Here is a 108,222-nt window from a genome sequence, read left to right on the forward strand (position 1 = left end):
GCAATGCCTGCTCCATCACAGGCTCCCCGCCAGCCCCAGGCAGGGATCACCTTTTGCACCAGAGAAAGCAACCTGGCATCCCTTGGGCTTTCCGTACCAACACTAACATCTCATTTCTTTTGCAAAGCATGTCTGGAAAGTCAACGTTTCATGAACCAGCATCTGCAGGCGCCAGCACTCCCCAGCTGGGACTGCTTCCCATGAAATGCGATGGGCACGTGAGCCCGGCCCCGCTGTGCAGCGCTGCTGGGGCAGGCTCTGCACGCTGGGCTTCCAGGAGATGTTTGAGGTCCCTGTGATGGGGCAGAGCCCCTGGTTTGGCTGCCCAGGAGGCGATGTGGGGGCTGGGATGGGGAGGGAGCCATGGTGGGAGAGGCGCAAGGAGCAGCGAGTGCCTTCGGGGAGGCTGGGCTGCCGGGCCACGTCAGGCTGCCAGACCTCGCTTCCCCGCCTGGCCACGGAGCCTTTCCCCAGGGTGTGGGGAGAGGGGTCAGGGAGGGACACAGAGCATCACCCGCCAGCCGGGCCGGAGGCACGCACACCGCGGGTCTGGCTCACACACCTGCACCTGGATGAAACTCACCCAACCCTCCTGAGACCAAACAGCACCCTGACACTCCTCTGTGCCCAGCGTCTCGCCAAGGGAGCTGCCGAAACGCAGCCCGTACCATGGGGTCCCTGCACAATGCACCAGGCCGCTCCGCCTCGGCTCCGCCGCTAACGAGGGGCCCATCAATACAAGAGGGTGACCCCTCAGTGCAATAAACATACATAGAGCTGCATCCCATCACCCTATAGAGCCCACAGTCACCTATAGCCCATCAACTGGGGCAGCAGAGGGAAAACCAGCCTTGGGGGACAGAGCTTTCCTCTACGCAGCCTGGCCAGGCAGGCAGGAGCAGGCAGGAATGCCCGGGATGCTGGGGGGAGGCACAAGGATCACCCCAGCGGTGCCTACACCCCTAGCACACGTGGCTGCCCGCAGCTGAACGCAGCCAGGCACAACACACTGGGGCTACAGAAACACTTCCCGCTTCCCCCGCCGGCCCCGTGAACCAGAGCACCCCGTGGATTTGGAAACGGTCACACACCCTTGCAGCCAACTGCACCGCAGCCGCATCCTGGGAGCCCTAAGCCAAAATCTCCCCCTTCCCCAGGGAACTTGGCCATGGGTTGGGGTGTTCCTTGTGTCACTGGCAAGCAAACAAAAATCCTGCTGTGTTGTGACATCCTCCTGCCTCCCCAGAGAGGCCTCCGGTGACCCAAGTTCGGCCACTTAAATCGCACGCGGTGACCTAAAGCTCAGGCTTTGTTTTCCCCCATTAACAAGCCAAAGCCTGAGCCCTTGCTCAGGGATCTCTGCTCCACGCTGTCACCTCGCATTGAACGAGAGGTGGCCGACAGCTCCGCAGCTCATTTATCCCCAGATCACTTGCTGCCTCCCCCAGGTCCCCGCTGCTGTCAGGGAGGTGAGGAGGAGAAGGCAGCACCCCAAAACTGTGCCACGGCTCTCCTGAATGCCTCAAAGGTGCCTTTCAGCTGGGATGCAGGTCCTGCTGGGACGGTCAGTGCCCGTTACTCCATGGTTTGACCACCCTGGGATGCAGTTGTCCCTACAAAAACCCAGGAGGTCCCACGTCCCTGGGCTTTTTGCATCATGCAGGGACCTTTTTTTGCATCACGCCCGTGCAGGCGGCCGAAGGCGGGGAAGAGTAAACTCTGGTGTAGCCATGGAAACTGGAGAGGATGGATGGATGGCGGCGGATCCCTGCACACGCGTGCCACGGCCGTGCGGAAAGCAGCCATCTGCTCCCCACTCAGCTGGCCTGCGTGACCCTGCGGCTGCTGCCGATCACAGAGCCAGAGCAAGGCAGGAAAACACCCGGGTGATTAAGTTAATAGCCCTAATGACTGTGGGCCGGACGCACCCTTCGGGAATGTGCCCAGGACAGCACCTTGCCGGGCTCACCCCAGCACACCAGGCCCAGCCGGTGCACATCTGCCAGGCTGGGCTGCAGTAAGGGGGTGAGAGCCCCTCCAGTGCCATCGCCCCCCAAGGGCACCGTGGGGTGTAATTGAGAGGGTCTGGTCCCGTTTCAAGCATCTTTGCCCCATCACGGTCTTTGTATCTCTTCCAAGTGGTGCACAGGTCCCTACGGGGAGGTGGGGAAACCTGCCCACGACACGCTGCCTGCCTCACGTTCTGCCCCACGGCACCCGATGGGAGGTGGGCTGCCCTCCTGGGGCAGGGGGGCCCACGGGGGCACCACTGGCCCCCCCACACCAGGGAAGAGGGTGAGCAGGCATCTGAGAAAGTGCTCATTGCCCGACACCTCCCCTGCTCTCAAGAGCAAACCCACTCAGTCCCCCGCCACCTCCACGCATCCGTTCGGGCCAAAATGGCTCTTTGCAGGAGGGGAGGAGGACACCAGGCTTTCAGCAGCGCCCAGCCTGCCCCCCCCGAGTGTCCCCCGGCTCCCCCCGTCCCCACTTGCACTCCCAGCGCCCGCAAGCAAACCCTTTGCCAGGGCTGAGTGCAGGGAGGAGCTGACATTTCCTTTTAGCTCCGGTACCTGCTGCATTTGCTGCATCCTTGGGTCAAAGGCCTCCCAAGTTTCCCTCTTTGCATCCTCTAACCCACCATAAAAACACATAAAGCTCCCGGCAGGTGAAGGTTAAAAGCACAAGTTACACCGGCATTAAAAATATCCGTCCACTGTTGTGTGAGTAGTTAAGAACCGCCGGGATGAGCCAAGAGCCTATTTCTCATTTAATGATGGTCAAATGGAGGGGAAATAAGGGGTTTAGATGCCTGGGGAGGAAACCCCACAGGTTGCTGAGGCTGCCACCCCAAACCCCATCCTCATCATCCCCTACGCTGCCCGTGGCCAACACCGCCCCAGGCTCGCACTGCAAGGGCTCCGAGCCACGAGTCGAGAGCACGGTCCCTCGGCCCCAGCTCCCGGGCAGGCAGCCCCGGACCTTCAGCCGTCTCTCAGCTTCTCGCCAGACTTGAGATTGCCCGGGGGTTCGGCTCTGCGCCGAGATGGTGCAGCTCCAAGGAAGAGGAAGAGCAGAGAAGAGCTGATGCAACACGGAGGCAAAGCAAACCTTGAGCTTGCAGAGCCGAAATCCTTACATTTTCATTTTTTGGCCTTTTGAGGTTTTCTTAATTTGTCTATTTTTGTTCCTCGCCCACCTCCGTGCTGAGTGTGACGAGAGCCTCCGCTGGAGAGGCAGGGTTTTAAGGAAGAGCGCTGGCTGTTATAAAGCAGCGAGGCTCTTGGAAAAACAGCCTCTGGAGCAATAAACAGATTTGGTGCTGAGGGCTGTGAGGGATGGCTCCATCTGGGCTGCTGAGTCATGAAACCTGCTGAAGGGAGATACAAGCCCGAGGGCTCGGGGTAGGGGAAGCTTCCTATTAGGGATTTTTGCTATTTTGGTCCAAACGTGCGACAACAAAACCAAAAACTGAACAAAAGCGGGCTGGGGTGGCAACACTTCGCTCCAGCAGCCGGAGTGTTAAAGCGGAGGCTGTCCTCCTCCTCTTCGTCCTCCTCCTCTCCCCAGTGCCAGGCAGCCTTGTCCCATCCCTGCCATGGTGGCGAGGTGGGTGGGTGGGAGCAGACCCTTCCACCTCAGCCTGACGGTTTCCAGTTGAAGCCAAACTCTCCCCTTCGCAGTGTGGGTCCCCCCACCCACACTGTCCCTCCATGGGGACCCTGGCCCACCCTGCTGCCAGCAAGGGACCAGCCTGGCCCCCAGCACGGTGCCCACGAGCAGCCCTGGGAGCCAGGGGCCCCCCTGGGCCACCCTCCTTCCTTTACCCTGGATCCCAGCATGGGGAGGAGAGAGCAGCGGCTGTGGATTGGGGATGTCCCGAGTCCAAAAAAACCAGGTTCAAATCTCTCCTAGGGCTGTCCCAGTCCCTGCTGGGCACCCACCTAGTCCGCACAGGGACTCTGGCACATCCCCATCCCCACAGGGACCCCGCCACATCTCCACACACTCTGGCAGGGTCCCCATGGGGACATGACATGTCCCACCCCTAACAGGGGCCCCACCGTGCTCCTTCACAGATCTGGCTACATCCCCACACGCTGTCACCTCCTCAGAGAGACCCTGCCCCATCCCCACGCCCACAGGGACCCTCTCACATCCCCAGAGGGGTCCCGCCACATCCCTTCATTGACTCTGACACATCCCCAGCACCACAGGGCCCTGTCATGTCCCCACAGGGCCCCCTGCTCATCCCCAGCCCCACAGGGCCCCTGTTATGTCCCCACAGGGACTCCCACTCATCCCCCCAGGGCCCCTCACTCGTCCCCAACCCCACAGGGACCCCCACTCGTCCCCACATGTTGCCATGTCCCCACAGGGACCCCCACTCCTTCCCTCATGATGCCATATCCCCCACAGGGCCTCTGTCATCTCTCCCCAGCCCCACAGGGCCCCTGTCTTATCCCCAAAGGGACCCGCACTCGTCTCCACACGCTGCCATATCCCCACAGGGCCCCGTCACGTCCCCCCAGGGACCCCTACTCGTCCCCAACCCCACAGGGACCCCCCACTCATCCCCACATGTTGCCATATTCCCACAGGGACCCCGTCATGTCGCCACAGGGACCCCCACTCCTTCCCCCACGACGCCATATCCCCACAGGGACGCCATATCCCCACAGGGACCCCACTCGTCCCCACACGCCGCCATATCCCCAGAGACCCCCGGAGGGGAGGGCCGGGGGCCGCGGCAAGCGCTGTCGCACCCCACCCGCGACGGGACACGGGGCCCGGGCCCCGGCGGCGCCTTTAAGGCTGGGCCGGGCGCCAGCTGCCTCCGCCCCGGGGCAGAGCCGGGCGGGCCGGGCCCCGCCGTAGCCTGGAAACCGCCGCTCGGCGGGCGGAGGGCGGCCCCGGCAGCGCCGCGGTCAGGTGGCAGCCCCGGTAGACGGAGCCCGGCTGCCGCCCGATAAAAGTCCTGCCCCGCCGCCCCACCGCGGCCGTGAGGGAGCGCGGAGCCGCCGGAGCAGCCATGGTGAGAGCGGGCCGGGAGGCGGTGGGCGAGGAGGGGGGGGGAAGCGCGGGGCCCGGGCTCGCCCCCGCCCCGGGGCCGGTAGCCAGCGCCGCCTGCCAGGGCCGCCGCCGTTCCTGGCTTTCCCTGCCGCGTTATTTTAACGCTCGCTGTGGTAACTGCGCCTGCCAGTGCCCCCCCTCGAGAGGCAGGGAAGCGCGGGAGAACCCCCCCCCCCCCCCGCCCCTCCCGGTGCCCCCTCATCGTGGCCTCAGGGCTGCCCGCACAGCCGGGGCAGAGCTGCCCCCCATCCCACGTCACCCCCGGCAGAGCGGGGGGACTCGGGCTGGGCTGTATCAGCCCCCCCCGCCCCCCCCCAGCCCGGTGCGGAGGGGCTGGATGCGGCCCTCGGTGCCACGGTCGTTGCCAGGGTCAGGGCAGTCCCGCCTGTCTGAGAGTGTGGTGGCTACGGTGGGACAGTGTGGGCCACCGAGGTGGCCACACCAGGAGGTGCCCGAAAGAAGAGGATGAGGTGAAAACCTGGTGGTGGGTGGTCAAACCCCGAGCACACCCGGCCGGAGAGGGGGGCTGGTGTCCGACCTGCACCAGAGCAGCCGAGCGCCGAGGTCGGGTCTTTCCTTGACGTGGAAACCGGCCTCGGCCCCCGCGGTGCTGCTGGAGCTGAGCCCCGGTGCCTGGCTCCCGCCCGTCAGGGTGCAGCCGCCCTCGGCACCCCCGTCCCCGCAAACCCGGGCGCGTGCCGGCGGTTGGGTGGCCCCAAAACCCAACCGGCTGCGTGCACGGCCCTTGACTCAGCGACCGAGGAGCTTTGAGCAACACCGGTGATCGATGAGTGGTGTTTGGCTGTAGGGAGATGGGGAAGGATTATAACCTGTTCGACTGGGCAGCAAATGAGTCTTTTATTCTGGAGCTCGGAGTATTGACAGATGTCCTAATATCGTGTTGCAAGTTCAGTTTATCCCTAACGCCGCTGCCACAGGAATGGTGGAGGGATTAGCACTGACAAAACACTGTTTTCTCTTATGATACACCGGATCAGCCGTCCCCGCGCTGGCAGGGAGCAGATTCCTCCCCCAGGCCTCTCCATCCACCTTGGTGCGTGTTGCCGGTGGCTGGACGGGCTGTGTAGCGCTCCGGCTCCCCGGCAATGAAAACCACGAGTCCCCGGTTCGGAGAGCTCGTGCCGGTCCCCACCGGCAGAGACCCGCTGCCATGGCTTGGCTAACGCGACCCTGGTGAACGTCAGGAGGGGAGCAGTAATGCAGCAGGTTTTAATCGATTTCTGCCTAGAAGGTGTGAATGTGCAGCGCTGCCTGTCCGTCCTGTCCCCGAGAGCTCGCCTGGGTCCTGGGCTGGGGCGTGCACAGCCCAGCCTTCCCCCAGAAACAAAGGGGAAATCCCAGGGATTTTGTCCAAGCTCTGTGGGGTCTGCTGCAGGCTCTGGCAGCGCTTCCTTGTCGGTCAGGGCAATATTAAAATTTGCATGGCTTAATTCCATACCTGATCCCAGCTGGAATCTCGGAGCTGGAAAGGCACAGAGCTCATGCTGCTCTAGTGCTTGAAACGTACAGGGTGTGGGGGGAAAAAAAAAAATTCTAAACCAGACATTACGGGAGGGAGGAAAGAAATGCAGAAGCCTACACGAGAAAGTCTCAGACCTCTGTTTTGAGACTTAGTACCAGCTTTGTCCCAAGGAACCGGCCACGTGGCACATCTGGGCGTCCAGGCAGAAGTCAGGGATGAGGAGAGGGGGAAAAGGCACCTGGGCAAGGCAGCGGGTACTGGGAGCAGCTTCGCTCCCGCTCACCACACTCTACACAAGGCTGTTCACCAGCGCAGCGGAGAAGCCTTACAGGCTTCCTGCCACCACTGCAGGACCTTCCTTCCAGGGTGGTTTTCCCTAGAAGGTGGGGGTAATGCTTCAAACCAGGTACGGGAGCTTTCCTCTCCAGGTACACAACCCTCGCCACACACACGCTGATCTATCGCTTCAAAAAAGACACGGCGAGCGGCCATAACGCAAACAGAAATGCAAATATCTAGCAGACAGGGCTCTGGCATTTGGAAATATCTGAAAAATATCTGAGGAGCAGCCCCAGCTCCCCAGCTGTTTGGAAATAAAGCCTTAAAGTAGAAGGCAAATGCACTGCCCACCCTTCCTTGGGCACCGCAGGGCTGGGGGTGGCTGCAGAGCACTCCCTAGTGCCAGCACTACAGCTTGTGGGCTAGTCTCACATGGCTACTCCCCTGCTTTAAAAAAAAAAAAAGAAAAATAATAATAATAAACATCAGGCAGGCTTTAGTTTCCCAGCAGGAAGCCTCAACAGGTGCCCCTGTGCTCACTCCAGCCCCGTGCCCCACAGCTGGCCAGGTTGGGGTTCCCGGCCTGATGAGACTTTATTTTCGCCTCTGTCAACATCCCACGCCGCAGCACGGAGGGTGGCTGCGGGTCCCTTCCCCTTGGGGGGAGGCTGAGCAGCAGCTCACGAGGGCAGGAGTCCTGGTTCGCGAAGGAAATCTGAATTTTTTCAGTGTTCCTTCTGCTGGGCAAAATACAATTTCCCCCGGCCTTGAGCAGACAGAGCTACGTACCGGGAGGCGAGGGGCGCTGGCCCTGAGCTGCTTACATGGGAAGCATTCGCTGCCGCATGTAAACTTGATTTCCAACTAATTGATTAAAATTAGCCTCCCTTCCTGTTACCCTAAGCAACCCCATCGATGTGCTCAGAAGGTGACCTCATTCCTTACAGCTGCTGTGGGCGTGCGGCCGGGCGCAGCCACCAGCCCATTCCCATCCTGCTTTCTTGCTGCCCTCCCTTCAGCTCTTGCTTCCTGCTTTTACTGCCCAGTGCTGAACCACTGCCTGGCCTTGGAGAGTGTGGGCAGCCCCTGCCTGCCTGCCTGCAGGGGAGTCTTCCAATGGGGGCTACTTCACGGTCAGGTTTACCAGGGGTGCCAGGCTTTGAGACCCCCCCAGAGCAGTTGGGCTGCATCCGGAGCGTGCACCAGTTGGCAGTGCCCCTGGAAAAGGTCCGGGTGAGCGCCAGCGTGGAAACACTGGGCAGCTTCCAGGGCATGTTGCAGTGAATTTGCAGCTACCTTGGATTTTATGGGGTTTGAGGTGGGTTGGCAGGGACAGGGTAGAGCCTGGAGCTGCTGCCCCAGTGCACAAGCCTGCCACATAAGCAAGAGGCACAACCCAAGCAGCCCTGGTCCCTGCAGAGAGCAGGGTCACACAGGAGCAAGCACACCAGGTCCCTCTGTTTTGTTCAACTAATAAGGAAGAAATTGTGTCCCTCCTGTCAGCTGTGACTGCGCAGGGCAAGTCCCCAGGAAAAACAAGGCTCCATCTTGCAGCACCCTGGGAGCCAGCGCCAGGCGTGGGTCTTGCTCCCTGAGCACACCCCAGCTCCTCTCCATCCGTGTCCCTTCAGGGTCACGCACACTTGGACACAGGGAGCTGGGGATGGAGCAGGGGAGCTTTTCTAAATTCCACCTGCAAACCAGATGCCATCAGCTGGCACCAAAATAAGCCGTAGCCCTTCAGAGCAGACAATATCTCCACTCGGGGTTTGAAAACAGCCCTTGGTGTTCAGCTGAGTACAGAACTGATGCTGCACACAACCGTAGGATCCCATTCATGCCTCCTCCTGGCTTAATTCTGTTTTTTAAAGAGACTTTCACCACTCACCAGTGAGTTTTTAAGTAAGATGTGGATGGCCATGCTACTGGCTTGTGCTGGGGCCCCGCAGGTGAGCCCTGTGCCCCCGCCACTCTCTCCAAGCGACTGGCGCGTGGTGCGTTAGAGCCAGTGGCTCCAAAATAACAGACATTGCTTTAAAAAGAAAGATGGTTTGTTTTTCTTGCATAAAATCCTCTTGCTGGTTGCTGAGGGAAGCTTGTCCCCAGAGCAGAGCAGCTGTATCATGTAGGAATTTATAAATATCAGCGTGCTTTCGGTTGCGCCCGCGCCTGCTCCCCATCTCGCCCCATCCCTGCTGCCAGCCGGGAGCTCTCCCCATGGCGAGAGATTTTGCTGGCAGGATCCAGCTGTGGAGCGGGGAGGAAGCAGCCCTGCCTGTTCCCACTCCGCAGCAGCAAGGAGGGGGCGGCTGCGTGGCAGGGAGCATGTAGCGTGCCTGTGGGCAGGCTCTGCTGCCTCGCCGGGGAAATAGTAGCAGCGTGAATAAAGAGTCAGTGGAGCTGCCTCCCCCTTGCCCGGGAGAGGCACGCAGGCAGCCAGGGACCCTGGCCAATGGGCCAAGCAGCATCCTCGGATGGATCCTTCTAAAAACCTCACCACCCATTTTTTTCCGCCTTTTTGGTGCTGGGAGAATAGGAAATCAGGGAGGCAGGCTTTGCCTCACAGAGCGAGGAGGGGCTGAAGGTCTGGCAGAGCACCGCCAGGCATTCAGGAGCTCATTGCTAGGCTGATTTAGAAGTCACCAACCATAAGGCATGCCCTGATGCTCTGTAAACGCCTGCAATGCTACCCATGAGTTTTCCAATTGCTCGTTAACCCCTCATAAGTTTGCTCAGTGTATTATCCCCAGCAGCCTGGTCACAGACCAAGGCTCGGTGTGCCTGCAGCATGGGCAGAGACTGGCTGCAAGAGCAAGGATGCTGCTCCTGGGCTGCAGGAGGCAGCTGGGTGAGGCTTACAAAGTCCTGGCCTTACCCAAGCCTGCCCAGAGCACCAGGCACGCCATCAGTGCCCGTGGAAGGGAGGTGAGCTGTGACGCAGGAGCATCTGCTGTCACCCCTCCAAAAGCAGCGTCACAGCAGGCTGGGACAGGCTAATTAGGGTTCGTCAGCCCCGCAGCCTGGAGAGCTGGCTCGGGTCATGGGAGCAGCCTGAATTCCAGGTGTGTGGAGGAGGCAGTGCCACACCAGGGGAAACAAGGCTTTGTGCTTGTGGACAAGCGTGTTTGATCCGGGATTGTGCAAAGGATAAGCCTTGGGACCCATTGCAGCCATACCCTGTGAGATTCTCGTGTAAAGGGGAGTTGTGCCCGAAATGCACCATGAAACCTTTGGGAAGTTACCAGGGTGTTCTTGCAAGTGCAGGAGACCCGGTTGTGCTGTGTGCTGCGTGAGCGGCCAGGCTTGCGCAGAGCTTTGGGCAGACAGATTATTATCTTGGTTCAACATCTGACGGCTTCCATCCTCTGCTCGCCTGAGAGGGTAATGCAGGCAGCAAGCAGGAATCAATCAGGGTTTGGTCAAGGCATCACCCTCCTGCTTCCCCTTCCTTCTTTTCCACTTCAAAACCAAACTGCTCATCCCTTCTGTCACGGGGATGTGCTGATGGCTCTGAACCACACGCCCGAGTGGAGTCTGTAACCACTTCAGGAGTACATCCATGACAGCCAAAGGGGAGCACAGAGACCCCGGCGCAGCAGTGAGCTGCGGTCGCTGCCGTGACGCCGGGGAGAGACAGGCCTGCCGAAGGCCTCAAGCCCACTTCAAACTCCCGTGGACTCAGCACGAGCAAGACCTGACCCTGAGAATGGCTGCAGTTTGTGCTCTCTGCCAAAATTTATTTTAAATGCTGTTCTCCAAGACCATTTCTGAAACAATTTGCTGTTCAGCCTAGTTAGGAAGAGCCCTGAGCAGGCTTGTTCATTCAGCGCCTGCAGTATTGACTCTTCTCTTTACTGCAGCATTAGAGAGCATTTGTCATCTCCAAAATGAATAACTTTTCCTCTCCTGGGAAGGGGGAGAAGGCTCGCTTCAGTACTGACATTTCACACACCCAGCTCGCAAACCTGCTTCGAATCCCAGATGATGCTCTGGGAATAAAACCAGGGGCTTTGGTGCCTTTGCTCTATCAGCGGAGCAGGGCCCGCCGCTCACCTGGTCCTCCCCACGCACTAAACTTGCCGAGCACCTCTCGGGCGCTGCCCTCCACACCCCCCCAAAGGATGTCCTGCTCAGCCGTCCCCTCCCGGCAGCGGTGGGGCAGGAGGAGCAGAACGGCTGCCAGAAAGCCAGGGGCACCCCGTGAGCGGCAGCGAAGCCAGAGCAGGACCAGTCGTCCCTTCCCACCCGGTGAGCTGGCTCCCGAGTCACACGTCTGCAGAGTTTCACGTGGTCCGGAAGGAGGGTCTGGGAGAGGCTCTCACCCCTGCCAGGCACCGGCTACGTTGCCACGTTACTGACAGACAGTCTGACACCAACTGAAAGTCTTAAGTCCCTCAGGAAGGAGTCACAGCCTGTGCTCTCAAGCCAGAGGAGCCTTAAAAAAAAAAAAGAAAATAAAAAAAACCCCCAAAATCAGAGAAAATCACCCAGCAGCACCAGAATAAGAAACCAGAAGCTCAGACTTGCCAACTCATTGTCTAGAGACCAACAAGCAAGGCGTTCCCCTCCTGTCCTAGAGATCACAGCGTATTTAACTAACATCTGCCTGTCTTTCGAGCATTCAGAGGTGTTTTCAAGCCTTTCTCAGGAGGCCCAGGAATGCTTTCCTGTGGGAATGTTTGTTAGCAGTACTGCGTTCCTGGGAGCAAAAGCAAGAGAAACAAACTCCAGCTGTCACAAGACTTGGAAGACCAGAGCCGTAAGTGTTGCCAGCAGTAACCTTTCTGAGGGTCTGGACCACCCAACACGCAAACCATCGCATTGGTGTCGTTGCATTGCTTTTGAAACCCTCTTGCCTGGAGGGGAGTTGCTCTGATCCCAGAAAATCCAGCCCAGGTGGGATAGTGGTGTCAAACTGGTCAGTGCTGTGAAGGCACACACCACGGGCACAGCTACGGCGGGCAGAGCGCCTGCCCCTTCTCCTGGCAGATCCAACCCCTGAAGAACCACACAGCCGAGCCTCGAGGTACAGCAGAAACAGGCGCAGCACCTGACACGAGCCAGACAGACCTGAGCGGTGGGTCTGCGGAGAGCCGGTGGGTGCAGGTCGAGGTCCTGGCTACGGTGGGTGCTGGAGAAGTGGCCCCTCGCTGTAAACCTGCGCCCAAGGGCAGTGCTGGCCAGGAGCTGTGTGGGGAGGACCTGGAGGCTTTGAAGACCAGAGTCATCTCCAGGCTGTAATTACCCACCTGCTGCCCCCACCCCTCATTATGAAGATGAGAGAAATGGCAGAACCCATCTGCCAGGGAGGGAAGAGGCTGCACTGGTGCCCCCCTTGTGTCACCAGGGACCCACTGCCACCCTGAGGGTGTCCCAGCCCTCCTCAGTAGCCCAGCGGGGTGGGCATGGAGCTGCAGCTGGTGTCAGTGCATGGGGAGGACCAAGGCAGAGTCTAGAAAGGGATCTACTGAGGGTCAGGGCTGTTACAAGATTATTTAATCCATTAATTGGAGTCAGCTCAGCAAACAAGGATGCAATGGCAGGAATATCTGGCTGCTACTGGCCCACCACCAGCCAGGCTTTGCCCGAAGGACCACACTGCACCCACTGGGAATTTCGGCCCTTTGTGGGAAGCCACAACCACATCCCGTCCCCTTCGGAGGGCGGCTTTCGGCTGCGCCATTAGCCAGCCCTGGTTGTGACGAGCCAGCCGAGACAGGCCCCAGCACCCCGAGGATGCTGACCTCAGGCCTGTGGGACCACCCCAGCCTACACAACCACTCAGAAACCCAAACCAAGATGAAACAGGAGGAAATGCGGTTGTTTTTTTCACAGGGGGTGGCGCAGGCTGGCTGTAGTGGAGCAGCTCTCCCTGGCTCAGGGCAGGGGCTGAAGGAGCCCCAGGGCCCGTGCGAGGAGCCCGTTTGCCGCTGTGCTGGCCCCTCCTGCCACCGTCCTTCGCGGGTGCCAGAGGTGGCACAGCCAGGGCTGGGCTGTGTGCGTGCCCACTTCATCTTCAGCTATTTTTCTCTTTTTTTTTTTTTTTTTTTTTTTTATTTTGTGCGCACAGCAACGGCTGGGAAGAAGCTTTTCACTCTCTGCCTCTCTCTCTGCCCCAGCACAATGACGGGAACTACCGCATGAAGAGCAACAGTGTTGGGTTACAGCAGGGACGCGGCCGGATAAAGCGGGTGTGTTGAGAAAGGCAAATGGAGTTTCACGGGAGCCAAACAGCAGATTTGAGGCAAGCCTTTGTCCGAAGCTGGGGCCAGGCAGGAGGGTTAAGAGAAGGTGCAGCTATCAGGACAGATAGACTCCTGCCTGTGAGCCTGGTAGCAGCTCCTAGTCATCGGCCGAAGGCCCCGCACCCAGCGCGCAGCCTCTGCCAGCCGAGGCCCGTTCATTGTCAGGCTCCCTGCAAGCCGGCAGCTGCTCAGCCTGGTATGTGTGGGCAGGAGGACCGCGGCTTTGTCACATGCCTGAGACAGCGTGTCGCAGCCGGTGGCATCCCAGCCAGCTCCTGCTGCCGGAGCCGGGAAACACGGGAAGGGACACTGGCACCTGCCCTTCTCCCTTAGCACCTTTCCCCCAGCGTTATCTGCTCCTGCTGGCGGGCACCATCCTCAGCTACCAGGGATTTGGTCCGATGAGCACAGCAGCCTTATCTCTCACTTACATAATGAACTCCTCTCCAAAACATTAACTCTTTCTGCAGAAGAGCTGTTCTGGTTCGAGCAGAGGCAGTGCTGCCTGGTGTCGGCCATTTGGAGCCCCCGGGAAGTGGTGTGGCACTGGGACATGGGACTGCAGGCACCTGCCTGCATCCCCAAAATCCACCCTGTCCCCCCCGCTGCTGCAGACAGCAAGGAGAGGGGGGACAGATGGACAGATGGACGCCTCCCTTGCGCTGCTCCTCTCCTCGGGGAAGGAGCGTGTCCTGTAGCTCATCTGACTGACCCTCGGTCGCGGTCGTCTCAGGTGGCTGCTGGGGAGCGGGCGGCATGCCGTGTGCAAGCAGGCTTTGCAGAGCGAGCCCAGCCTGTCACATGCAAATGTCCGGATAAGTTGCTGCCTGCAAACAGGAACCACTTTATGGAAAACAGCAAAGCCCTTCCCAAACCACCCCGAGGAACGCTCCGAGTCCCACTGGGGAGCAGCTGGAGCCCAGGTGCGGCAGCGTGGACGTGGGGGTGGCAGGGGCAGGCAAGCGTTCTCAACCCCAAGGAGCATGTCAGAGCCCCGTTGGGGCAGAGATTAGGGTGCCCAGTTTGGGGGAGCAAGGCAGGGACGCTGCTGCCCTGCTCCCAGAGGTGCTGAGGCACCAGCAGGCCCTTGGCAGGCGAGTGGGGCGAGGCAGCACGTTTGCAGGTCGCCCTCTGCTAACGTTTCCCAGCCATCCTCGAGGGAGGTGCGGCATTAAAAAAAAAAAAAAAAAAAGTCCCGTTTGCGTTTGTTGTTTGGCCTCCGGCCAGCTTGCCTCAGCTCCCCAGCACTTGCCAGAGCCTCCCGGCCCGCCCTGCCTGCCAGCGGCCCTGCGCCACGGCCTCCCCGCCGGCCGGCCTCCTGCCCGCAGCGCCCAGACCCACCGGGCGCAGCAGCTCTCCCTTCTCCGACCCCATCTCCAAAGCCAAGCCAGCCCCTTTCCCTCCTTGCTCCTGCTCCAGAGCTCAGCGTGCGGGTTCCTTCGTCATTTTTAAAGCCACGCATGGGGAAAGCAAGTCCTGTCCCTGGCCCAGGGAGGGGGCACGGAGCAGCCCCCAGCCCCTCGCTGGGGCAGAGGTGGCTGAGGGATGAGCCGTGTGAAAGCGGGGAGGGTGAGGGAGCGGCTGCCTTGCTCAGAGCTGGTTTGGGAGCTGGCGTCACTCCCACTCCCCATGGCCCAGCAGCATTTCCCAGCAGGCAGCAGCTTCACCTGCGCTCTGGGGGCTTGCAGGCTTTCTGGTCTGGCAGGAGAAATAAAAGAAGGGGGTGCTGCCACCGTGCTCTGCTTTCCCGGAGCGGGATGCCGTGGCTCACGGCCCCAGCTTTGCCCCTTCCCCTTCACCCTGCAGCTCCAGCAGTGCCAAGGGGAGCAGAGTCCTCGCCGAGGGGCTCCCAGGAACGTGCTTGGGGCACCGTCAGAAGAAATGCAGACCTGCACCGGCTGTCTGGGACTAGGCGAGCGTCTTGGCAGATGCTAAAGGAGACGTTAGAGCAAATTAATTACTTAAAACTTTTTTTTTTTTTTTTGAGTCATGACTTCTGTGCCAGCCTCGGATTCCTCTGGGCCTACCGTGATTTGGAATGCTGTGTTGGCAGTGATTGGTGACGTTACGCTGTCGGCAGCAAGTGCCTTCATGAGGCCTCTGTCTTTCCCCGGGGAGCGGGCAGGGAAGCCACCGTCCTCCCTCCCAGATCTTGGACAACCACCTAAATCAGGTGGTTTAAACGTAGCTCAGCGGGGTTGCCTGGTGCCCGGTTTGGGGCCAGCACAGATCCCAGTAAACCCCGTGCTCTCCTCTCTCCCCAGCTCAGCGTTGGACACACTCTATGAGCCATCCCAGCTTCAGCAGCCCGCAGCACCCGTCTGCCCGTCGGTGATTCGGAGCAGGACAGTTTGTTACCGAGTGTAAGTACCTGAATCCTTTGTGTTGTCAGTAACAGCTGTTGGAGAGCAGGGATTTCCCCTGCTCAAAGGACTTGATTCCTTTGAAAAAAAACACACCTTTCCTTGCTGCTCCAGCCGGGGTGTCCGCAGGGGAAGCCGAGCGCTCACAGCTCTTCTTGTTGGGGCATGAACTCTTGCAGCACCAGCACTTTGGGCCCATGGATTCAGGAGCTGCTCAAGTAGCTGCCAGCAGGGAACAAGCCACAGAGGAAACCATGTTATGCTCATTAAGTTACCGTAGCGCAACGCCATGCCAAAAATCCTCTGGCAGCGTTACCAGCCGCTGCTGAGACCTGCCGGCGCTTCCCAGAGGGCAGGATGCGGACAAACTGTCGTGTCAGCGCCGGGGAAGCTGCTGTGGGGGTCTCTCAGCCCTCTGAGGACCCTCTGACCCGGGGAGTTAACTGCTGGAGGGACAGACACCCCCCCCGCCCACGGCACTGAGCAGCCCCCAGATCCCCTCCCCGCAGCACCCAGGGCCACGGTGGTGGGCTCAGCTGTACCTGGGCAGGACAGGGGCTCCCCAGCCTCTCCTGGGGCGCATCTCTAGCTGGAGAATGCACAGCTAAAAGGGGCTGGCAAATTAGTAATGCTCCGGGGCTCGTCCCCTTGCTTGCAGCTTCTCCACAGGCTTCAGTGAAGTCCTAAAGGAGTCAGGGAAACAAAAGCGGGGTCCTTCCCGGGGGCCGCGGCAGCTGGGGCTGCGTGGCTCACGGAGGCGATCCCAAGCCTTTGCGGCGTGGGTCTTTCTCCAAAGCATTAGTCAGTCATTAAAGCAGCAGGAAAAGAGCCTCCCTTGTCCCAGCCTCTGCTTTGGTTTTACTCTCGACTTCTGACATAACCAGGTCACTCTTTCCACACTTCCCCAGCCTAGATGAGAGCCGATGACTGATCTGGATGGACATGACTCACTGCTTTTTCTAATGAGCAACTTTCCTCTGTTTATGTACTTTGGCGGGGCCTTTCATATACCTAAAAAAGGAGAAGGGTGCCATCGGGGAGAGGGCAGGGTGATCTAAATTGCTGGCATCTGCATCCAGCCCCAGTGAGCTGTTTCTCACCATCCCTTTGGACTCCGGCCAGCTGTGAAGTTGCTCCTTTTGAGCATGGGAAAGGCGTAGCTAAATTTCCACGTGCTAATCGGGGTGAAACGCCGTCCGGGCCCACAGGTAGGCTGCCTAAACCCTCGACGAGTAATTGGAGCTAATTAGGCTGGAAGCTTGCTTTTTTTTTTTTGTTACTATCTGTCCAGGCGATGCCTGGGGGCCCCGTGGTAATAAGCACTGTGCAAACCCCGAACCGCCTCACCCCACGGAGGTTTCCCGGTAGGAGGTTGTCCAGGCCACAGCGGGGCGAGTTGGGTTTTCCTTTTCTCTTGCAGAGACGTGGCCCCACCGGACAGCTGCCCGCTCATGTGGCATCGCTTGTGTTTTGCAGTGACTAAGCGGAGGAAGCTCTTGCTGTCCTAGCAGCACCAGGGCAGACAATCCTTCCCTTGGCTGAAGATCCCATTGGATCCCTTCCCATAATGGAAGCGTGAGTGCCAAGATCCTCCATGACCTCCAGAAGCCACAACTCCTTACCGAGAACTCTGATGGCTCCGCGAATGCTTTCTGAAGGTGCCCTCGGGGGCATCGCCCAGATCACCCCCTCGCTGTACCTGAGCCGGGGCAGCGTCGCCTCCAACCGGCACCTGCTCCTCTCCCGGGGAATCACCTGCATCATCAACGCGACCATCGAGATCCCCAATTTTAACTGGCCCCAGTTTGAATATGTGAAAGTGCCTTTGGCTGACATGCCCAACGCCCCCATCTCCCTGTACTTCGACAGCGTCGCCGACAAGATAAACAGCGTGGCGCGGAAGCACGGGGCCACGTTAGTGCATTGTGCCGCTGGCGTGAGCAGGTCGGCCACCCTCTGCATCGCCTACCTGATGAAGTACCACAAGGTGACCCTCTTTGAGGCCTACAACTGGGTCAAATCGCGGCGCCCTGTTATACGCCCCAACGTGGGCTTCTGGAGGCAACTGATAGACTACGAGAGGAAGCTCTTTGGGAAGACGACGGTTAAAATGGTACAGACACCATATGGCATCATCCCAGACGTTTACGAGAGAGAGAGGAGACCCCTGATGCCTTACTGGGGAATTTAATGTGACTGCAGACAGGAAGCACAACCGAAGGGACTCGCTGTTCTGAGTCAACCAGACTGGAGACATTCCCTTCTCCTTCTACAGCCAATTTGGTTCTTTACCATACAGCAGAACCTCAACTAATTCTCACCTCACTAACCTGCAAGGCCAACGATTCCCTTCAAAGCATTTCTCTCTACAGGGATTCCCCCATCCGCATTTCTCTGATTTAGCAGAATGAGGTCTCCTTATAAGTTGATTCCTTCCATAAAGCCTCCCTCTCTTTTTCAGTCAGTTTATTAGTATCCTATGAGGAAAGGCCTGAAAGGCATTTGGCAGAGTTAATGAACAAAGTGCGCTTTGTGATGCGGTAGCCTGGATATTTCATTAATAGCTTGTTTGCTTCCTTGCAAAATCCTGTAGTGGCTAGGGAGCGGCACTAGCACAGAAGGAGCGAGGTCCTACTCCATGGCAGTGGGTTCTTCCGTGAGGCGGGAAGGCAGGCGTGCAGGCTTGTGGGGCTAGTGCTGGTGTTTTCTTTAACATCCGTAGTGACTCTCAGTATATAGTGTTTGAGATCTTTAGTCAGCTCTTAATCTGTATTAAAAGTAAAAAAAAAAAAAAAAAAAAAAAAAAAAGAGTGAAGTCAGTCCATGTCGGCCACAAGCAAAATAAAATTTGAATGATTCAAATAAAAAAAAATTACAAGATCCTTTTTCACTCATTCCATGCCGGGGCAACAGTCCTGGAATACACTTACACTACTGAAACCGCTGGTGTTTTTTGTGGGTGGAAAGGAAACAGAGATCTTGTCCAAACGTGGCTTAAGACAGAAGCGAGAGGTTAACCCTCCCCGCACTGGACAGCCAAAGAAACGTTTAGGAAACTCTGTGTGCGTGGCCACCTTCCAGAGGGGCTGGGCTGTGTTTTCCAATATTCAATCAACCAGTAAATTGGAAGTAGGTAAATCCGCTTGATTAGCTCTAAGTATGGTCGTGATCTGCCTTAGCCCATCTCTGAATCACTTCATTATGTCCTCAAGGTTATGCTGCATTCTAGAGTTATTCTGTGCGACACGGCGATCTGCTCAGCCTCCCGGAGGAGGATGGCTTTCCGGGGGAGGCGCTGCCTTGTTCTGCGCCTGACGAGAGCGATTCCAGCCCAGGATGGGGGAGAAGCCTCCCGGCCGTGGCTGCCCTCCCTGCACGGGAAGGGACTGGTTTCGTTGGAGCGTAACGGGAGCACCAGGAGAGCAAGGCAAGTCCGTTCCTCGATGAGACGTTTGTGTCCTCTGTTGCATCTCTGAAGGAGGAATACGCAGATTGCTGGATGCCGAGATAGCTATCCGATTTAAATGAGATTCTATACTTGTAAAAAAAAAAAAATCAATAAAGATTAAAACAAGAACACGTGTTGGTTTCCTCTTCAGAACCCTGCTAACGTATCTCAAGTAACAGCGGGAATGTGCTGTAATGCTGAGCAGCGGCTCTAAGCAAATCTGGACCTCGGTCCTGAGAACTGTGACCTGCTGCCGTTGCTTGGCTGATGGCTTTACAGTCCAGCCGGGGGTCCTGCAGCTCCTGCTCCTCACCACAGAAGCCAGGCAATTAGTTTGGCCATTTCAAAATGTTCATCTTCTCAAGTCGCAGCTGAACAGGTTTTAGGGAGCAGCGGACACGGTTAAAGCTTTTCTCCATGAGCCGCACCGTGTCAGGGCTGCGGCACAGGTTTCCCCAGACTAAGAGCTGCTAGGGCTGGAATACTGTTATTGCTGGTACAAAACTGCGCAAGTGGCCTCAACCTCATCTGGATCATGAGTAAAACCAGACCTGGGTGGAGCAAAAGTCTAGATCAGAGTGAATTTGATACCGAGCAGCTCTGGCCCAGAATTTCCAAATTTACTGCAGAGACCAAGAGTTTTACCAGGCTGGGCAAACGCCGGGGAAGGAGCCGGTGTGCTGTAATTTCCAGGCTGCAGTCAGAGGTCCAGCGAGCACTCCCATCCAAGTTCACACTCTGTGGCCCAAGGCCACTTACTGGTGGGGGCTGGTGGCCCAGGAGCGCTCAGCCCCTGCGGGCGTGGAAGTGGCGAGGTTGGCTGTAGCTTCAACCAGCTGCGTTAACGCCAAACCCTGCATGGAGACACCGCTGTGAGGAGTTACTGCGAGGTCCTCAACATCCAAAGCCCAGAAGTTTCCTGCACACACGTACGTATCCCCCCCCCATCCCCCTGCACACCCTCTTTTCTCCATTAACCCGCTGCGCTTCGACAAATCCGCACATAAAAACCCCCAAATGCCCGTTTTTCCAACAATATCAACACGTGGATCTCGGTGTCCTTCGGTATCACAACGCGCAGCCCTGTGCTGGCAGCGGGAGGTCTCCTCCTGCTTTTGAAGATGAGCAAGAACAAAGTTTTGGCCCGCTGAAATAAAAGTGAGTTTTGCCACCAGCTGCGCACAGTTCGGGTTTCAGTGACAAACAGACACAGGAGACTGACTGTCCAGTTCAAAAAGTACATCCTACTCATCTCTCTATTTTTATCATGAGTTAAACTGCAACCACGAAAATGGTAAGTAAGAAAAGGAACTAGAGATAAAAAAAATCAAGACTAATCATTAGTCTGGAGCCATTCCGAAAGGATGACATTTCAAAGGGAAAAAAAAATACTAAAAACTGAAATCTGCTTGCAAAATTAAACTTCACCTAAAAAATGGACTATGTATAACTTAACAGTATTTTCTATATAAAAACTGGAAAGTAAAAATCCCCCACTTTGAATTATTATATAGACCTTATACACACACTGCCCAAGTACCCAGGGGAGGGGAAGATACTAATGTTCAGCCAAGAAAGCATCAGGGCTGACTTTTAAACAAAAGGGAAAGTTAGACCTATAAAAAATGTAATTGCCTAATAAAGCACATTAGGAAATAAAGAATTCACCTGAAATACCCATTAGAGATTATATTATGGAGAAGTGCAATGGTACGAATACTTGTAGGTATTTCTTTGCAAAAGTTCCTCTTGTGTTCACATTCCAACAAAAGATTTTACACGAGCGTTTTTCCCCCCTCAAAGCCATTTTTCCCGCACCCTCACACCTACAGAAACCAGAGACAGAGCCGCAGTTTAACTCGGCACCAGCTGGATTTGAGGGGAAGATCATCATTCTGCTCCCCACAGGTTTTTCCAAACGGTCAGTATCTTTGTTGCTCAAAGAATATTTTATCTGTTACTCGGCGAAACATCTCCCAAATGCCGGCCCCAGCGAAGGTTTCACTTACACAGCGTCATTACGGCTCCTCCCGAGCCCCGGGAAGGTGTCACCGGACCCGGGTGTTTCAGTGGAGGAGCCCCCGGCCCGTGCCCGCGGAGCTCTGCCCGGAGGTGACAACTTGCGGGTCCCAGCAAGTGGCAAAAGCAACATTTTTTTCTAGCTGCTCCCTGGAACGAGCCACTTCACAGGTTGGTCAGATATGAAATGAGCTCTTTATTGAATACAAGGTTGGAATCTCAACAAAGGATTTACAAATCATTGCAAGAATTAAGGGAGTAAACAATGTGCTAAAGTCAACTGATAACACTTATTCTCATTGGATTTAAAATCTCAGCAGCGACTCCAGCACAGCACAAACCGAAACAGCTCCAACTACTAATCACGAAACCATTAGAAGTAACATTTGCCCAGAGGGCAGGATAAAGAATCACATATAGCAGTTTTCTGACCACTTTTCTTCATAAAATTATGACATTTATATTTTAACATTGAGAACTGGAATTAAATACAGGTCCAGAGAACAAAAAAAAAAAAAATCTTTCAGAAAAAGTAGTTTGTACAATGGCAGCTTTTATTGAAAAGGCAGTTTTTGTTTCAAGTTTAATTAATCTGACGTGTAGCTAACTAGAAATCGGAGCATTCCTCGGGTTTTCACGAGCCGCTTCCCAACCTGAGGCTGAACTCCACTCTCGCTTCACATGCCCTGCGCGAACGGCAAGGAAGGAGCTGCGCAAACAAACCCAGGGGAGGAGAAGCTGCTGCCAGAGAGGGAAGGGCAGCGCGATGGTCAAGTGCAGAGCGTAACAATTCCCAGGCCACAGAGAACCTCCAAGCGCTGCAGCCCCGGCGGGGCAGGAAGCCTGGGGGGACACTGAGCCCGAGACACAGCTCCGGGCTCGCTCCCCAGCACCCTGACACCCAGGGCGACCCGCAGGGCGCCGGGACAGCGCAGGAGCACCAGGAATACGGCTGGGTAAAGCCATATATACATTAAATAACCCTGCGAATGATCTCTTGGAATTGCAACTGTACACAAATATACAGAAAAATCACTTCCCATAGGTAAGCCCAAGGCAGCTCCAGAGAACACATACATTAAAAAAAAAAAGAAAATCCCATTTCTCTTTTCTAGTGGAAGAAGACGTGCAGAAAAAGGAGTTACATTTATGAAATTCAACACAACCACAGCCAAAGGCAGCGTGTCCATTAGCCTGTATGCAAAGGAAGCCGGGGAACGTGGTCTGTTAGGATGCGCTGTAGGAAACACCGTAACCTTGGATACAGATCGCAAGGACACCGGCTTCGGCTGCGACCTATTATCTGAGACGATGCCGAATGCAACAGTGAGTCATTTTAATGACTAGGGTATGTAAGCGAGATGATCCTCATTGTGCAACGCCTTTATCGAGAGTATCTACACGCAAAACATTTGGTGTATTCCCATGACATCAAGGTGTTCAGTTCAGAAGAACACTTTCTGCCTGCCACAGACGCCGCAACGTTGCCTGCTGCTTTCCCTTCTGTGGGGAGCAAGCAAGCAGTAGTGTCGTACTTCAGTGAGCTCTGTGCAATTACAACTGTAAATGTCGATTCTTTATTTTTATGGGCCAAAAGACAGGCTGGATCCATCTTAGGGAACTTACTTGCTTAACAAGTACGTTAACAAGAAAACATCACTGGGAAGTGCATTTATGACAATATAGCTGGTGCTGTATTTGAAATAGCGGCTGCTTTTCATGTGGCCTCTTTTATTTGTGGCGTTCTCTCTTAATTAGGAAAAAAATCCCATGGAGCGAACTGTTCAGGAACTGCGGTGGAAACCCACGCTAACAATAAACTCCCTTCTCCCAAGATAGCATTTCGTGAGCAACAGCCCTTGCGTCAGTCAGCTCCTCAAAGCCCCCTGCGACGTCCCCGTGCGAGCAGCAAGCCGAGGCGTGTGCCCCGAGCCAGCCGACGCTGAAGGGTTTCTGCAGCGGGGGGGCAGAAGCGGGGGCTGGCGCCCTGCGCCGAGGGGATCAGCGCAGCGGCCCCTAATGACGACGGGAAACGGGGCAGGAGGTCCCAAGCTACGGGGCTGACTGCTGTAACTATTTTGCACCTAATAAAGGAAATAAAGAGCAAGCAGAGAGTGACTGCCCTCTTTTTGATGACTGGTGGGCAGCTGAAGGCAGGCGGTCACTGTCACACTACTGAAGAGCTGCCGCTTGATTAGCTTGAGCTTGCGACCGGAGGCACAAGTTGCTTATTTTATGAACGAGCTCATCTCAGGCATCAAGAAGATTTATTTTAATTCGTGTAAATAAGGGGCCAGACACCTAGCACTCCTATTAGCCAAGATTCTTTCATCTGGTATAATTAATAGTTTAGTATAATTGAGCCTTTCTTTTTTAAATACCAAGCATCATTTTTCCTCATTGTAATTTCTATTTCAGCAAATAACCACCAGTCAGTGTCAGCTACTGATAATGGAGGCAAGATTAACTTGGAAAAGCTGCTGATACCTCTGGAGAGAAGAGATTTTCTGGAGATCTGAGAAACTCGGGTCAAAGAATTGAGAAGCAAGTTGTACCCAACAGATACACACCCCACTACATTCACTGCAGACCGTATAATGATAAGGCTCTTAGAATAATGCCACGAGGCTCCCACTAGGTTTAAAATTCTGTAACTAGCACTACAGCTGACTGCACTGTCGTCTGGGTGTCGTATCTGAAGAGAGAATCAGGTACTTTATGTGTGGGTAACGTTTTGTGATGGCCTGGTGTCCTGCCCAGACAGGCGTACCTACCGTAGGCACAGTACCCTGCTTCAGCAAACAGCCTGCTTAAGAGCACCGACTTTCAGTGTCAAATCACACCCGCCTGTAGCAGGAGCCACGGGCCATCTTGTGCTGCCAGATCTGAGTCAGAGAAACACGTTATTACAGATAGCACTAGACTGCACAAGTTACACGTAGGCATCCCATCAAGAAAAGCGTGTTAACATACAAAAAAGGTAACATATATATATACAGGAGCAGACATGCTGTATCAGTGGAGTCCAATTTTCAATGGTGATGCAGCCACACAACTACCAAAGGGTCAGGTGAAACACTGCAAATCATACCTGTAGTTCAGGACAAGTTCAGGGAAGGAGTTTGTCTCTATTTACAACAGAGTAGCAAAGACTACAAGTTTTAAAATCCAGCTGCCTCTACTAAAGAATCCAGATGTAATAGGGAAAATTTCAACAATTTTTCCAAGTCCTTATCCCCCAGCACTAACCAGCTACGTGCAGGAATACAGTATAATTTACAATACAGAAGGGTGGAGGTATAAATATACAACCGCTCTCCGCAGCCTCATTCCTTCTAAGTCAATAATTCATTTTGCCTCGAAAGGTACTGTGTCTCGTGCATTGTGTGCACTGTAATAGTATAGCAGCAAATATTTAAAGAAAAACATCATGATCCATATACCAAAAACATCAAAGAAAAGATTTGTTTGCAAATACGTACTTCAAGTATTTAAGTGGTCACTTCTATGCAAATCAGTCCAGCATTTCAGTTTTTCTTGGCAGCCAGGTGCTGTCCTCTCTCTGAGATTTATGCCCTTGGTTAGCAGACTGGTTTGTTACCAAGACTGACCCGCTTTCATCTGGAGAAAGACTGAAATGCCGCATTTTTTGCCACACTACATTTTTTTTCTGGTTATTTCTGAACCACTGGCCATTTCAAGTGAAATTCTTCACGAGCACTTTGTATGTGACAGGGTCTTTAACCGATTAGGGTACAAAAATCAGAGCGAAACATTTCAAACAGTAACCACGCCTCGAGCCTTTCCACTTCCCCTACCCACACCGTTTACCCCACGTGTCCTGCACTATTAGACCTGAAACTCCACCTTCAGTGCAACTGCTTTCAGAGCAGGTCTGGCAAAATGAGACCTGGAGGTTTTGGCTCCACGCAGTTGATCCAGAAATTTGCACAGCTTGCATGGTACTGGTGCCCTCCATACGCCAGCTTGAAGTTATCCATTTCCGAATTAAAGGCCTAAAATAACAAGAATTGAAACAAGTGTGACAGTCTCATCTACTCCGGGATCTAGGCACTAGAGTGGAAAACGGACACTGCACAGGTATCACCCCGGAATGGCACGGCATGGCAGGACCCTCGGAACAGACCACCCAATAAACAATATTTTATTGGAGTCTGCAAAGTGTCTGCAGGTGGGCTAAAACTTCCCATCACACCTGGGCACACTTTGCCTGTTGCAGCCAGTCTGAAGAGCCGCTGAGTAGCGGCTGATCTGACACCTGGCAACTAACTCACCTGGCTTCATGCATCTTCTGCTACCTATCGTGCAAGACAAAAGCTTGTTCTGCCAGCCAGTAGATAACCACTGCATTTATTTCACTTAGGGCAGATTTAGGCAGCTGCAATTCTTGATATTAGTGTTATTTCAGGTTGAATTTGATCTACTTTGTCCTGTTAATTGAATCTGCTTTACAATAGGAGCTTCTGAACAGTGTGTGAAGCCATGAAGGAGCTTAAAACACCTCGATGTTTGTTGCTAGGAGATACTTTCCAATGCTTCGCAGCTACTTATTTGAAAAAAATATTCTAGCCCTGCTCCCCGCACTGTGGATTTCCTACAGAGATTTCTAAAAATGCCATTGCCTACTACATATAGCCAAAAGTCAATATTTGTAGCAAACCCCCCCTAGAGTTCCCCTTCTTCTGCAACAGACACACAGGCAGCTGCAAGTTCAGAAACTCACTGCAGTGAATTTTCTACCACACAACAGAAGTAGCACAAAACCAGAAAGCTATTCACAAGATACAGGCATGCAGACAAGACAAAGGGGTGGCTCTAGAGCATGTTAGTGGATCAGATCAAGTGTTACGGTCACAAAAAAATGACTAGAAGAAAAGGATTAATGATCGGTACAATCGAGAATGACAGCTGAAAGCCAGTTAGCAGTTCAGCCTTCCACACTCAACTAAGAATGATTCTATAAAGAGTATGTTTTTTACAGGTTCGTACTTTTCTAGGAAGCTCTTCCACAGGTTTCTCTTCTTTCTGAAATAACGTTGAAACCAAAAAGTCAGCAAAACTGCCGATGTATGTTAATGGGTTGGCATTACTCTATACATATCCTGCGATTCCCTCCCAGCTCTGCTAATGGCAATAGTCCCCTCCTGGTGATCCTCAGAGATGCATTTCATAAAGAAAAGTCATTAAAAGCTTTTTATTTTTAAAAAACTGTACTTTTTCATTCTTAACATCCCAGTTTCTTCCCCATTATGAACAATTTAGCTCAACCCTTTATCCACATCTGTGGCACACCCAAAGCCCAGTGCATATAGAACATTGACTATTTGAGTCCCATCTGTAGGTCAGATTTTGCTTTTGCCACTTCCAGTGACAAATTATAGCCATGAAAATTTTTTAAATACACCCAAGGCCTAAAATGAAAGTCCAAACTGTAAATTAAAAATGGGTTTAACAGCAGAGGCCATTATACTTACTTTACTTCTTGAATCCACGTTTAGGAGGCACACTCCACAGGCAAGATCTTGGGCATTTTTAATCCCTGGACGCAGCATACAAGAAGAGAAATCCAGTGAGTTTTCATCTGGCTAAAGAAATGAGACAATAAAATTTAGGCATTTCAGTAACCGAAGGAGCTGCAGACATTATGATAAAAACTATCCGTCTGGTTGCTACCGAGAGCCGTGGTATCACACCGACAACGTGGCAGGGATGACATATGACATTTTCTCATAAACTGATGTGTGATTTAATCAAAGCCGTTAGTATGTATTTGCAACCCTGCTATGCAATCTCCATCAGCATTAATTTATAACACTCGAGCTCTTGAAAAAGGGTTAGACTACAAAGGAAAGAATTCTTAAGTTCCACGTTCCCACATCAAAAGGGGAAGAAACTTCAGAGGAAAGAGCCCAGGCGGCGGCTGCCACATTTCAACTGCAGCGTCTTAAGAACTGGACGAAGACAAACAGTGGTATGCAACAACTATTTGTGCAGCTGCGAGGAAAGGAGGCATCGGCCAGCACAGCTTCACTAGTTAGCATTTGAAGCGGCGTCTGTATCTGTGTTTATTGTCCTGAATTCCCTATTATTGCCTGACCAAAAAAGGGCAGTTGTTATTCTTGCTGAAGGTCTTTCTGAAGCTAGAACATGGCACAGCCGTACAAAACGGGATATTAAGGTTAGCCCAGCCATATTAGAATTAAGGTCACCAGCCACACACAAGTTCAGGTTAAAGAGAGGCAAAGGTTGGGAGAATAAGCCTGCAAATAAGTAATAAATGGATATAATCACTTTTCCGGCACACAGTCTTACATTTCAGCCGCAAGATAAATGATAATTTAGAACTTTGCACGAGGGTGGTATAAAACAGTTGAAGATTTGCTTGAAGGTAGAGGTGCAAATAAAAACAATCACTAGAAATGCAAGAAGCTTAAAAAAAATGGTGTGATCCTAGAACACGTGTACGCGTAATCCACGCTCCAGGTATGCTGATCACGCTCCCCTGCTGAATGGCTGGAGAATAATTGGAATCTTGAAAAAAACACCCTTTAATCTTTAAGTAGATCAATCAAATTAATAAAGGCACTCTAATATTTGTTTACCAAATGCACGAGTGAAGCAAATGAGAAGGTCATCCTGTAATTTGCAGTGAAAAACCACAAGGCTGTGCATAAAATTACCTTGTAACAAAATCCTTTCAAAGATAAAATTAACCTTTCCAAGCACATGCCTCAGAGCTAGAATACTTCTCTCTACTTAATTGGCACTTCGGCATCATTTGGGATCCGTGACTGCAATACCCCGGAAGAAGGTATGGGCTCCACACCTTCCAGGGACCCAGGTGGAGGAGAGGAACGGAAAGGGATGATTTTGAGAGCTCCAGGAGCCCCTGTCTCTTGGATAACTTCAGAGGTACGGTGTCTGTATGAGAAGTCATTATTCGCAGCTCCTAGCACACTTAAAATTTATCTGGACCACTGCAGCTTGGAGAACACGTGGCCAAGCTTTGGACTTTAAGGTAATCCCTGTAATCTTCCAAGGAAAAGCACTTTAAGAACTAAATTTTAATCCACTTGCTTAAATCAGGAGAGGATCCTGATAGCTTTTTAGATTGTTACTATCAACAATGCCAGAGTTCAAACAGATGAATCCCAGTCTATCAACTTCATCTGCCAAGCTGTAAAATATTGAAAGTATAAATTTCATATTATGACAGGCTTTGTGCAACACAGGACATCGCCCAAAATACCTGCTTGCTACCACTGTTTGTACTGGAGAGGTTTAAAAGGTGTGTAAAAAGGGACTGATCATTTATAATACCTGTTCTGCAGGGAATGACAGTGAGCTGAAGATGTTCAAGCAGACACCAAGTACCCTGGGCCTTACTTATAAATGAGTGTTTACTGTGAAGGAAAAATCTTTAGTGGCCATAGTTGCATTGCAAGCAGGAAGCCACAAATTAAAATGTTCAGTGAAAACATAACCATGGTAATGATCTGCTTACTGATGCTTGATGTAACGTACTGATACTAAGAGTTAAAGGTTCCTTAGGCATATACTTAAAGGGATCCATTATGCAAGATGATTATCAAGCCCCTACAGATGGATGATTCCCTAAAAATATGAGTTTTACCATGGTTAAAGAAAGTTGTTTTGCACAGTGTATTTCCTGCAACATACATACACAAAAAGGGCAAGGTATTTAACAGCAAGGCGATTTTCTTGCTTTCTGATTGTCTGTATTCTGTACCCGGCCCCAGTATGCCCCTCTTTTTCCCAGTTCTTTTGCAGACCCTTCCCATGGGGTGCTCCTCTTGAAGGCCACCCCTCCCACAGCCCCTCACCACCTCTCCTTGTACCACTCGCCCGCTTATGTAGAAAGCTCTCAAGCTCCTACCAGACTTTCAGAGCAATTGAGCTTTTTCTGGCAGTTCTATTCAGAGGAGGAAAAGCTATTTAGTCTGTAGCAGGAACCAAAACAAACTTAGGCATTTCCAAATGCAGAAAGAGAGGAAACAGTTGAGTTATTCCTGTGTTGCTGCATTGTGTGCTCTTGTATTGTGAGCATTAGAACTAATGGCAGGGATATTACAAAGACAAGGTATGTCCACATTATTCTGGCTTCATAAAATGGCTTATTTAAATTTTACTAAATTTCCCTTACTGGAGAGGTCCACAGGCACACAGGATATCATCTAAATCATTAAGACACTAAGTAAGATAACATCCCATTTATACATAAGTAACAGTTTTCTTACAGAGAGCTTTAAACTGGATTTCACAAATAAGTGCATTTCCATTTTGCAAGAGAAAAATACAAAGTGTAAAGTTAGGACACCCCGTGAAGTCACTTTACATATAATTATGACATTTCTTTTAGTAAAGACATAGCTTATTTTTGGACTTACCGTTAAAGCAGCAAGTGACATGAAGCTTATTAGGTTGTTCCACACTTTATCAATATCCTTCAGCAGCTGCTGGAGTTTCTCACTACAAACAGCAGTTGCTTTGATACCGAGTTCAACTCTCTTTGTTACTCTGTAGACTTCAACAACCCCTGTTGATATAAAACACAGTGGAGGATTGCAGAGAATTCACTGCAAGCACAGCTTCCTGAAACTTTCACTCAGAAATAGCACAAAACAGGCATGGCACACAGAAGGTGGTCATGGACGGGTATTTCAAAGTAGTAGTTACATTTATTTAGCAGAAGAGTTGTTCATCATTTCAGTGCAGGCAAGGATTAAGCTAAAAATAATACCAATTTGAGAAGAGTAATTATATATTACTGTTTTTCAGAGGAGAACTTTAAATACAAGAGACATGGTAAATTAGAACATACCTAGTAAATATTCCATGCCTTGAGCAGACTGGATAACTTCAGTGCAAACGGATGAACTACTTATTCCATTTAAGGTATCATTTGCTTTCTTTATGACCTGGTGGGAATGAGTTTCATAAAACAATGGTGTTATCTACCTTAAAATAATTATTACAAACAAGATTGTCCCCAACAGAAACCGTTACATGAAAAAGGAGGCAAATTGCATATGAAATGATTGCTGTACTCCATCACATGTTTTTATATATTTATGCTGCAACTATAAGTAGATCACGGGGAAAGTATGAACATTTAAAACCTTAATGTATTCCCCCAAATATTTTCTTTACCAAAATAATAGTTTTAAGAGGATGCATGCATTGCTATCTAGTTTATTAATAACATTTACAGTTTGGGCTGTCTAATACTCAAATGCAAAGAAGAAATTTTAAGGAAAACTAATCTGGCTGTGAAACATCTGACACCCATTACCAAAAAATGAGCGGCCCCTCCACGCAGCACATTGAACAAGGCTGTTTCTCAAGTGCTGAAGAGCCAGATGCTGGTATCAGTGCCCTGAACAACAGGGCACCCAAATCACTGCAACCTCACATTAACTAGTTAACTTGAAAATTTAGGCAAAAGCCAGACTAATCACAAATGACAGGGAGATTAGTACAGGATCTTTCACTGAGGAGGTAATGCTTCTGCTGTGTGACAGCTTTTGATTTAAAAACTGTAATCCACTTGGGCTGATTCACACCCTTTCTGTGCCTCACTGGTCTTAAACACTGAGTGAGGTGGCACCTCAGGAAGGAGGAAGAGGTTTCGAGCAGGATATACACTTACTTGCAGGGCACTCTCCAAGCATCTTTGCCATTCGTATGCGTACCTCTCACTTTCCTGTTTGAAAGAAAAGGACAGTCTGAATCTTGTTCCTACACACATTTCCCTTTCTCCTACCACAACAGACATACAGCAGACGGGTATTCTGTCTATTTGCAGATTAGCTATGTAAACTTTTAACATAACTATTCCTAATTTTTCCCCCATTCTTTAAATATTCTCTTTGCACCTGAACTCTAAAATTTGATTTCTGGGAGTTAGAACTAGTTTCAAAGGGAAGAACATGTACAAACGGGTAAAAGTTTGCATTGTACATACCTACTCCCGACACGTTTGTTACAAGACTGCTGTTCTAGAAATGGGGATTAGCAGAATTTAATCTGAGTCCTTTCACCATCTATTCTCAAGATGAGCAAGAGAAGTAACTATCACACAGCCAAAAAAGTTAAGCCATTTCCCAAAGCCAATGGTCTCGGTGCCAAAGCTGGCATTAGATTTAAGTTGTAACTAATTTCCAGTTACAAATTTAGACTGCAAGGTCAAGTGATTCTGACTGACTTTCAGACGACAGCATTTTTTCCCCACTTTAAAGACAGGAGAGAGGAAACCTCCTTTATGAGCAGTTTCTGATCAAAACTTTTAACCTTACCCAGATGCCATCTTAGAATCATACTCTGAATTCAAATAGCTAAAGTCCCAACGAGCTGGGATACAGAACACCCTTGATATCACACTGATGAAAGCCATTGCCAATATACTTGTATTCCAGGTAATTCCTTACCTCAACTTCCCCAGTCAAGTCTTTGTATTTGTCTCTGATGACAGGCAAAGCAAGCTTCTCACTTAAGGTATTTGAACGATCCCTAAATGGCTGTTCCAAAACTGGTAAAGGTGAAGAGCGACTTATTTCTCGATCACCTAGGCTTAAGCTCCTTTTATGAGACCCTAAAAAGTTAAGATATAAACAAGTTAGCTGTCTACTTACAAAGGCACAGACAATTTAAAATTAATAAAACAGTAGCAAGACATGGACTACTACTCCAGGAGAACAAAGCCTCCTATTTACTCAATGACTGGTGCAAATTTCCCCAGTTCCTCAATGCTTACCATTTTTTGGCACAAAAATCTTTTTCTTTTAGAAAGAGACCTGCTCCAAACACAACAGAAATCAATGAGAAGATTCAGCTTTCTTCTGGTACCCTTTGAAACAATCCCCACTGGCTAATTTATAATTTCATTAGAAAAATTAGCCTCTGATAAGCACCTGCATTATGGGCTTCCTCCACCCTGAGCAGGCTTACCTTGAACAGACAGGTCAAAGGTAGCCAGTTCACTCTTGATCATTTCTTCACTAGATTTCACCTTGCCTTGGGAAGTTGCCACCAAGAAGTCAAACTTGCTGATTTTTGGCTTTTCACTTTGAAATTCTCCAAAGTCATCTGTGGGCTCTCTTCGCAGTTCAGAAGAGATACCACTAGCAAGGAAGTCTGCCTCTTGATTCGTGTCAGCTGCTGCTGCATCCTGGGCTTCTGATGAAGGTCTTGCAAAATCACCAAAGTCTCCAATGTCATCATCACTTGGACCGCTGGATATTGGTCCAGAGTCTTTAAAGTTTGCAAAGGCTGCAAAGGAAACATCCTGCAAAGCATCTTCACTAGAAAAGGTTGTCACTTTGGAAACTGTTGTCATGGTAATGTTTTCTGAACTGCCGAACAAGGTCTCCTTCTTCTGAAGAACAGAAGTAGCCGCGGAGGATCCACTTCCTGAAGACTGGACAAAGGAGGAGAGCTTCTTGCCCTGATGAATGTCTTCTTTGTCGGACCAGTCATAGCTCGCCAGGCTGCTGACTGCAGACCCACTGTTATAGCTTCCAAATGGGGCACATTTTAAGTCATCTATATCTGAGAAAAACAAACCCCTACAATTAGAAGCTGAAGTTCAAACATTAATCTCTCTACGGTGTATAAAAACAATAGCAACTTGCTAAGAGTCTTAAAGAACTGCAAGAACAAACACAGTGAATTTTTTTTTCAGTGAGGCTTAGACTACAGTTTGCACAAAAATAATCTGAAAAATACCTAAGCATTTAATACCAAAATTTCTCCATTTAATACATGTAAGCCTTGACCTTTGAATATTATCTTGTATTTTAAGCTGCAAGTCACCATCCCACTATGGGTAGTGAAGAAACATTAAAAAAAAATAGATGTTTCTAGACAGTACAGACTGCACAGATCACCAGTTCAGTTTTCTGATGCTGGCTGCAGAATCTGCAATCAAAATGTAAACATTAGCAACTCAAACATCTTATCGCATTGCTTCATCTTATCAAAACCAACCACACAGAAGACTGGGCTAACTTTTCCATTCCCTCTGATAAAGTATTAATATATTTTAACTTTATATTCATGCTTTGATACAAATAATGTATAAAAATGTGCTGCAAGAATTTTTAAAAAATAGAAATTCTGTTTAAGCTTATCACAGTTACTGCAGCGCCGCACAGCCGACTCTTCAAACTTACAGGTTCCAGGAATGACGTGAAAATTGCAAAGATCTTGTTTTAGCTTTTACAAACTATTCATTCAGTTATGTATAGAGAAAATCCAATTATTCTGCAGAAAGCTCCAAATGTTTATACTCACCCGGCAATTATATGGGCCAAAAGGTTCTTCTCACTGCCACGAGCAGGTATGAGACATAGCCTGGCTGCTTACATTACAGCCAGCAAAGGAGCCTGCACAGTGAGCAGGGTCTGCTGGGCTTTGGCCACTACTCATTCAACTGATCTTTCACGTTTAGACTGAGATTGATCCATAGTGAAGGCACAGAGTGCCAGGGGCTGGGTAGTTTTCATTAAAGCATTAAAAAAAAAAGCCCTACTATACTACATTTGGCATTTGTTTTCCAGCATTAACAATTGTCAGTTTGGATTAGACACTCAGCCGCTGCTCAGTGCCTAGGGTCAAACGGTCTCGAGGTAAAGCAAACCCAAACCAGAAAATATATTCTCTCAGCATCGTTTGAGCTGATAAACATTAGGGTCTTGACTGGCTGGCACGCGGTAGCAGCAACTTGGGTTTCAAACAGCCAGGATGGAAACAAGCTGACTTTCCAGCTGCCCTCTTTATTCAATCTGGCCACACCAGCCTGAGGATTAAGGCATTTTAACAAAACATTTCTGCCTTCACTTATTCATTTTACTGGAAGGGGAGAGCACACTATGCTTTAGGCTGCTTTCCAGGCATGACCCACATACATGACTAATTAAAAAGTCCAACAAATATACAATGTAATGATAGTTTAATGGCTACTCCAATAAAAGGCCCTTTGCAATGGGTCAGTGAGGCATGGTGTGTCATCTATCAGATTTTCCTAAGGGATAGTCTTCCTGCAGCTGCTGCATTTGCACATGACAGCATCTCAATAACAAACGTTAGCACCTTGCATATATACAGCAAGATTTCAAAGAGCCATTCGAATATTAAATTTGTAGAGCAAGCAGTTTACAGAAGGGTAAACAGGCAAGAGATGAAATCACCTGCTTATGGCAAAACTGAATAGAAAGAAGGCTCCGAGGTAAAAAGAAGCTGACTTGCAAGGGATCAGTAATTTATCACAAGAAACCACACCTTGTGCTTTCAAATATACGGTTTTGTTTAAAGAAGTTAAATGAAAGCTTCACTAGCATTAAAGAGAGTGCCAGAATAACCTACAAAATGTTAGCCAACTGTAATTAATCCTGGGATCTTGAAAATACCACCGTGTACTAGGCAACCTATTTTTTTTTTCAATTTGTGTTGACTCCAATACCCAGCAAAGATTTAAGCACTGCTATTGTTTCAGTGCTCACCAGGAAATGAAAAGAGTGATGATCCTACTGTGAAGATCTGCACAATCTATTGTGAATGATTTCTTTGATAACTGGTAAGAGCTTGAGCTGAAAACACATCCTAAAGGACCAGGTCAGCGTACTCCTCCTGATCTGATCCCGGCTCAGAGGCACAGGCAGAATCAGCAGCAGCTTTCGGTGGCAATCCTGAACTCCCCGTGCCTCGCCCGCAATCAATAGGTCATGACAGGGAAGGCAGAACGATATTTTAATTATTCACAAACTAAGATTCAGGATTCTCTATGTGAATTCATGCAGATATGAAACCCATCTGCATAGGTGCAAGAGGCAACGTGAAATGTAATAATTCAACTCTGTACATTCTATTTATGGGGACAGTTACAAAAGGATTATTCTGGTGAATAAACTTTCCTAAGATTATTATATTACAGGAAAAATAAAACAATTCATTGAGAAATAAGAATGTATGAGTAACTGTCCGTAATCCAAGGTAAACTAGCTTTTATAAGAATTCTTATTCTATTGCAAAAAAACCCAACATTTTGCTGTGCCATGAACTTCACTTCATAGAATCATTTGCCACAAGTTAGATGTTTTTGAGTAGAGGAAGTAAAATCATAACCTTTGCCATAGCTACAGCAAAACTAAAGGCTGCTCTGAGCGCATTTGCTGCATAATGAAGAGAGGAGCTTCTCCCCCCCACAGGTAGCGGAGCAACTTGCCACCAGACTAATAAGTGAAGAAGCAGTTTACATGTGAAAAGCACTCCTTGGCTGACCCTAGAGAACTCTTCATGATGTGAGTATCTATATTATCAGCAAAAAGATTGTTTTATTAACCAGTGTTAAGAACCGCTCTTCCAACAGCCTTTTTCTTAAAGACCACAGATGCGTGTAACGAATAAAAAAGCTCCAGGTACAATGCTGCAGTTCTAGCCTCTGATGTAATAAAAGCTTCATTTTGCCAGTTTGGCAATTCCAAATTTAAGAAGATGAATGTGTATTAGTAATGTTTTTTTCAAAGCAAGAGATGATTAAGTGGGAAAAAAAAATTAATTCCTTCTAACTAAGCATCACACTTAGCAAAGACAGATGCTACGGAGCTACGGCCATTTCCTCCTGGAGGACACTTTTAGTAAGAACAGGATCTGAACTGATGAGAATCATCATATTTTATAACAAAAATGAGCAAAGACGAAATCCATTCAAAATTCTATGAAAATGCCTTGTTTTGGGGATTGCAATCTTTTTTTGCAAGGTTGAAAGGGATTTCTTAGCATTTTTTGGAGAGCATACAGCAAATTCCCTGTCGAAGCAGGGCAGATCTTGTATCGATCACGCGTTAGGAATCCTACAATCCTACCACAAGAGATATAGAAATAGGTTTCAGTGAAACGTTTCATCGTTAAGCAGTGTTCCTTAGTAATCTCAGTAGCAATTCTGTGATGTCTTTCAGAAATGACACGAGAGGTTTGAGTTTAGTTTTGTTATAAAAATCCAAAAGCTCTTACTCCCAGTAGAGTTAAAGCCACACGTCATCAGCACTCTCAGCGTTGGCTGGTGAGACCACAAAACACCCCCCAGATTAAATACACTCGATATCAATTCTCAAATCCCTTATAGATGGGGGCAGGGCGGGACGACTGCATGTGTGTCTGTAAAAATCAAAGGCAGATCCATTCAAATATCACGAAATCACACTTTTTTTCCTTAAAAATATTTTCTAGCAGACCAAGAATGGAAAAAGTGATCTTCACAGTGTCATGCTGGAGCGCAGGAAGTTTCCGAAAGCTTTCAAAACCAAACCCAATTTGTATTTTTTCCAAAGCAAAAGGTTTGAAATATTTACCATTTACTTTCTATCCATTTTGAGCTACCAAAACCATGGTCCAACCTGCCTCATCATCGCCTGGGGACAGCTACAGCTATACAAGCCAGCCACACAGCTGCTGGAGCGAGGCAAAGCAAGAGCTGCCAAGGAAGGTGCACGAGAATACCGACAGAGGATGAAATACAGTTAAAACACTGTTTCCCAGTGTTATCTCATCTACAGAAAAACTTGACATCCTTCATTTGAGCCAACTATAACAATTTATTTCAACGACCAAGGATTAAGTTATGGCTGGAGGCAATTTACAAGCTGGAGCCTTCAACGTCAACAGTTTAATCATTTAAGGAAAACCCTTGACAGCGTTAGTGATATTCTAAAGAAAACTGAAAAAGACAATTCAGAAGGTTGGAATATATTTTGTGATTTTAACCAGTGTAGGAGAGTTTCCAGTTTTTATACTTCAGTTTATATTAAATTCTGGTGAATAAGTGTAAGTCTTGTGCCATTTTTTTGGTTGTTAGGGTGATGCAGGTGGTAGCTAGTTCTGTTCCCAGCATCCACGCACCAAACCCAGAGCTGCTACACTGGGAATGTCTCCGTTCAGAGACTGGACAAGGGCAGGCACCCCCTCCTTACAGCTTCACCTGATAAAGGCGGAGATGAAACTGGAAGAATACAGAGGCTTGGACGTACTGCTGCGATCTGTGCTGTGCCTATCAGCAACCAGAAAAATTCAAAGCCCATTTCTCAGCTGGGGAAGTCTGGAAGAGCGTTAATGACAAGGGAGTTACTCCAATTTACTTTTGTTCAAGAATGGCAGTACCTAGCACTGCTAAGGTGGAAACTGTCAAGAATGCTGACTCTAAGATAAATTAAAATGAAGAAAAAAGGAGAGAAAAGCCTTCAAACCTTGTGGAATTAAATTATTTGCTAATTATTTTTTAGTTATCATCATAAACAACGTTTCACAGCAGAATAAAGACTCCCTGAGCTTGCGTGGGAAGCGGAGAGCGGGCTCAGCTCAGTCCTGCAGAAGCCCAGGGCGGCTGCCACGTCCCGGCGCCCTTTGGCTCAGCTTGGAAGGTGCTCGGAAAGCCCGGACGCACCCTCCGCCATTAGAGCCCTTCGCAGGATACATAAGTGTTGTTAAGCAATTCTATTTGCAGAATTATACTAAATGAGAGCAAATGAGTGAATCTGACTGTCAAGTCTGGACAAAAATGTAATAAAGTAAAGAGTCATGAATATTACTCCCCCTCCTCCAGGTATGATTAGCTGAACAAATACTAACAGCACAAGCCCTGCAGAATTAAGTGTCTCAAGTTTATGTTCAAGCCTTCAGTTTAAAAAGCTTTAGGGCTGGGCATAACCTACTGGCTCTCCAGAATGAAACAGGGGTGGTGTTTTGTTTTTCTTTTTCTTTTTTCTTTTAAAGTCTCTCAAGATTGGTGTAAAGAAGAAAAAACATGTTCTGGTTTCTGCTTTTGGGGCAAGGAACTACAAAAACCCAATTTGCGCCGGCGTAACATTTTAACTTTATTCCACATCTCAATTATTTTTAGCTTTTTGCCTAGTCTGCTGACGTTAATCCCAAACTGTTAGCGGCCCAGGATTTGGAGGAATTCAAAGTGACATAATTACGTGACACAAATGTGCAGCTGTCATTCATGTTTGAAAGCTTCAATATTTAGAAAGGCAGGAGTTCCCAAACAGAAAAAGGAAGCAGGACCCTTTACTTTGGGGCACTGATTAACTCACTCTAGATTAACTAAATAAATATCAGAATATTGTTTAATGGGCTCCTACTCATAAAGGCCTCGATAGCGACACATTTTCCAGTTGGTCCCTTTCACAAAGGCGTATCACAACCTTGGCTGGCAGCAGGGAAACCCAGAGGAGGAGACAACGGGACAGAGAAAACATTATTTCTGTCTTCAGTCTGAACTACCACTGTACCCTCAAAACCAACTCACAGAAACAACCCTGCCATTCACACATTTGTTCTATTCAACCCCTCTCGAAAACTGCGCTTTTGAAAAATAATATTCAGTCTGATATGCAAGGTTTCAGAAGTGCACAGCGAGGTCAAAGCGTTGGAAGAGGAGAAAGCAGCTCACCCACCCGCTGCTCTGTAAGAGAAAGGCACCCGCCAGCTTAAGGGGATACTATAACTTTAAACTTTGTATTTTTCAGGAAAAAAAGATACATTGCTGGTTTGCAACAAATCACACACATCCCCACATTTTCAAAATATGCCAAGATAATATTTATTAACACAGCAGGACTTACAGATCACAAAAGATAGTGATACATAGGAGCTCGTAAGGGCGTTATCAGAATAAAGCATGCAGGTCAATACTTGCAGAAGAGAGATATCAAAGCAGATCTGAGAAGGCACATTCACACAGGAAATGTTTAGTTGAAATTAGACATTAGAAAAGCAGCAAAAAACCTGAAGTTGATTAAAATATACAGAGATCTCCAATAATGCCAAAGGAAAAGGTTTGTAAGATTTACAGATTTGTAGTGCAGCAAATGGATAACCCTTTGAGAATACCCGGGCGAGGGTACGCTCTCGCTGCAACGTTTGGCAGGACACAGAACAAATTAGGTCCATGTAACATAAACAGGTGATAATTAAATGCTTTTGTCTTGGAGTGAAACATATTTGGTTTAAAAGAAGCAGCCTGGTTGAAACTAAGAGCATGCAGCCAGTGCTCAAAGGGTTATACAAAGTAAATGCAAGAGAAATCAGGCAACATTAGTATAATCTACCTTCCACACAAAGAATTATAGCAAAGTTTAAAGAGACAGTATCCCCTTTGGAGAGAGCAAAACTGAAAACCTTTCTTCCCTCAGAGACCAAAGTCCGTTGTATGGGCAGCAACTCAACGATTTCTTTCTAATTCCCAGCATAAGCAACCTACCTGCCCGTACCTGGAAGCTAAGCAATGTGAAGTCTCAATAGCCAAAGGATAAAGACCTCTGTATCAGTATGTCAGAAAAGTCAAATCATTTATCAGCACCTCTGTCCCGCTGCTGTTTCACCGGAGATGTTTCACGGTGCTTGCAAACATACAGTTCCCAATGACTGGTCTCCCATTTCTCAGCAGTGAGGATGACAAAGCGATACTGTCCCTTTTTGACATTAGATTTACAGATCGAAGAAAATGAAGAGAAAAAAAAAAAAATCTGCTTTTTAACTTTATGTAAACTGAAAAAAAGAGACTTGAACATCAGCAGTTCGTAGCTTGAAATGCATCAAACACACATAAAGGAGCACGTGAGCACAGAAATATTTGTAACAGATCGTCCAGGGCACGCTCCGCTACAAAATCCAAACAGTTAAATGGAGTATAACTCTCCCCGTGGAAAAACATCTAGCTTGGCACCATAGGAGAATACAGACTTGTTTAAGTTTAATAAAAATAGCTTCTAATTAATACTTCAGAGTTCAAAAGTTTAGCAACAAGCACATGATCAGCTAACCCCTTTAAACAAACCAAAAAAGTCTTTCCTGCCACTAAATGGCAATTATTAATCACTGATTTCTGTGGTAAAAGCTCACATCCTGTAGAAGAGCTACATAAGTCAAACTACCACCAAAAGAGGCTAGAAAAATATTAGGAAAAAGTGCTTTCAAAACCAAAGTAAACATTCAAGAATACACTGTAGGTGCTACGTTTTTGACAGCTCACTCAACTTGGAATTTTACCAAGCAGTAATATGAAAATTAAATGTCTTTGCTAATAAATTATTCCTGATATTTTGTACCCTGTTATAGAGCATCTTCCATGTCAAAGTTGCCAACTTAATTCTCTCCCCTACTTAAAAATATCATATAATGCAAAATTACAGTACTGTGTATTTTCTCTACCCATATCTGCAAAAATGGAAGAAATATTTCATATGGAAATAACCAATTCTTGCAGTAACAGCTGTTACAGTTTGTATGCTCCCCCCTGTTCAGAAAAGCTTTTGACTGCATAATACTTGTCGCTAGGACACAGTTATGGTTCCCGTGTTATTGAAGGCCACAGAACATTTAACTACATCTTACCTTCCTATGTACACACGAAAAGAAAAAGCAGGACACTTGGGAAATTTGTTTTATGATATGTGATCAGATCAGAGGTGGTCAATTCACTCTCTCAGGAGCACTTTCATAAAGGGAAATTAAAGAAGGTGAAAACCTGATAAGGATAAAGTAAAAGTCCCATGGTTTTAAATTTAGGTCCAGGAGTTACCAATGGTGAGATTAGCATTTACAGGCCCTTTGCACAACTATTCCAATGAGGGTTTTAACTCTAAAAAGTATACGCAATGCTTCTACTTGCAGTCCTGCAAAATACTGGCTACGCAGATTAAGCCCCACTGTAACGGGAATATACTAGTGGTGTTGATTAGGCAGCTTTTCATTAACAGCACAAATTAGTGTTCTGCCTACCCTTTTAGAAGCGCAGAGCGGGTTAAGTCCCCAAGCCAAATGCTTTGTTGAAACCAAGAGATTAAAGTGAGACTCTCTGCCATTCATCTTGCAAATATAAATGGAATTACATTGTTTGCATTAGAAAATTTTCCACCTGAATCCCTTAAGTGACAAGAGCTAACAGGTACCAGTAATTTGATGTTGTCAAATCTCAAAAATAAACTGGCATGGAGTTCAAACTGTTCAATCTATTTATAGTCTTCTAAGACAAAAAATAAACGCTGCCCTGCTAAGGGGCTGTTGGCTAGCGGGTGCACATATTTAGAAGTCTTTCACTGCTGAAAGACTAGTGCATAATACTGTAATTTAGCACACAGAACACCAAAATCTCCATCACCTACGTTACCAGAGCAATCTAACCAGTTCCTCACCTGCTGCTGGTGGATGCTGGCCACTAACTGTTGGCAGATCCAAAGAGCTATCAGACATGACATGCTTAAGATCTCCTCCCACATCAGCCAGTTTCATGTCAAACTGAACAGACAACGCGTCTTCAGAATCCTCCTTGCCGACACTGCTGCCACCAATAGAAGGGAGATCCAGAGACTTCACCGAAGCAGAGTCTTCTTTGGCCTGCTTGAAAGCCGCGACTTTGTCCACCAAGGACTTATCTGCATTGTTGCACATGGAAGAAAACTTGTTAGAGTGGAAGTCGGCAAAATCATCATCGCTCTTCACTGAAGAAAGCGTGTTGTCCTTCGCCTCCTCAAAGCCAGCTCCAGAGCCTTCCAGAGAAAGCTGTTTGAAGATGTCGTATTTGGTGGGCGTAGCCGCGGTGGCAGAACTCTGCCCACTCTTCACCATGCTGACCGATGAGCCAGGCTGAGGAACAGGACTGGCCTCTAGCTTAAGTCCATTGTATTTGTCATCTGTTTTCTGTTCGGAAAATCCACTGCTGTTGTTGAAAGCCATAAAATCTGCAAAGTCATCTTGTCCACTGGCTGATGCGCAATTAGAAAATTCCCCAAAAAGGTTGAACTCTCCAAAGTCATCAGCTAAGCTTGAACTTTTGCTGGGTGCTGGTTGGGCAGTGGTAGATGGAAGGGGTGGTGGAGGAAAGGAGCCCGGTTTTGACGTATTAAATGCAGGTGGAAAGGATGGCTGCTTGTTTTCTCCAGTAGAGGAAAAGAGATCCAAGTCTGCAAGATTCAAAGAGGTCTTTGCTTGTGTTTGCTGCTTTGACTGAACGGGCAGAGAAGGGAAGGATGTGGGGAAGGTTTTGTCTTTTGTAGGTGGCTCTAATGGTGAGATACTGTCAGCGGTTTTAAAATCTGTGAAACCATCATCGGTTCCTGCAGGCTTGAATTCTGCAAGGTTATCTCCTAAGAATAAAAACAACAAAAAACCAAAAATAAGACACTGCAGTGACAACAAATACATCATACTCACACCATGCAAGCAAGCAAATTATTTCATGCAATGTCAGAAGTTTTTATGCAAACTATTTAAATTAAGACCTCAGGATGCACATAGAACTGCAAACTCAACTTCTATGAACCACACAAGTTTCAAGGTCAGCGATTATAATATTCATTCCAGCAAACACTTAAGTCTTTCAAATAGCCTCAAAGTCATATTAAATTCCCTTTACACTGAGTTAATATCAAAAGACACCACGACCAATAGATTCAAAAGGTGATCAGTACTGTCTCATTCAGCTTCCACGTAAGTTCTGCTTCCCACCTCATCCTTCTCATATTTGCCAAGCAATGACTGTAATCTCCAATTTCACTTATACCAATACAGTATTTGCCTTCTTACAATTCTCCTCCTCCCTCCCTCCCTTCGAAATATTGCCCAAACACAGTTGCCTCGTGAAGCGTCAGCAGAGAGTTGAGACAAAAGCAACCCTGCTGATAAGCTGAAAGGGGAACAGAGGAGAGATCAACCAAACCAGACTTGCCTGGTGGCTGAAGGTACTTTTGAAAAAGGCTCGCTTAACAGGAGGCACACAGCCAGCAAGCCTACCCACCAGGCACGGAGGGGAACCAACAGGCGGAAGAGACAGAGGCCCAAACAGGAAATAACGCAAGGTGGTCATCCTAATGTGTTGTTTTAGAACATTTTTAAGCTCTCGTTTTAACCTATCATGTTTTCCTTCTGCCAGATTCACCTAAACACACCATAGTGTTAAGGGATCAGAACTTCAGTAAATGCAATGTAGCCCAGGCATCTTCTAGCTTCTGCTAAGACTGATTCCAGTTTTACTAAGAAGCTTCGGTCACGTGCAAGTGAGCATGATTAATCATGAGATGTGGAGATCTCTAGTTCAGCTACCTACTGAATGTAAGGTTGTGCTATGTAAGGATTGTAATTTAAACCTGATTAAACATTAGGCAACAACGTTTTCATTGAATTTACATTAAATATTTTGGTGTACTAATTTTATAAGTTTCTTCCTGTTCATATACAATTATTTTTTTATAAAGCAATTTCTTTTGAACATGAAAATATGTTGAGTTGTTTAACCCATTCACCAGCATGTCCGTACTTAGACTACTTGTAATTTTAAAGTATTGATGTATACTTTAAGACAAGTGTCGAATAAACAGATTTTGTTCTATTTTAGAAGCACACCATTAACATTTAATTCTTAGCTACCACACAGTGTTATACTTTAAATCAGTTTAACCAAGACTTAAAATACTACTCTTTATAATGGTAAAAAAGGACCACGACTCTACCTGACATATTCTTCCATTCTCCCTCCCCTCCAAATCAACTCACTTGGCCCAGCAACAATACAAATATTCATGAAACTGCTATTCATTGATCAAAACTAAAACATCACAGCAAACTAAACTTACTGATGAATTGCAAACTTTTCCATTAGAAATGTAAGCTGGTGAAAGGGTTAAGAGTGGTCAGACCTGGACAGCTGGCAAATATAGTAATTTTCTATATTTTAGAACATGTACAGAAAGAGATAAAATGTTATTTCATTTCATTGCATGCATTTAATCCTGAAAAGGTATTGAGCTTGAGAATCTCACAAAACATTACAGGAGTTTCAGAAACTCAGTGTCTGAAAAAAAGAATTCCATCTTTGAGAAATAAGGAGGAGGAGGAGTGAACTCAGGTAAGCAGTTGTACCCTAGAATCTAAAATTGTTCTCTAGTAATCAAACAAAATGCTGGCTATAACATAACTCTGTGGAAGGCAGGTTAAGTTAGTGATACATTTATCTTCTGATCTGTCTACTGATAATGTATGGAAGTCAGTAGGAGTTTGAGATTTCCCCCCCCCCCCCCCCTTTGATTAAAAAGATGAGATTACCACTTACATTGCATAAGTGAGTTTGACATAGATGGTTCTGGAAAAGGCTGAGGGAGACTCTGCTTTGGTAATTACACAGAAGTTGTACTTCAGATGCCAATTAGGTTTTACTTTTCCCAATCAAAAACAGTTAAACACAAGTTTCAAAATAAGCGATCAGATTTATTCTTAGAGCACCAGAGACATGAAAAGTTTAAATTCTGCCCTAACCATAGAAAAAAGTTGCAATTTTGTCCAGAAGCATCTTATTCTGTCTTCTGAGAATATGATTCCTTCCTTAAAACAAACAAATTCCAACCACATCATTTTAAAATAAAGTTCAGAAGCACCCAGAAGAGATGCCAGTCTTCGAGAAATACAATTTGTACATTGTTCCAATAGTATATTGCACTATTTTTTCAGGATACTTCCTGCTAAGTTGTTTAGAGAAGCAGAAGCACCATTATTCTAGAATTCTAGCAATGAAAATTCTGCAGCTCATAGAGAACTACTAAAAAAATACAAAGCAAATATGTTAAAACAGCTCCAAAAAACATACTGCTTACCTAAGTATTTGCTCTCTGATGGCTGTTCTAATTCACGGAAAGCACTATACTTGTCTCCACCATCTAGTGAATATGAGAAAAGAAATACATTTACATAAAGGTATTATGAATTCATATAGAAAATTTTATAGTGGCATAATTGTTCTGATTTTTAAATATTAATATCTTATCAGTGCCAAAACCAAGATATATGAAATATTACAATAAATTGCTCATAGTGGTTGTATATTTTTCCTTTTACCTCCAAAAGTAGCTGTACTTTCAGAAGGCTTCTCAGCTGCAATTCCTTTAAACACAGCATACTTATCAGTTGACGAGAGTGTCTTATTACCTGGGAGTGGCATTAGTAAAGAAGGAACACTAAAAACAAAAGAGATAAAGGCAAAGTTCCTTAATTTATCCAGAAGAAATCTACATTTCCAGGATTTACTTAAAGGAGCCTCTTACTATGACTGCACAATTTGGATCACTAAACCTAAGCCTGTACCCTAGAGTGCTTAATCAAGAACTGACGTAAACTACCTCAACACCTATTAAGAATAAGAGCATGGAAACAGGCAGCTGCGTAACTTGACGGGTGAATTCGCACTTTATCTCACCTAATTGCATTTCTTTAGGCCCCAAGTCAATTTTCAACCTTCTCGATTTTAATTTGTACCAGAACATGAACAAAACGCTCCAGAACTTTACACCGCAGGAATTCCTAGCCCAGGAGAGAACACGCACACACACACAGACCAGGAATCGCTGCAGTTTAATCTCTCGCTTTGCCCAGGGCAGCGTAAGGACAATTCTCCCTGATAGAACTGCATATGGTAAAGAGTTAAAACTGCATGAGATTTTGTCAGCTCCATATGTCAGCTTACCTACTTTTGATTATATTTCATTACATATTGCAAAATTAAGAGAATGAAGTGACACCACTGTTCAAAAGGATAACTCTGAATTTCTGTCAGTGCAAATCAGCGAGTTTAGGAAGCTATCTAATTAGCAAAATACGGATTAGCCCACCGCTACACAAGCAAATCTTTTTGCACATAAACACAGTCTACTTTATATAGTAAAACTGCCATAATAACCTAACACCATGTTAGCAACTGCTGTAAAATTTAGAAGACGTTCTGCGAGAGCTCTGCGCCCTCCACACAAGCCCCCTTATCAGACCTTGGCAGCTCTACAGAACAACATCCTTTACATATGAATGATGCGTTTTACCTCTCGTTTATGTCATTCAATACCATGCACATTGAAAACGTGAATGAATTTCTATGGCGTTCCTTGGCCTGAAGCAAGAATCTTTCCAGAGCCATTTAAATCTCCTTATCAGCAGCCTACAAGCAACATACAAACCCAGCACTTGCACACACGTGCTAATGATGGTCTGTGATGCTTGCAGACAGACAGTGCAATGTCAAAAAAATATAGCTTAGGGTAATATAATTAAATTTCACATCACTGCAAACCAGGCTATTAGATATGCAATCTTGGCAAATGTAATGGTTAATCATCTGTACTCTACAGATGGCTTTTTTTTTAAATAAAGCTCCATAAGCAATTAGATTATAGCTCATTGTAACGTTCTGTTCAAAACTGAATGCTTTTACAGCTGAATAAAGAGAACTGCTGCAGTGGAAAAGAAACACCATTTTAAAAAAAAAATATATACATATTTTTTTAATGATTCCCCTGTGGAATTTACAAATAACGTTTCTGTTAAAACTTTCAGCAGCAGAATAGCTTTAATTGCAGAATGATGTCTAACACAAATGAAGATATACTTAAAATAGAGCATCTTCAGATGCACGTGGCATTGATTTACATCAGCAAAATTTAATTTCTCCATACAATCCCGTTAGGCACGGTGTAACAGAACAATTTGTTTTAGTATTCCCATTTGACATCACTGTTGAGGGAGCAACTGGTAATCGCTGTTCACCTGGAAAGCACTAGTTCTATTTGCAACGGAGAACAGTCAGTTCGATACACAGAAAATTTGTATGTCTACAATTAGACACCTGGGAGGTACATAAAAGTTTGCCATGTGCAGCAAAAGGAAACAACACTGAAATTTTGTAGTCACAGGACTTTGAAAGATTAATTGTAAATTCTGAAAGGGAGTAAACATGCTTACTTATTTTGTTATACAAAATGAGCCTGATCTGGAATTACATTTTGGCAGTCTCCCAAATGAAAAGCCAAGATTGCTGAAGTCTGAATGAGATTTCAGCTGAGATTTATAGTCAGTTAGCAAAAGTTTAAGCACTGGCCAGACAAACAATAGAAATAACAAAACCCCTGTCCACTGGAGTTCTCAGTCATTTAAGAGTACAATGTTGTGCTCTTTGCGTGAATTTTGGGGTCTATATTCAGGGCCCGAAGAAAGACCTTGATGTCAGCAAATGGTTTCTATCATCTCCAACAAACACGGGGTCACACTTTTAATGGCAGCACACAGCACTGAATGCAGAACTCCTCTCTCCCAGTGTATTTTTTCTGAATAGCTTTACATAAGATTTTTGCCTCAATGCACAGTATGAAGTAACTTTCAATTGCCTGGGCAGTAGTATAAACACTTGAAAACCTATCCCCAAACCTTGTAAACGCAATTTACCTCAGCATGATGACTAGAATGCTAAAGAATGGCCAACCACCTATGGCACATCAAATGTCGTTTTTGATTCAGAAAGCCTAATTGTACTTGTAACAACCTTCAAAAGAAACTGTCAGAGTAGACGTGTCAGGTGACAGAAGAAAATTACAGGCTGGAAAGCTACCCACAAGAGAGGAAAACATTTCATTTCTTAAAAAGAGTTCTAAAATACTGAAGGAGTGGAAATCAAGGATCTGCTACCTGCTCCGGTGCTGTGAACTGGCTGCTTTGGAGGAGCCAGCTACATCCCCTTGGAAATCAGTGAAAGAGTCATCCAGTGAGCCAGACTTTGAAGCATCTTGAAACTCCTGGAAGTCATCATCTTCTGCTTTTACTACCTGAATTAGAAACAACAATGTAAACTGCTACACTGTTGTCTTTTTAAATTGTCATATGGGGTGAAAGCAGTTCAGAGTAGCTGATTGACTCAAGAGGGGGGGAAAAAAGCAAAAGAGGGAAAAATCCTTTCCACGTTAGCATGTAAAATTAGCATGGTCAGTGTTTCCACTTCACCTGCAACTCAAAACACACACAAGGTGTACAGGACTACACGTAGTATGCCCAAAGAACGGGTGAATAAGGAACAGTACTCCTTTCACATTAAATGTATTCTTGATCATAGCCATGTAATCTTTTAATATGCAACAAATATTAATCACTTAAGTCAATCAATAATTTAAAATCAATAGACACAGCAAAAGCATCAGAATAAATATTTTCCAAAGAAGGATGAACCATATTTGCAAACAGCAAAATTTATCCCCCACATGATTTACAGTGTTGTAAACCAGAGGTTTTCATAGCTCTCAGCTTCTCCTGAAAACTCAGACTTATTTTACCAGCTACTAGCATCTGCTGTGTAAAATTCCATTTTACGTGCATTACAAAATCCTAACTACAACTGAAATCCTCCTTCGATGCAATTAGTTTGTCATGGAGAATGCTTTTGTACCTCTTCTAATGCCACCAGAAAGAAACAGGAAAAATAAAAGCACATCCTTAGCGGCGTGACTTCATGCTTTCAGATGTCATGGGTCAGATTTCAGCTCGTTTTTGGTGTTTACTTAAAGCCTGTTGCCACTACATAGCGTTAAACGAGCCGGGCTCATTCTCTTTCCGGGAGAAGGGAGATTTGGCAGGCAAGAAGAGGGAGCTAACCTGGCTGGGCTGGTAGGGCGGCACGAAGCCTCCGGAAGGCTGTCCTGCAGCTCCGCCCGCCGGTGCCGTGATGCTCATCCCCATCACGGCCGGCCCGATGCTGAGAGGCACGGAGACCTGCGGCGCGGAGGGCAGAAGGGGCTGCGGGCTCACTGCGGCAGGCAGTGGCAGCGGAAATCCAGTTAAAGTAGGAACGGGGGCAGCTGGAAACTGGTTTAACACGTCAGGACTCACTGCAGGGATTCCTCTCTGCAAAGGCAGAAAAGCAAAGACAACCATACACACGTGGCCACATCAACAGAAAGGCTTACTGCGGCCTCAATTCCGGTTTCTAGCTTGTATTACTGAAATCATGGAAGGGCAGGGTACTGGTCAAGCTTCAAGCAAACCTTCCAAAGCAAAACATGCTATCAGAAGCCTCAATAAGTGAATCCCACCCTGATGGCTGGAGTTACACAGAGGCTCATGATACCTGCCTGGGTGGGCAGAGGCTCAGCGTTCACCAACCCCATAAGCCCCAGTAAGCAGAGCTATGCTGTGCCCGGTGTGCGCTCTACTGTCCTTCCCACACACCACTCCCACAAGGTACCTCACCCTCAATCCTCATCACTCGAGACATCTTGCCTTAGTTTTCATACAGGGCTGGTATCCAGAGATAAACTGGTAAGAGATGACACTATGCTGACAAAGAATGGAAGCCTAAAACTAACACTCCACTGGTTCAGGAGAGAGGTAGCAAGTCTAGCTCTTTGCAGACTGAGGGATACAGGAATATAGTTTGGGATACCATATAGTTTGAGGAAAACAGATGTGCATACAACAGAAGGAAAACTGCCAGTATTTTCTACTAGAAATACAAGTAAGTGCGTTTGGTAGGTATATCTAAGAACTACCCTCAGCTGACACTAAAGAAAGGAGTAACTGAAATGTAACTGCAGGGGATGAAGTTATAATCCCACTGAAGCTACAAGGGGAGTTTCTCCTCTGGACTTCAACAGAAGTAGTATTTTACTACAGGTGTGCTATACCAGCCACTTGTGCTAACACACAACCTACAGCAGATTAGTGAAGCCATCCACCTTTTGCGCTCACCTCCCAGGCCTCAGTCGTACCTGAGTTACGGCTATCATCGCCAGGACAGCGTAGAGCTCTTCCTTTGTCAGCTTCCCCGGGGTTGTACGGTTGGCTAAAGCCCATATCTGCCCCAGGGTCTCTCTGGGCAATCCAGACGACATCAGTATGGGATAGAGTTTAGCTGTATCTATTCCAGCAGGAGTCAAAGTGGTTTCTAAAATTTTCTTATACAAGTCTGTTAAGAGGGAGTCAGTATTAGACAGTGACAACTGCTGTTTTCAAGTGAATTTAGGATGTCTTTTCTATTTTGTCTCAAACTCAACATTGTATCAAATTAATAACACTCAAAGTGCATTCTGGCATTGTATTGTATCATCATGTTTCATCTAAATGCGTTATTGGATGGTCTTTACAGACAAGTTTAACACAAGCAAACAAATATTTTATATAAAATACACTCAGTGCTCCATTTCAAAACATGATTCTTCAATGAAATTGCAGGATAATCCCTATAAAAAGATAGCTATAACAGCTTTATGTATTTAAACCTCAGTGTAATCAATACTTACTACAGCATGTAATTTTCTATTTACTTGTTATTTGCATATACAAGATAAATATCCTTACGAAATGAGCCTGCTTAATTACAAGAACGCCGAAAACCAGACTACCCATGAAGCAGTGTTATCAGTGATGCAACCTCTACTAGCATAATGTGCTGTCATAACAAATTCTAGATTAAACATTTATCATGCTCGAATAAAACCCATACTTTTCCAAATGCAGATAAAGCCACCATAAATATGTAACATACCAAAGACACAGGATTCATTTGATGACTGAAGAATAATGCTTTGATCAATAAATGGCAACATAAGCACACGTTCATTCAGACCTCACACTGCCCACTTGGCTAAACGCCCACTTTCTTGTTTACCTGGGACCAAGCTATCGTTGTAAATCCAAGGAGGCATCATTTGCTGAATTGGGTCCTGTGAAGGGAACACTCCAACACCTACACGTATACCATTCAGTAAGAAAAAGACAGAGAGTTGTATTAGGATATACCGATTCAAAGCATAAACATCTTAGAGACTAGATCACAGCTGGTCAGTAGCTTTTAGCATTTCAGGCAAAGATTTCAGGTAGGAATCACCATGCTCAGAGGAAAACCAGCTACTGCAGGAGTATATATTTCAACATAATAACTGGAATGATTTGGCAGTAGCAGCAAGAAAATAGTTAACTATATAATGAAATAAGGAGCTCCTCATCTGCCTCCCTCTTAATTTCTAGTTGTACAGAAGCTCAAGTCTCATTGCCTCTCAAAATTTCATAGCTGCACCTTATCAAATTTAGTCTTCCCATCAACTATATGCTATTAGGGCTACTTGTGGAATAAATAAATTCATACCTACCATAAGAACCACAGTGTTCCAGCAGAACATCCTGATCAGGGAAATCCACAAACAGCCCATTAGACTGAATCTCAGCAAGATCTTATCCCATGTTCACAAAAACGTATCCACTGCCCCAGTGCTCCCAGTCTTCAGATCCAGGAGACATCCCAGCTGCCTTCACTACTACAGGCTTCCACAGCACGATCTGCCACACTCTACTCCCTGCAAATTGGTTATTTCCTTCTCCACTGTGTGGACTCTTCCCCTCAGTCTCATGGTTTTACTTCCTATCTAGTCTCCCTGAGCAGATTTTATGCTCATCTTGAATGAAGCTCTGACAAAAATCAGAAGCATTTCAGATTTCATTGTCTTTTGCAGTGCCCTTGCATCTCCTCATCTTCCACATGGATTCTCTCCTGACTGCAGTCTAATTTCTAATCATCCCACAACTCCAAGTACATTTTAATATGAGCAATTCCTTCCATTTCACCAGCCAAGTAAAATAAATTTGCTACTTCCTCCAGTCTCATTATTCTTCAGCTTTAACCACCCCTCCATACACTTCTGCATCCTACCTATTCTGGCTTCTCATCCTTGAATCTCTCTGACAAAATTCAGCCCCTTAAAAATCAAGTAATTTGAGAAGTGAAAAGGAATTTGCAGGCATATTTAGTTGATAGATATGAGAGTCTTACTTAAAACTTTGATAATACCCAGGTGACTAAGGGTCTGCCATTTTTCAGCATTATCACTTAACTACTAAACTTCTGTTCCTCACAAAGTATTTCAGCTCATCCTTCAAAGCACCCTTAACAACATTTGGAACTATTCTTAACTATTGTTGCTCTACATAATCACTTCCAACGCCACCTTCATCTGCAGGCTGTATTTAAACTCATTCTTTCTCACACTTTTAAATGAAGGCAGTTTCCTGTCTCACTCTGTGTCGTCCCCACCCCCCCTTTTTTTTTTTTAAGTTAGGCATCAGGTTGCCTTAGATTTGTACAGAATGAACAATGCAACTGACTGAACTATGAATAAGTGAACAGCTCCTATTTCATGCTGTATATTCTTTAAAGTTAAGTCACTTTTAGCAATTTACTGTGTATTACAATGCCCCTCCACTTATTAGGAATGTTCAGTCAGACCATTTAATTTCATCCAATAATGTTTTCTAAATATATTTGTCTTATTTTTCTAAATATATTTTTCTAAATATATTGGAAAACACTTGAAAGCAACATACCCAATGACTGAGGAAAGGAACACATGAGTTTAGTAATAAAAAGTTACAGTACTTCTAAGAAAGTGCCCAATTCAATTATCTACAGACCAGGAGCCTTCTCCCCCTTCTCCATCTCCTCTCACCTCCCCATAAAGTGAGATTACACAAAGGACTACATGCATTTTATCATACTTGACTACAGTGGAGCCCATGTTTCATGTAACTCTTGAGTACAACATCAGAGAACTAATCAAGGTGCACCAGAGACCTTACATCTATTTTTGATTGGAATAAAGCAAAACCAAACAGTCAATAGTCAGCTGTAATAAAATCCAAATTGGAACTAAAGCTTGCTTAAAGTTTTCACCTAGTGCGGCTTTTTAAATTTTGATCCCTAAAGCACAGATAGTTTTAGACATAACACATGAGGGGCAAGTTGTCTAGGAAACAAGTATTAACTAGCTAAAAGTTTTAACCTAGCAAGATTTTATCCCCTCAAAGTTAAATGATGAAAACCCACCATGACATTGACCATCTTTAGTAAAAAATTACCTTAAATAATTAAAAAAAAAAAATCTTTAGAGAGCACATCTTTTTTTTCCCCCAAGAAAGAGGATAGAATATTTTAAAACAGCAAACCTGATTAAACAAACATGTTAAAGGTGATTACAGCAGTAAACTCACGTGGAAAAAGTTCAGAGCAAAATCGTAGTTGTTACACTTTTAGCAAGGAGCAGGAGGCACTGACATATTATTCAAGCAGGCGTTCAGAGCAAAATTATGCAGGATTGGCCTTAGAATTAGTGTACAGAGTGTTAGCATTCAAGCAGCATCTTATTAGATTTAAATTCTGTCAAATGTTTCATTTGCTCACCACACTCTTCAACTGCTATGTTTTGTTCTGAAGCCTTGTGCACCTCTGCAGCAGTGGTACCACTTTCATGTCCACCTACAACATCCCAGTCACTGATGGTTAGACTGGGATGAACTTGGCTCGCAGCCGAGGCTTTGTGCCCAACTTCAGATGTTTTAAGTTTGCTTTGCTCTTGTTCAGGTTCATTTGAGCCATTATCTAAGATTTTCTCCTCCAAGGAAGAGCCTGAATAAACAGCAGGAGGAATTATTTATATTATGTTATTAACCACCCAGATTGCAATTCCACACTTTCAAAGGAAAAGTATCACTGGTACCACTGGTGAGTTATCAAGATGAGTATCCATCCCAGCTCAGACCAACAGCACCACCCTGTTCAAACACTTTTATAGCCCGATTCTGCCCTTTACTTACCATGCATACACAACCAGTTCAACAAACAAAAAGCAACAAATAGGAGAAGGAATACATGAAACTATTTTCTGTATTAGGATTATCGTTGCACAAACATCTAGGCATCAGTAGCAGAAGTGTCCAGTATCTACTTATATCTGCAAAATTCTTCATGTTAATCTCACCGACATCCATTTAGCCTCCAAGGGAGGAAGCACACAAGTGCTCCACATTAACATATTAGTTATTTTTTACACCACCATCTCAACTGTATCTTTTTCTATCACACAGACTTACGAAGACGCTAGCACACCAGACTTAATCCACTTAAAATCAGCCATGTGCACATTTAGCAATCTTTGGATCCACATGTGATTTGCTTTTACAGTGTGGTTCTAAGGGAAGGAAGAAGGGGACTTAAATCATCTTCTCCCATGGATCAGCAGGTTTCTGCTTAATTGCCTATATATTACTTCTTTCAACCAGACTGAAAAAAACCCCCAACAAATTAAGTAAAGACTCTGTGTAGCTCTATGACAGAACGTGACATGTAAAAAAGATACTTTAGAGTTACCTGTTTTATGGACATTGGGTGAAGATGCAGAGGTAGGAAAATAGGGAACCTGCCCAGTTGTACCATGCAGGATGGATAACACTGGAGGCTGGGCTGGAGGGAGAGGTTGGACCACAGCCTTTTCTGAAAGCAGCTGTCCAGCCTCAGTAGTGGAATGGAAAGGCTGAAAAGGCTGAGAGGTGGGTTGAGGCACCAGTTTGGGGATTTCAACAGGCCCTTGTATAAAGTCACTAAATTCTTCATCATCGAGAAAAGCAGAGTGGGAAACAGATACAGCAGAATGGGATGATGTGGGGTGATCTGTAAAATGGAATGAACACACAATGCAAAGTGATGAGGAAAAAGGTTCATGGGTGGAAAGGCAGGAAGAGGGGCAAATCCTAGGTATACACAGCAAATGGGCGAGGGGAAACAGCCGAGGATGCATTACTTGAGAGATGGGAAGAGTTGTTATTGTCAGCATAACAAACACATAAGGTAAAACTGAGCAGCCACTTCCAACCGTGCATCTTCTCTCCCCGATTTTTATGATGTAAACACTTTGATTGAAGCTCGATTCCTTACACTGGCTATGGAAGTATTCTGTTTGTTTTAAACAGACTGGGTCAAAACAAATCAAGAAGTAATATTTCAAACTGGATATAATGAGGGTGTGCATGGGGGGACATTCTCCCTCAAAGGAGTGTTTTATCCTCAAAAGCTAAATAATATATCATAAGATACGTAAGAAACACGTACTCATTTAGACAATCTGCTGTTTGACCCCTTCCATGGTTACCCATTTTAACAGAACTGATGATGGAAAATTGTCAGAAACCACCTGTAACTTCAAAATTATCAAAGAGCAAATCCACACTAGAGATTAAGATTTTATATAGAAAAAAGCTTGTCCAGATAAGCTTTGTTTCAGGCTAGACACAGAACAAACTATACTACAACCCACAGGAAATCTTTAGTAGTAATTGTTACAAATGTAGTAATTACTGAGAAGAGAATACAGAAGGCTTCGGCCTGACCATGCCCAGGCGATGGTGCCCAAGTAAGCTGTTACAGTACACTGAAGTCATTATAGAGTGTTCTGATCATTCTTAGCACTTGTATAGCACCTCTCGGCTTCAAAAGCACTCTGCCAAACATTAATTAAAGCTTTGACTAGAAAAGAACACACACATTATCAATTTCCATGGTATTTCACATTAAGCACAGCACATTCAGCTTTCTTTTAAAGATTTCCAGTCTTCTAATAAAAGCTGGTATCTAATATTTCACCCTCCTAACCTGACCAAGCAAACAGTTGCGAGAATGACACTTTATTTTACAAAACAGTTAATCCACTCACTTTGTACCACCAAATAAAAATACTTCGTGGAATTAGTTCCCCCTGCTGAGGATTTCAAACATTACGAGTTTTATTTTCAGTTGGAAGATGAGAAAAATGACAAACCTGGTTTTTTTGGATGTGATGCTGGTGTTGGGTGCATTTTAGCATCTCTAGAAAAACCATCTAAATTTCCTTTAATGGCTTCCAAAGCATCATCTCTGCTTTTTTCACCTGTCTGAAACACCACAGAACACATTTTTAAAAATTCATGGAACAGTTCAGTTTTCTCTCAATATCTACACTGCTTTGGTATAAAAATCAGCAATGCCTGCTGTTAGACTAAACCCTTCTTTCTCCAGCAGTGCCTTCTTGAAGCATATCAACAATAACTCCCATATTTAGAAAGCATTTATTTTGCAGACTACACCATAACAGTGTTTCTCAGTCCTCAGATACAGCTTTATGCACAGGATCAATACACAAACCTTACTCACTATTTGTATCCTTGCAAAGCCTTCGAGTTCATTGCAAGTACCCAAAACTTTGGGCAAAGTTAACAAACAAGCCACCAAACATTCTTGATTCCAGAAACTCAATCTGTTCCCAAACGTTACACAACAGGTTGGTTTATTTTGTCCAAAAGCTGATTTCATTTTCAACACCAGACTTTGTTTACATTACACCAAGAGTGTGTAAAGGACTGACTATTCCAGATGCTTTTCAAGATGTAATCTGACGTCTCATGTAAGTTCCCCACCTATTTGCTTGTTGAAAGAGACCATCCCATTAAAAAAAACCTGAAGAAGGAACACCCCACTTATTATTTAGGACATACCTTAGGTTTCACACTGCTCAGGAGCCTCAGCTTCTGTTTCTGCTCCTCAAACTGGCGCCGTTTTCTTTCTTCTTCTAAGAATTTCTGCTGGTGCTCAAACCTCTTCCTGAAAAAAAATGATTTAAAAAAAAAAATCTAAAAATAATTTTTCACTACAATTTTCGTGGCAAGCTTCTGCTTGATTTTTCCATTTCTTGTGTCCAAATTCAGACGGCTTGGAGCACACATTTCTACTTCTTCACAGAGCTGTATGACAGCCACCACTAACTTCATAGATGGCCTTCAAATGCAATGGAATGATCTCAACAATATTCTACAGCCCTAAATGGACTACTTCTCTAGAGAAACTATTAGTATTTTTACTGAGTGAACCACCCCTCCAGACTACATCTCCCCCTTAAAAAAAGAATTTCGGAAGAGTCAGTAAAGCATCACTTACTGCTGCTCCTCTGCAAACTGCTTCTGCATGTCAGGGGTGTACTGCGGGGCTGCTGGGCGCATTCCCAAGAAAGAAGCCTGTCCCATGTAAGGCATTCCGGTCGCTGGCATCGGCCCTAAGGGCATGCCACCCTAGAACAAATCAATAACGCAACGCCAAGATTTATTTTTTTCCATAGAAAAAGCCAAACCACTGGTAATTACACCCTGCCAAATTGCAAACTAGGTAAGTAAGCGTTAAGACTAGTTGGATGAGCAGTAGATGGCACTCTTCCCTCTCAGTTAGGAGCTACAATTCTGAAAGGATGGCAGAAAACGATGGTCTGGTCAAACGCAAAAATCAAGACTCCAAATCCATACAACCTACCCCAAGAGCAGGAAGGTTACAGGCATCCTACAGTGCTACACATGGTTCAGCACCACACTTTTGGGTTTTCTTGGGGTTTTTGTTTCCTATTCTAAGTGATTGCATAATAATTTTAAATTCCCTGCTGGAGGTGCACACTCCTAACCAACAATGGATGCTGGCAAAACGTGGTCTAGTCATTTTGCAAACATAGCTTATCCACGGGTCCAAGGGAGGGAGACAGTATACAACAGCCAAGAGGAGACTTGTCTGAATAAACTGCATCTGTATTGGAAACGTTTGCTGAGAAATATATTCTGGTACAGTTATAGCAGCAAAGCTCGTCTAGTAGAGAAGGGACCAGAAAATAACTTACTTTTATTACCACTCATTTTGTATCTGGTATCAGAACACGTAGGAAGAGAACAAAAGTTGTTTATTATTTTTAGACCAGCTCTCATAAAAACATCTTCCTACTATAAATTTTATAAAATTAATCTAATAAATTCCAGGTGGGGGTGGAAAGAGAAGGGAGTGTAAGGAGATGGCAAGATACAATAAATTCAATTTGTCACACAGCAATTTGGCTACCAAGCCATGCTGAAATATTAAATTTCAGCAAAGTGCAAATTTGTACATAAGCACATATGGTGCTAAATAGAAAACAAAAGATTAAAAGAGAGAAAACATAGTATTAGCTACTCATATTTCATTCTTATTCGTCAATTAGCAACAGCAGAGTTAAAGACAAAGTTACTTTAAGCAAGAAAAGAATGAGAATGAAACACAGGAAGTAGGACAAACGGGAAAACCGGTCATGTGAGAAAATACAGCACGTTTAAAAGATTCATCGCTCCCTAGAACAAGGTATTTAAAACAAAGTTTATGAATTGCCACCTACACTCAGGAAACTTAATTCTATTAAGTTCAGCATCTGAGTTACAAAGGGATAGAACAGTTCAGTGAATTGGTCATGATCAATCAGGTTGTGTACACAGCCACTTCTTATCAGCTTATATAGGTCTCATTTAAAATACTACCCAACACGCCACCTTAATGGTAAGTACATAAAACCAAAGCAAAAGAAGAAAAAGCGTGAAGCGAAATTAAAAAGACAGAAGAGGTATCTTGTGGGAGTTTTGAAGGATAGTTACTTAACAATTCAACACTATTACTAACCACACTTTGGAGTAGGTGGCACCTGGTAGCTTTTCAACATCTCGCTGGTGCTTTTGTTTCCTTTCCTGTTCAGAGACCGTGCTTCTCTTAGCACACTTTGGTGTCATAACACGTATCATGAAATGAAAGTTCAGATTCTGACATCTTTGAGTGGGCTGTAATGTCCAAGTTACTTTAAATATTACTGATGCTGTCCGTACACTACACCCTCACTTCTCTCTATTCTACAACAGTGAGTAATGTATGTGAAACTCCCCCACTCTCTCTATCTAGATCCCCACAAACCCTGGAGAATTCTTTAAATTCTAACAATTATCTTCAAAGAGAATACTATGAAACATGATGTCCCACTACAGACTAATACCCACACTTACTTCAGGTCCTAGCCAAGTTCCACCCTCTTACCCCACCGTGGTTGTGAGAGGTCTATGGCACCAGCTGCCACCTTTCAGACAAGCACCAAGGTACCTCATTTCAGTCCCCATTTCACAGCCACGCACCTGCATGGTCATGGGTCCAGGAGGCATCTGAGAACCGTAATTCATTCCCATCATGCCTGGCAGATTGGACTGCATGACAGGAACCATTGGAAATCCTTGCTGTTGCATAGGAATCATCCCTACAAGGAAACATTTAACAAGGTAAGCTCCCAGATAGTGTTAAAGCTTTTTTTTCCCCCTGCCTTTTTGTTTTGTTGGTTTTTTTTTTTTTTTGGTTTTTTACCCTAAAGCAGTGAAGGAAAGGAAAAAACTCTCACTCTTGATGGACTGTTTAAAAAATAAAAAAATATGCTACACTGCAGGCAGCCACAGAATTTCCTTAGTTTAGACAGTGGTCAGCCTAAGGAAAGAAACATTATGGGGCTTTCCCAATAATTAAGCTGATGAATTCTCCCATCATCCTAAGGATTCTCTGTGGGTTTCTTCCCTTTTAATTTTTGAAAGGGTCATTTCCAATTAACAAGATTTAATTAACCTGGTTGAGTGATGCTGATAATTGTCCATTTCTCTTGAAAGGGAAAACTTACAAACTGGCAGCTTTTGAAGATAAGTCTTGGGAAATAAACTCATCATTTCACAATACAACCTCACACTCTGATCAGGCTGGATAACTTGTCTGTAGGTTCATTAACTCACTACATAAATTAGAATAGTTACAATATTTGTCAGTAAAAGCTAAACTTCAACAACATTGGACAAATCAAGTCGGAATGTATTAATACACTAAATAAAGCCAAGTGAATTACGTTTTAGTATTTTCATACCTCATATTTTGCTATCTTGGGAGACATACACCAACTACATTTGTTACCAGCAGACTGTGAGATAATTATAACTGTGCATAACTGAACATCACACACAAAAGTGCTCCAGGAAGGACGTGACACACTCAGGAATAATCCATAAATTAGTCCCCAAGACTTTTTATAAGAAAACTCTCCACTTTCCCTACAAGTTCTCTCCATATTTTCCATTAATTAAACAGCACTGCAACAGGAATGAGAACAAAGGTAATTTAAGGCTGAGGCTCTCCTATTGTATTAATACTTTCCACACAGGTTGTGACTCTTGTCCCAGGGTCTTGCTGTGCTTTGTAAATATTTACCAGGTCTTGCAACACCCACACAATATGGGTATACACAGCTGGTAGATGAAGCATAAAGAGGTTAAATACCACACTCAAAATAACACCAAAATCTTAAAGGCAAATTCAGGTTAAAAATGGAGACGTACTTTTCCTAGACCTTTAATCTAGCATTCTGGTAACACTGCTTCTTCAACAACGCATAAAAAGTTTTATAAATAGAGTTGCAAGAGTCAGCTTACCGGTACTGAATTCAAGAAGAAAAACAGCTATGGAGTTCAATTAATAATCACGCTTCTGAGCATCAGTGCAGCACTATTTTAAGTTGTTTAATGCATCTAAACAAAGTAAGGAACTCTGTGCTCAAAATTTTAAGTTCGTACATACCTTGAGGGGGGCCTAAACCACCAGCGACAGGAAACATGAAGCTGGAGGAGGAAAAAAAGAGTCCATGAAAGTCTATCATTTTAGTGCAAACATAAATGAATGAAAAGGTACCTCGACTTGCACATCAACACCACACCCCCAAAGCCTCCCACCTCCTGGTCAGCACTTTCATCTGCTCCTGCAAGTCTCACAGAACCCAACCAGACCACGGGGAAAAGGCCGCCCCCTCCCAGGGATCCCCCAAAGCACCGGAGAGTCCCACCAGCACTGTCAGCACTGTCACAGGCTGTAAAGCAAGGAAGAAATACATCTTATCCTCCACAGCAGCACTAAAATGGCTTTGACTCATCGACATCACCCACAAGAGAGTTTCGGCACCTACGCAGATTGGTAACAGGTCAGTTTGTTAGTGTAGGCTAGGCCTCCTAGCACCGCAGAATGAATAAGCGTCTCCTGTTGGAAGTATCTGATTCAGCAAGACCATTAACTGCACCAGACAATAGTTCTCAGCTGCTTAGTAACAGTTTTCTGCAGAGAGATAAACTATCCATGAAACCCCGTCACTTCTGCATTTTTGCCTCCTTTGAAACACTAAGTATCACCAAATAATGGAGTTGCTATTTTCTCAGTTACATCTAATTACAAGAAAAATAGTGCCTTGGAATAAATATTCATTCAAGTATCAAGGGCCAAGCGCACCTGGAGGAAGAACTGTTAAAACTTCAGCTGGATTCATAATGAAAATTGCTAGCCCTTCCTTTCAAACGGAAGCATGTGCTGTGCTGCCAAACGGCAAAAAAGGACCTAGTTTAAACATCTCATTTGCAAGCAACTCTCAGAAAACCCACGTCAGCAGTAATTTACCAAACAAGAACCTCACTCAGTGTCCCAGGCAGCTATTACATCAAAATGCCATGAAAGAGAAACACACTTATAGATATTCAATATTCCTCAGCCTGAGAGGGTGGATGTAAAAGAAACTGCCTAAGAGTAAAGGAGAAAATGTGATCATAAATGACTGCAGACAGTTTTTCAAAACCTGCAGGAAGTTCCGAAAGCCAACCTGGTTTATAAATATGAAAGAGCTGTGTAATATGAGTACCAAGATAAAATAAGGGATTTAAATTATGCATTTATCCAGGAGCAAATTGCACCTACCCACTATACAGACAGCAGGTTACACGGTCACCAAGACAACCTGTATTACTCTTCATTTTATCCTCTAACTCAGAATCTTCTTCATACCGAAGCTGCTTCTTTTACCCTGACCACTATGTGCTAATTTCTCCTTCCACAATAACACACACCTACACCTTCCACCAGGTCCAGGTCTTACTGTCCTCAATCACCACCATTTTTGGTTTCTCTCTCTGAAGCGCTGTGCAGATGCAGGCTACCTCATCCCAAAACAAGCGCTGGGCTTCTCTGGATCGGGTTTGGTTCACACGGTTCACGCTGCGGCCAAGGTCTAGTCAACTGAGGGGTGTTCAATATGGTCATTTTTAATCCACTTCTTAGCACACAAATATTAACATCATGAAGACAAGCAGCTGACTGAAAACCACAGAGGGACCCGTGACTGAACTCCGGTGTCGGTCAGAAAAGCTGTTTTCTCCACTCAGGGGCCGAAACTCAGTGAATTAACTGGATTTTTGCCTGCATTTGGTTTCACCTATGGAAACAGTTTTCAGTACAGAACCCCTCCTCGGCAATATACCCCCTCAAAACGTGTGCAAGTTGAGATGTGTAGAGCTTTTGTCATAAGCCAGATCTGCAAGTGGAGCAATTTTAGGCATAATAAAAATACACCATTCTTAGTTTAGTCAGAATGATGAGATATTAAAAGTTATTTTTGAGAAGCTCACAAGTATGGAAAAGTGTTCGTAGCTTTGTGTTCTCTCTTCTTGTTGGTGAATCCGGTCAACAAGAATTCTTCCAAATCAGCAAATGGAACGTAAACCGAACAAGCATAGCAAGGTACCACTGCTTGTTGGAAGCTAATAAAGGCCAGACTATTAAATATTTATTCCTTTCTACAGAGCTCCTGATTTATTTATAAGTCTCTGTTGAAAAAAAAAAAAAAAAAACAAAACAAAAAAACCAAAAAAACCAACCCTGCAGCTAATTAGAGGGTACTGGGAGAAGAGCAAGTTAAAAGTAGTAAAGCAAGCTCCTGCTGCACAGCACTCTGTACGCGCGGCTCGGATTCATCACGGACCTCGCTCCAAAATTTAGCCGTGCAACTGCCAGCATCAGCCACACATGCTCATACATAAACCCTGTCAACCTCTTTATTCAAGCATCAGGAACTTTAGTTCTAAACTGCTTTTCCGAGATGCAAAAGAAGTGCCCACACGCATCTAGTTAAAGCGGCTGAGTCTCATCGCTGAGAAAGCAAGCTAAGGCACAGGCATTGGAGATTAACTGAAGCTCTACAGGAAACCACTGAACTCAATAACCATGTAGTGATAGAAGCAGCGTCACAAGTAATTTTCTTTTACAGAAAACATTTTAATTCAAATTACCTCACAACACCACCACTGACAGGAGAATTAAAAACAAACAGACAAAATCAGAACAGTCTCTTTGTTGTTTGTTTTTTTTTAAAAAAAAAAAAAAAAAAAAAGACAAGCATGATAAATTAAGCTGTCTGTAAGGACCAATATACTACTTGGGGGCTAAAAGAACATTTACAGCCAGCTGACCGTATGCTCTAAAATGATCAAATACACTTTCCAGACAATGGAAACCTTTATGACGCCAGATGTTTAAAATATATAGATTTGATGACTACTATGAAACATGCTATTTTAATATAGCTTCTTTTTATTTCCGCAGTGGATTTTAATGCACCTGCAGACATTTCTGTTGTTCCTAAAAGCAGAAGCATTTTACCACCCAGGTTCATGCAACTAGCCACAATACTTTGGATAACACAGTAAGAAAGTGTAATATATGTGATACACTGCACAAAATAAAATAAATATAAGGAAAATGAAGCAGTTACCCTACAATATAACTCTTAAATTAGTAATATAAAACAAAATTCCTCTCAGGTAAGTATTTTAAATATAGAGCTTCAAAAAAAAAAAAACCAACAGCTTCAGTCAAAATGCAGGAGCGTGGGGCAAAGCAACTCCTTTTCTGCATTCATGCTTCACTGTAAAAGCTCCAAACTACACACATTTTCCTACCTACAAGTGGATTTTTAAACCTCTTAATTCCCAATACGTACAACCTTATCAACACAACATAGATTGTCATGTATTTTTGAATGGCAGAAATCCACAACAATTAAAGTGAAACAAGGCAAAGGACCCACAGACACAGAGAACGGAGCTTTTCCTCTACCTCCAGACTTCACTCTCAAAGAAACCAAAATACGAACAATGGGAAACAATGATTTTTAAATCCTTTTATTTTCCAAAACCTATAGTCTGCTGATAACATTTTTATTACTTTCCCATTAAATTGCTGAAGAGGCAGCGTTGCTGTAAGAGGTTAGATGGTTTATCCAGCCCCTTTCAAGAACCGTTTCAGATTTATATACACGGGGAAACACAAAGATAGCGTCCCATCCCTTCCATAGCACGCACAGGCAGAAACATACACTTCAGCTTTTCTCTTCCCAAGTATTCCAGACCCCTTGGATGCTTCTTCCCCAACAGAGAGCAGCGACCCAGCTCAGAGAGCTGACGGGGACACCTCGGACCTGTGTCCTGGGGGTGAAGGTCACCCCAGCACAGACCCCCCCCATCCTCACGTTCCCAGTAACGCTGACAACACCATAGGCTTCGGATATCCAAGACAACTCAATGAACTTATTTGTCAAAGGCAAAATGTACCCAGTCTCCCTAGAAGTAGGACAACAGATAAATAGCACACAAGAGCCTACGTTAAAAAAAGAAATTACTAATTCTTCAAAGGTAGCAAAATACAACTTCCTAGCCTTTCCAAAACCACAACGACACATTCACACATCTTTTACCGCTGTTTCTTTCTCCTGACACCATTCCTCAGTCCTCCCTCTTCGCTGAAGTGCCCTTTGTGGGACAGAGGGGATGAGAAATCCCCTCACAGCAGCAGCAGGCGAGCAGAGGCTCCGTCCTGCAGCAGCCACAAACCTGCCCGATGGCGATAACCAACATTTATCGCTGCCGACACCAGCGGCACCCACGCAGGGCTGCCGAAACCCCCAAACCCCTTTTCACCCCGATATTTGAGATTGCGGCCGCGGAGCCTGATGGCAAGTGGGCTACAACTGCCCAAGCCCAGACGAGCTGGGGAATAAGATGGGCTCCCAAAAGGCAAATACATCCCGGCAAAAGGCTGCGTCCCCCCACACCCCACCCGGGACCCCCACACCCCGCCTGGGCCCTGAGCCCTCTGCCCCCACATCCCACCTGTACCCCGAGCTCGCACCCCACGAGTCTCCCCCTCACCTCTGCCCCCTCATCGCCCACCACCTCCCGCCATCTCTGCCCCCACACCCCCATCTGTCCTCCTCCTCTCCGCAGCCCCCTCTCGCCCTTCACCCCCGCTGGCCGCACCCCTCCAGCCCCGCTCCCCGACACACACACACACACACACACCCCCGCCGTGCTCCGCCATCACCGACCTGCCGGCCCCCGCTCCGCCGCCGCCCGCCGCCCCGCCGGCACCCCCCGCGCCGGGTCCCGGCCGCAGCGCCATCTTCCCGCTCCGGTCCCGGCAGCCGCTGTCAGCTGAGCGGCGGCGGCTTCCGGGGCCGGGCCCAGCCGCGGCCCGCCCAGGGCGGGAACACACCCCCGGGCGGCCGGGGACGGGCATCGGTGCGAGGCGGGCATGGAACAGGGCGGGGGGGGAAGAGGGGCCCTGCCTTCTCCTCAAGAGCGCTTTTAAAATCGAGGCGGTGCGTTGGTAACGTCAACTCCAGGCGCCTAAAATCTCTTTGCCGCGAAAAAGTGCCGCCCTTCTGCCCAAAGGTGAAGGCGACGCGGGGACACATCCCTGAGGGCTGAGGGGCGGCCCAGCTGCTGCTGAGCGCGCCCCTGGAAATACTCTCCAATACACGGTAACCGCGCCACCCAAAAACCTCAGAAGTACTGTACCAGAAGCGCTCCTGCTGAGGGGCGGTGTGAGGTACTAGATGGTCCCACAGTCGTGCAGAAGCAGCGCCCGGTAAGGTCAGCCTAAGCTTGCTGAAATACAAAAGCATGAAGTCCCTTGGGCAAAGAGCGTGCGCAGCGTGAGAGCCTGTCAGCACTTCGCAGGGGAGTAAATCCTGAAAAAGGCCACTGTTTAAGTGTCTCAATAAGTGAAAAATCACATTAAAATCAAACCCGGCCTGAGAGAAAGCACTAGATGAAATTTAAGCTCTCACTTTGAAACGAAGTCCCTCAAAAAGGGAACGGCAGCACCTTCTTCTGCAGAATTAAATTGCACAAAGCTGCTCATGATCAAAGGCTGTTTTCTCTCCTGCTACCACTACCAGAATAAGCACCTCTATTCTACACATCAGCAGTGCCTTTAAAGGTGAATATCAGTAATTTCTTACTTTAATTGTTAAACATATTCCATGTGGTATTGATCATCAGTATCTTGCAGCAGGCAACTTGGCATTTATCTGAATATACAACTTAATTTTTATTAAAATATACAGGCAAATTTGTTCATAGATGTCAAAACGAAGACATTATCTCCTATACAACCCAAATGTAAGATGCAATTCTGCAACCAAAGCAAAACCACCTCTAGCTCAGGAATAAGCAAAACAGGATGCAGAGAGTCTTCAGTTTCTCACAAAACGTCACAGTTGTCAGTCGGGCAGAGCAATTAACACTGCTCTGCTGTAAATGAGTTATACGGACCTAGTATCCATTTCCAAGTTGGATTAAATATGACAAAGCAAGAAGACAATCCTGTACAGGATTACAGTTGGAAAGCAGCAGCTGCTCCTGCACTACCCAAATTCTGACACAACAGTGGACTGTGGAAAGCGTGTGGAGCCCGGCCTTTTTGTGGAGCAGGCTAAGGAGTAACGCCTGCAGACTTTGTCCATCAAGGCTGTAGAGACAGGCAGGTTTCGCTATTAGAATCATTTATGACCTTGTTTATTCAGCTTTGAGGCTTAAATGTGAAACAGTACAAAGTTACTAGAGTTTTCGTATGTAAACATATTAGTTATTTCAAAATGATTAACAGAAGCAAAAAGTAGGAGAAGCAAGGCTTTACTTTCACATACAATACAAGTAGATGTGGTTTGGTTTTGTTTTTTAAAGTGTCCAGCGAAGTCTGACAGTTCCATTTATCAAGCCTAACAGTAAGCTTTGTGTGTTTTCTGCCACTGAATCTTCTGGAAGTCTGGCAAACATATTAGGGGTGATCTGAACACAGAACTGACACTATTTCCACAGAGAAATATAAAACTGTGTGATAGTAACACAAATAGATGCTATTTTGAACTATTGTTCAGAAACACAAGGCATTTACTGCAAGAGCACATGCTTCAGCTTCTATGAGAAGCATTCAAGAGTCCACTACTGGTATTTCAGTAGAGACTTTCTTGCATGTAAACGTCCATCCTCACCCAGAAGAAAACATAAGAAATATTTTTCTCCCTTCCCCTTTGCCGCTATCTTCGTTCTTCAGTACGGACACAGGCATCAGCCCCAGCTCAGGAGTAGTCTGTTGCTATTCAGCTTTTTGAAGCAGTCTGTAATTCACTACCACTTTTATCTTCTTTAACCTTTTTTCCCTTAATATTTTCCTTTGCAGTTTTCCTACAAGAAACACATTGGAGACCAAGACACCTGAACATAATAGATGAAGTATACAGCAGTGACACAGACATGAGTTGTTTTATATTGTATTAATGCTGCTGAATATATATCCTTTACTAGCACCACTCCAAAGCGTGGGTAAGTGTTCTTTATGACTTCTGCTATAACAAACTGCTACACACTGGTCTTCTGTGAGCTCCAGCCATTACAACTTAAGATCTGCTTCTTGTATTAATACTCCATGCATTAAAGTGGAAGCCAGCCCTTTGCCAGAAGAGGAGCCGCTAGGTTCTGTCAAATGATAGCTAGTCTGAAGGCTGGCTTTAAGGCCAGTGGTTTAAACCCAGCTTGCTATCACCCGATATGTGGCACCACGTGAGGCAAACTGATGGCATTAATCCAATTTCCAGCAGACAGATACTGACACTGAAACTTCACCATTACTAACACCATCATGACTGGGTGGTCCACCCAAACAAGTTATTGGTGTTTTGGAGGAAGCCTGCTGGGCCTTTTCTGGATAAACGGCATCTCTTACCTCCTCTTGAGAAAAACCTACTTACATTTTTCTTCTGGCATTTTTTAAGAAGCACTGAGGGGTGGTACAAATGGATTCTCTTGTCAATGGTTTCTTAATTAATTTCTTCTTTTGTTTGCTGAGAACAATATTTAGTGAAGAATTAAAATTACTTTAAAGGGTAAAAATTAATATCCGAAGTAAATAAAACAGATAATCGCTAGGGATTTATGGGTCTGAGTATATTTTCCGTGTTTACTCCAAGATTAGTTTAGCTATGTTATCTCGAAGACATTCAAACAAACTTTATTTTAACATAGAAGTCTAATGTGTGCATATATACACACACACACACACGTATAAGGATTTCTAGCTTTAGAAACTATTAGAAGTTATGAAAAAGTGTGGAAAGATGCACTGATTAAAACCCTATTTATCTATATGCATACACCAATTTTTCTAAAGGTAACTCAGAGTAAAGGACTTTCTTTCATGTATCAGAAGCCCAATTCATGAGTATGGGCCTAGGAACTCTAAAGCAGATTTCAGGGAACTTATAGAAAAAGAGTCATCTCCAGGAAAACCGTAAGTCAAGAATTCTTTTGGTTTCCATTTTTATCTGGGTAAAAAACTGTCACCCCCACCCTGTCTAAAATTCCTTTTGCAGCTGAACTGCAACCGTATTGGAAACAACTAGATCTTCTGCAACCCTTATACCGCCAGCACCACTTGTGCAGGCTTTTAAAAAATGGGAAACAAACTGGTAAACTATTCCAGTGAACATACCTCTGGAGTTTGGGAAAGTGTTTTATGTAGTCTGGCACAGGGCAGCCAGCTCGCTGAATAACACTGGCTATACTGGAAAGGAAAGGAGGGAAGAGATTAACTCTGGCAGCCACTGCTTGGAGAAGAGATAAGCATCTTCTGTGGAAAATAACAATCCCTAACCACTGGCTGTTTTGTTGTTGGCTTTTTGTTTTGTTGTGGTTTTTTTAAAGCAAGAAATAAAGACACAAAAGCCAGTTTCAAGTAAGGTGAGGAAGAAACAAGACATAAAAGGCTTAAATGAAACTAATGAGTCTATTTGGATAGTTCAAACAAATTGAAATGTTAGGCAAGTATCATCTTCAAGGAGATGAAGAAAAAGCAGTAAGTCAAAACAGAGAATCGTACCACGTAATTTTGGACACAAGGAAGTTAAAGAAATGGATTAGAAAACCTAAAGCACAGCATGAGGTAGTTAGTCATACTTTCTACATGACAAATGATTCAGGAAAACCAGAACAAGAGCAAAGGTAGTTGTAAAGATTGTTGAACCTGCCCTTTAACGAGGTTCAGGTTCACTGAAAGGTGCCCCCAAGTAAATCATCGCGTCGTCATTACCGGCAACAGGACTGAAAGCAGCAAAAGGATGCTAGTTTCTCTCCTGCTGCGTTGGTGAAAATGTTAAACCTGAAAATATTCTCAGGCTTTCCCATACCATGGTACCACCCTGCAGTTCCACAGAACTCTAAACAGAGTTCTCTCTCTCTCTCTCTTTGTAAGAGCTTTTTACAGCAGCATGGAGTTTCCAGAGCGTGGCAATACCGTGCTTACGAGGTGTGCAGTACCAGACACAACCATATGGTTCAGCAGTACACTATAAAAAAAACCCAAAAAACCATTTTTGCTATATCATGTTTCCAATTTACCTCCGTAATAAAGGTTTATCATCTTCTGTAAAGAAAGTGACTGCTTTTCCCGTGTGGCCCGCTCTTCCCGTACGACCTGTCAAACACAAATGTTGCAAAAAGTACAGCTTTTACTTTAAATATCTCCCTTTATTCTGCTCCTCTTCACACACCCAGCCTCCTGCTATGTGTTAGTACACCAAGCATACTACCAAGCAGCCGATCCCCAAAGATTGTTCCTATTGAATGAAAGCACAGGTATGTCTGAAGTGTCTAAATATTTAAGGTTAATAGAAGACTGACCAAAAAGTAACGCAGTTTTACTGAAAGCTGAGCTCGGACAAACTGGCTCAAGCAATCTAGAAGCAACAGAGGAGGCCTGGTTTCAGGATTTTTGCTCATGCACAAGAGCATCTACATTAGAGACCTAGGAAATGAGAAAAAGGACATAATTTGGGAACAATCACTCACCTATCCTGTGGATGTACTCCACTGCACTCGTTGGCAAATCATAATTGATGACCATATTCACTCCTTTGAAGTCAATCCCTCGAGCTAGTAAGGCTGAGCAGATAAGCACCCAGATCTTCCCAGCTCTGAAACTGTGTACTACATTATCTCGCTAGGAAAAGAAAAGACAGGTACTTGGAAACAGCCGAATTAACAATTTGAGAAAGGAGGTGACTGTTTCCTGAAAGCTGTCATGATGTTAACAAATAAAACTAAACCTCTAAACAAAAACCTGCAGCAATTTATTGCCAGAGTTACCTTAAGTTACATTCCAACACTCTTGCTTTTACCTTTCTTTCTAAAGTGCTTCTTGGATAGGAATTATACCTTCCTACCTGTTGCTGAGTTTTGTCTGCATGGATGACATCCACGTTGATGCCTTCATAAATAAGTTCATGGAAAAGCTCTTTAGCCCTCTCAATAGACTGTACAAAAACAAGGACCGGAGGAGCAAAACCCTGCAAAAGAATAAGCTTGTCTAAGGTTCAAGTCCTTTTCCTACCATTATTGGTTGCAGACACTGAGCTACTGAAGAGACTTAACCAGTCCCAGTATTTTACATCTCAGAGGACCTTTATTTTTTTTGACCAGCTAAATCTTCCTGAGTCAGAACTAGGCAAGTTCAGCTCCACTGCCTTTGACAGAATGGTTCCTAACTTAAGCATCATTTTAATCCACACAAACAAAATTTGTTTTTTTCCACGCAATGCAAAGAACTCACTCACATTGCCAAGTAAAAATCAAACAGACTGTTAATACAAAGTGTTCTTAAGCAAGACTCAAATATATAACCAAGAATGGGGAACACTCTCAGTTTTCACAGGTAGTGTGCCAATTCTTCCTCTTGTACAGATTTGGAGAACAGTTTAACATGTGTCACAGAGAAGTCTTTGCCTTAGGAAATAAGTCTGACACACAGCTCAGTTCTGTAGTAAGCAGACATACTCAGTCTCTCCAAAATACCTTTTTAACAAGCTCTCTCATTGCCGTTAGCTTTCCTGTCTCGGATCCAACAAACAACAGCTCCTGTTCTACCGTCTCCGCTGCAGAGTTTCTGAAACAAGAAATCCAACAGAAGTGTGATACCGTTAGAGTTTATTTATAGATTTAGAAACACTAAAAAACATAAAATGTTACCTGGTGAATGAGAAATATTGCACGGCAAACTTATTTCCCCAGTACCCGCTTCTAAGATTAATGGCTACCTGATGATAAAGTAACGGGTAGAGGAAGACAACACTTGCCCCAATATGTGAAAAAGATCTATACACCTACACAATTTTTTCTGGAGACAAACAACCTGCAGTACTAACAATGGACACATAAAACCAAGCAGATTGATGTTGCAAAGAAAACAAATAATTTGCCCAGAAAAGGAAAGAAACCATAAGAGTCAGAGTACAACTGCACACCCACCTTGCTCCAACAGAAACCAGAACAACACTGTCAAGGTTGAGTTTACACCACTCCTCTACATCATGCGCAAAGGTTGCGCTGAACAAGGCTCTTCTCACCACGTGGGACGTGCACGCCAGGAAGATGGAAGCCAGCTGGTCTCGGAACCCCGACTTCCCGTCTTCAAACAGTTTGTCTGACTCATCCACCACCAGCCACTCCACACTAGGAACAGAGAGGCTTTCTTTTCAATAAGAGTCACTTGAGGAGAAGACAAGTTCTAAGAGACCATCACACCATCAGCATGCATCCGCTTTTCAGCGGCAAAACTAGTAGCAAAGCCAGATTTGAGAAAGAATCTTGGTACCTGGTCAAGTCTATGGCTGGAGGATCTTGTTTCAGCAAATAAATGAGTCTGTTCGGAGTAGTAACTAGTATATCTGTAGAAAGAACAAAAAAAAAGGGCAAAACATTAAAAAAGACACAAAATAAAACAGACTAACAGGGCCCTGAGAAACACAAGTTCCAACCCCAGCTGCTAGAGGTATGATTTAACAGAGTCCACTGTCAGGCTCACTTCCTATTTCTTCCATGCCAGCTACTTTTTTAGTGTTGAGCAATAGATTGCACATCTTGAGTGGTATTAACCAATCTCTGTAAAACCACACAGGCCAGAAGAGAAAGGTCAGTGACATTTTTTAAATTTTTAGAAGCACTTCAGTAGTTAAAACAATTACCAAATTTCTTAGAAGACTTGGGCCCAAACTTCTTTGCAGCTTCAGCTGCCTTGTGAATCATATGTATTCTGAAGCCTGTCCCCTCAGCCAACTTCACCAGCTCCCGATGTGTCTGAAAAGGCAGCAGCAGAGATTAAATTTTCAAACCGAGCTGATTAGCTTTTACCAGGAAAACTGCAGTCCTGAAGATCCAGCTTCAAACATCACCCTGACTTCAGTGTTAAGAGAAAGCTGACTAGTTTTCTGAGCATAATAAAATGCAGCTTCCTAACATGTATTATTCACTTGAAAGTTCTCACAAGCCTGACTACCATATTTTGACTCTAACAATGTAGCTCCCATAAGCCCCATGTCCTATTTGAATACAAATGGAACTCTGGCCAAAGTTGTAATTTTTATTTCAGATTCAATAACAAAGCTTCGATATAAAGTAATTTGTTGAAATTCTGTGTTTGAGACAAACAGATAAGTCTCTTGCAGCAATCTCAAATATGAAAGTAGGTATTAAGAGCACCTAAGCATTGGGCAGTTTTAAAATATGATCAAAGAATCCTGAGCCTCTAATCTAATCATTTAGATTAGACTGAGATACTGGATATGTAGCTATTTCACAGAAGACAAAAGACTTATCAGGAAAAAAGCTAGTTTAAACGTTTCTCTTATCTGAGGGTAATAAATGGAAAAAATATTTACTAAACTGCTATTTTACTGATTCAGAGTGAAAACTTTTAAGTACATCAATATGACAACAATCCCTTCCCCCTCAACACACACCTGGCTAGCAAGTTCTCGGGTAGGTGATATGATCAGGGCTCTGAATCCTTTGTTCCTCGGTTGTTTCAGATGGGTTAAGAGAGGAATACAAAATGCCAGTGTTTTTCCAGATCCTGTAGGAGCTGAAGCTAGAAGTTCTCGACCCTATAAGAAAAAATAGGAAGGGTGTTGTATTTTACTAGAAAAAAGAAAAAAACAGCCAACCACAAAAATCACCTTCCCGTAAGTATTAATGCTACAAACTAACCCAAAATACATACTAATATTGCAATGGCTAACTCTGATGCAGCTGATATATCTCTAAAGCTGTGCAACTAACCGCTGCCGTGACCCTAAAGAGAGGCCACCCTCCAAATTCTGCCCCGCTCCCTGTAATAAAACGCAGTACCAGAAAACGTACATGAAGCATGACGGGAATCGCCTGCATCTGGATGGGTGTTGGCACCTGGAAGCCAGCAGCTTGAATATTCTCCATGATTTTAGGGTGGACTTTGTATTCCTTTTGAAGCTGATCAAATGTGGCAATTGGGTCAGGAAGATCTGTTCCTTGAACATTAATCCTGTGTTGATTTCTGAAGCGATTTATCTAAAAGGCAAAAGACAAACTCTTTCTTTCTCTGACAGCATAAAACTAAACATGTATGGCTTCACTTTCTGGCTATTTTCCCCATATTCAGTCACCTTCCTCCCAAGAGAAACTACCATAAATAAACCTCAATTTTCAGATAAAACTCCCACAGAAACCATGTAATCTGTTACTACATTAGAATTCCATGGTCGCACCTTTTCTCTTCTCAAGCGTTCAAGTTTTTCTGCAGTAGGTTTTTTGTCTTTTGCATCTTCAAATTTTGCTTCCAGAGAAGACATCCACTTTATTCCATTATTTTCTGACAACTCTGGCATTGATGCTACTTCTGGAAGTTTCAAAAAATTTAAAGTTTCCATTAGTAAAATCCAGACAAAAATTAATTGGTAAAAAAGGATACCTAAAAATTTTTTTTCTCTCATTCTCACTAAAGTTAATAAAGACTTCAGAAGGATGGCAACCACATCCCCATACCTTAACACCGAATTATTTTATTATTAAACCCAATTATTTTATCAGCTCTGACACAGGTCAGCCAAAGACCTCATAAGCCTCTTTTTTTTTTTCTGGTAAAATGAGTTACAGTACCCACAGATTTAAAGTAAACTGGAACAAGAAGCATGAACCTCATCAGGGTATTCTGCCAAGGAAACATATACATGTATATAAATACCTCGTGTCTTTTTCTTTTTTCTTTTCCCTTCACTGTTTTCTGCCGTTCTTTTTCTCTTTCCTGCCATCTCTCTGTCGTTTTTCCCTGCGCCATCCTCCTTCTGCAGCTCTCCACCCTTTACCTCCTCTCCGGTCCCTGTGAGCCCCCAGTCCTGTTCGGCAGACCCCAGGGGGGCTTCCTCCTTGCGCCCAAAGAAGTCAAGACTCTCCGGCGAGATGCCGCCGCCGCTCCCCTTTATCACCTGGGGGAGAAAGAAGGAAAGCGATGGACGGGCCTGGCCAGATGCCAGCGCCTCCCCGACCGCGACCACAGGGCCGCAGGAGGGCCCGGGGACCTGCCGCGCGGAAGGAACGGGGCCCGGGGGGGGGGGGCCTTCTCGCGGAGGAAACGGGGCCCAGACCCGTCCCTGCCTCCCCCGCGTGTCTCCGCACCCCAAATCTTCGCGCATCTTGTCCGAAGCGCCGCACATCAAAGCGAGCACCGGCACCCAACCGCCGAAACAGCTCCTGCGCCTCCATACCGCCGCGCGCTTCCCAACAGGCACCGCGGCGCCCCCGGAAGTAGCGAGGACTTCCGGGCCGCGGAGGCGGGGCCGAGCGCGTGCCTGCCCGGGTCGCCTAGCAACCCCGCCGCGGGGGCACGGCGGCGGGCAGTAGGCCTCGCTAGGCCCGGGGCACGGGTAGAAGCACCCCAAGGCAGGGCCGGCCTAAGTCCTGGGGGGGCTCCGGGCCAGCTGTTTCCATTTAAAAAAAAAAAAAAATGTTTAATCATCTGCATGAGGTCTAAACGACTCACAAATATCAAATCCAGCATATGAGCCATAAAACTGTTCGACATCTTTATAGGCCGATGGCAGCGTTTTGTCCTTTTGTGTATTCCTGATGGCAAGTTAATTGCGCTGACTGCTTCAGCTATTTTTAAGGAACAACTCAGCTGAATAAGAGGACAAAAGCTTTTGTAGGAAGGTTTTGTTCGAGCATGTCTGGGCTTTGGTGATTTACAGTATCATTAGCTGCTCTCAAAGGACTGACCTCTCTTCTATCCATCACAGTGCCAGCAAGTAGAGATTATCAGCTCCACTGGGCACTCTGCCTCTCAGAGATCTAAACTGAGGTCCTAGATATTTCTGAGGACACAAACCAGCAGTTTATTAGCACTTTTCATTGCCTGGGTCATCCCTTGGTTTATATTCTCTTCATGGATTGACAGGGAAGCCCCTTTGTGATCTGCAACGAGTGGCTCTGCCTCTCCCTGTGAAAGCAGAGGAATGGTGTCTCTTGGTTTGATTCAAACCCATTTTGTTAAAAAATACTTAGGGCTCAGTCCTGCACTAGCCTCCTGATTTTAAGACCCACCTCAACAGAACATTTCAGCATGTGTTTTGTGAAGCCGGTTAGCAGTCCCAGTGACACCTAAATTAAAGTCAGGAATGTGCCAAGTTAATTTGTTTAATCCTTGATTTCCACTGATACAATCCAGCCTCACAACTGTACTTGAAAGAAACGCTAGAGGCAATGGCAGGAGCAACCCAGCAACTGGCTCAGCTGCTCAGGGCAATCAAGAAACTTTGCATAGATTAAGATCAGAATTTATTTAATTCATGTATTTATTCATTATGATAAACTGTGAGACCCAATAGTACAGGTAAGTCTCCTAGTACTCTGATTCAGATCAAACAATACAGATATTTTTCCTGGTGTTCTTGAAGTAAAACAAACAGAAATCCAATTAAGCAACAACCGCATTATAAAAACTATTTTATGTAATAAAAGTCTCAAGTGCTAAACGCTTACATTGCCAAAATCGAAGAGCTCTAAGAGATACAGGCAATGGTTGTTCCTCCTGTAACATCCACTACTTTAATTATAAACTTTGAGATGAAAAATTGCATGAACGCCATCCTCCCCACAGCCCCTATCTGCCTGATTTATAGTGCTTTTTCTTTGCCAACCTTTTGACTTCCTGGCAGATGGGTGGAAGCAGCCTCAAACGGAGACCTGGGTGGGTGCGAGCACCACGACGCTGACGCTCCCCTTGTTTGTGTCGCTGAGCTGAGCCATTGCCGATGTTGTATTTACAGCGAATAAAGCTGTGAAGGAGAGAGACTCAATGCTGCATCCTTCGGGCCATCCCTGAGCTGCAGCTCTTGCTTTTCTACTGGGAAAAGTGACTAATGGTTGCTGTGAGAGAACGGGGAAGAATGTGGAGGCATTTGTGTAACAAAGAACTATAAATCATCTCCAATATCCATCACTCACCAAGAGATGCTGTCAGCAGATTCAAGAGTGAGGAAACGGGAAATATTCTCTCCATCAGTCGAATGGGAAATCCCTTTGTGTAAGGAGTAAAGGAGCTCTGCTTCCGAGGTGGCAGCACCGGGTGCCAGGAGCGAGGGACCCTCCGGCAGGAGCAGTCCCCAGGGGTACGTCCCCATCTTCCAGCACGGAAGGAGCCACCTTACACCAAAGTAGATCTGCCATGGGACTTGGGCTGCGAGGGGTCACGTTGTGTATCAGGGGGGAAAGGGAGAAGTCGGTGAAATACAAAAATGGAGCAACTTAATGCAAAGCAAAACCTCTCTTGTCACAGCATTGGGTTTAGCTTTGCTTCCCCAGTGCTGCTCTGTCAATTACTCAACGCTAATTGCCAAGTCAGCGCTGACACCAGATGACCAGCGAGGCCTTTACAGGGCGCGCGTTGTGCGGGAGCAGTGATTAATGCCCCAACAGCCTGAGGTAACCTGGGCAATCCTGTTTTATCAGCAATGCTCGCTAGGCTGGATCTCAATTCCACAAAAGTCAGCTCAGAACTGCACCCGACCTCCAAAACTGATCCCGTATTGGGGACTGGAGCTGATTTTACTCTTTTTCTGTGTTGCTCCTGCTTTACTGAACAAGGTGGCCTAAAGCCTCCCAGTGAAGGACCCCTCTCAGGTGCACACCACAGAAACCCCACACAGCAAAGGATGACTTGCTTTGTTCCCTATAATTGATCCAAACTAGTAAAGAGAAAGCACAGTGCCTCCTGCCAGGGAGTTCTCACTCCATCTGCACCACAGCAAACAAGAGACAGCCACCTGTGCCAGCTGAGGGGGGCATCAACACCCCCCCAGCCACAGCCACACTCAGATGGGGTGAACACAGTATTTATTGGGCCAGTTTGTGGTCTTTATATTAACCTCCCTGCACCTGATCCTACGTGCCAGGGAACACGGCGCTTCCGACACACCGGGGCTGGCATAAAATGATAGCAGAGAAGGGCAAGTGCTAGCCCGTTCTGCCTGAAGTCGCTGGCAGGGTGCCTGTGGACTGGACTGGGATGTGGGGGAGAACCCAGGCTTTATGTTTTTCCCCTTTCATTTGTTGTTCTTGCAGACAGGCCCTGGGACCGCAGCAGGTCCAGGCAGGTGGTTAATAGCAGGGTACACCCCCGACCCTGAAGCAGCCCCCCTGTCCCATGGGGGTGCACAGGGGACCTCTGCGACGGTGCAGGAGCAGCCCGGGTGTGATGCGTTGGTCAGATCATTGGGTCATGCCCAACACGTAGCACTGAAATAAAACCCCCTAAGATTGCAAAGCAGATCTGGTGAGCAGATTTATTTCATCACATGCAGAGTCAGATCAGAGATGCTCACCTGTAGCCGTGGGCTCCCTGCCTGAAGGAAGCCAGCTAAGGGCAGGAGCTTGTCTGTGTGCAATTGTTTAGCAGGTGTAAGACAGGAATTACAGGACAGGGCTTGCCAGTGGAACTTTTGCATATCTGCTCCCCACGTCCCACTATCCCACTACATTATCATAGCTAATATGCACATAACAGTCAATTAGCCTAGCTGAGTGCACTCATGACCTCTGATCCCTGCTGTGTCCCCCAATCCATTAACAGGCCCTCATCCTTTAGCTCTCAGTATGAATTGATGTAGCATCCATTCTCTTTCGGCAAAGAAACATGCTTCCTCATTCATCTGTCCATTTCCACTTTCTGTTCCTTTGTCCTCCCCTTCTGTTCCCTGTGTTGCTAACCTGGTCACAACTTCTTGACCCCACGTCCTTGTCCCTCCCAAGGGTGTTGTAATCCCAACCACTACCAAAAAACTTTTACTTTTTTTTCCTTTACCCACATCTTATTTAGCAAAAATGCTTTCCAGCAGTGTGGGAGCTTTGATCCCCTATTCAAGAAATCCTTGCAATGTTTTCTTAAAGACTTTCTTTCTAAGGCAAATGAATTCTTCATAAAGAGGGAAATGGTGTGCTGGTTGGTCTCTGTTCATCTGAGGAAGACAAATGATCTCTTTTATTACTTGAAAAGCAGAACAGTTGAGTGTGTAGATTTGTGATTTATCTGTAATTAAGAATCCATTTGAGCAGCATATTAATTACAGAGAGGAGAATTAATTTTGCTGAATATAAAAGTAAAATCAAAGTTCATTGAATCAGAATATAATGTAAAATGTCTGAGGTTGAGGTTTTGTGTAGCTCTGTATTACACATATGCTGGGGTAGGACAACTCTTTAGTGCACATTTCAGCTTTTCGACTTTTAAGTTTTATCCCTGGGTCAGAGAAATAAAGTCCAGGGGGCCAGAGACCTCTCCCCCGCCGATGCTGGTGGCTCCCACAGCACTCCCATTGCTCCACTGAGCCCTTCCTGGCAGCTCCCTTGCCCCAGTGCTGCTGCAGGACCTGTCAGCCTTCCACCATCCGCAGCAGCGGTAAATTACCCATCAGGATTAAACGAAGGGGCGCCCTGCAAGCACTGAGGGGAGCTGGGTGTCCTGTGCCGGATGAGCGCTGGAGCTCCCATGGGGCTCTGCCTCTGGGAACATTGACTCTGAGCTTTTATTTAGCTGTTTACCTCTCTGGACCAACGAGTAGCTAGCCCCGCTCCCTGCCCTGTGAAATACAGTCCATGGTTCCGTCTATTCACACCTGACCACACGCAGCAAAACCAGACTCCTTCTACAAAGCATCCGTCCTTCATCCCTGAGGACCCAGGGCAGCGTCTTGCCCATCTCATCAGTGTGGGAGGTCTCATAGCACTCGCAGTGAGGAGCCAAGGGAGCGACTGGAGTATCCACCTACAAAGGACCTTTGCAGAGCAAACGGTGCGGAGCAGCTCACGAGTTTGCTGGCCGGGCTCTGCGGTGGTGGGGAGCACTGCACACGTTGGCCTGTCATGATGGTGGGATATCAGGGCTCCCCAAATCTTTGCAGACTGGTGAGCCCCAGATTTGCAGGTCCCTTGGCTGTTGGGGGGAGGTCGGTGCGAGGCAGCGCAGCAGCAGTTGTGGAGGTCACAGCACCCGGAGCTGCAGGAGCAATCAGAGATGCACTGGAGCAGGCAGAGAGCGGTTTTCTCCGGCCGCTGAGAGCACTCTAAGGTGCTTGGCAGCAACGCGTTGGTTTAGGACAGTAAACTCTTACAATGCTGTTCTCTGTTGCTGGTCTTTATGACTCACATCTCTCCTCCCATCAAACCTTTTCACAGACTCGTGAAGACCTCCTGCAAACACATCATGGAAACCCCATGTCAGCAGGAGATGGGATCAGTGCGCACTGACCGAAGCAGGGACTCCTCCGGCTCTGTATACCTGCTCCCGTGGCCAGACCGCAGCGCAGCAGGGAGCTGGCAACGCCTGCAAACAGCCCGGCCTCCCAACACAAGCACTTTCTGCATTCCTCTCTGTGTACTCCTCAAACTCTGCCACCAGCTCAACCAAATCCGCTCAAAGGCTTCAAAGGGCAGAACGTGTTTGCTGTCGGCAGGGGACTGACAGTGCTTTCCCTTTTGACCCGCCGTGCGGGAAGGCAGTGCTGGGACCACTGGGCAATGGTGTGTGGGGTGCAGGCTGCACTGGTGGGGAGCACAGCCCCAGCAGAGCCAAGGCTCTGCACAGCCCCACACGGCTGCTGCTGGTTCTCCTGCCGAAATTTCCAGCAGATCGGGCCATCTGGCTGGACTGGCAGAACAAGTCTGGAAAGACCACACGTTTGGAGCCGGGTGCTGTTGTGCAACTGCGCCTTACGTTTACACGCGCGCCAAACGACATTTTTAAAGTTGTTGAAATAGCTTGGCTGTATTTCGGTATCCCTGGAGAGGCTGTTGCCTGCACGGCCAGTGGGACGTCTGCTCCTCCACGGGGATGACCCACATGTTTGGTGCCGGCTGACGGGAGCTGGACTGGCTGCAGCAGCGCCAGAGCCCGGCCAGCACTGGAGCACTGGGATGGCGGCTGAGCCCCGGCACTGCTCTGGCAGCGAGGTCTGCACCACCACCAGGCTGCCATCATGTACCTGGGGATGGGGAGCCCAGCACCGGGGTGTCCCAGCCCTCCAGCCAGCACGCAGGGTTTGGCCCTGGATGGGGTTTCCCTGGCTCCGTTCCTCCCCACAATTACAGAGGTGATAGGCACCCAGGAGCCCTGCTCCCCTGGGAGGGCCACAGCCCCACACCGAGGACTTGTGCTGGCAGTCTGATAGAGCCCTGTCGCGGCCCTGGGGCAGTCGGCAAGGGCGGCATTAACCTGGTTTTGGCTTTGCTGGCAGCATTGCTGGTGCTGCAGCACAAAAGGAGACAGTCGGGGTGTGGGATTTACCCATCTGGGCAGGTGTCACCAGGCTGCGCTCTCCTCTGGAGGTAAAGAGGTCACACTCCTGCCCAGCCCTCCCACATCCCACTTCCACACCTCTCAGGGCTTCCCCGTACCCGGCCGTGCCCTTCCCCTGCCCCGCAACCTGCCCACCCTAGTCGGGGAAGGAACACTAAAACACAGTGAGCTTTGGGTGATACCTCCCTGGAGAGAGCAGGTCCTCACATCACAGAGAGCCACGACAGCCCTGACCCTGGGTGTTACCCCCTCGCCTTGGTAACGCTGGGATTTGGGGGATTTTTCCTTTGCACCCACACCTGCACTTCAAATTAAATGCAGCGGCGGCCCTGTGCTCTGCCATGGAGGCTGCAGTTGGTTATGAGCACACAGAGTGACTGATAAAGCCTCGTGGCAGCCTGCGGATCCTCATGTGCAAGGAATTCCCTTGTGAACAGCTTTGAACTGTAAAATAATCACTCAGCCTTGTAAAACTCTGTTGGTCATAAATGAACTTTGTCATGTTTCTGCTAGTTTCTTTGCTCCATAACAACTGCATCACGGACAAACAACGTGTCCAACAGCAGCAGGAGAAAAAAATAATGTCTTCCAAAAGCCTCATTTGACATTACATCGTATTTTCCAACAATTTAATGAGGCAGCCAGGGGGTCTGTGAGAGCAAACACCCCACCTGGTACTTCTCCGGTGTAAGGTGAGGTCTGGGCAGGGACATCCTCAGTCCCAAGCCCAGGCCAGCTGCTGCAGAGGCTGCTCACGAAGCAGTTTTGGATGGTATTTCCCTGGGCAGAAGGGTTTCCTCAGCCAGAGGGTAAATCCAAATCAGGGGAGCCTTTCTCCCCATGAAGGCATCGGTATGTGTAGCATTCACAGCATCCTCTACCGACCCATCCTGCTTTCTACTTTCCGGTCTCCTGCTACCCACGGGTGGGTGACAGCACACAACGAGCTGTTTGGCAACTTCATAAATTCACACCTCTTGGGTAAATACCATCTGTTCTTAATCATTTGTTCTGTTCATATTATTGACTTTATTCTGCCAGCTTTATCACACACTCTTTGCTCCGTGGTAGTCACCTTCTCCATCTGTGTCTTTGTTTGGATGTGTCCTATGCCCTTTTTCCCCAGTTTTGGCTTGGTCCCCCCTTTCCTCACCAGGTCCCTCCCTAGTGGGGTTACATCTCAGAGCCCCCTTTCCCCAAGGTTTTCACTTACCTTCTCTGCGGGGCTTTCTGGAGAGCAGCACTGGTACTGGACCACTTACCTAAGGGTGCTTTACACGGAGTTGTGCCACCCCAAGCCTCTCAGTCTCAGTCTGTCTTAAAGCTGGTGCAGAAACCAAGCCCCAAAAGGTACTGCTCCCCTTGGAGCACCAGCTCAGCTACAGCAGGTTACCTAGTGCCTCTTGCTCCCTGCTCCTTCCCATGGGATTGCCCCTTCCTCTGCAGGACTAATTCAACCTGATGCTGGATGTACATCAGCTGGGAAAGCTTAGCCCATTTAGCTTCACAAGCTGCTCACAGAGCAAAACATAGTTGGCATAAGTAGAAGAATCCAAGTAATTTCCACCCTGAATGCAATAGTGAGGAGCAGAATTTGAAAAGGGCTCAGCCTGGCATTCAGGTATGTTGAAAAGAACTTGCTGAGCAGGAAGGTGCAAAGGGGATCTCCACATAAAACCTGCATCTTTTCTCTCCAACTTTTGCTAAAAGACAGCATCACTTCTGAGTCCACACAAAAGAGACCAAGCAGTCTTCATGCCTCCCACCCCCTGGAAGCTTGGCGCTTCCAGTTTTTGTCTGGGGTAGCTAAAATTCACATAAATAAAGAAACTCCGTGGGAAGGTTTTTATCAGGGTGTCCTGCTCTGGCTGTAAAGGTGAGCTCCAGACTGCTGCTCTGAAAGCCTTTCCCACAGCAGCCCACGCTTAACTTATGAAAAAAAAAATGGGCGCCAAACCAAAACCAGACATTTTTGAAGGTGATTAAAACCACAGCCCTGCACTGCACGTTCAGAAGGGCCACCCTTTCCTACTGATGTGCTCTGAGTCACTCAGCTATGTTAGCTCGTCGCAATCAAAGACCTTCAAAAGCTTTACAGCGACCGCAGCCCACCCTCCCGCCTCCCCCTCGTGCTTTACTGACCCACGGTGTTGGGCACTCAGCCCCTAATTGGTTTGCTTAACACTCGCCTGCTAAAGTTAGCAGAGGATGAGGAATAAACTGTGCTGGACTAAGAGCAACATCATTAGTGCATCATTAGGAGGGTGAGGACACGGGTCCCCCGACCTCCTAGAGCCTCTTGCTAATTTTGGCTGATACCTGGGGCTTCATATGAAACACTTGACTCGCCACTTTCCAGCTGGTAGAAGCTTCCATCAGCATTTCAAGGGACACGCCACTGCCACCAGCCTGTGTCCTGCCTGCCGCGCCGACCTCTGCCAAACCACAGCGGATGATGACTGCCGAACTTACAGACCACACGGCAGCAACGGTTCAGAAGAAATGGTATTTAATTATGGTATACATTAAATTAAATGTCATTCCGAATATTGGTCTCCAATTCATGATGACTTATTCACCGTAGGGCAACTCTGGTTAGTCCCAGCGAGGGTTGGGGTCCCACTGCACGAGACATTGTACAAACAGCAAAAGACCTTTTCTTGTCCCAAAGCAAGCATCCAGTGTTTTTCTTTTTCAGCAGTGGTCATCCATCCATGGGCAGCTCGACTGCTCTCCATCTCTCTGAATCACTTTCAGCAGTTGGCACACGCTGCAAAGTTCAACAAAAATTTGCACAACTGGGGGGAGTTTTCGATCCGTTTCTGAAGGGACGCGGGTACGGAGGAGCTTGTGTCTCATGGGAGAGGAGACGATGCCTTTCGCAGCTTTGGGAGGTAGGACTTGGGCACCTAAACTCCTTCAGGGCTCTGGTGGGGGTGGAGCCCAGTGTCCTCAGCGGGTGCCCAGCTGGGATGTGCCCTCACTGCTGAGGTGGGGGCTCGTTCACAAGCTGGAGATCTTGCTGTGAAGCTTTTCCTCTGAGGGCCACTGCCGGGCGAGACAAGGCAGGCAGCCGGCAGGGACCACGGACCAGCACGTTCACATCACAGCCCAGCACCCACCGTCCAGCTGCAGCTCGGAGGTGACACCACGAGGACGAGAGCACCCTGTTTATTGTTAAGGGTGGAGCCAACAAGGCTTATCATCAACCTGCTAATGGCTAATAAGCCACCTGTACTGGCCGTTTACTGGGCAGGAGATGAAGCAGTAACTGGGCACCCAGTCCCTTCCGCACCCCAAGGAGGGGAGAAAAGGGAGACGCTCTCTGAACCCCATTTGAGGAAGATGCCACCAGAATTTCTTGCAACCTCATCCTGTAGCAGCAAATGCTACAGGCTGAAAACTGCCAATGCCAAACACTTCCCAGCGGTCTGGATGTGTCGACCTGGCTGCTGAGCGCTTCCCCACCCCACCCCAGAGTCCCCAAAAGCAGAAGAGTCCCTTGAGATCTCCATAGCGGTAGTTGTCCCTACTCGGACCGTCCAGGTCCTGCCAGGGCTCCTCTCAGCTTGCCCCATGCCCCTCCCTCACGTGGGATGTCACCGTGTGCCTGTTCTCCTGCAGAGCAGAGCCTGGTCCTGCCTGCCCGGCGTCCTTGCCGAGGCCCAGCTCTTGGAATTAACTCATTTAAAGGAAGAAGAGAAATACAAAACCAAAACCATCCTTAACTCTGACCTTTACCAAAAAAAAAAAAATAAGGGGAGAGAGAGAAGAGGTTTGGGAACAATATATACAGATGGGGGAATTGCACTTAATTACAGTAGTTTACATCCATTGGACAAAATTTACTTCTTTTATATAAATCTCTATATATAAGAGTGGGGAAGGGTGAGGATGGAGCACACTGTACCTATATTTACAGTTTAATTGGCTCAGTTCAACAGCACATGCAATTCCTCCTTCCAAACGCCAAGTAACAGACCCAAGACCCTCTCAGTCCGTCGGGTGGAGGAGTATAACTTAAATATTATCCATCTTCCCCTTCTGTCAGTTCCCAGTACAGCTTGTTCCTAGTTCCTCAGGAGAGCCAACAGCCTCTTGAAAGGCAAATACTTAAGAAAAAAATCCCCAAGACATGTCTTGGAAATACTGCGTGGATGGAAGGAGAGGCACGGGCCCGGGTGGGCACCCCATGAATCTGGGCTCGTCTCCGGCGGGGCGCCGAAGGGCGACGGGGAGTCTTGAGCCTCCGGCTCCGTTTCGGGTTGATGGGCTCCTCGCTGCGGCGCTGGGCTTCGCTCTGGCGACTCCCTGGGCTCGGCGCGCGGGTCACCGGTGGGATGGTGTGGAAAATAAGATCCCGTTGCTATGTGCAAAAGCAGCGAGGTGTGGAGCATCACCAGGCTTGCAGGGGACACTGGGGAGGGAGAGAGCAGCACAGTGACCGGCAGGCAGGCAGGCAGGAGGTGAAGGCAGCACTGCAGGGGGCTCTCCGGGGGTATTGCAAAGCATTTGGAGGCATCACCTCCTGCACCACCCTGGGACCTTAGTGGTGCCACACAAGCCCTGCTTGGCCTCGAGCCCTCCCCAGCACCTCTGAGGGGGAGACAGTGGGAAAATACTTTCCGAGCCAGATATTGCCACCTCCTCACAAAAATAATAATAAAAAAGGGCCTGTCTGTGCCCAGGCTGTTGCAGACATGGTGCCACACAGCTCAGCATGGCTGCCAAGAGCAGCCAGGCATGAGGCTGAGGACAGCAGCTTGCGCCTGGGTGGGAGCGGGGCCGGGGGCCACACTCATTGCTGTCCCCCAGCATTGCTGTCACCTCCGGGGAAGGAGCAGAGCAGCACTGGCCACTGCATCCATCCCACCACAGCGGCCCCTTCTCCATCCCTCGGGGTGGGTCCCCCACCTGGGGTCCTCTCGGTCACCGGTGGGGTGGGGGGCCAGGAGCCATGGGTGACCTTGTGGGCTGCAGCACACAGCAAACATCGTAACGCAGAGATAAGGAGACGCCAGGAGCCTCCCGTGACATGTCATTAGGGACGGGCCGCAGCTATCAGGTGTTTGCTAACGTAATAAAAATGGTGGCTCGGCCTCAAGCGTTGTCAAAGGAACCGGGAGGTATTTGCCCCTTCCAGGTCTAAATAACAACATCTGATAAGTGATCTGCAGCACTGGGCTGCGAGGGGGGAGCCGGGGTGGGACCGGGGACATCTCTCCAGCCTCCATCCCCGTCGGCAGGACCGGGAGCAGCTGGGCTCCGCCACGGAGCAGGTTTGCAGGGCCTGATGCGGGGGCTGCAGGGTGCAGAAGAGCTGCTGGGGAATGATGGAGGCTTTGCTTTGCACAAGGATGCCTCTCCTCTTGCAAAGAGGGGGTTGCTCAGGGAGCAGCAGCATGGCCCCCCCAGCTTTGAGGTTTCAGGTGGGCTGTGCACCCCCCGGGTTTATCCATGCGGTCTCACCAGCAGCACCCAGCCCTTGCCCAGCCAACTGCCCTCCAAAAATTGCAACTCCTTGGGGATCAGAGTGACCCTCCTGTCCTTTCTGGCCACCTCAGAGGAGCCCATCTCTGCCAGGCATCCTTGTGCCCAGCAGTGCCTGCCTTATGCCAAGGCAAAGCGTGGAGGAGCCAAGGGATGGCCCCTGATTAGCCCCAGTCAGTGACAGAAACCCAAATCACTAAAATTATTTGAGCCATTTGGGGGTTGAGCAGCATTTATGGGGCCCCCATGCTGCCTTTGTAGCACTTCAATCACCCCTTGCTAATGAAACGGGTGACCACTGAGCAAAAAATCAATGTTCAAGGATAAATTTTTCCAGCTTTAGCCTGAACATCAAATGGTTGGTAGGAAAAGAGGCCCCAGGGGCTGGGAGGTTGTGCTGGGCGGGACGTGACCTCAGTGCCCGCTCTGTTTGGGGGGGACAGGGGCCAGATCCTGCCCCCAGCACTTGCAGGACCAGCCAGGGCTTGTTTATCATGTATGGGGGGCTAACAGGGCGGGTGCGTGCCCCTTTGGCATTTTACATCCATCTGCCGCTGAAGCCATGGGGTCCCAGCCCCATCTCCCCCCTCCTGAGCCACGAGACCTCCTCCTGCTCTAATTAAAGTGCAAAAACGTGATGGAGGGGGAAAACCAAGGGAGCCCCCACCACCCCGGGCAGCACCGCGTCAAGGTAGGCTGATCGCAGCGCCCGGCTGGGCAGTGGGGATGGCCGGGCACTATCTCCCTGCCAGGGATATTTCCTGTGTGCCCAGGGCTCCTTTCAGCCAGCCCGGCATCAAAGGCAGCCCGTAGCAGGAGAGCACAATTAATCAGGGGGAGTTCGGGCTGAGCGCACACCAGATGGGCCGATAAAGCCGCGCGGAGGAAATGGTGCTCCCGAGGAGCGCGGCCGTGCCTGACCGCCTCCCGGACCGAGATGCGCGGGCGCAGATAAATCGTCACCCCAAGCACTACAAAGCGCGGGAGCCCGACCCGAGACGGGGGCGGTGGCGTTCATCATCCTTTCCCAGGCACCCCAAACCCCCCCGGGCAGCCCCTCTCCTGCCTTCTCCGCTTTCCAGCCCCCTTTGCCCCCTGTCAGCGTCCACGGGGGGGTCTCACAGCAATCCCATGCCGTATTTACTCTGTGGTCATTGCAGACATTTTTTTCCTCTCCCCTGTCAAACCTCGGTAAGAAAGTTTATCTGAATGCAAGTTCAAGGCTCTCTTATTTATCTAACAATCAATAAGGGCCACATATTTCCCACAGTCCCCAGAGCTGGCTTTTAGAAAGGGACTATTGTCTGAGTAAGGCCTCACACACCTGATTTGAACCAGGATAAATCCTGCCTTACACCTGTACCAGCACGGGGCAGGTGATAAAGGTTTACGGGCTGGGGGAAGTTGAGGCGCATCGGAGCCCAGTTCTTCCGCTCGACTCCAACCAGGGTTGATTCACCCTGGACACAGGCAGCAGAGCCTGCTTGGCCCTGACCTTCTCAGCCCAATTTGTACCCCAGTAGGATGCTCCTGCTCTGATGAAGTTGCCCCAGGGATGAGCATGGCCTGGGCGTTAGACATCACCCAAACCCCCATCATGCTTGCCATCTGCAAGCGGGTTATTTGGTGACCCAAGGGGTCTGGGACGGGGTTCTCAGCGCCCTGAGGCTCATCCTCAGCTGCCCACGTGGATACAGCACAGTGGCTCTGCTACACCCTCCTCCAGCCCCATCTCCAGGGGGGAAACAGCCCCGGTCCATCTCTGCATCCCCCCCGCTCCAACCGCGCACCCTTGGCCACGTCTGCCTGGCCATTACCTGCTTACTGGAAGACATATTGGTCAGCGTGCTGATGCTGCTGGTGTCCGTCACCACCATCGCCGAGGGGAAGCGGGAGGTGTGGGAATACTGGGGAGGCTCCTGTTTGTGTGCATACACTGCGGAGAGGAGGGAGACAAGCAGCCGTCAGGGAAAAGCCACCCATGGGCCTCGTGCCGGGGCAGAGCAGCCGAGCGCTGCGTTACGGCAGGGATGCCGCACAGGAACGGGCGCGGTGGGGACGCAAAGGAGATAAAACAAGCCATGGAAAGAAACCAATCCTGCCTCTAAGCCACCTCTTTCTCAGGCAGCAGCTTGCCCAGGGAAATCTGGGGGGATTGAAGGGCTGTGGCAGGACCAGATGCCGGAGCTCGGCAACCCCTCTGGGCTGGGACCGGGGTGATGGATGAGCCTGAGGGATGAAGCCCGATCCCCTCAGGGCACCCCAGGGAAGTGTTTGCTTTGCAAAGAGAGCAAAGGGCCTGGCCACCGCCTTTGGTAAAGCACGTGTTTTAGCAATAAGAACATGGAAGGAAGAAGAAAGTTTGTACAAAATGCTGGTGGGGGGCTGCATCCACCCCGCGGGGCAGCAGCGGAGCGGTACAGGAGATGCGGCGCGGCAGGTGGCGTGGGGGAAGGAGAGGATGGGGTGGGACATGGCCATCCCACACCGGCATCCATCCCGCTCACGGCCCCACGCCGGCCAGTCCCCATGGCAGAGAGGCGGCCACCAAGGGCGCGAGCTTGGGCAGGGGAGAGCAGGAAGAGAGCAAAAGCTTATTTTCCATCTGAACTCATTTTCTGGGCCCTTCTGTTCGCAGCTACCGCCCGGACCCTTACTGTGCGAGTTCTGCAGCTGAGTCACAGTGGCCATAAAAGGCTGCTGCGTCATATGGCTGGGCGACTGCTGCATCAGCGGCTGCTGGTGCGGGCTGTGGAGCTGCTGGGAGAACTGGACCGGCTGTAGAGCTGCCAAGCTGCCGGCAACGCTGTTGATAACAGGTACGCTCTGCGCCTGCGAGGTGTTCAGACCTGGGAGGAGGGAGAGAGCAGAACGGGGACGTTGGTGCCGGCGCAAGCGGGCAGCGCGTCCCCCTCCCCGTGGCAGGAGGCGGGGGGGGGGTCCACGTGGGGCGCGGAGGTGAGGTCGGGGCGCATGCGCTTACTCTGTGCGATGGCCATGACTCCCGAGAGCGGCGTCATGATGAGGTTCTGGGACTGCTGCGGGTTGTGGTGGGACAAGCTGTGGATGTTGGTCAGGGTGCTCACCGGGGGCAACCCGCCCCCTGAAACGGAGATCTGCCAAGGAGCAAGGCAGGACAGCCACCGTCAGAGACACAGCCACGGGGGGTGCTCCTGGCCCCCCTCCCCTGCTGCTGATTTTGGGGGGAGGATCAGCAAAGCCCCCTCCCAAGAGGCAAGCGGGCTGCCCCTTCGGTTCAGCGCACATGGTGCCCACTGCCCCGGGGCTGCAGACCCCGGCTGGGACACCTGGATAGCGTGTCATAAACACCGAAGCAGCAGTGAAGGACTTTGCTGGCACTGGCTTCCAGCTCCACGCTGGGACACAGCACGTCCCGAGCCTTTGTCCTGGCACGTTTTGTCCCCCAAGACCAAGCTCCTGCTGTCGGAGACAGCTGAGGACTCTCAACACTCATTAACTTGTCACAGTTGTAGAGGAAAGTGGGAAATACAAACTCAGGAAGTAAAAAAAAAGACAGAAAGCAGATAAAAAGGGCCTCACGGTGATGATCTTAGTCATCACTTTTGCAGACGGGCAGGGTACTGGTGAGATGGGCCGGGCACACACAGCCAGGGCCAGTTCCCGGGATTTCAGGTCATTGTTTAGGGATCAGACGCACAAAGGCACCTGGAGTGTGCGGAGAGGCCTGGAGGTCCCCGGGACAAACAGGGGGCTAAGTGCCTGATTTCTTTAATTGCTGCACATTCTCCTAATCCCTCTAATTAGACCTCTTGCACTGAGCAACCTCGATCCAATTCAGAGCCGTCCTTTCGGCTCTTTGTGTGACACTTCTGGGACACCAGTCCCAGCAACTTGTTTATTTTGCACATGTGAGTTGGAGATAGCCCCATTGCAATTGAAACAAATCCATCAATAAATTCCAAAGCCCGGGAGTGACTCATATTTCCTGATCCGGTATTTTCCACTTTCAAAGTCTCTTCAAGGCCAGGTTACGCCACACTCGGGTGCACAAGTCAAACAGCTCACGGCAAGTGCACGCCACTCGCCTGCAGCCCAGGCTCGTTTCACGGGGCCTTAGACCCAAAGTACTGTGCCCAAAAGAAATCCTCTGGAGACTGCACGACTGAAAAAGACCCTCCAGACACTGGACCCTCGGGGCAGACCCTCTGGCCCTACCGCGGCTGAGGGCAACGCTGGAGCATGAAAGAGTGAAGGTCCAAAGCTTTCTGTGGCCTCAGTAACGCTCCTCCCTGAAAAAATCGATTGCCTTCAGATGCAGCAACTTCCTTGGCAGCTTTTGATTTCATGTGAGGTATTAAAGGCACATGTTTACTTACTAGAAACCACAGCCTACAGCATATTTTTATTAAATCACTTGCAAGCACTAGCTAGCCCTGCTTAAAGATCAGAGATAAGCTGGCAGAGTCGCGCGCTGCTGAGGACCTGCGCGGTCCCAGACGGTGCTGTGCAATGCCTGTGCCGTGGGGATAACTCAGCAGGGTTTTTGCTGCACTTCAACAAGTTGCTTTTCCCAGTTTGATCCGCATTTCCCCACAGCTTCCTCCCGTGCTGCCTGGCCACTGCGAGCAACCTCTGCCCCGTCCGAGGGTCCCCTCTGTGCCCTGGGCCCCTCAGTCACGGCCCCCGCAGAAGGAGCTGGCAGGGGGGTACTGGCAGCCTCTGCCACCGCGCTCTGCATCGCCCCGACCTTGGGGACCCCCGCCCTGGGCACTCGGTGCCTGCTGCCACCACCTTTATTCCTGATTCATTTTATGACTTCGAGGCTCAGGGTTATAAGGCTCAACACACCCCTGGGGAGATATGGGCGTGTTCGGGGTGGAGGGAGCGTGCTGGGAGGACTCTGCAATATCCCCTCCTGCTCGGTGGGGAACACTTGGCTTTGCGGGGTCAGCGTCCGAGCCCGAGGGGCTGCATGGAGACCCTCGCGAGCCAGAGAGGCAGAGAGAAAGGCAAAATTAAACGGTGCCATAGCTGAGGGAGGGGATGCCGAGCCCCTCCGCAGCCACCCAGCTTTGCGAGGAGACCCACGCGACAGCCCAAGAGGGCCAACCCTCCGAAAATGGAAGTGAAAACCAGGGAAGAGCGAGCTTGGCCCCGCCGCCCAGTGCCATGTTTGACTTTCGCTTTCAGCAGAAAAACCTCCTCCCGGAAGAGCGGCGGCTGCATGCAAATCTCTGCCAGCCTGCTCCGAGGAAGGGCTGTGCTCTCCCGTCCCATCCTGTCCCATCCTGCCCCGACCCCACACCCCCTCCTCGCCCTGTGCCTCCAAAGGGCTTCACACCAGCCAGGCATGCACAGAACGGAGCAGCCCGAGCGCTCAGGCTTTGGAAATCCAGCCCAGCCCTGCATTTACAACCACTTTTTTTGCTGATGTCCCACCTCTGGTGTTTGCAGCTCTGCCCAGCAGAGCCCCAGCACGTGTAGAAGGGGAGGGGGAGAGGCAGGAGCTCTGTGAGATGCCCTGGGTGATGCCCTGGGACAAGGAGGTCCCTGCATGCAAGAGAAACGCTTCCCCAGCAAAACTCCAAACTTGGGAAGGGCGTAGGGAAAAAAATAATGAATGAGCATTTTATCGATACCCATGTCATTGGCAGGAGAAAACAAACAGTGATCCACCCAGCGCACATTCAATCCGCAAGGCATGCAATCAATAAAAACCAGAGCGGGGCTCTGTCAGATTTATGGGCCGCGCTCGGAAAACACGCCATTGCCCGCCGGGGAGCGCGGGGGCCGAGGGCCGCCTTTGAGGTGGGCGGCGGGGACAGTCGCGCTCCCGCGCCGCGGCCCCGGCCCCACAATGCCCCATTGTTCAGCGCGGGCCGCGTGTGAAACCCGGGGAAAGCGTGTTTGCTTTGCCCGCTGGACCCTCTTATCTTATCAGCGCCGCCGCCACAATAGGCCAGGTGTACTCACCATTTTACCATCGGGCGAGAGCAAACCGTGGCCCGGGTCCAAGCCGGCCGGGGAGACCTGCTGCAGGACCGCCTGGCTGGTGGTGACCATGGCACTGCCGCCGTGGTGGCTGATGGCCCCGGAGGATGCTGCCTCGCCGCTCGCCGCCTGGCTGTACCGGACCCCTGCAAAAAAAAACCCACCATCAGGCATTGGCATCACCCATGGGCACCCCGGCGAGGGCACCCAGACCGTGCCAACCCCCTCTGAAAGTGGCCCTGCAAATGGGAAATCTCCCCGGCCCCTCCCTGGCTTCCTCAGCGTGTGTGGCATGAGGATGCAAACAGACGTGCAAGCTCCTAAATGACACCCTTGAACGACAAACGGGAGGGACAGCACTGAACAACGTGCCCTTCCCTCCGGTGCTGCTTCCCAGCTTCTCCCTGACCCCATCTTCTGAAATTATATTGAGAAGTTTATGGTGAGGGGTGCTGAGTGCCCACAATGGGCCCCGATACCACGGGGTGGAAAGGGAGCCCAACCCAGGACAGCAGCCTGGACACCCATCTGCATCCCTTGTGCTTTAATTTACGCAGTTTGCACCCATCAGACACCGGCCTGGGGGCCCTGAGCTGTGGGGAGCCACTCTGCATCCTCCAGCTCTCCCCGCTGCGAGGCTCGCCCGGCTCCTTGTGGCCCCCGGCCCGCCCAGCGCTGCCCAGCTCTGAACAGTGACGCCTCTCACTTTTTTCTCAGGCCTTTCTGCATCCGAGTTCCCTCTCAACTCCCTCTCGACAAGTGTATGATTAACAGATTACCACAGGAAGACAGAAGGACCAGACACACACAAACCTCCAAATCAGACCGCAGCCCACCACCGCCGAGGAGGGAAATCTGGCTCAAGCACAGGTCTTCTATATAAATATATTTAATTTGGCTAAGACACCCTGCACTGATAACCATATGATCAGCCATGTGTCATGGAAAGGCATCTACAGATCACAAATAATTAACCGAGGAAAACCCACGGGAAACAAAAGCGTCTTTTACGAGGCTGCCTTGACGACTACGGCGAAAAGCCATTTATTACGAGGAGTCCGGCACCGTGCTCCCGGCTGGGCTCACTGAACTGCCCCGGGATGGAAGCGGTTGACGGACAGACAGACAGCTCACAGCTCTCCTGGGAAAGAAAACCACGGGGGAAAATCCCACCCTCCCAACTTAGACCACAAGAACATCATCCACCCACGACCCCCAGCCACTGTGCAGGGGCATTATTGGGGACGGCTCCCTAAAACGACCATCCGCTGGAGAGGTTCCGCCTGCGGAGGTTGCTGGTGGCTTCTTGGCTGTCCCAGCACAGCACGGACACCCCCAGCTACAAAACCCACCCAAGTCAAGGATCTTGCTCCCGGGATTTCAGGATCTCCTTCTCCCAGGTGCCCGAGAGGAAGAGCTGATGCAGGCTGGCTCGGCGAAGGATGCTCTAAGGCCTACTCTAAAAATCTCTGAATCAAGAAAAAGTAAAGAAATGATGATCACTGGAGTCTGGGAGCTTTCCATGAGCTCCAAAAGCATCTGCCAAAGCATAGGCGGCTACCCGCGCCCTCCACCAAAACCACGGCAAAGTCACTCTTTAATCACCACCGAATTTTCCCCATCAGCTGGTTAAACATGTCCCACAGATAGGAATCTCCCCGCGATGTCTGGTTCCTGATCATTTCCCAGCAAACCCCTTTTATCCCTGATAATAAAAGAATGTCCTCTGGCAGGTGGATATTTGCCGGTCCGAGTGGACGTCCCTGCCGTGAACAGGGTAAACATTACTCAACCAGGGCACTGTCACACACATTCTTCCCCGCGGTCCCGGCCTCGCGCAGAGTGTGCTTCAGCCGCTGCCGGTCTGAGATCCTGCAGCGCTGGTTAAACAATGGGAGGGGAGATAAAATAAAGCCCTTTCTTCTGAGCGCGATCTTAAAGATAGACGAGGAGCACAGGCGGCTCCTATTGGAAATAAAATCAGAGTTTCTGCTCAATCTTCAATCTCTTTTGGGTTCAGTGAAGCTTTCAGCAAGAAGAAAAAAAAATCAATTTTAAGCCCCAAATCACACTATACCCAACTGAGGATACTTGTAACTCATGAGTCAAGACACCCAAAGTCATGAAGTTGTCTTTAAGACATATGAGAGGTTAAAAGCTGATTTTCAAGCTTTTCTGTGCAATCCCAAGGATGAAACTTTTATTGTTTGGGAAACAATAACCAATGCTGAGATTTTCAGATAGTCTGGTGACCAAGATTTTGGGTCTCTAGATAAAATCGAAGAAGACTCCGCATCTTGATGAAGATTAACTCTCCCGAGTAGCGCAAGGTCAGGCTCTGGGGCCGGTGGCAGCGCTGGTGGGGGTCTCCTGCATCCCCAAATCCCATGAGCACCTGGGTTTGCCCAGAAACCACTTGATGGGCAAGGTGAAAGCTTCTGCCATGACTACCGTGCAGACTTTTAGGAAGCCACCAACTATCCTGGCTTGGGTTTTTCCCATTCCTAGAATGGGGTGGATATTATTTTTATTTATATGCCCTCAGAGTTGGGTTGGATTCGGGCAGATGAGATCATTAACATTGGGAAAGCAGCACAAGGCATTATTGCTGCTGCTGTTGTCACAGCTATAACACATAGAGCTCCCCGATGACGGCGGGTACCTCTCCTCCCAGCATCCTGCTCCCAGCAAACACGGCGAGCTCCAGCCCAGCCTGGCCCAAAGCATCTACCTGGGTGACAGCCACTTTCAGGCTTTTTCCCAGGCCATGCCCAAGTGCACGCTACCACTCCCCAGCCACCTCACCAGCCCCCAGCACGGCGCCGGGACGCAGCGCGCTGCCGCAGGGCAGGGAACCTGGGCCTGGGCCTCCTTGGCAAACCCTCCCTGGCAAACCCTCCCCAGCACGCTCTGCCATCACAGGGGGTGCCAAGCCCCGGGAACCAGCCGTCCCCCGGCAGCACAGCCGCTCACCCCTGCCATGGGACCCCCCGCCACGACCCCACCGGCCGGGGTGAATACGTGAGGACGGCTCTGGTGGTTTGCACGGGGACATGAAGGTTTGCTCCCGGAGCGAGCCGGGGGCTCTCGGTGCTCTGGGGTTTATGAGCAGGGGCTCAGATGGCCACTGAAGCCTGACGCGACTGTTCTCCCGCCACTCTCCTGCACCTCCACAGCTGGAAGCAGCCCCCGTGCAAAGAGATTTATTCCTCCTCAGCCTCTCCCTGCAGCCACCCAAGAGAGGAGCCTGGATGGGGATCACCGGGAACGGGCCTGGCTGTGGAGCCTGCCCTCTTTAATGCTTTTTTTTTTTTACTGGAGCTACAGCCATAATATAAAAGTCTGTTTATGGGACCTGGCTATTGTGTGGCCCCTGAGCTGCACAGCCCGTGAAATGTTTTACTGCTTTCCCATGTTTCCAGACAAGCCGCGGGGTCCAGCTCCCGGAGCCTTAACCCTGTGTTTCAGCCGATGGGGCTGGGCAGCGTGACAGCCCCCAGACCCCACAACCCCCAGGGTGCAGGGGGTCCTGTGCACACACGGCTTTCTCCAGCCAGTCCCAGCTCCCCTCAACGCAGATTTTGGGGTGGGGAGAGCAATAGGGGGGGTTTAGGGCAGCAATTGATATCTTTGCTGTTTTCATCGCAGGCTTGTACCATTTTCTAGGTGCGCACCAGTCTTGTGTCTTTGGCAGGCAAAAGCAATGAAGCAGCTTGGTTCTCCTCTGCTTTAAATCATACTGATATGATTAAATTGTACTTTTTTGTAAAAAAAAAAAAACAACCACTGTACTTCTAAGTGTATTTCCTGCACAACACATGGCACATCCCAACCTCCTCTGGCAGCAGTGCCCGCCGCTCACCCCTTTAGCCCGGAGCTCCACAAACACCCCACAAATCACCGACGATGCCCAACCCCAAAACACACCCATCCGTGCTACACGCCTGGTCCCCGATCACTCTGGCGGTGGCGGGGATTCAGCTGTGGCCCTGCCCTGACCCGCGGGGATGCAGCTGTGGCTGTGGACCAGGAGCCTGGCAGTGGGGCAAGAAAGGCAAAGTGTCACTTTTGGGGTCACGCTGGACTCGGCGATGCTGCATCCCGGTGATGGAAGCAGCGGGGTCGGTGACGGGACCTTTTCACCCTCCCAAAGGCAGGTCCAGGCGGCGCCAAGGGCAGCTCCGATTTTTAGGCTGCCACTCAAATTGTCCCTAAAGTGTTAATCTTGCTAAGTTACAGAGGTGCATAGTTTATATCCATTATAAACCTGTTTATGGGGACTGGACCCTCCCATTTCGCTGCTGTCATAAAGTCCTAATTACCCCCCATAAAACCAGGAAAAGCTCCTAACAGTGCACTGCACCCACCGAGCCCCACAATGCGCCCAACAGTAAAATATTACAACCACTGGCACCGGGTCCGCAATCAGAACCAGCACGTACCCCGAGGAGCAACGTGTAGGATCCAGACATAAACTGAAGTACCTCTGGACCGAGGGTTTATTGACAGGCGCTTCTTTAAGAAAAAGTTAAAACACTTAAATTGCCCTTTGGGTTTAGGAAGAATCTCAGGGGTGGTACTGAGTTATTTTTAAGTTTGTTATCTACATCTATAGAGATACCTAAAAATATATATAAATAATGTACATTCATATATATGTGTGCTTATATACATGATTATTGCTCTGATACTCTGACATTGCAGCGTAGGTACTGCCGGACAGATGGACGGACGCCTCGACCACCTTTTGGTGCAGGACCCCCTGGGATGGGCTGGAGGCGATGTTGCGACCCCCGGCCGGGGGGACGGGGCTCTGCGGGGTCTGCCGGGCGCCGGCTGACCCTTTGTATGCAGGGCGGGAGGCGGGGGGGCTGGCGAGCGGGGCGGCGCGTCACCTAATCTCATCAATGCGCTGATTGTCTTCTTCGGGGCTCTTGAAGATAAAAATGGCATAAGCCAGAGTCTACGGCACGGCACCGAGATAAAGCCCCGAGTGACCTTCAAATCAAACAGGGAACCAAGATCCCTGATAATACACCGTAGGAAGGGAAAAGTCCAGAGTCTGAGAGAAGCCTCTGAGATAGGTAGGCTTTAAGTATTTACCTCCAAATAGTTAAAAACCACAGCTTGAGGCTTGACAGATGGGTCCCCAAGAAAAGGTTGGGAGGATGTTTGACTTTTACAGCTCTTATCCCTGCCCGGCCATCATTGCACCCTTTCGCAAGACCCCACTGATGTCCTGAGGAGCAGGCGATCCCTCTTTGTCTGCGGGCACGGCAGCAGTATTGCAGCTGCCCCACGCCGCCAGCCCCATCGTTTCCTGCCGGAGGATGTCATGGGGGGACGGGGGCAGGACGCGGGCAGCGTCCCAGCGCTGTCATTAAGCTGTTAAGGCATTGAGGGCTCCAGACGCCGCCGCACGCAGTGCAAGGGCAGTTCAAATCCCAGCATGGCCAGTCCGGGATGGGGTCAGCCAGGCAGCGGGGCCGGCCCCTCAGCACTGCCCCGCGCCCCGCCGAGGCAGCGCATCCCCAAAATCTCTCGGAGAAGGTTTAAGCAGCGATGTTTTGGGAGCTGCTAAGCTGCCAGACCTGGCTTGACCCAAGCGACCCTGATGGCTGAGCTCCATCCCTGCCCATTGCCCCCAAACCAGCCCTAAAACCCCATGGTGGCCCTCGCTGTGCCCGTCTCCTCCTCCTCAGATGGATACAAGCACCGACCGCCAACAAATTCCCGCGGCCAAGCCCTCCTGACCCCTCCGGAGGGGCCCTTCGCCGCCGCCGCGGCCATCACTCCTGCCCTGCTCAAAAGCCCCTCCAAATGGGCTGTCATCGGCCCTATAGCCACAGCCGGCTCCTGCTGGCCACCGCTCCGACGGGAAAATAAAGGTTGGGGCTTAACGGCCCTCCAGCCCCGAGATAAATGCCCGCGGTTACAGTAATTGCCATCCTCTAATAGAAGAAAACAAAGGCTCTCGTGGGGTGCCTGCATGCGCGCTGGCAGGACGGGGGCACATCAAAGGCAGCGGGGTTCGTTCAAAGCCCCAGCTTAATTGACAATTAAGCATGCACGGGGGGGACAACGCCATGACAACGCGGGGCTGCATGCTGGTGGGGTATTGTAAAGCCCGCCGGCCGACACTGAAAACAGCTGATTTTGCTGACAATGTGCTTGTAGGGCACCTTGTAAGCAATCAGCCGGTGACAGGAGGGCAAACGTCCTCCCCGTCCCCGCCATTGTGCGGGGCATTCCTGGGGCAGGGTCACATTTTGGTCACCGCCGGCGGGCCCTGTGGGGAGAGCGGTACCCAGGGGTGGGTGGGATGCTGCCTGTCCCTCCTGTGGGTGGGAGCTGGGGGGGATCCTGCACACCGACCTGGGGCTGGTGCATCCCCCCGGGTACCCCTTTTTGGGGCTGCCCTCGCTTTCTAACGCCCAAGGACTGGTGCCCAGCCATGGACTGGCACTGTCCCCAGCTCTCAGCCTCCTCTCCCCAGGCGCCGTGCCCTTCCCGCGGGGACTCTCCACCACACGAGTTTCTTTTAATTTGCCTTTGTAATGAGCTGGGTGTGTGTAACGAGCCAGGCAGGGTCATTTCCAAGTGACGGCTGGTTTTAGCCTCCCTGGCCGGGCTGTGCCGGTGCCGGCGCCATGGCCGAGGGGGGACGAGGGGCGGTTGGGGCGCAGCCCCCTCGCTGACTCCCCACCACCGAGCACCCGCTCCTGCTTGCCGGGGGCCGTTGCGTTGGCTGCAGAGGGCAGGTAGAGGACAATGGGGATTGTTCTCCCAACAATGCCTCTCAGCCCATGCCGCACCCCCTCCCCGTCTGCCCTGATTAGCCTCCCAGGGCGTGCAGCCCCGTTATCTCCTGCTTAAATCCCCCCAGGAGTTTTCGGCGGGTCTTCTCTCCCCAGCTGACTCCTCACTATGCACAACGGGGCTGGAGCGCGGTGTGGAGAGGTGGAGGTTGGGGTGAGCCCTGCACCCCCTGAGCAGCTTTCTTCATCCTCCTCCCTCCGCTCTGGCATGGGGATGGTGCAGCACCGTGCACCCCAGCCCGGGCCAGCTCCAGCCCTGCAGCGAGGCCAGGACACGCTGCCACGTCTTCCTACAGTCGTCGCAGCATTGCCTGTGCACTCCCCACCCCAAAACCAATGCTCACCAGTGGGCTGTATCCCAAGGCCCCAGCACTGATACGTCAGGCGCGGAGCAGCCCACCTCCCCGCCCAGCCCGCGTGAGGACTCCAGAGAATTAAACCAACCCAGCAAATGCCCATTTATCCATGGCAGGATGGAAATCCAGCCCTGGCCACGTGGCTCGCCTGGCCATAACACCACAGCAACAGCGCTTGCTCCTCTCCACACCACCAGCACCCCTCAAAGCTGCGGCAGGGACTGGGGTGACCACCTTCCCCGCCTCGAGGCTGCCTGTGCACAGCTCTGAGGGCTCAGCACCTCTTTCCCCAGCAAAAACGGGAGCCAGTGCCGCAACTGCTCCAACGCCACCGCGCGAGCACCCTCAGCGAGGGCTTACCTGGCATTTTACTGGGAGGCGAAGCGCTGGGCTGGTTGTGGTGGGGGGAGCCGTGGGACAGCAGCAGGTTCATGCTGTGGGGGGGCTGGCCCGAGCTGTAGGCGTCCATGGCCAGCTTCTGGCGGAAAGCCTCCTCCTTCCGCCGGTTGGCAAACCAGTTGTAGACGCGGACCTCCGTCACCAGATTGGAGCCGAGCCCGTGCGCCTTGGAGGGAGACACCCCTCGCTGCAGACACTCGGCCCTGTGCGTGCAAGGGGACACGTTGGAACAAGGGTGCTGCTGGGGGGGGGCCTCCGCCAGTGCCGCTGGGCAGGGGCCCTCAGGAGGGCAGGCGAATTTGAGGGTGTTTAAGCCCTTCCTAAAAGCCTGCCTGCTTTTTCCAACTACATCCGTGCTGTAAAAGCCATCCCCCCTCCCTCTGACATTGCTGTAATGCTGCAGCATCCCTGTGGCATCTCCGTGGCAGCCCTGTGACATCCCCACGGCATCCCTGCAGCATCTCCACCCCAGCGTGGAGCTCGCTCAGCCCCAGACATCACTCAGATGGGGAAAACAAGGCAAAAAGAGGCCAGGCAGCTCAGCAAAGCCATGCCACGAGCCGGCAGCTGGGGCTACGAGCCGGGATCCCGGCATCGCACGCAGTTTTTGGAAGAAAGACAACATGGGGCAGCCATTACCTGTTGCACTCCTCCACCAGAGCCTCGCGCTCCTCCTTGCTGGGGTTCTTTTGGCGGTCGTAGGCTTGGTACAAGATTTGCTGGGAGGCCGGCCCCCACTTGAACCGATTGCGACGCATCTTCTTGCTGGGGGTTTCGGAGCAGGCGTCGTCGAGCTGGGCAGCCCCTTGGTTCTGCTGATTGAACTCTGGAAAGAGAAACAGCAGCTGATCCTGACTGCTTTTGTCTGTCATATTTCCACAACCCTGGACTGTCTGGTTGAACTCTGAAAGAGAAAGGAGCAGACGTGAGCTGGCCTATAGCCGCTGCTCAGAGTCACCGTCCCGCGCGGAGGTGGCCCCCCCCCCCCCCCCGTGTCCCCTCCCGCAGCACCCCAAGCCCACAGCCCTTTGGAGCAAGCTGGGTGCTCCCTGTAACCCACCCCGGGGAAGGAGCCAGCCTTGCATGCTGGTGGGGGAGTTATTACCATCCCTCGGGATGGTGTTTAATGGGGAGGCATGTGCAGCACATGCATATTCATGGGCAGGGTCTCTGCGCCAGCACGCACTCATTTCGGGAGGATTTTTGCAAGCTAGGAGCCAGGCAGGACAACTGCAAAGCCCCCTGAGAGGGTCCCTCTGCTTGCTCAGAGCTCCCCTCTGGCTCCCGCTCCCGTCCCAGCGCGGTGGGACACTGGCCCTGTGCCCGGGGGTGAGCAGGAACCAGGGGTGACCTTCCCCGGCGGCCCGCCTCAGAGCCGGCACTTGTCACCGCGGCAGTAAAGGGAGATTAATGGGAGGGTTTTATTATTCTCAGTTTTGCAGGGGAATTCTCCCTCTTTTTATAATGGCTCTTCCCCCTGTGACAAGGGGGGAAACGCAGGGCAAGGCTGGAGCAGGCTCTGTTTGCTCTAACGTCTCAAGGTGTGTTTTCAAAGCAATGGTATTCGGTGCTAAACCCTCTTCTGCACTTCCCGTCTGCTGGATATTGCATCCTTTTGGAGGAGGGAGGCAGAGCCCTTTTAAGGGGGGTGTCAGTGCCCCAACCTGCACCTCGGCCGAAAATGGGGCTGCTTGGAGCAATATGGGACCAACCCGGGGCCGGGGTGGGTGGGAGAGGTACACAAAAGCAATAGGCTGTGTGCTTGGTCAAAATCATCTGCTTTTTAAATAGCACGGGCTGCCCCCAAACTGTGCTACAGGTAGGAGCAATTTGCAGGGTTTTTATTTTCTCTTTCTTTACTTTTTTTGCAAGTAGTTGCAGAAAATGAGCAGTCTTAAAAAACAGAGGGGAAAAGGGGGCAGAGAACTGTCAGTGTGAGGTTAATGGTTGGACTAGATGATCCTCAAGGTCTTTTCCAACCTTGATGATTCTGTGATTCTGTAATTCTGTGATTCAGAGGTGGGAAAGGCATCTAGTCATGTGTAATCATTAATTGCTTTCCCAGCTCTAATGAATATAAATATACAGATACTCAGCTGTTGTGCACAGATTTGGGGGAACTCACACAGTGTTCCTGTGACCCAGAGGGGCTCTCGCCCGGTTTTCCTGTGCCTTAAATCCATTTTACTTGTAAAACTGTTTTGGGGAAGATGCTGGGCAGCCTGAGTCCAGGGAGCTCTGCCAGGGAAGAGGGCAGGGGGCTGCTCCTCACCCTCCTCACCCAGCTCTGGGTGTTGCGGATACCCACAGGCAGGACGGGGACGCGGGAACCCCCTCTCCCCCCCTGCCAGCCCCGAAGGGCAAGCGCTGACGCGGGTACTTACGCCGGAGGATCTCCCGCTGCTTGCGGACGTACCACGTGTAGAGGGCAGCTCTCTTCTGCGTCTTCATGGGGGTGCCCTTGTTGAGGTGCTGGGAGAGGTGCGACTGGTTGAGGCCGGTGACATCCACCACCTCCCGCTGCGGGATGTTGTGCTGCTGCATGTACCCCTTGATCATCTTCGCCGCCCGCCACGGGTCCTCGCTGGAGGGGGAGGGAAACGAAGGGTTAATGTCTCCAGTGGGGGAAAAGCACCCTGATACTCGCTTCTTCCCATGATGGAAACCCATTATTATCATTGTGAAACCTGTTTCAGAAGGACACAAGATCCCTTGAGCATCCATCCTTCCCCAACTGCCATCCCAGCCCCCCAAAACAGCCCCGTCCTGCCCCCGGGAGGCAGGGGCTGGCGGGACGGGGGATCGGGGGTGCCATGGCCACCCTGGGGACGCCCACCAGGCTCGTCACTCAGGGAGGGAGAAGTAAAAAGAAGTAAAAAGTCCTGACGGGGCACATCGAGGCCCCATTAATGCTGGTAAAGCACCTCCAGATCCTTCAAGGAGAAATTTTTTTCTATTCTCTTCTCTTCTAAATGCAGCCCATCCATGAACTGCTGCCGTTATTGTGGTCACTGCAATTTCTTGCACCCACAGTGGATCCACGCACACACACACACGGGTACGGGAAGCCCATATGGAAAGTTCTCCAAAGAGAAACCTCTCATTTGGAGACGCCAAGGATGTTTTTCCTGCTCCTGCTCCCAGATGTGGCACCCACACTGTGTCCCCTGGGCTTGTCACCGGCTGGCAGGGACCCCCTGCACGGCCACCAAACCCCACCCACTGCGCTTGCTGCTTTATCTTCTCCCTTCCATTCCCGACGGGACAATTATCTAAAAATCTCAATATTCATTTAAAAATTACCCCACTTCCACACTCCCACAACAGCGGAGCACACACATGGGCCATACGCGAAAGGCTGAGAAGCGAAGGTGAAACCAGGCACGCAAAGCCAAGCCAGTCCCCGAACGCGAAACCAAAACCAACCCCTCCAATAATTTTAAGTCATTCTTGAATATATTTAAACACTTGAATTTGCCTCCTGCAGGATGCAGGTGTAAAATTACTCTTTCCTAAATCCGCATTACTTTGGTGTCCTTGGGGTAGCTGACACCAATCTAGGGCACAAATAAAATTACAGCCAAAAATCAAAATGCTGTCTGCGTTCTTCAGCTCTAATGAAATCACAACGCAACGGCAGAGGAACAGGCCAACACGCCTTCACTGTATCCAAGACCCCTGAGTTTGTTCTGCACTACAGGAGGACGCTGGACTAAAAGGAAGTGCTTTAACACTGAAAAATCGGTGTGGAGCCTGAACCTGGTCACAGTCATGCACTCAAATAATGCGATACTCTAACACTGCGCTTGGAATAACCGTCCGACTGCTTTCCCAATTCATTACTTATTTTGGATCCTTCAACTTGTCAAGGGGAAAAAAAAAAACAAAAAACAACGAGTAGATTTCTTACTTTTTGTCCTGAATGCAGCATGAAAACAAAGCTGGTTGGATCCAAAGGAAAAGTACCCGACCAGGGCCAGCCCGCTGACGGCAGTGGGGGATTTGTCGCACCCCAGGAAGGACACGACGTCCCTGTGCCCAGTCCTGCATCCTCCGGGCAGGGGAACCCCGCCGTATATGTGGTGTCCTCTACACACCGACGGTCGCGTGGCACTGCAGACCCGTGTTGCTGCGTGTATGTGCGGGCACACGGACACAGCGGCTCCAGTTTTCCCAGCAGCCCGGCCCCCAGCCTGGGTTACGCACGGTGCAAGCAGAAAAACCAGCTCCTGTCCCCAAAACGCGTGGCACCGTGCGGCAGTCCCACGGCAAACACAGGTGCCAGCGGGGGCACTTCTCTGCTGGGTGCTCGCTGCCCGTCTGGTGCCGACGGGGACAGCTGCGGGGTTTGGGGGGTCTCGGTCTTCGTGCTGCCCCAGAAGCCAACAAGAAGGATGCAAAGCCAAGGTCCTTCCACCGCAGCTCCCCTCCGCACGCTCCTTCCCCAGGGCAAAGCCCGCCGGCCGTCGCGCCTCGCCGTGCCCGAGCTGAGGGGCTCACATGGACTTTTGTCATGAGCAGTTCATGTCACCTACCTGATCCCACTAATTACTGATTAATAATAAGTTAATGGAACAGAGCTCATTACCATTTCTAATAGCAGTTTGGTTCATAACTAAGCCAAAGGCATCGCTTTCCCAGAGCTAAATCGTGAGCCAGTGCAACAGAGCACACTTTTAAAATGTCGAACAAATGACTTGGGGGTTATAGATGTGATTTCTGAATTTAAATAAAATTTGGCAGCATTTTGGCTGGAAAAAATACCTAAGAATTAGGAAAAAATAACAGGAGTTTTCCTCCATTTTATTATTTTAAGAAAGGCTTCACCTTCCTATTTCCAGCGTGTTTCACACTTACGCTTTCAAAACAATTATTCGGCTCTTAATTTCTGAACAGTGATTTTTCTTTACAAATCAACTTGACCGTATTCAAAAGGGTTAAACAACCTGAAACCAACCCAAACATTTTGTTTCATGTTAAACAAAATGTTTGGACTTGACCCAAAATGAAACCTTTGAGTGTTTGTTTGGCCTTTTGGTTTTTTTTCTTTTTTGGTTAACCTAAAAAGCCAGAGAGAAAAACCTTTTGATTCAACACAAGCCCATTTTTTTTTGCTTCTGTCACCAAAATTAAAAAAAACATTAATTGTCCAATCTTCACCAGGACTTTACATGCAAAAAAAACCCCGACCCAACCCAGGAGTGCTTTGTAATACTGGAAAAAACAGTTTATAGGCCTGGTTCCGCGGTCCTTCTCAACTGAAATCAAGGAAAGGTGGTTTTTTCTTGCACAAAATTAAAAACAAATCCCATTCGCCAACACTGACCGAGAAAGAGGCATTTCCCACCTCAGCCTCACATGGAGGTGGGGGGCAAAGCAGGGATTCCCAGACCCACTCACCCCCTTTGTCAGCCTTGAAAACAGGTAAATACGCTCCACATCCTCGGAAAAATATGCCAAGAATTTATCCAGATGGATTATAAACCCGGCTCCCTACCGAAGTGATCTATCTAATCTGCATCTGCCTCTGCACGCAGGGAATCAGTGCGGGGAGGTGTCGTGCCCGCTGCTCCCCACACCTTTCCGAGCAGCTTTGGGGCATCTCCAGCCTGTTCCCTGAGGGCGAGTGGCTTTTCTGCCATCCCCGTGGGATCTGGGTGCTCCTGGGAGATATTATTTGCCCAAGCGGGGTCTGGGTGAGCCCCGATGGGGCAGGGAGGGACCCGTGGGGCATCTCGCCCCAGCGTTGGGCTCTGTGTGCCACCGGGCCATGAGCCCAAGTGAAGGTGCCGCTTGCCGAGGGGCCGTGGCTGGGGCGAACCACTCGGGACCACCGTGATGGGCAACTCTGGCCTGTGCCCACACAAAAAGAGCCACGGGGCTGAGCACCCCCAGAGACACAGGCACAGCCCGAGACCGAGCCGGCCCTGGGCTCAGGGCGCTGCCGGCGGGGCAGCGGGAGCCGAGGGGGTTTAGCCCCCGTGCGTGGCTGCAATAAATGGTTCCCGTCTCCCTCTCCAAGTACAAAGGCCTCTCTTAGAGCAAACACGAGCCCTTTGCAAAGGCTCCTCAGGGACATGTGCCTGCTCTTGTTTGCACCGAAGGCAAACTTTGCACGGAAACACCTGTGGGAGCGCAGCGATCCCGGGGCTGAGCCTCCTCCGCACCCCCGCTGCCACCCCAGGCACCCCCGGGGACGTATGCCACCAGCAAGAGGGGGGGACTGGGGACAGGAGGGAGCACCCAGAGGTGCAGGGTGTGGTGCTACGCAGAAAGGGTGAGAACCCAGCAGAAAAGGCCTGTGATGGTCTCAGAGCTGCCTTAGCACCCGGTGTGTCCCAGCCGAGTCCCAGCACAGGTGCTGCTGCCCAGCCCCGTCCCCCAAAAAGGCACCATCTGTCCTGCCAGTACCGGGACGGGCCTGGAGCTCAGCCTGCGCCCATCACACCGACCACGGCGGTGCCCCCATCCCCACCCGGGCCCCAGCACGCCACGGCCGAGGCACCGGGGCTGTGGGGGGCAGGAGCCGGGGCTGCCCCCGGGGCTCTGTGGGCTGGCAGAGGGTGCAGGCAGGCACCGGGGGCATCAGCTGCAGTGCAAGGCGGGGGGGGGGGGGGGGGGGGGCACACACACGCAAAGACGCCCCCGCTGCCCGCAGGGATGTTCCCACGGGGCTCCCCACCGCTTACACCGGGGAGCCACGCTCCTCCCGGTGCCTGCCCCGGGGTACGGAGGGGAGCCGGTACCATCCCGCGCCCCGACGGGCCCGGGGCAGGAGGGGACCGGGCTGCTCCGCCGCGCCCCGACGGCGGCCCCGTTCCCGGCAGCGCGGCACGGCCGGGACCGGCCCGGCTCGGCCAGGAGCCGCAGCCCCGGCAGAGGCAGGAGCCCAGCCCGCAGCCTTTTGGGGGGTTTTCCTCCTTCCCCCCTCCCCGGCCGCTTTACAACCTCGGCAATGAATAACCCGCCGCTCCGCTCGCCCTAATCGCGGCCCTTTGTGTATCTTTCTGTTGATGATTTATAGAAATAAATTAATAACGCCCCGGGCTCCACGTGTTGCAGTTTATGTTTTATCTCCCGGCGCGGAGGGACGGAGCCGGCGGCCCGTCCGAGCCTCCGCGGCCCCGGCACCCCCGGCACCCCCCGGCCCCGCCGCGACGGGCGGGCCGGCAGCACCCGACGGGGCGGGAGGACGCGGCCGGGGGGCTCCGGCCCGCCCTGCCCCGGCCCCGGCCCCTCTCCCTTGCCCGTTCCCCTCCGCAGCGGGCTCTCAGCCCGCCGAGCTGGGGAGCACCGAGACCCGCCACCGGGATTAACCACGGGGCGGGCGGGGAGCACCGGGATCCGCCAGCACCGGGCAGGGAGCACCGGGCACGGAGGACCGGGATTAACCACGGGGCGGGCAGGGAGCACCGGAACCCGCCAGCACCGGACAGGGACTAACCACGGGGCTGAGAGAGCACCGGGACCCGCAGGACCGGGATTAACCGCGGGGCTGAGGGAGCCCCGGGACCCACCAGCACCGGGCAGGGAGCACCGGGACTAACCACGGGGCGGGCAGGGAGCCCCGGGACCCGCCAGCACCGGGCAGGGCGCTCGGGGCCGGGGCCGTCGGACCGAGCCGCTGCGGACGGTCCCCGACGCGCTGCGCGGTTGCGCCCCGTCGCCATCCCGGTCCCGGTGCCGGTCCCCGGCGGTACCTGATCATCCTGTCCACCTCGGCCCGCTGCTCCACGGCCTCCTCCGTGTTGAGCGCCTGCAGCTCGCGGAGGATTTGCGGCGTGTCGAAATCGTCGCCGTCCTCCGAGCCCTCGTCGCCGGAGAGCTTGCCCTTGCCGTGCCCGTTGGCCAGCGGCGGGAAGGCGGCCTTGCCGTCGGGCGGCCCGCCGGGGGAGAGCGGCAGGCTCTCCAGCTTGACGCCGAAACCGGCGGCGGGCACCATGTCCTCTAAGGCGCGGATCAAACCTTCCTTGGTGGCTCCGGAGCTGAGCAGGGCTCCCAGGAGCTCCCGTTGCAGGGCGCTCAGCTGGGACACCATCCTCCCGGGCTCGGCCCGGGCCTCCCGCCCGCCCTCCGGCCGCCTGCCGCTCCGCCCCGGCCGGCGGGCTGCTGCGGGCCGCGGGCCGCCCCTCTACCGAGCCATGACCGCCACCATTAGGCAATATACCTTATGCAAATCAGCGCGGCAAGGCCTCTCCTCCGGTCCCCGCGCCCCCGCCCCGGTCCGGCCCTTATCGGTGCCTTTGGGACGGACTTTGCCCCGCCGCTGCCGGGAGGAGCGGCGGGACGGGACGGGACGGGACGGGACGGGACGGGACGGGACGGGACGGGACGGCCGGAGCCGTCGAGGAGTGAAGGGGGGCGGCTGCGGCCCCGGCCGTACCCCCCGCCATGGGGATGCGCCCGGTCCGGCACCCCCCCGGCATCCCCCCGGGGGCAACGGGCGCACCCCCGCCCGCACCTCGGGGGCTGTGCCCCACCCTGAAAGAGGGACAAGCTGACACCTGCCACCCCCCCCCCCAGGCCTCACAGGGGAGTTTTGTCCCCCCAGCACCCCCCCTCAAGCCAGTGGGGTCCCACCGCTCAGGCCCCAGCACATACAGGCTGTGAGGGTCCAGGCCCCAGGAGAGCACCCCCAAACCGGAGGTTTCTAATGGGGGTGTTGGGGGTGTCCCAGCTCTGGGGACAGGCTGGCTGCGATTTAGCTGTGGAGGGAGTCTTGGTGGGTTTGCAAAGGCGACCCTGAGGGGACAGGGGTGCTCAAGGGACGCGAAGCCCCCATTGAACCTTGGCAGCTGTCGGGGTGGAAGCGGGGAGCGAGGCTGGAAGCGGACGGAAGAGATCCAGGCTCTGGGATCTGAACAAAACCTGCTTTTCCTAACGCACCAAGTCCCAAAGATCGACAAATTCCCTGAAATCCAAGGAGGCACGG

General features: G+C 49.2%; 4 protein-coding genes across 11 annotated transcripts; 1 reads left to right on the forward strand and 3 right to left on the reverse strand.

Moving 5' to 3' along the window:
- Positions 1-4,840: 4,840 nt before the first annotated feature.
- On the forward strand, positions 4,841-19,020 carry DUSP14 (dual specificity phosphatase 14). Of its 2 annotated transcripts, none has more exons than XM_074890293.1 (3): positions 4,841-5,035; positions 15,345-15,443; positions 16,864-19,020. In XM_074890293.1, the coding sequence occupies exon 3, from the start codon at positions 17,038-17,040 to the stop codon at positions 17,632-17,634; it is 597 nt and encodes a 198-aa protein (XP_074746394.1). In that variant the 5' UTR covers positions 4,841-5,035; positions 15,345-15,443; positions 16,864-17,037; the 3' UTR covers positions 17,635-19,020. The 2 variants fall into 2 exon arrangements, with proteins under 2 accessions (XP_074746394.1, XP_074746393.1); XM_074890292.1 differs by having other exon boundaries at positions 16,920-19,020.
- Positions 19,021-21,086: 2,066 nt separating this feature from the next.
- On the reverse strand, positions 21,087-64,766 carry SYNRG (synergin gamma). 5 transcript variants are annotated; one of them, XM_074890494.1, is made up of 23 exons: positions 64,647-64,766; positions 60,029-60,069; positions 58,558-58,676; positions 56,534-56,664; positions 56,095-56,200; positions 55,383-55,494; positions 53,939-54,238; positions 52,973-53,197; positions 50,411-50,488; positions 49,512-49,708; positions 48,400-48,648; positions 47,443-47,579; positions 44,833-44,951; positions 44,592-44,654; positions 41,142-42,092; positions 31,900-32,499; positions 31,380-31,543; positions 30,602-30,655; positions 29,774-29,870; positions 29,340-29,488; positions 26,406-26,516; positions 25,921-25,956; positions 21,087-24,926 (listed from the first exon to the last, which is right to left on the reverse strand). In XM_074890494.1, exons 1-23 carry the CDS (start codon positions 64,718-64,720, stop codon positions 24,795-24,797), a joined length of 4,245 nt encoding a protein of 1,414 aa, XP_074746595.1. In that variant the 5' UTR covers positions 64,721-64,766; the 3' UTR covers positions 21,087-24,794. The 5 variants fall into 5 exon arrangements, with proteins under 5 accessions (XP_074746595.1, XP_074746597.1, XP_074746596.1 ...); XM_074890496.1 differs by lacking the exon at positions 53,939-54,238; XM_074890495.1 differs by lacking the exon at positions 25,921-25,956.
- A 1,324-nt stretch (positions 64,767-66,090) lies between these two features.
- Positions 66,091-74,195, reverse strand: DDX52 (DExD-box helicase 52). Its single transcript, XM_074890499.1, has 15 exons — positions 74,083-74,195; positions 73,652-73,892; positions 73,176-73,306; positions 72,793-72,978; positions 72,393-72,536; positions 71,619-71,730; positions 71,249-71,321; positions 70,903-71,106; positions 70,450-70,540; positions 69,822-69,944; positions 69,448-69,598; positions 68,998-69,073; positions 68,093-68,164; positions 67,353-67,445; positions 66,091-66,789 (listed from the first exon to the last, which is right to left on the reverse strand). The coding sequence occupies exons 1-15, from the start codon at positions 74,167-74,169 to the stop codon at positions 66,705-66,707; spliced, it is 1,869 nt and encodes a 622-aa protein (XP_074746600.1). The 5' UTR covers positions 74,170-74,195; the 3' UTR covers positions 66,091-66,704.
- Positions 74,196-82,746: 8,551 nt separating this feature from the next.
- On the reverse strand, positions 82,747-107,465 carry HNF1B (HNF1 homeobox B). Of its 3 annotated transcripts, none has more exons than XM_074890275.1 (9): positions 106,991-107,465; positions 101,675-101,874; positions 99,930-100,194; positions 99,252-99,493; positions 91,700-91,863; positions 88,728-88,860; positions 88,402-88,593; positions 87,562-87,680; positions 82,747-84,671 (listed from the first exon to the last, which is right to left on the reverse strand). In XM_074890275.1, exons 1-9 carry the CDS (start codon positions 107,326-107,328, stop codon positions 84,651-84,653), a joined length of 1,674 nt encoding a protein of 557 aa, XP_074746376.1. In that variant the 5' UTR covers positions 107,329-107,465; the 3' UTR covers positions 82,747-84,650. The 3 variants fall into 3 exon arrangements, with proteins under 3 accessions (XP_074746376.1, XP_074746377.1, XP_074746378.1); XM_074890276.1 differs by having other exon boundaries at positions 99,930-100,116; positions 106,991-107,463; XM_074890277.1 differs by lacking the exon at positions 106,991-107,465 and adding an exon at positions 103,201-103,484.
- Between the last annotated feature and the right edge of the window lie 757 nt (positions 107,466-108,222).

The sequence above is a fragment of the Strix uralensis genome, chromosome 20 (genome assembly GCF_047716275.1).
Source record: "Strix uralensis isolate ZFMK-TIS-50842 chromosome 20, bStrUra1, whole genome shotgun sequence".
NCBI classification, from domain to species: Eukaryota; Metazoa; Chordata; class Aves; order Strigiformes; family Strigidae; genus Strix; species Strix uralensis.

Coding starts and splice junctions, on each gene's coding strand:
- DUSP14 (XM_074890293.1), top strand. CDS start 17,038: ATGACCTCCAGAAGCCACAACTCCTTACCGAGAACTCTGATGGCTCCG.
- SYNRG (XM_074890494.1), bottom strand. CDS start 64,720: ATGGCGCTGCGGCCGGGACCCGGCGCGGGGGGTGCCGGCGGGGCGGCG. Junction 56,665..58,557: donor CTGGACCCATGACCATGCAG/GTGCGTGGCTGT, acceptor GATTTGTTCTAG/GGTGGCATGCCCTTAGGGCC. Junction 47,580..48,399: donor CGCCCTACCAGCCCAGCCAG/GTTAGCTCCCTC, acceptor TTTCTAATTCAG/GTAGTAAAAGCAGAAGATGA.
- DDX52 (XM_074890499.1), bottom strand. CDS start 74,169: ATGGAGGCGCAGGAGCTGTTTCGGCGGTTGGGTGCCGGTGCTCGCTTT. Junction 72,537..72,792: donor CGATTCCCGTCATGCTTCAT/GTACGTTTTCTG, acceptor TTTTTCTTATAG/GGTCGAGAACTTCTAGCTTC. Junction 67,446..68,092: donor CACTTTCCCAAACTCCAGAG/GTATGTTCACTG, acceptor TATTGTTCTCAG/CAAACAAAAGAAGAAATTAA.
- HNF1B (XM_074890275.1), bottom strand. CDS start 107,328: ATGGTGTCCCAGCTGAGCGCCCTGCAACGGGAGCTCCTGGGAGCCCTG. Junction 101,875..106,990: donor GAGGTGGACAGGATGATCAG/GTACCGCCGGGG, acceptor CTCCCCCTCCAG/CGAGGACCCGTGGCGGGCGG. Junction 87,681..88,401: donor TCAGCTGCAGAACTCGCACA/GTAAGGGTCCGG, acceptor TCCTCTCCGCAG/TGTATGCACACAAACAGGAG.